General features: G+C 37.1%; 17 protein-coding genes, 1 long non-coding RNA gene and 1 pseudogene across 33 annotated transcripts in view; 8 read left to right on the plus strand and 11 right to left on the minus strand.

Annotated features, from left to right (window-relative positions):
- Positions 1 to 1,100: 1,100 nt before the first annotated feature.
- slc9a3.1 (solute carrier family 9 member A3, tandem duplicate 1) lies at positions 1,101 to 15,422 on the plus strand. The gene is made up of 16 exons (XM_055220474.2): positions 1,101 to 1,770; positions 6,329 to 6,631; positions 7,107 to 7,267; positions 7,362 to 7,440; positions 7,532 to 7,709; positions 9,566 to 9,786; positions 9,892 to 10,094; positions 10,178 to 10,267; positions 10,360 to 10,430; positions 10,519 to 10,648; positions 10,907 to 11,073; positions 11,235 to 11,352; positions 13,921 to 14,091; positions 14,167 to 14,212; positions 14,297 to 14,359; positions 14,598 to 15,422. The coding sequence occupies exons 1-16, from the start codon at positions 1,551 to 1,553 to the stop codon at positions 14,861 to 14,863; spliced, it is 2,487 nt and encodes an 828-aa protein (XP_055076449.2). The 5' UTR covers positions 1,101 to 1,550; the 3' UTR covers positions 14,864 to 15,422.
- Positions 9,866 to 11,815, minus strand: LOC129455722 (uncharacterized). The gene is made up of 3 exons (XR_008648474.2): positions 11,606 to 11,815; positions 11,144 to 11,331; positions 9,866 to 10,001 (listed from the first exon to the last, which is right to left on the minus strand). It is a non-coding gene; the product is annotated as an uncharacterized lncRNA (long non-coding RNA).
- Positions 15,423 to 19,144: 3,722 nt separating the features above from the next.
- Positions 19,145 to 38,591, minus strand: ago3b (argonaute RISC catalytic component 3b). 2 transcript variants are annotated; one of them, XM_055220471.2, is made up of 19 exons: positions 38,026 to 38,591; positions 35,697 to 35,868; positions 34,557 to 34,677; positions 34,225 to 34,433; positions 33,870 to 34,006; positions 32,854 to 32,988; positions 32,529 to 32,616; positions 32,166 to 32,313; positions 31,861 to 31,980; positions 29,490 to 29,612; positions 28,869 to 29,002; positions 28,605 to 28,789; positions 28,370 to 28,529; positions 26,147 to 26,237; positions 25,369 to 25,563; positions 25,063 to 25,197; positions 24,875 to 24,976; positions 24,518 to 24,717; positions 19,145 to 24,437 (listed from the first exon to the last, which is right to left on the minus strand). In XM_055220471.2, exons 1-19 carry the CDS (start codon positions 38,042 to 38,044, stop codon positions 24,329 to 24,331), a joined length of 2,583 nt encoding a protein of 860 aa, XP_055076446.1. In that variant the 5' UTR covers positions 38,045 to 38,591; the 3' UTR covers positions 19,145 to 24,328. The 2 variants fall into 2 exon arrangements, with proteins under 2 accessions (XP_055076446.1, XP_055076445.1); XM_055220470.2 differs by having other exon boundaries at positions 29,469 to 29,612.
- olah (oleoyl-ACP hydrolase) lies at positions 37,627 to 40,984 on the plus strand. 3 transcript variants are annotated; one of them, XM_073858458.1, is made up of 7 exons: positions 37,627 to 37,763; positions 39,528 to 39,661; positions 39,737 to 39,875; positions 40,056 to 40,155; positions 40,310 to 40,479; positions 40,583 to 40,665; positions 40,751 to 40,984. In XM_073858458.1, exons 2-7 carry the CDS (start codon positions 39,532 to 39,534, stop codon positions 40,891 to 40,893), a joined length of 765 nt encoding a protein of 254 aa, XP_073714559.1. In that variant the 5' UTR covers positions 37,627 to 37,763; positions 39,528 to 39,531; the 3' UTR covers positions 40,894 to 40,984. The 3 variants fall into 3 exon arrangements, with proteins under 3 accessions (XP_073714559.1, XP_055076460.1, XP_055076459.1); XM_055220485.2 differs by lacking the exon at positions 37,627 to 37,763 and adding an exon at positions 38,996 to 39,104; XM_055220484.2 differs by lacking the exon at positions 37,627 to 37,763 and adding an exon at positions 39,111 to 39,320.
- A 1,395-nt stretch (positions 40,985 to 42,379) lies between these two features.
- On the plus strand, positions 42,380 to 46,356 carry tekt2 (tektin 2 (testicular)). Its single transcript, XM_055220477.2, is given in 10 exon segments — positions 42,380 to 42,406; positions 42,408 to 42,536; positions 42,647 to 42,772; positions 42,935 to 43,140; positions 43,249 to 43,392; positions 43,499 to 43,613; positions 44,649 to 44,756; positions 44,842 to 44,985; positions 45,330 to 45,409; positions 45,541 to 46,356. Coding segments are annotated over 10 exon segments (1,284 nt in total). The 3' UTR covers positions 45,746 to 46,356.
- A 5,519-nt stretch (positions 46,357 to 51,875) lies between these two features.
- Positions 51,876 to 54,698, plus strand: LOC129455718 (free fatty acid receptor 3). The gene is given in 3 exon segments (XM_055220482.2): positions 51,876 to 52,282; positions 52,953 to 53,709; positions 53,711 to 54,698. Coding segments are annotated over 2 exon segments (963 nt in total). The 5' UTR covers positions 51,876 to 52,282; positions 52,953 to 53,080; the 3' UTR covers positions 54,045 to 54,698.
- A 1,123-nt stretch (positions 54,699 to 55,821) lies between these two features.
- Positions 55,822 to 57,198, plus strand: LOC129454607 (free fatty acid receptor 3). The gene is given in 5 exon segments (XM_073858735.1): positions 55,822 to 55,840; positions 56,309 to 56,502; positions 56,504 to 56,750; positions 56,753 to 56,965; positions 56,968 to 57,198. Coding segments are annotated over 5 exon segments (810 nt in total). The 3' UTR covers positions 57,105 to 57,198.
- A 3,448-nt stretch (positions 57,199 to 60,646) lies between these two features.
- On the plus strand, positions 60,647 to 61,831 carry LOC129455719 (G-protein coupled receptor 42-like). Its single transcript, XM_055220483.2, has one exon. It carries the CDS (start codon positions 60,672 to 60,674, stop codon positions 61,608 to 61,610), a length of 939 nt encoding a protein of 312 aa, XP_055076458.2. The 5' UTR covers positions 60,647 to 60,671; the 3' UTR covers positions 61,611 to 61,831.
- Positions 61,832 to 63,363: 1,532 nt separating this feature from the next.
- LOC129455717 (free fatty acid receptor 2) lies at positions 63,364 to 67,102 on the plus strand. The gene is made up of 2 exons (XM_055220481.2): positions 63,364 to 63,685; positions 65,982 to 67,102. Exon 2 carries the CDS (start codon positions 66,023 to 66,025, stop codon positions 67,001 to 67,003), a length of 981 nt encoding a protein of 326 aa, XP_055076456.2. The 5' UTR covers positions 63,364 to 63,685; positions 65,982 to 66,022; the 3' UTR covers positions 67,004 to 67,102.
- Positions 67,103 to 71,865: 4,763 nt separating this feature from the next.
- Positions 71,866 to 73,666, minus strand: LOC141351504 (barrier-to-autointegration factor pseudogene; annotated as a pseudogene). Its single transcript, XR_012359774.1, has 2 exons — positions 73,519 to 73,666; positions 71,866 to 72,985 (listed from the first exon to the last, which is right to left on the minus strand). The product of XR_012359774.1 is annotated as a barrier-to-autointegration factor pseudogene (transcript).
- Positions 73,667 to 74,209: 543 nt separating this feature from the next.
- On the minus strand, positions 74,210 to 79,694 carry LOC129454914 (barrier-to-autointegration factor B-like). 4 transcript variants are annotated; one of them, XM_073858467.1, is made up of 3 exons: positions 79,601 to 79,694; positions 75,524 to 75,566; positions 74,210 to 75,349 (listed from the first exon to the last, which is right to left on the minus strand). In XM_073858467.1, the coding sequence occupies exon 3, from the start codon at positions 75,299 to 75,301 to the stop codon at positions 75,029 to 75,031; it is 273 nt and encodes a 90-aa protein (XP_073714568.1). In that variant the 5' UTR covers positions 75,302 to 75,349; positions 75,524 to 75,566; positions 79,601 to 79,694; the 3' UTR covers positions 74,210 to 75,028. The 4 variants fall into 4 exon arrangements, with proteins under 4 accessions (XP_073714568.1, XP_073714566.1, XP_073714567.1 ...); XM_073858465.1 differs by lacking the exon at positions 79,601 to 79,694 and adding an exon at positions 76,203 to 76,288; XM_073858466.1 differs by lacking the exon at positions 75,524 to 75,566.
- On the minus strand, positions 76,622 to 79,923 carry LOC129454915 (barrier-to-autointegration factor-like). Of its 4 annotated transcripts, none has more exons than XM_073858461.1 (2): positions 79,601 to 79,923; positions 76,622 to 79,105 (listed from the first exon to the last, which is right to left on the minus strand). In XM_073858461.1, exons 1-2 carry the CDS (start codon positions 79,731 to 79,733, stop codon positions 78,834 to 78,836), a joined length of 405 nt encoding a protein of 134 aa, XP_073714562.1. In that variant the 5' UTR covers positions 79,734 to 79,923; the 3' UTR covers positions 76,622 to 78,833. The 4 variants fall into 4 exon arrangements, with proteins under 4 accessions (XP_073714562.1, XP_073714561.1, XP_073714563.1 ...); XM_073858460.1 differs by having other exon boundaries at positions 76,622 to 79,108; XM_073858462.1 differs by having other exon boundaries at positions 76,622 to 79,156; positions 79,601 to 79,720.
- A 1,168-nt stretch (positions 79,924 to 81,091) lies between these two features.
- On the minus strand, positions 81,092 to 88,848 carry usf2 (upstream transcription factor 2, c-fos interacting). 3 transcript variants are annotated; one of them, XM_055219496.2, is made up of 11 exons: positions 88,659 to 88,848; positions 87,740 to 87,783; positions 87,480 to 87,595; positions 87,059 to 87,178; positions 86,801 to 86,954; positions 86,516 to 86,603; positions 85,990 to 86,034; positions 84,784 to 84,842; positions 83,349 to 83,443; positions 83,138 to 83,266; positions 81,092 to 81,543 (listed from the first exon to the last, which is right to left on the minus strand). In XM_055219496.2, the coding sequence occupies exons 1-11, from the start codon at positions 88,694 to 88,696 to the stop codon at positions 81,457 to 81,459; spliced, it is 975 nt and encodes a 324-aa protein (XP_055075471.1). In that variant the 5' UTR covers positions 88,697 to 88,848; the 3' UTR covers positions 81,092 to 81,456. The 3 variants fall into 3 exon arrangements, with proteins under 3 accessions (XP_055075471.1, XP_055075470.1, XP_055075472.1); XM_055219495.2 differs by having other exon boundaries at positions 87,480 to 87,598; positions 88,659 to 88,847; XM_055219497.2 differs by lacking the exon at positions 85,990 to 86,034 and having other exon boundaries at positions 87,480 to 87,598.
- A 555-nt stretch (positions 88,849 to 89,403) lies between these two features.
- On the plus strand, positions 89,404 to 95,038 carry lim2.4 (lens intrinsic membrane protein 2.4). 4 transcript variants are annotated; one of them, XM_055219500.2, is made up of 6 exons: positions 89,404 to 90,763; positions 91,640 to 91,819; positions 92,338 to 92,412; positions 92,548 to 92,697; positions 92,804 to 92,938; positions 93,555 to 95,038. In XM_055219500.2, the coding sequence occupies exons 2-6, from the start codon at positions 91,651 to 91,653 to the stop codon at positions 93,614 to 93,616; spliced, it is 591 nt and encodes a 196-aa protein (XP_055075475.2). In that variant the 5' UTR covers positions 89,404 to 90,763; positions 91,640 to 91,650; the 3' UTR covers positions 93,617 to 95,038. The 4 variants fall into 4 exon arrangements, with proteins under 4 accessions (XP_055075475.2, XP_055075473.2, XP_055075474.2 ...); XM_055219498.2 differs by lacking the exon at positions 89,404 to 90,763 and having other exon boundaries at positions 91,370 to 91,819; XM_055219499.2 differs by lacking the exons at positions 89,404 to 90,763; positions 92,338 to 92,412 and having other exon boundaries at positions 91,370 to 91,825.
- Positions 95,039 to 95,362: 324 nt separating this feature from the next.
- Positions 95,363 to 96,629, minus strand: LOC129455948 (formyl peptide receptor-related sequence 4-like). Its single transcript, XM_055220741.2, has 2 exons — positions 96,079 to 96,629; positions 95,363 to 95,996 (listed from the first exon to the last, which is right to left on the minus strand). Exons 1-2 carry the CDS (start codon positions 96,586 to 96,588, stop codon positions 95,511 to 95,513), a joined length of 996 nt encoding a protein of 331 aa, XP_055076716.2. The 5' UTR covers positions 96,589 to 96,629; the 3' UTR covers positions 95,363 to 95,510.
- A 2,550-nt stretch (positions 96,630 to 99,179) lies between these two features.
- LOC129455770 (C3a anaphylatoxin chemotactic receptor-like) lies at positions 99,180 to 102,090 on the minus strand. The gene is made up of 3 exons (XM_055220532.2): positions 101,937 to 102,090; positions 101,096 to 101,609; positions 99,180 to 100,887 (listed from the first exon to the last, which is right to left on the minus strand). Exons 2-3 carry the CDS (start codon positions 101,606 to 101,608, stop codon positions 100,396 to 100,398), a joined length of 1,005 nt encoding a protein of 334 aa, XP_055076507.2. The 5' UTR covers position 101,609; positions 101,937 to 102,090; the 3' UTR covers positions 99,180 to 100,395.
- A 4,424-nt stretch (positions 102,091 to 106,514) lies between these two features.
- On the minus strand, positions 106,515 to 107,676 carry LOC141351505 (formyl peptide receptor-related sequence 4-like). The gene is made up of 2 exons (XM_073858468.1): positions 107,167 to 107,676; positions 106,515 to 107,084 (listed from the first exon to the last, which is right to left on the minus strand). The coding sequence occupies exons 1-2, from the start codon at positions 107,674 to 107,676 to the stop codon at positions 106,611 to 106,613; spliced, it is 984 nt and encodes a 327-aa protein (XP_073714569.1). The 3' UTR covers positions 106,515 to 106,610.
- Positions 107,677 to 123,850: 16,174 nt separating this feature from the next.
- Positions 123,851 to 125,179, minus strand: LOC129455921 (formyl peptide receptor-related sequence 4-like). Its single transcript, XM_055220715.2, has 2 exons — positions 124,670 to 125,179; positions 123,851 to 124,587 (listed from the first exon to the last, which is right to left on the minus strand). The coding sequence occupies exons 1-2, from the start codon at positions 125,177 to 125,179 to the stop codon at positions 124,111 to 124,113; spliced, it is 987 nt and encodes a 328-aa protein (XP_055076690.2). The 3' UTR covers positions 123,851 to 124,110.
- Positions 125,180 to 137,124: 11,945 nt separating this feature from the next.
- LOC129412700 (formyl peptide receptor-related sequence 4-like) overlaps positions 137,125 to 140,939 on the minus strand; it is a 4,070-nt gene continuing 255 nt past the window's right edge. Inside the window, exons 1-2 of the mRNA XM_055167074.2 lie at positions 140,474 to 140,939; positions 137,125 to 137,956 (exon numbers count right to left, since the gene is read on the minus strand). The exon at positions 140,474 to 140,939 is cut by the window's right edge and continues 255 nt beyond it. Of these exons, the coding sequence (XP_055023049.2) occupies positions 137,471 to 137,956; positions 140,474 to 140,939 (952 nt within the window). The 3' untranslated portion in view covers positions 137,125 to 137,470. The remainder of the gene's footprint in view (positions 137,957 to 140,473) is intronic.

Raw genomic sequence — 140,939 nt, forward strand, 5'->3', positions numbered from 1 at the left:
ACTAATTTATAAAGCATTTTCTTTCTATCTTTCTAGTGTGCTTTTCTTATTATACTGTAGTTCACTTTATCTCACTTATTGGGTAAGGCAAGATTTCTTGTAAAGCTGCTATGATACAAGATTTATTGTTTTAAGATTTAAGGATGCTGCAGCCAGCAATACCAATACATTTGACTTCAAAATCTCTTCATGTTTTATGTTATACATAAAAATAATGTCTATATATACACATTTTAGGTAGGGGGTCAAAAGGTTTATCATAATTGGGGGTCTTTGGCATCATAAAGTTTGAAAACCCTATGCCCTAAGGCAATTGTAAATAATAAGACAAACAAAAGAAAAAACAAAGAAACACCCAATAAATCCTTCAAATTGAACAAATCATAAAACCTGACTTAGATAAACTATAGCATGTCATAAAGGACAGATAAAGTATCAGAGCTACTATGTTTTATTATCACAATTTATAGTCACTGTAACTGAATTGCTAATCATGTTTGCATTAAAGCTAAATATTTCATTTTTCAGTAGTCAATCATCTGTCAACATATGATCTACAAGTAAGACTTTCAACGACACACACACACACACAAAGTAACAGGCTTTACTAATGACTTCCTTTATCACGTCACATTCAGACTGAGCCAAATAGTCAGTGTTTAACTCTGGAAACTTTTTTTAACACCGAAGTTATCTTAAGTCAGCAATCTGACATCAAGGAAATCTTCATAAGAAACGTTTTGTTTGCAAATGAATTCAAATAATGAAACAATGAGAGCAAATATGCAATAATTCATTAAAGGGGTAGTTCACCCAAAAATGAAAATTATGTCAATATGTACCTCCAAAACTATACGACCTTCGTCCTTGGAACACGAAAGGTTAAGCAAATCTCATTTGTGGAGGAATTGTGATGGACATGATAAATTAAAAGGTTTGTAAATTTAGCAATTTTAAATTTTTTTGGTGTTAATTTTGCAAAAAATGTGCAGTTTTAAAACACTAAGGCTTTATTTAAAGTTTTGGGTAGAATTTTTACACCAAAATATGCAAAAAAAGAAACACAGTCTTATTTAATGTAACAATGCAGCGGGACAGACTTCTAATGTTGGCTGAACACTAACCAGCAAAGACCTCAGGGGAAGCTTTTCAACAGAAACATAAAGAGTAATGATCAAAAGCGTGACAGAGAAACACTTCAGTGACGTAGATCTCAGCCCCCTTTCTGTCTAACAAATTAAAGGCTGACAAGACGTCTCGCCACTGCTCTTGTTACACACTGCCCTGATTGCACTGCACCTCTCCGGGACTACAAAGACAGAGAAATGGATGATAAGCCAGCAAGGAAGAGAAGCTTTGAAAAAAACTGAAAGGAAAAACTGTACCACTGTGTTTCATTGAGGACTTTGCACATTTAGGTGAGCAAACACCTATGAAACATTGGAACCTTCTGATGGACTTTCATCACAAAGCCGGTATATATATTTGGACAGGACATTCTAGTTCACACTGTAACTGTATTACAGCATCTTTATTACTCAACTGTTACAATGTCAACCTCTGCCTGCCTCTGCCTGATAACGGCACTTTTCATCCTGTGTCTGGTTAACCCTTTCGTGCAAGGGATGCATGGAGACGAAATTCAGAACCGTCATCTGTTAAAGCAAAATCTCACTGGACTTCCAATAGTCTCATTCCAGTGGCATCACGTGGAGACGCCGTACCTGGTGATATTGTGGATATTTGTGGCTGCCCTGGCAAAACTAATAGGTATGCAACTAGGTTCTACACGTTAACAATGGTTAATGCATTGGGTATTCATTAAAATGAATGACTTTTGGAGAATTTGATTAGTTAAAAATTAAGATTAACAAAAAATATTTAATGCTAAAGTTTTGCAAATGCTTAAACTAATGTTAACCTTGCATGGCTGCATGATAGTCAACAAAAAATATAATTGTTTAAAAAACGGCATAAAACTATTTGGTTGCGTGCAATTTTCCAAATTAATCAATTCAAAGTGTTTGTTTGTAAGATGATGTCATAATTTATTAAAAGGAAGAGTTCCAGTTCAGTTATGTAAAAGAAATGCAGTACAATGTAACTTGATTACAATGGCAGGGTAATGAATGATTTGCAAAAAATAATATTTTTCATAACTTGCTAGTGTAGCATGTGACAATTCCTCCGTTATCACTAACATTCCTCACATGCTATTGATGTTTTTCCGCAAGTTTCTCTTTCAAGTTTTCACGGTTTGATACTAATAATAGTCCTTCTTATCAAAGGTGATGGGACAGTTAAATTGGGGTCTTAATGTTGGAACATTTGTACATTTTATTTCATAAATTCAGAGGATAATAATAATAAATACTGTAAGACAAATTGAGACAAAAAGTAATGTAAAGTAAAAGCAAGAAATAGTATAAGAATAAAAAAACGGTTTTAAGTTCCTGTTCCTGTTTGAATGTATTGTAATTATTATTTCGTTTAAAGCCCCAGTGAACAGGAAGATCGACTTTACTTCCACATGGACCCTTTTCACAGTTCCGCATTTGTGAAGCGGAAATCGGCAAATTTGGGTAAACGCAGCCACACTTTTTTTTCATTCAATTTACTCAAATTTGTTAAGGTAAGTGGTCGCAGTCAATTTATTTAAGCTACATTTAAACAAAAAATTTAGAAAAACAAAAAACTTTTGTTTAAATGTAGCTTCAATAAATTGATTGCAACCGCTTACCTTAAAAAAATTGAGTAAATTGAAAGAATATTTTTTTTCAGTGAATGGCTGCTGGGCGCTGTGATGTATTTTTTTCTGACGCTTTATGCGGCTTTCATATAAGACGCGGTGTACGCTGCGCTATGAAACCCATTCATTTCAATGGCTTGTGCCACGCGAGGGCGTTTTTTTGTTGCGTCGAGCAAAGCGCGTCCGCGGTCAAAGTTCAAAATAGTTTGTGACAATTACCCGCACAGCCAATAGAAACGGGGCATCCAAACAAGCAAAATGGAAGAAAAGCTTATACTCTGAATTCCCGAAGCTTTATAATGCAAGTTTACGCTCCTACAGAGACATTGGAGGGAAAGCCGTGTCATGGAAACACGTAGCTCAAGTTGGCATGTCAGGTGTGTTTTAAGTAAAGTAGCTTGCTGTAGGTAGGCAGCTTGAAGTTACGTGAAATGGAGACGGACAACATCAGTCTCTGTATTCCTCATCGACTACTTAACGCAAATATAAACACCATAGTAATTTATTGAAAACCCCGCCTACATTGGTCTGGCCATCAGAGCACAAATCGCTTGGCAGCGCAACCACTTCACTTTAAAAAATTTAGTAAATTGAATGAATAATTTTTTCAGTGAATGGCTGCTGGGCGCTGTGATGTATTTTTTCCTGTCGCTTTATGCGGCTTTCACATAGGACGCGGTGTGTGCTGCGCAGCACTATGAAACCCATTTATTTCAATGGCTTGCGCCGCGTGAAAGTCGCATTATGTGAAAGTCGCATTATGATTTGTCGTGTTTTAATTTTAAAGCCTTTTCAATGCTGGTTCTCTGAACAAATATGAATGTAAGTTAATAAAATAGCTACAAGCTTACTCCTTTAGGTTAATGGTATAGTGTCAAAAATCATCAGGTCCTGCATATATCATCTTTAATGAGTCAAGTATGGTCGATAAGTTAGTTAAAAACATTATTTATTACCACAGAACAAACTGCAACCATTGCACGTGAAAAGCTAATGAGCAATGCAACAGTTCAATATCTGTAAAATTCCTCCTTCTGAACTTTTAAACAACCTCAAAATTATGCGTCTCCTTTCCTCTCCTCCATTACCTGAAAGCATCAAGCTTTTACCCTCATATTCACCACGTTAGAGAATATGCCATTAAAACCCAAAGGAGTTAGGTTACTGCTACCCTTTCCAACATTATTATCACCTTACCTTCATATTTGTGCAGATTACCCTTAGCAAAGAACTTTCTCGAGAAGTTTTTTTTTATACATTTATTTGCACAAGGAGATCGATGTCTCCAAACGTAAAGGTCAGCAAATCGTTCAGGGAATGTAAAACATACACCACTTTCTCTTAATTTTTTTTAATTAAAATATTGTAAATGTTACAAGCCTTACAAGTGTAATGATATCATTTACTGAACAATATAACTCGAGAATAGAAAAACAAATAAGCTAAAAAATATATAAATGGGGTTTCCTTACACATTAAAGGAATAGTCTACTCATTTTCAGTATTAAAATATGTTACTACCTTAACTAAGAATTGTTGATACATCCCTCTATCATCTGTGTGCGTGCACGTAAGCGCTGGAGCACGCTGTGACGCTTCGATAGCATTTAGCTTAGCCCCATTCATTCAATGGTACCAAACAGAGATAAAGTTAGAAGTGACCAAACACATCAACGTTTTTCCTATTTAAGACGAGTAGTTATACGAGCAAGTTTGGTGGTACCAAATAAAACGTAGCGCTTCGATAGCATTTAGCTTAGCCCCATTCATTCAACTGTACCAAACAGAGACAAAGCTAGAAGTGACCAAACACATCAACGTTTTTCCTATTTAAGACGAGTAGTTATATGAGCAAGTTTGGTGGTACAAAACAAAACGTAGCGCTTTTCTAAGCGGATTTAAAAGAGGAGCTACATTTTATGGCGTAATAGCACTTTTGGGAGTACTTCGACTCGGCGCAGTACCCTTATGAGAGTGAGAAGGGGAGCGGACTTTTCAGGCGAGTCGAAGTACTCCCAAAAGTGCTATTACGCCATAAAATATAGTTCCTCTTTTAAATCCGCTTAGAAAAGCGCTACGTTTTATTTTGTACCACCAAACTTGCTTGTATAACTACTCGTCTTAAATAGGAAAAACGTTGATGTGTTTGGTCACTTCTAACTTTATCTCTAAATGGTACCATTGAATGAATGGGGCTAAGCTAAATGCTATCGAAGCGTCGCAGCGCGCTCCAGTGCTTACGTGCACGCACACAGATGATAGAGGGATGTATCAACAATTCTTAGTTAAGGTAATAACATATTTTAATATTGAAAATGAGTAGACTATTCCTTTAAGCGTTACTATAAAAAAAATACACGAGACAAAGACATTGACAAATCTTTCTTTGTTATAATTACGCCAATGGTCCGTGGAGGCTCCATTTCATAGTATTGGAAAAATAGTAGGCGAAAAGTCTTCGGATGACCTACGATTTTGAAGTGTGCACTCGACGGAGACTTTACTATCACATGAGTCCCCAGAAGTGGAGTCATGCAATGACAATAAAGAAGGAGGGGCGTCGTCATAATTAAAAAATGTCTGAAAGTGGTAATGAGGTTCTATTTAAATGTAAATACACATTGTGGTTAAATTGTGCTTGTTTAATCGCATTCAAGTTAAATGCTCACCTGTTGTTATGATGACGTGTGTCACGTGATGTATCAGCATTGCGGATGTAGTATATCCGAATTTTATTGACACAACACATATAGCACATACTTTTTTAATGGTCAAAACTTACTAATTCAGTACGTACTGTCACATGATGCAGTTTCGGACGCAGTGTGACAGTAAGAGGGGGCGGAGTTAAAAGATGCTTTGCCTAGTACATTTTCAGATTTTGACTAAATGAACATTTACAAAGACTAATAAATGCTGTAGAAACAAAGACCTGAAAGCATCTTATAGTTAAACACCTGTGAAACATTCCTCATGAATGAATTAAAGAGGTTTGTACTGAACTTGAGGTCATGCATGCGTAATGAGAGGATAAATGTCAGTTCAGTTCTCAAAAAGCAAGATGATCCTTTAATGTCGTACTAGGAAATTATACAATACAAGGGTATCTAGATTACAAAAACAGTTCAGAGAAAGCTCAAAGACTCAATAAAAAATTTATATACAGTAGAAGACAAAAAGTAAAAAGAAATAAAAAAATTCAGATATTTTTGTACAAGCCATCTTCACAATTTAAAATGACTTAAATATTTAAGCCATTTGGAATGTGGTATACAACATGTGTAGTCAATGTTCACAAAACCTGGTACATTCTGTACTATTAGGCACACCCAGATTATCGACTGGACAGTTGTTTTATCAAAACCAATATGACATGTTTTCTCTTTAGTCCAAGTGCTAATGCAACATCTCAACTGGACTCAAGGTGAAAACGCAGTCTCACGGCTAGATGCCGCTAAAATCTACACAGTTTATCTTTAACGCACATCAATCGCCTCCACGTTGTAACATACTGTATAATGCGTGTACCTCCTTAAAAATAAATACATTGTTGTTTGTAATTGTTATTTTTCTCTCCAGTGATCTTAATAACCAACCACGTCACCAGTGTGATTCCTGAAAGTGGTATGCTGATCATGGTTGGATTTCTTTTGGGAGGGGTCATCTGGGCAGCGGACCACACGCAGACTTTCAGACTGACGCCCAGCACCTTCTTTAACTACCTGCTGCCCCAGATCATCTTGGATGCGAGTTACTTTATGCCCAACAAGCTCTTTTTCAGAAACCTGGGTACCATTCTCGTTTACGCCATTATTGGAACGTGCTGGAATGCGGCAGCGCTCGGTCTTTCGCTGTGGGGCTGCTACCTGGCGGGAATACTGGGTAAATCCAATACTGCTATTTTCTGCATTTTTACTGTTCTGTTAATGCACACGTAATGTAATGCACGCAAGGATCACGCCCACTTGAAAATTAATATAGCAAGGCCTTTGTCTCCATTGACGTAAACCAGGAGAACTTAACTGACCCCACTGTCGAAGTAAATTGTTCTGGTCTACATGCACATTTTTTTTTATAAAGGTGCTACAGGATGCCATAGAAGAGCCATTTTTGGCTGTATGGTTTCATAAAGACTCAAATCTGAAGAATCTTTCTGTTTCAAAAAATGAACAAAATAAAATAAAATAATTTGTTCTTTTAAAATCCTTTGAATGGTTCCTTGGAGAACCAAAAATAGTTCTTCTATTTCATTGCTGTGAAAAGCCGTTTTTAATGCCTTTATTTTTAAAGCTAGATTCTGTATGATTTATCTGCATACAACACAATAGATGAATATCACAATCTGTGTGCCCATCAGGCAACTTGGACATTGGTCTTCTTCAGTTCCTCCTGTTTGGTAGTCTGATCGCCGCAGTGGATCCCGTGGCAGTGATTGCCGTTTTCGAGGAAGTACACGTGAACGAAGTGCTATTTATCCTGGTGTTTGGAGAGTCACTGCTCAATGACGGAGTGACCGTGGTGAGAAGTGATTTCTCTAAATGTCACATTTTTATTAAAATGGCACTTTTAGGGCATTATCTCATCACTTGGATTTTGTTTTTTTCTTTTGTAGGTGCTTTACAATGTATTCGATGGTTTTGTTACTCTAGGAGGTCCACTGATTAACGCCGCAGAGATCATCAAGGGCATATGTATGAATACTGAACTTATTACATATTACTGACAATGTGTTTATCTAGTACTATTCAGTGTTTAATATTATCCAATATTTTCTGCTTCTAGTTTCGTTTTTTGTGGTGGCTTTTGGAGGTTCATTTCTTGGAGTTGTGTTCGCTATTCTGCTGTGCCTCCTGACCAGGTTCACAAAAAACGTTCAGATCATCGAAGCCGGCTTCATCTTTGTGGTGGGCTACCTGGCTTACCTGACAGCAGACATGCTCTCCCTTTCGGCAATACTTTCGTAAGGGTCTTTTAACCTCTTAAACCCTGAGGACCCAGTCCCGGGTACAAAATTTCCTATTTTGACTCAAATAAAATATTCTTTTAATCTTTAATGGTCCATCATGGACCCCAGTAACACATATGAGATACTGTTTGAAAGCTTAGACTCTCTACTTTCTCCAGATATGCATCACTTTGAGAAATCTTTTACTGTAAGAAAGTTATTTACACTTAATTTACACTATCACCCCCCCCCCCCATAATTTTTTATATGATTTAATATTCACATATTTCATATTTTTCAAGTATGACAAACATGGGCAAGTCTTATATCAAATGAAAGCTCTCATTCTCAGGAATAAGGCTACAGCGTTATTTTTGTTCTATTATCAACACATATCCAACAATAGTTGAATGAATAATAAGGTAAAAAATCGTCTTTTGTAAACATATGGGAAAATTGAGTGTGGACTGCCTCAGATAGCACATATAGCCACAAATGATACACCATCTTTTCTCTTAGGTCCTACTCTAAAAAATGAGTCCATTCACAGCATTTTCTTAGGTTGTGTGCATGAATAATCCCTTGTTATTTATTATATGTCCAAAACAAAAAATTCATATTTATATGAAAAATGTATTTTCGGACACTTCAGTAAAATGAAAATAACTTTTGAATGCGACATGCTAAAGAGATCATTCTTTTTTTGGGTGTTTACTGTCTGCTGCTGGTAACAACCAGAACTGTCTGCAGTCTGCTAGAGCACCCAGAACCAGAGTTATACACTATCAGAGGCAGTATTTACAACATAAAAAAAGAAAATTTGGTGTTTCATCATATGAAAAACAACATAAATAACACTATTTGTCACAAACAGCAGCTTTTTATGTAACTTCAAAGGGTTTTCTTTAAAATGATATAAAACAATTGCATTTATTCCACTGTATGTGGTTATGGGAGCACTTCAAATGTTTTTAGGCAGAAATTTTATACAAAAAGGGTATTATTCCTCCCATCAGTTGGAGTAAAATAACTTTTGCATAGATTATGATAGAGAAAAAAATCTTTTTTCTTCTGTAAGCTGGCAATTGCTGGAATCAAACAAAACTGTCTGCAGGGAGCTGAGGCACTCAGGGCCAGAGTTATACACTTTTAAATAAAAACTTTAGAAAAAAAACATCAAAAAGCGCCTATTTATTTTTGTGTTTATTAGAGGACTGACATCACATACAACCATGTTTAGCACTTTCAACAGTGTTTTATGTAATTTCAAAGGGTTTCCTGTAAAATGATACCAAACATTTGTATGTAAACTTCTGCATGTGGGTATGGGAAGCTTTTGAAATTGGGTAGGCCAAATCCAGGCGAAAACCCCCAAAATAGCTTCAGGGTGGAAGAAGTTAACATATGTATGGTTATCTCTCTTATATTTGGGCTGTGAAAAGGGTCCCTTGTAATGTATTTCTAAGTGAAACTTGGAAATAGCGGGTGTGGCTTGTGTTTCCCACTGTATAGAAAAGTAGGTGTTTCATTGAATAATGGAACAAGCAGCAGACTGTTTCTACATCTGAAACCACCTACTTCCATACTATATAGTAGATGAGGCGAGTAGTATGTAAGATTTCATAGTTTAGAAAAAATAGTAGGTGAAAAGTCTTTGGATGACCTAAGGCCAGAATCCGCAACACTGTATCCCATTCACAGAAATTCCTCAGACTCCAATTTTATCCCTCTTCATCCCCTCTTTCTTATGGCAAATTTACTGTAGCACTCTTTTAAGACTGTCCATCAAATAACGATAGAGTCACCAAGACCTCACAAATCACATAAAAGCCAAAATAATAGTAATTTACGTTCCTATTAATGTTTTCCAGGATCACCTTCTGCGGAGTCTGCTGTCAGAAATACGTGAACGCCAACATGGACGAAAAATCGGTCACGACAGTTCGTCACGCAATAAAAGTGCTGGCGAACACCTCCGAGACCATAATCTTTGTCTTCCTGGGCATTACAGCAATTGATACGTCCATTTGGGTTTGGAACACAGGTTTTATCCTACTCACCCTCCTCTTTATCTTCATTTACAGGATTATAGGTAAGAAAAACCAGTGTCCAATAAAGATTATAATCAGAGCAATCTTTACAAACGCTCGGGTTTTCATGACAGCATGTTTGGGGAATGTGTGTGTTAAACCTGCAGGTGTTTTCATTCTTACCTGGATCTTGAATAAGTTCAGACTGGTTCCCATCGAGCTCATCGACCAGATTGTGATGAGCTACGGTGGCCTGCGAGGTGCCGTGGCGTACGGGCTGGCGGCCATGTTGGAAGAGGAAAAGATTAAAGAGAAGAATTTAATTGTCTGCACCACACTCCTTGTGGTGTATTTCACTGTCATCCTTCAGGTATAAAAACATTCAGGATTATGAAAAAGGATTTTACTCTATGTCTTCATTTATACTAAAAATATGTTGTTGGGTTTTTTCAGGGATTAACAATGAAGCCATTGGTTCAGTGGCTTAAGGTCAAAAGAGCGTCTCATTCTGAGTTGAAACTTATAGAAAAGCTAAACAATAGGGTAATTTCCCTCCTGACATTAGTTTCTAATAAGTACTAATATTGATATTTATACTAATAATAAAATTATTAATGTCTTATGGTGTCTTATAGGCTTTTGACCACATACTTGCAGCAGTGGAAGACATCTGTGGACGTATTGGAGATAACTGGTGGACAAGGGGGTGAGCTTTCCTCAGATTTACTCAATTATTTTAGTCTTACCATACGAGTTTATATAAATATATATCTTTACATTTGTCTCTATTTTAGTTGGAACAGGTTTGAGGAAAATTATATCAGCTGGTTTTTGATGAAACCTAAAGTCAGACACAACAGAGATTACCTGTTTAATGTCTTTCACAAGCTTAACCTGGAAGACGCTGTGAACTTTGTCACAGAGGTAAGAATGTGGGAATGTAATGTAATGAATTAGTTTTCTTATCGTCTCAAATTGCAATCCAGTATCCCAAAATAAGCATTTGCAACAGTATCATTTACAAACAAGTGATGGCATTGTGAACATTTTCATGAACCACTTGCACCTTTTACAATATTTATTTGACATTAATTTAAATATCTTCTTTCAATATTTTTCAGTAATTTAAAGTACTACATTCTACTTCTGGGTTTTGAACATTTTTATTTATTTTTTACGCAGGCCGAACGGGAAGGATCTCTGTCCTTCGTTCGTAGTGAAAAGTCACCCAACATAGATTTCAGCAAGCCCTTTGGTTCAGAGTTTACTAATGTGATGATGCCTGACATAATGGCCGACATGTCGAACTACCAGTTTGGAATAGAAAACATTTCCGTAACCTCTATTGTGTAAGTTAACTGCTTTTCTCAACATAGCTGCTTACAGAGAAGAATTATTATAAACTTTATCATTACATACCTTGATAGGACTATGCCTATCCTCAGCCCTGATGATGGGAAAGTAAATCTCCATATGGATGTTAACATTGTTTTGCCTCTTGTTGAATTAGAAAAGACAGCATTCCCTCTGTATCCCTGGACATCCACGGTCAAGATAGGAAAAATCTGGTTGAAGACTTCAATGCCCATCATCTTTTACAGCAGCACCTGTACAGAAGCCGAAAAAATGTATGAATATCTCCACTTAAACAAATATCATCATTTACTACAACCATGACGGCTACAGCGGTAACACATAAACACAAACGGCTTTTGTGGCCCAAAATTAACTTCCGGTAGACTTACGCAAAGAAGTCCTTTTAGAGTAAAGTATTATTTTTAAATAACCAAATTACCTAGTTTAAACCCAGAACTAAAGCGTATTAAATATTACAATGAGCTATCATTACTGTGTAAAATGAATGTAGCTACCAAACCTTACATTCAAATCCGCAAAGAGGTGATGGATGCTCACCGTCGTCCCTCGTCTTTTGGAAACCGATACATTTTAATTTTACACAAGGCATTTGATGCAGAGGTCAGTTAAACATTCCAACATTCGTGTCAGGAGCAAAAAAAAATGTAACGTAAGGTGGGCCAAAACATTTACTTTAGTAGATTTTACTTACTTTTAATTAAACAAGTGCTTTTATAGCCTTTTAAAACGTTGTTTACCGTTGTGTCTTAGAAGTGCAGCATGCGAAGGTAACGAAAACACGAAACGGAGTTTAAATATGAGCCAAAATCATATGTCACTCCAAGTGGAATGGATTTGAGGAAGCCGCAGCGTGAAAGTCAAGGCTGCAACTAAAACGAGGAACGGAGTTTAATTTATGAAGGCGTTCCTTAAAGAGTAACTAAACCCTAAACCAACTTTTTTTAGTTCATGATCTGTAAGAATGATGGTTTATTAGTGCTGTTTATTGATTTTTAGTAAGTATTGACATTTGATATTTGGATATAAAGTGTTTCAATACTACAATATATGGTGTAAAAACGTCTGAGTGCTGCCCTCTTCAGGTGGAACGGTGGCTACTGCAGTTGAATTTTCCTACTGGATGTTGGGTCTAAAAAATAACACGTGACGTAAGCAGGTTCAAGCTTACCACGCCCTTTTTACGATCTCACCACACATTTGGTACGAGCTTAGTTCGTCCCCTCTATCTCTGTTGGGATCTGCCCACTTTTCTTGCATTTTTCAAATATTGCCAGGCTCTGACCAGCAGTGGCCGGTTGCACAAACATAGCCGTGACGTTAAGACTGCGTCTTAAGAATGATTCTGACCAACTAGCAATTAGTTAGGGCTAATCGATCTTATTATTTGGATTTAAATTAGACCAATCTACCTTTCTATGTAACATACTTAAAACAATTATGATCAGTCTTGAAGAAAAAAATTCACAACTAACTTTTAAGACTAGTCTTAAAGTTTTATGCAACCGGCCACAGGGGTTTAGTTACGCTTTAAGTGAAATGGATTTGACTGACGGGGCTCTGACAAGTGAACAGCCATATGCGCTAAATTAGAGAAAAAGTTAGTGGGTTCAGTATCATGGTCTTAAAAAAATGTGTGGGTCCTGTCTGAGGGGCAACCTTTTATTTATTTATTTATTTATTTATTGCAACCTTCCGATCTCTCTGATGACGCCAATACGGAAGTGACTTAAACTGCAATTCATCGACTGGCCTCTAGAGGCTGGCTCCAAAGTGGAGTCAATTCCCATAGACCTCCATGTTAAAATGCCCAACATTATAGTAGAAAATAATATGTTTACAGCCTGGTACAAAAAGTGTTTTTGGTCTATATAGCTAACTGCAATTGCTGTCACTAGAATCGAGCTAGGCGGGCGTGGTTTCAGCAACAAGCCACTTCAGTTTCACCCACATCCCAACTCATAGATATGTACACTAGATCAGTGGTTCTCAAACTTTTTCAGCGTGCGGCTCCCCTTGTGTACAGTGCATTTCTTCGCAGCCCCCCCAAAGAAAATGTATAACAAATTTGTTCTAAAATGTAAAATTTTAATGAAACAAAACATATAAAATTATACTGTTGGTTAGTAGCCTTATATATTTTTTTGTTTAGTTACACAGAATTCATGATAAATTCATGTATTTTATAAAATGTCATAAAACTGGGGCCCCCCTGGCACCATCTCGCGGCCCCCCCAGTTTGAGAACCACTGCACCAGATGTCGCCTTGGGGTTCTAAGTATGCGTCAAAACCGCCGCCATCTTGGAACACGGGTCTTGTCATAGGAAGTAGCTAGGTAATGCTACTATCTCCACCTGCTCCCGTTTCAAGATGGCGGCTCTATTTGACGCATTCATTCCAATGAACTGCGGTAGCCAAGGCGAAATCTAGTGTACATATCTATGGTCCCACCTCTTTACCTATTTTTGGTTATCTGCAGTGATGCACATGACAAGCGGCCAAGATGGCGACCGCAGGCACCGCATACTTTAAGCTTCAAAAAAGCTCTTTACAAACCTATGGGTGACGTCACAGACGCTATGTCCATATTTACAGTCTATGGTCCTTATGGTTCCGATGCCCATAGCCAGATCGATAAACAATCACAAATCGGATCACGCATGGTGCAATGCACGTGTGCATGATAAAATCGTCTATATACGAATAATAACAATAATAGACTTGCTATGTATGGAATATGTGAATTAACTACATTTGCTGAATGGCAATGCTTTTGATCACCTGTACAGCCCTATTCAATGTCCTCTCTCTTTCTCTTTAGCACCGTCACAAATATAGTCGCAGTCAGTTTGGTATCAACCAGAGCGAGGATGAAATGCATGAGATCTTCCAGAGGACCATGAGGAGTCGCCTTGAGTCCTTTAAATCTGCTAAGATGGGTGTAAACCAGGCCAAAAAAATCAAGCACCACAAGAAGGAGCACACACATAAGGTATAACTGATCACTTTTTAAACTTGGATTGATACATGTTTGTGTTGCATCTCTAAATTTAAACATACATTTCAGATGCCTAATGGACACCCAGAGGGCAAAGACCATCATGAAGATGATGGTATGTATAGATCCCTCCATCTATCATGCATTTGTTTATTTATTAACCACTTGTCTTCCACTAAGTGTCATTTTGTATTTTTAGGTGACAGCGCCGTGAGCAGTGAGGCACATATAGATGACACAGACAACACATATACAGTGGGAGGTAAGCAAATAGATTCAAACATATGTACACTATTAAATTTGTCAAAATATATGTACCCCAACTGTCCCTTTGAGGTACTAATGTGAGCTCTCTAGCTCCAAAGCGGTACTTTTTTAAAAGGGTTCTGCCGTAGTGACAGCTGGGGTACATATTTTGACAGTGTATATAAAGATCAATACAATAGCACAAACTCATTCAAATTGTACAAAAAAACATTTTCCTTCTTGTCCCACCAAAGCTGGCATAGAGAATCCAGCGTTCATGCCAGATATGGACATGGAACAGCAAAGTCCGCCCTGGCAAACGGGGACAGAGATGGACCTGACCGTGGCACCGTCACAAAGGGCCCAGCGACGCCTTCCCTGGACGCCCAACAGACTGCGACGCCTCGCACCAATGAGGATCAGCAACTCTTCCATAGACTCCTTTCTTATGGCTGATGTTTTTTTAACTGTGGATGTGCCTGAGGAACAGCCTCAAAAAGACACAAGTCCAAAAATCTAAAAACACCTTCACTTATTTTAGCCATTTTTAGTGGTGAACAGCACAGCTGGACCAGTATGGAAGTTTTTAGTCCGGTTTTTTCTGGAGATTATGCGCTCATTTTCAAGGACTGAGGGCAACCGGGAACATGGCCGCAAAGTAGAAGTTTGTACTGTAGTACAACGCCTTTATTCTGTACTGTAACTATTGTATATACTGTAGACTATGGCTGGTGGGGAAATATTATACAGAACTTTTATTTTTAACAACTGAACATGTATTATTAATGTATTATTGCTGAGTATATGTACTCTTACTGTATATAAGTTTAGGGGAAGAGTCTGTTTATAGGATTTTTGCCACTGTATCAAAAAGCACATATCAAGTTGGACATACATAAGGTTCATGGTTGAACTTGAGATAGGCCTACAGAAACACCCAAACACTAATGAATTAACATGGACTAACATTTCATTTTTTAACTATTGTATGTTTTATCAAAAAAATATTATTAAGGGAATTAAAGAGATGCATTTTGCGCTAGTAAACACTCACGTGGCTATACGACTAAAGCAACATATTTGAGCTTGTGGTGTTATTATTAAATGCACTTTATCAATGTAACACAGGGCAGGCGCTACCTATAGACGGAGTAGGCAAATGCCTAGGGCCTCAGGCTTGGAGTGGGGGCCTCCATAAATGCTAAATCCATGTGCGCTAGTCCACCAATCACAAAGTTATAAAGTGAGTTCGACTTTATGCAGCGCCGCAAGAACCGCAGGTGGATGACATAAAAGTACCGCAAGAATGATTGATAAGCAAACTTTTCTGTATGATTTCTAGAATCACTTGATGTCATCCGCCTGTTAAGTTAAAACGTTGAATTTAAATTCAAACAGCAAACCAAACTGGAGTTATTAAAGTGCCTTAAATAAACTGTCTGTACATCTTGTAAGTCCTCTACACTTTAGTTTTCAAATCATGAAAACATGATGCATATTTATTGAAAAATGATCCAACTGTTGAATTATTCTGCTTCCAGTTTTATAACTTCCAGTAGCAGCTGATTTGTATAGATATTGCAATGCACAATATATAACTGTAAACCGTACTGTATATTGGGTTAGTAAGAGGAGAAATCCTGTTCATACCCATCTAAAATAAAAACAATAAAAGATACTGATGCTCATTTACTGAAATAATGTCTAGGAGGTGTTTATCTGTAGTTTTTTTAGGGTTAGGGTTTTTGCAATGCTGTCTGTATGGAGAAAGCAAAAAAGAAGAAAGTTGTCCTTTGTTATCCCAAAAACGGTGAGTTTTTAAATAAATGACTGCATCCACAACAACAACAAAGTTTACCTACCTTAAAATGTTTAACACATGTGGTTTTGCATAATTTCGTATTAATTTTAACATAAATGTAATCCATAGGTTAAATTAATAAAAAAGAAAAGTAATGGAGAAAAACATGTTTGATAACTGCGGTGCTTAAATGATTTCTTACAGGGTAGGAAAAACACTTTATGACGCTTTCTCACATTATTCTGAAACTTAGAGGGGTGCGAAGGCCTCCAAATATCTAGAACCGGCCCTGGTGTTTCACCTCCACACTGCACCTTCGTCCCCATATTACAATATATTTAACTATTTAAACTATACAAAAAATTCTTAAATTAAGATGTATTTTCTTGATGAACAAAATTACCTAGAAAAATAAGTCTAGTTTTTGGACAAAAAATATAACATTTAAGCGAATTTCTCCTTAAAACAAGCAAAAAATCTCCCAATGGAACACTCTAAAAATTGATGGGTATTTTTGACCCATAATGGGTAAATATTGGACAGAACACGTGCTGGGCCAAAATTGACCCAATGTTGGGTTGTTGTTATGCAACCATGGGGTAACAATAACCCAGCAGTTCGGTTAAAATGACCCAGCGTTGGGTAAATTTTTGGCCCAGCGCGTGTTCTGTCCGGTGCTTGCCCATTGTGGGTCAAGGATAACCCAGCCATTTTTAGAGTGAATAAGAAAAATTTTCTTGAATTAAGTGTTTATGAAAAAAGTAAACTTATTTCAAGAAAAATGTTCTTATACCATTGCCAGATTGTTTTGCTTGTTTTAAGCACTAATTTACTTAAAGTTTATATTTTTTCTCTCAAAACTACACTCTAAAAATGGCTGGGTTATTTTTGACCCATAATGGGTAAATATTGGACAGAACACGTGCTGGGTTAATAATTGACCCAATGCTGGGTTATTTTACCCCACTGCTGGGTTATTATACCCCATGGTTGCATAACAACCACCCAACATTGGGTAATTTTTGACCCAGCATGTGTTCTGTCCAATATTTATCCATTATGGGTCAAAAGTAACCCAGCCATTTTTAGAGTGAATAAGAAAAATATTCTTGAATTAAGTGTTTATGAAAAAAGTAAACTTATTTGAAGAAAATCTTTCTTACTCCATTGCCAGATTTATTTTGCTTGTTTTAAGCACTAATTTACTTAAAGTTTATATTTTTTCTCTCAAAACTACACTCTAAAAATGGCTGGGTTATTTTTGACCCATAATGGGTAAATTTTGGACAGAACACGTGCTGGGTTAATAATTGACCCAATGCTGGGTTATTTTAACCCAACTGCTGGGTTATTATACCCCATGGTTGCATAACAACATCCCAACATTGGGTAATTTTTGACCCAGCATGTGTTCTGTCCAATATTTACCCATTATGGGTCAAATTTTTAGAGTGTAGACTTATTTTCCTAGGTCATTTTGCTCATCAAGAAAATACTTAATTTGAGATTTTTTTGGATATTTTTACTGAAAACAAGACAAAAATACTAAGTAAGAAAGTCATAACTCCATCTATTTTCTCTTTCTGAAAACTCTTCATATGAGAGGTGATATTAATCTTTTTAAATGTATGCATTTGGCAGACAGTTTTTCCCAAAGTGACTTGTAGTGCATTCAAACTAAAGGACCATTTTGCAAGATGTAAATGACACTGGTCCATAAGCACTTCATGTTTCAGTTTTTTAACACTACATAAACATTGTGATAAAATACAGACAACAAAACAAATAACTGAATCAAGAAGTTAAACAAACATCTTTTATATATGTGAAATAAAGAAAATAGTTACAAACTAAAACAGGAACTGTTTCTGGCTCAGTGTTGTTTGCATTTAGCAAAATGATCTATACAGTTTTATCAGTATGTGTTTTCCTGGGAATCAAACCCATAACCTTTGCATTACTAGCACAATGCTTTACCAACTGAGCTTTATGGACTGACATGGAAAGTTTGTCACGTTTTAAGTTGATAAAATGAAATGTTTCGTTTTGTAATTAATTTACATAGCATACGTTAACTCGGTCTATATGCACATGCTTTGTCTAGGTTTCATAAAATCATGCAAATTCCTTTATAAGATTAAGAATAAACAAAAAAGATTGATACTTAAGTTGCATTCCCCAAATTTACCTAAAAAAAATTAATAATGATGTCTGCCTTAAGTAACATTAAAGGCATTTAGATTAAAACATCTACCCCTGGTTTCACAGAAATGGCTTAAGGCTAGTCCTATACTAAAACACGTCTGAGCAGTCTTAACTGAAAATAAAAGCACAGTCAGAGCTAAAAATAAAATGCCAGTGCCAATCACCTCAAGATACACACCTGTAACGCCTTTTTCTAAGGCATGTTTATAAAGGATGCTTTAAAATCTTAATTTAATGAAGGCCTAATACTGGATTTAACTAAGCCTCTTCTGTAAAACCAGGCCTTTAACTAACATTAAAAAAAGCACCACACCAAAGGTTATTTCGGGGTTGAGGTGTAAAATATCCTAAATCCGAATTATCTGGAACACACTCTAAAAATGGCTGGGCTATTTTTAATCCAAGTTTGGCAAATATTGGACAGAACACAACGCTGGGGTAAAACTGACCCAATGCTGGGTTGTTTTATCCCATGGTTGCATAACAACAACCCAACATTGGGTAATTTTTAACCTGGCATAACCTATTGTTCTGTCCTATATTTACCCATTATGAGTTAAAAATAACCTAGTCGTTTATAGAGTGCAGCATTAATCTTATCTACATTTATGACATTATAATAATCCATAATCTTTTTAAAAGCTATAATATATACATTTTTAGCAATGAATCACCAGTGTTACTCCTCACCCATGTGAAGCAAACTAAAGTTCTTTACAATGAACAAAAACATGTAAATGTAAAATTTATTCATATGCATCATTTCTATCCAAGACAAACACTTCATAATACATATTGAAAGTTTGCATACATATACTTTATTTAAAATATTGAGAATTAAATAGAACAGCCAAATAAAACAATCCAATGAAAGAATACATTAGAAAGGCTGAGATGAAACAAAAAGAGATGAATATATTTAAAAACAAGACAATTAATTTTGTTATTTCGTCACACTGTAACTAAACCATTACATCAAAGTGTTGAATGTGTATCTCAATGGAAAGACTGCTGACTTTGGATAAAACCGTGATATTAAAGTAACAGTTAATCTTAAAAGTTGGCTCCTGGCTAGAACCAAGCCATCTTACTTATACAGTAATCGTTTCACACTTCAGGTAAAATATTAGTGATTTTGCAAACTAAGTTATTGCCATTTCATTACATACAGAAAAAACTGATTTGACACCGATTGTTGAAAATAGTTGCAAGATAAAAATAAACTACAAGTGTGCATTTGGGATGTTTCCAGGCTTTGTACTGTATAGCCTTCTTGTTCAGTGCATGATCTGATAGTTATGCAGTGCCAAATAATAATAAAAAAAACTACCTTTGTATAGAAAGTTTGGTCCAGAGACCCCGTTACTGGCAAACTCTGTGATTCAATGTCTTATTGGCGAAAAAGAGGCACAATCACACCCACACATACAGTTTTAACACTCTTGAACACACATTATACAGTATATCATATAAATATATACTAACTTTAATATAGGCTTGTTGGGCCCTTAAAAATGTCTTAATATTCTGTCTGATAACAGCACCATCAGAAAAGGCACATTCCACTTACTAAACACCTCAACAAAGCCACAGAAACAAACAAAAGCGGTAAATACTCCAAGCTCGAAGAAAACAGACACCACATGACAAGTTCAAAAGGGTTAGTAGCCAACAGGCCTTTACAAACGTCCCCGTGTGCGAATCACCCAACACTTAACCGAAATGGAAATGTTAAGGCGGTACCTTCATGTTTACGTTACTAAATGTAATAAAGCATAAGAATAAGGTACTGAAGGCTCAGCTCCTTGTTGAACGACATTATTTCTTTCGTAAGACGATATAAATACCACAGAAGAAGAATGCAAAGAAACTCACTCAAAACTAATTTCTTTCGAAAAATGACGACGAGACGAATCTAATAGTCAACAGTCTATTGCATATCAGCCCAATTTATATTAGTAGCTATTAATCTCACCATTACCATCTTTTGCTTATTATCAACTTTCATAGACTTTGTTAGCAAAAATAATCGATGTGCATACGCAGGTCTGCTATTTAAAAATATACAAATATACCTCTCATCTGATTTAAAAACGCTTTAAGGTATCCACAGTCCAGCTTTAAGCTAAGTACGTCAGGGTTTATGGGAGCCCTTTAAGCCACACCCACAAATTAAACTGCTCCCACCCACAGGCCTTAAACGACTTATTCCGTGGCACGTTAAGAAGGCTGTGTAAGATTTCAGCACACATCATTGACAGCTCAACACACATGTCTGCAAACTCTCCTGATCACTTCCCTTGTTCAAGTAAATTTATGCTGGTAGAGACAGAAATTATAGTTCTCAAAGTCAATAAAACAAGGAAAAGAGCACCAAAGCTATTCAATATTATTACAAGGATACAATTTTTGAATTCCAGTTAACCCACTAAAACATTTATTTCATTTTTTAAATTCCAAAACATTTAATTTGTCTGAAACTACAATAAAAATATGTATTTATTGATTTGTTTAGTTTTTAACTATTTTTGGCTGCCTTAAAAGGGACATTCCACTTTTTTGAAAATATGCCCATTTTCCAGCATCCCTAGAGCCAAACGTTTGATTCCCACCGTTTTGGAATCCATTCAGCCGATCTCCGGGTCTGGCGCCACCACCCCCAGCATAGCTCAGCACAATCCATTCAATCGGACCAGACCACTAGCACCGCGCCAAAAAAACAACCAAAGAGCTTCGACATTCTTCCCATTCAAAACTTGACTCTTCTATAGTTACATCATGTACCAAGACAAACGGAAAATTAAAAGTTGCAATTTTCTATGCAGATATGGCTAGGAACTACACTCTCACTCTGGCGCAACAATCAAGGACCCCGCTGCCGCAACATGGCTGCAGGAGGCGCAGTGATACCACGCACCGCCCGAAAATAGTCCCAAAAATAGCTATTAAAAGTTATATTATTCAGGCGCTATTATACCATTTTGGGCGCTGCGTAATATCACTGCACATGCCGCAGCCATGCCACGGCAGCAAAGTCCCCGATCACCACGCCAGACCGAGTGCACAGCTCCCAGCCATATTGGCCTAGAAAATCACAACTTTTATTTTTTTGTCGAACCTAAAACATGATGTAACTACAGAAGAGTCACGTTCCAAATAGGAAAAATACCGAAACTCCCTGGCCATTTCTAGCGCGATGCCAATGGTCCAATCAGATCCAATGGACTGTGCCAAGCCATGCCAAAAGTGGCAGCACCAGACCCGGAGATCAGCCGAATGGACCCCAAAACGATAAAAATCAAACGTTCAACTCCAGGGTAGCTGGAAAACTAGCATATTTTCAAAAAAGTGGAATGTCCCTTTAATTTTTTTATTTAATCAAATCGGTCATTTATAAAAAATAAAAGTCGTAAAGTAAAAATTCATTTTAACGTAGTGTTTTAAATATTGGCTAAACTTTAACTTCTAGATTAAGTTGAGCAATTTCAACTTCTTTTAAACCTTTTTTTGCTTAACCTAATTTGATAAGTTAAAGTGTAGCCAAAATTTAAAATGTAATAAAATGCGCAAGCAATTTGATTAAACGTAAAAATTAAAGTCCAAAATATGTTTCTAATTGCGAAACATTTTCAAGCTAACCGAACAAAACGAAACACACGAAAACGCTCCAAAGCTCAAATTTTAAGTGTTTACTCTGTAAAAATTCATTAATCACACACAATTTAACAAGTTTTCGCAGTAAACGAACAGCTGAGATATTAGTGTGGCAGAGATCACCCTTATTACAGCATCTCACTCTTTAGCACCTTGGGCGTTTCACCCAATCTAAGACCATACAGCTTTTTAAACAATGAAGTGCAGCAATATATTTGTCAGTCGTTTTTCACAGGACCTCTCTTGCGATCTCTCCAAATATAAGTGTTATGCAAAATAGCAGCTACACCGGTCAACACGTATTTACTGATACAAAGCAGAAAGACCACAGTGCCATTCACAGTAAGGGCGATGTAAAAGAGTGCGAGAGGTCACGGAGTTCATAAATATACCCCACACCGCTACAATCTAAATAACCTCTCCTAACCCTGATTTTGGAGGCACATTGGTTTGGTCTGTGTGGAATGTAGTTTAATACAAGGGCCTATGAAATAGAAAGGGTTAAAATTTTAAATAAAAAATACAAAAAGTTAACTGGGGAGAGTCGCGACTGGGACTTTCTGTTATATAAGTTCACTGATTCAATGGTTGCTGAATAAACATTAACAATAGTCCAAATAGCTAAATTTCTATCAGACATTATGTACATGCCACTCATACTTTATATATTTAAAACGTACCCCAGCGAAATTGAATTTAGGGACATTTCCTACAAAACAGGCACTTTATTTTACTTTTTATACGAATGGTAAGTTTCGATCTTAAGATGACAAAGCTTTACGAGAGTCCTGTAACGATCATCTTTGTAAACTTAACCCTAAAATGAAAACACCCCCCACCACACACCCAACAACCTTAAAATACATCAGTTGGCTTTTTGATAAAATTCCCATATCCGTGGCATTCAAGTTCATGAAAAAAAGTGAGTTTTTAAAAGTAAAGCATTCGATTATAAGGTACGGTTTGCATCATATAATGAAAGTCTACAACAGAGCCTTCAATAATTGGCTTATTGCACTAAAAGGCTTATGGGACAGTGTTTGTCAGAGTTCACAGGGGTAAAACAGGAAAGACACCTGATAATAACTTAAATACATAATTTACAGATGCGTACTGACAATGTAAGCTCAAAATTATAAATAACCAAAGAGAAATGTGAAATGTCCGACAGCCGTAAAGTGTTTTTTATCAATATCGTAGGCCTCCGAGTCGCCTTGGGTGGAATTATACGTGCGTAGGCCTACATATTCATACAAGTTTGCTATGGTCACGCACCGTCCCATTTCAAAGCTTCCGCCGTAGGTGCGTAAGGACACAACGAGGCACCCAGGATTCAACGCACACACATAAACGTACAGTCGACTACTACATGGAAATTTTTCACCAACCTTGTGTTTCAATGAAGTTCAAAGTTCCCCTTTTGATGAAGCTGCAGCCCTTAGCTAATCTGTCACCCGCTTAATGAGTGAGCCGAGGAGAACGGCAAGAGGAACGGCGCGGAAGCAACAGTTTAGACGGAAGGTGAAGTATTTTCCATGCAGCGCATGGAGCAGAAAGTTAATATATTACAGAGGTGTACGTAACACACATAATCCTTCAAAAAAAGACTGTGGAATTGGATGGAAAGGTGAGGCTCAATAACTCTCCAATGTTCGATAAGCAAATAAGACATGGAAACTTGAGATGTAAATGAGATGCAAAGGAACAGACGTGTCTGACGTGGAATGGAATGACATTCCAGGAAGAGTTTGTCTTTAGGCTTAGCGAAGTAAAGTAACTTGCTTTCATGCTGAAACCAGTTTTGCTGCTTTTTGCCAATGTTTAAAAGCACGTGGAGTTCCTCTAGTGGCATTCCTCCAACATACTTCTACACAAGACCTAATAAAATGCATAAACCAGGCGCTCCAAGATTAGTTTCAGTTGTGCTTCAACACATCTGCAAGTGACTCAAGCTAGAGCAGCTATGTGCAGAAATCTACGCGTCTCAAATCGCACCTTTGCCAAATAAATAACACTGCATTATTTGCTGATTCACAAATAGTTGATCGAGCAAACCTTTACGCTTGGTTTTGTGACCTATACATGTTAAATGGACAGTTCTACGAATCTAATAAATAATGGTATAGCTGCTAAATCTACATCATAAAAACAATTAAACGGACCAAAAATCCTCGAGCGAAGCAGCAGTGAAAAGATTGGCCGTTTTCTATTGCATAACAGTGCTGTTGTCCTCCTGTAAGTTCGGTTACATTTGGTTCGCTTTAGCAGCCTGTGATATGGAGAAGCCCTCCCCACCTAAGTGCATGATAACAGGTCGGGGCGGGGCTAAGCGAAGTACATGGTCCTCAGTGTGTCGTGATGGATCTGTACGGCTTTGGCCAGGGCCTGGGGGTCACGCCCGTTGCTTTGGCCTGACACGTGGCTACCTTCAGCGCTGTGAAGAATAAAAAAAAAGAGAAATGTTCAAAGACCCGTAACTTGCTAAATTTAAGACGGCCTGTATATCTTCCCTACCTGTCATGCTCTTTGTCCACCAAATGGTAGCGGGCTCTGAAGGCTACAAGATGGGCATAGTAGGCTGGTGCTGGGATGGATACGGACCGAGTGCAGCGGACGTATGTGTGGCACAGCTGGTAGGTCAAAAGCTGGAACTCGTCGGCTGTAAAGCAGTTGTCGTCCCACAGCACATGGTAGTGTGAAGGTCGGCTTGTACCCTGTATTAACAGCAACAAATGAGAATGCACACAATGAAGACAATTGTTAGAGTTGGGCTTTTAACCCAAGAGTTGTTTTGACATCAGTTTCAGAAGGCTTATCAATACACTGTCATAATACTGATAAGGAACAGTTCTGTTCACATGTCATACATACCTGTATTCCAGCGTGACTGCAAAGATAAAAGTCAAATTCATAAGGATGGGTGATGTCAGTGTCCACTGTGGTACCAGCTGGAATGTTTCCACTTCGGCCCACCTTAAAAACAAAAAAGTGAGAGTGTGAGCTTTGAAATAGAAAGGCAGCAAAAATCAACACTAAACTATTAGGAGACTTTTCCTCACCCTTTCAGTGCGGTCGGCGCAGAAGAGCCGTGTGTGGTGGCGTTTCTGGACGACAATGTAGGTGATGCCGGGTTGATATTCCTTCTCAAGACTGATACAGGCTTCACGAATGGCCAGCAACTCGTAGTACAGAACCTAGAAAGACATACGACACATAGAAATGTTCAAAATAGAAATGTTTAAGCATTATAAGAGATTTCATATTTAAGTTCAACCAAAAATGAAACCTCAGGTAAACTATTCCTTAAATAAATAAATAAATGCAGTGATGTCTAAAGAAAGAGAGGGGGCGTAGGAGAGCCTCACTTGTCTGAACTGTCCCTCAGATACTCCATCCCTGTAGAAGATGATTCTGGTGGGTTTGTAGTGGGTGGACTTGTAGAACTGAATAAGCAGCTCTCGCACCATGGACGCCAGGTCCTGTATGACCTCCTGCCTCGGCCTCTGAACACGGACTGTAGCGCAGTACCTGCTGGGGTGAGCGTCCATACTGCCAACCACCTGTGCAGAACAGCAGATATAGAGGAAACAGTTAAACTTATTAAATTTGATATTGGAGCTTGAGAGACATTCACTATGAATGTTCGTATATGAAAAGCAAACATCAAATTTGGGTGTTTCATACACTGCAAACAAATGATTTAAGAAAAAAAAATTTTTGCACTTTTGTCTTGTCTTCAGTAAAAATATCCAAAAATTCTTAAATTAAGATGCTTTTTCTTGATGAGCAAAACGACCCAAGAAAATAAGTCTAGGTTTAAGACGAAAAATATCAAATTTAAGATATTTTGTGCACAAAACAAGCAAAAAAATCTGCCAATGTGGTAAGCAAAAAATCTTGAACAATTTTTTTAAACACAAAATTCAAGAAAAATTTGCTTACCCCATTTGCAGATTTTTTTGCTTGTTTTATGCAAAAGTTTTTCTTGAAAATCATTTTTTGCAGTGTAAAAATTAAATAAAAGAATATGGGTTTGTATAACATGAAGGTAAGTTAATGGTGACAGCAATACAGCAATAGAATTACAAACGTGACATATTTCCAGTTACTTAAACTCTATAAATGCAAATATTGGCATCTCACAGCTGCAATTGAGGGTTTCTTCCCATCTCCTGCAGGTGGATGAGTGACATCAGCTCCCAAAAAGATGACTGGCTGCTGGAAAACAGATGGGCTGGAAAACAAATAAACAGAAACCAAGCATTAAAACATTGAGGTTTTTGTTTTCCACACTGAATCACACCTCCACAGTATAACATTATTAACAGAGTAAAACTCTAAACTTACACCATGACCCAAGCAAGTAAAACGTGATAAGAAGAGCTCAGATGCAAAACCGTTAACATTGCAAAAAATACTTTCTTACTTAGTATATTTGTCTTGTTTTCAGTAAAAATATCTTAAAATTCTTAAATTATATGTATTTTCTTGATGAGCAAAATGACCTAAGAAAATAAGTCAAGTTTTTAGACGAAAAAAGGTGCTTAAAACAAGCAACAAAAATCTGCCAATGGAATAAGAAAACTTTTCTTAAAATAAGTTGACTTTTTCATAAACACTTAATTCAAGAAATATTTTCTTATTCCATTGGCAGATTTTTTTGCTTGCTTTAAGCACAAATTTGCTTAAACTTTATTTTTTTTGTCTAAAAACGTATTTTCCTAGGTCATTTTTTCATCAAGAAAATACATCTTAATTTAAGATTTTTTTATATTTTTATTGAAAACAAGACAAAAATACTAGAGCTGCCTAACGATTAGTTGCAACTAATTGTTTGCAGAATAAAAGTTTTTATTTACATATTTAATGCGTATAATAATTATGTATATATAAATATATGTTATGTATATATTTAAGAAATATTTGCATGTGTATAAGCATTTGTATATTTACATATAATTTATATCATATATAAATATAAATATTTATTATATCAATATATTTTTTCCTTAAAATTATACATACATGTTTGTATTTTTATATACATAATATTTGTGTAATGTACCATGTATAATATTATGTAAACAAAAACTTTTATTCTGCAAACGAATAGTCATGACTAATCATTAAGCAGCCCTAAAATACAAAGTAAAAAAGTAATTTTTTTGCAGTTTAGAACCCCGTACCCACTGCTAACTTTCGTGATTGACAACTGTATTTACATGTGGAAGTAATTCTCATTAATGATCATTCCATGGGTGTACGGAACAAGACTCACTCCCGAAACTGTGACGATTAAAACAGATGTAACCATATCAACGTTTTGCCCACACCTGTGGTTATCATTCACAGCTTTGACAAAAATAAAATTACAGCGTTATGTTTTGCAATAAACCACAGTCTTGGCGTTGTGTGTTTGTGAGCTATTTGTGAGGCTGCTTCTCTCAGCGCTGTCTTGCAGTGTTGCCAGGTCCTCGTCTTTTTTTGTACCTGCATACCTTTGTGGCGCTTATCCTTTTATGGCTTTTGGCTCATGAAGCAATTAAGTTTTTGGTTTTCAGAGATCGTGCACCCCGCCTTTTAATAACACCAATGTTGGCATTTGAAATCACCTAAACAAACACACCCCTAACCCAATAGAATCTGAACCTTTCTTTTAATGGACCAACCTCACACATACGCAACTCAGGAAAGATGTTGGTTAGTAGACACGCTCTCTTACTGCTGATAGACTACAAATGTTATTTTGGTACTCGGCCCGACTCCCTTTTACAAAGCGTTCCCCCCCCAAAAAAAATCGTGCACCCCGCCTTTAAAGTGAGAAGCTGCCAGTCCAATATTTTGAATCTTTGAGGTAAAGCATTTGGATTTATTTCAGTTTATTATTGGATTTTCTTGCTTGCTGTATTTTTCGTGCAAAATCTGTAAACACTAGTCAGCAAACGCTCGTGCTTGTGTCACAACGCACACATAAGCCTTTTTCAACTTCTAGGCATTTATTTTTTCAGAAAAGAGACCCATCATGTCCATGATGCATGCTTAAATACTTCATTAGCAACTAGTTGTACACACTATGCAAAGTATCTGTAAATGCGGTTGTCACTACCTGCATTTTGCGGGAGTTAATTTGGTTGTAGATTGTGTTTGTCAGTCCCATAAATTACTGAACTGTGTGTGTACAAAACAAGATTAAGCACTAAAAGGTGATGTGACAATTGAGTTTAAATGTAGTGTGTACAATACTTGCCGAAGCATTCGGTTAATGTAATCATGTCATTTTTAATGGAATTGGCGTTTAGCGACTAAGCATACAAGCTCCTCATATATAAAGTTATGGGAAGAATTGAATATACTATGCTCTCTCACCGTTGATGTGGAACCAGTATGTTGTTGATGCCACCCAGCTTGACGTTGATTTTGAGGCAGAGGTTGGAGAGGGTCTGGGGAGACGTCTTCACCACGTTTTTTACTTGCACACACTGAGTGGCCATTCCCAACAGAGTGTCTCCAACACGCTTCACTTCCGCTGGAGAAAGAAATGACAAACTTAAGCACAACAGACCAAGAACAATCCGGTGGCAAAAAACGTTAAAGTACGTATCATAAACGGGGGTTTTTCCGGGCAGTATGACGATGATAAGCTGAAGGCCAGCGTAGGTGTTCTTCAGGTGACGAAACATCGGTTCCACGTTATCTGCTCCCTGAGCGTATTTGCAGAAACATGGCTGGCCTTGTATGGGCATCCCAGCATCCTTCGAGATCTTACGCAGCTGGTCTGTAAAGCCCCTGTGGAAAATAACCTCTGGTTTAATTCTAGCACAAGAGGTGCATTTGATAATAGACGGAGAGATGGAAAACACCTCACTTGAGAACTTCTTCACGGCATTGTCTCTGAGTGGCGAAACAGGCGATGGCCCACATCTTGATCTCAACTCCAGTGTGAAACTGCTTGCCTCTCATGTCCCAAACCCCGTGACTCGGGGTGGCTACTGTGCGATTCTGTAAGATTAATTTGATAAAGGTTACTTTCCACTCATACATGCTTACAATGAGTTAAAACACTGCACAAACATACAGACTACAGGATGGTTCATGTCTGCCAGAACTTGGATACATTTGTTTTGCATTTAAATAATATGCAAACTTATTATGTAAGCTTTATCTTAATTGGTCAGTTGTGACAATCATATTGGAAAGTGTTACCCATATACTAAATAAAAACTGCTATAAAATGCAAAAGTAAGATACTGGCAAGAGAGAAAAAGCATGCAGTTAAACATAAAAATGTTAAAGCACGCAGCCATGCAATTCATTCCATTAATTTAAAAATATCATGCAAATATGTTACAATTAGCAACAGCCAAAAAATGTATTTACCAATTCATCAAGACTCAAACCAAACCCAACTTCTATCCTCCTACACAAACACAAAAGCATACAGCACACGAGTGAAAGGGGCGGGTACCATGAAGTGTTCAGAGCTCACCCTGCCGCCGTACTGCAGCATGGGGGCGGGCAGGACGCGACCCGTCACCTCCGCCATCTCGTCCCGCACGCGGAACTGAAACTCCTGCACAAAGGGGTCCAGGTTGTAGTTGGCACTGCGAACCTGAGGGAAGCGAGAGAGAGAGTGGAGAAAAAGTTATATACATGGAGAATAATAAGATTTAGTTTTAGATTCTTTCTACTTCAAATTCATGAATGATGGACACTTATTGGCTATTATTCACATTTCATTATAAAACTCTGGCAATGTATATGTTTAATAGGGCTGCATGATATAAAAAAATGCAATATGCAAAAGGGCAGGGCAAAAAAAATAGATTTTCCGATTAATCGTTTTTTTTACGTGGTTTCAAGTGGTTTCACATAAAAAGTCAGTGTTATGGAAGCATTTTAGATTTCACAAGCAAGATGGTTACAATAGTGGTGGCTCTTAATTTCTTTTTATTAATTACCCACTTCAGTGTTTCGAACAAGATTTTAAGAGACTGTGGTGGTGATGACGTCACCCGCTAATTAGCATATATGTGACGTCATCATGTCGTGTTTGCGTTTGATCTAGTGATGGCACCTGAAATATGTTTCACTTCTACTCTTTGATCTGTATCTGTATTTGATCTGTATTATATATCAAATTATATTTTAAGCCGAATTAAACTGTTTTAAATAGTGAAATAAAAATGTAAATCGGAATCATGAAAATTCTATTTGTGGGGGCCAGTGTTGATTCTGTGGTGGGCCACCACAAATAAATCAATGTATGGGAAACACTGCACTTGTTTACTTCTGTTCACTGTTCTTTTTTATAAATATAGTATTTGTATTAAATCAATATTCATTGAGTTAAATGGAGTATAAAAATCAATCCGAGAATCTGAATCGAACTGGGACATCTAAATATAAAAAAATTCTTAAATTAAGATGTATTTTCTTGATGAGCAAAATGACCTAGGAAAATAAGTCTTGTTTTTGGACCAAAAATATAAAATGTAAGTGAATTTGTGCTTAAAACAAGCAAACAAAATCTTCAACTGGAATAAGAAAAATGATTCTTGAAATTTGTTTTCATAAACACTTAATTCAAGAATTTTTTTCTTATTTCATTGGCAGATTTTTTTTTGCTTGTTTTAAGCACAAATTCACTTACATTTAATATTTTCCAAGGTCATTTTGCCAATCAAGAAAATACATATTAATCTAAGGATTTTTAGACATTTTTTACTGAAAACAAGACAAAAATACTAAGAAAGTCATTTTTGCAGTGTAATATGCGATAACTTATATTATAGTGATAATGCTTTGAGTTAAAAAAAAAATCAGTATTGTTAAAAAAGATATATTTGAAGAGTTTGGTTCCAAAACGCAATAAATCCATTTTGACAAATTTTGGTAAAAACGTGTTTTCTATACCAAGAAAGTGACAAGATGAAAACCACTATTTTCTGTTACAAACTTTCACATAGCATCTTTAGGTTATAAAAACATTAAAAATTCAAATCCATAACTTGATTTTCAAAGATTTATAATAAAAACACATTTTTTCCATGACAAGTTTTTTTTTAAATGCTACAAATCTATTCAATCAATGTATACATGTGCATTTATCTTTGCCATGTCATATTCATTTAGTTGACTAGTTGTATACACTGATTAAAAATAAACATTAATGGCATTAACCAAAACACTTAGTTTGTTATATTAATGACACTGTCATTGCTGTGGTAATACTTGACAGCGTCACTTAACATTTTTCAAATGTTTTGGTCCTGCTCGATTTTCGTTGACTTTGAGTAAAATAATGTAAAGTTTTCATAAGATCCCCTGGGGTCAATGTGTTAGAATCACATAAACTTCACAGATGCTGTCGGGAGAGCACCCGTCTCCCGAGTGCCTCTTGCGAAAGTTATTGGATGTTGATGACTTACAATCTTTCCCATTACAGAAAACAACCACAGGTTTATCAATGACATTAAAGTATTATTTTGTTTTTGTTTGTTTGTTGATCACGAAGTACAAAGTAGATGAGGAAAACTAAGATTCCGTGTACTCAACGCGCCACCATTGTTTGTTTACATTGCGTGGAATGGTGCGCTGTAATATGTGGAGCGGATTTATTGCGTTCTGTAGAAAAGCAGGAGTGGGGTATATTGCATTTTGGGAAAAAGGGAGAAAAGATGACAGAATAACACTGCGGATATTGGATTTCCGTAAAATTAAGAATTTACTTTTAAATACTGACCTGATATAATACTGATTTTGGCAGTAAATCATTTTTTTCCAAAATGGCGTTTATTGCGATTTGGAACCAAACTCTTCATTTATATATATATATATATATGTGTGATAATGCTTACCAGTCTGCTGATCTCTTCCTGTCTGTCTGGGGCCGAGCGGGCTGTGGCCTTAATCATGGTGGAGGTTTGGTTGTCTGTTAATTTTTTAATGCAGCGTTGGCCTGCCACAATGTTACACACCTGAGCAAAGAGGACAGACTTTAAGGATGGTATTGATCACAAGAACATGAGCTTTACAAGTTGATAAATCTGAAAGGTTTGAGCAGTTTGATGTCTAGAAATAACAACACTCAAATAAACAAAGCGTTGATGGTGACTCTGTACATGTATACTGAAATCTTGTGATTTAATATCTTGACTCTTACTTCCAGAGGCAGGTAGGTGTGTTTTTGTTCCTGTCCCACTTGCAGACAGGGCAGATGGGGGTACTTGAGCTGTAGGTTGTACTTTTCCCTGAAATATTGGGCCACTGTTCTCTCCACCGTCTGCCCGTTCTCCAGCTGTAGAGGAAACCTGTCAAGATAAAAATACAAAAAAACAGAAGTAATGAGGAATATGGCAAACAGACAACCATGAAGAAGTGTCCTTGACTTCTGTCATTAATTGATTAAACTTATTATATGCAACATTATACGGTTGATATGTGTGTGCGGGTATATAAAAAATCATATTGTGTTAGTCTTTTTTCCTGTCAGTTTTTTGGTCCTTGCAGCTGAATATACACTTACGTCTGGTGGGTGGCTGGTCGGCGGGTAACATTACACACCCTGTATTTCCTTCGCATGGTGCCACAGTGGGTGACCTCAACCTTCAAACCTAAAGAGATGAGATCGAATTTACACCACTACACAGACTCCAAACCCTATCGTTCAGCTTCACAGCACAGATCTAGATTAATACAGGTCTACATGTTCAGTACATAAACTCATAAATCTGTAGTTTACACTCTCTGAGTAGCAGAAAATCCAAGCTACACCAAATAATTCAGATGAAGGAAAATGTTTAAGTCGCCATCTCTTGAGTGAAGTCGACGAACATGACACCCAAACCAACCTTTGATCTCTTTGGTGAACTTGACTCTGTGGGAATCGGTGAGGGGGCGGGGCTGCTCGTCGATATTGTGGATATCCAGAACCTCACACATGAACTGAATCACCTGCTGGGCTTTGTAAAACGCAGTGGCGGAAACTATGGGTTGGAAAAATTTTTACCTCAGTTATTGTTTAGGTGACAAAACCACATGCTGGTAATTAAATTAATAGATCATTAAATAAATAAACAAACATAAATAAAGTATTTAATAAACATAAATATTTTTCAGGGGAAAGTGTTTTACTTTTTCTGCTTTAAAAGACCTTGTCCTAACACGCCCACCCAAAAAGCTTTGAGATATTTGCATTTCTTTTTTGTGATATAGTAGTGCAGAATTTATCCACTTTACAAAAAAACTGTGCTCAAGGTTTGTTTCCCCCAATCAGTTACTCATTCATTTTAAAATTATGAAAAAAAATCCTTTTTTTTTAAACTGTATTCACAAACCACTTGGATCCCAGAAAATTTATTTTAAAGGGCACCGATTTCATTGCTAAAAAAACTTTATTTTTTTGTAATTGGTATAATACAATGTGTTTGCGTGGTTTATGGTTCAAAAAACACATTATTTTCCACATACCGTACATTTTTGTAACTCCAGATTTAATTCTCTTCCTGAAACTTGGATTTTGTACAAAACTCATACATTTTTAAAAAGTTGTGATCCTGATTGGCCAGCTAATCTGTACGTTGTGATTGGCCTGAATACCTCTGACGTCAGCAGGAAATGTGATGCTCCTTACCATGTTTGAAAGATTCGATCACAATGCAATGCTAACAGGTTTTAACTTACAGGCTGAGTCCGAAGCGGCAGGAATTATGATCATCTTAATGGCATGCGTGTATATTCGCACACATATTCCAGAAAATCATTGTCAGTGTGAATGAACCAAAAATCAAATTATCCCACACGAATCCCAGATGCATTTTCCATAATTTCTGTGTAAAAAATGGCTTTAGAGTCTTCTCTGACTCACCGTCAATGTTCAACATCATCTTCCACATGGCGGGTCGCACTGATTGGTGGAATCCAAACCACACCTCCCTCCCCCCACCCAGTGGGTGATCATAGCCCTCAGGGGAGGAGAAGAAAGACCGTCCCACTGGGGTGTACCTGAAGAGAGACATAAAAAAATAAACGTTACACGGAGAGAGCAACGATGTGTACTCCTATGTTAACCTTATCATACATCTACATCGAAAGGTCATCTCATATTACAACACTGAGCCACGCAGTGCATTGCTGAAGACGCAACCGACTCAAACACGTGCTCTAATTATATTAAACAGCATACATGATCAGGTAACAGTACACATGGGAAGTCTTCTTACCTCATAGAGGGCAGATGGCGGAGAACCACATCCACAGCGTGTACGGGATTGGTGCTAATTGGTTTATCCAGCACTGAAGGTTCCGGCATACTCCGTCCAGTAAGAACCTCATGCAGCATGTGCCAGCTGACCAGCGACACAAACTTAATGCACACCTTAAACAGTCTGTCCTTTCCACCTTCACCCGGCAGGGTCACATCCAAGTCCACCTACAGGAATAACGCACATGTGTTCCTTGTTGAATGTTTTTTTTTTTGTTCGGAATACTGACCTGATTAGCATATTCAACAGCATTTTGAATAAACTTTGAATAATTTTCTCTCTTCACTTACCCCTCCTGTGGCCACTGGTAATGGTTGGGCGGTGTATAGGCTTTTTTTGCCATCATAGACCGGTCTTCTGTCCCCGAAGATTGTCACCTTAAAGTGCTGCACCATTGTATCCACCACCTCTCTAGAAGCCATCACAGAAAGATAATGGCAAATAATGATCATCAAAGGTTTAATGAAACCAAACTAGTACATTTTTATTAGATTTCAATCTAATTTATATAAACCGCAAAGTCTTTAATATAACGTCACAAGTGCTCATTTAATAAAAGCGCCTCCCTTTTATGTAAACTAGGCTTATTATTATTCATGGCTTATTTACAAGTCACATCAGCAGGTAGTAAATAGAATTTTTATTTAAAAAAAATTCTGGATTTTTTTTCACGCTACCATATTTTATCCCAGTGGTTCTCAAACTGGGGGCCGGGGCCCCCAGGGGAGCCGCGAGATGGTGCCAGGGGGGCCCCAGTTTTATGCCATTTTATAAAATAAATTATTTATCATGAATTCTTTGCAATTAAACCTAAAAAAATGAGACTACTAACCAACAGCACTACTTCGTATCATTTAATATGTTTTGTTTAATCAAAAGTTGAGTTTTAAAACAGTTTCTTGTCATTAATATTCTTTGGGGGGCCGCGAAGGAATGCGCCATACAAAAGGGGGGCCGCATGCTGAAAAAGTTTGAGAACCACTGTTTTCATGATCAAATATCAAAATAGTTGAGCAAAGAGTTTATTAATGCCTATATATCCAAATAGCTTTCGGACTTGCTTTAGTGTAACAATGTTTATTATTATATGTTAAATTATATATTTTAATATATGAAGAGTTTCGTTGCAAAACGAGATAAATCCATTTTTTAAAATTTTTGTCAAAATATGTTTATTATTATGTTATCATGTTATTATTTTATTTTATGGTGCTACTTAGCTGTATTGTTTAAGTTATGAAGGTTTAAATAAATAAAAACCAACTGCAGTTAAATTGAAATTAATTGGAATGCACAACCAAAAAACGAGATTTCTGAACAATTAAAAAAAACGGTGGCTATCTCGTTCTGCAACGAAACTCTTCAAATAATATTTAATATATCTTCTTAAGAAAACGTTTTATTTGTTGACTGTTGTGTGTATGGAGCACCTGTTAACACGCCGTGGGCATTTTTCTGGCTTGATGTCCACATCATACAGGTAGACGTCCATCTTGGGGATGTCCACCTGAAAGCAGTTGGCCAGCAGCTTGATGGGTTTCCCCATGGTGCCATAGCCCGGCCTTCGAGGGACGGAGAACAGGGGCGCATCCCCAACGGCTCCTGTCGGGAAAACCAAAGGGAATTTCCATCAACGGTGGTTATCACTATATCAGTTGGACTTTCAACGTCAGCAATACCCACTGAACAGACAGCAAAAAACCCAGAACACCCCACACAAGAAATTAAATGTATTATAATGCACCAAGATATAAGGCAAGCCCCGTTCTACGAATATGTATACACCATTTATAAATGTTCAAATTTCATAACAACATGATTAATAATGGAATTATTAGCAATGTGGCATTCCGAAGTTCATTTTGTGACAGTGAAAAATAAAAATCAACATGAAAGTGAGCGATGGTTTAAAAGGAAATTTCCTTTAAATGCCTACTCACCGCATCAAGGCAAATACTCAGCATTACCAAACTATGAAAATAACCCATATCCCACGCCTTACTGACACACCAGCATACACGTGTGAAACCAAAACTAACAAGTAACAACATACCTACAACTGGTTACGACTTCCAAAGAAAAAATAGTTAGCATCGTTAGCATCGTCGGCACACTCACGATTTTGGGGACTTGTCTTACTTTCATTTCCTGAGGGCGCACATGGCCAATATACTTTGTTGTTTGATTCTACACGTTTAAATTTTATTGCAATGACTTAAAATGTACTTTAAAGCAGATTATTTAAAATGTCACAGTTAGGAGACCAAAATTGCCCTTTGTGAGTTTTTTTAAGACGTGCATGAGTGGGTGATTTAAACTTTGTGTAATTATTTCCATTGCAGTTTCACTTTGAATATCAGCTTTGACATCACATCTGTTTTCTCACATTGAGTTTGCAGATGATGGCATCATGTAACATCAGAGGTGGGCTTGTTATGACTGCTGTTGTAAAGATGCTTTAAAGGGGTTTACATAGTCAAACTGTTATTGAGAGGTGTGTAAGGGGAATTCTGCAGCAAACGATTCTTACATTTCCCAGGGAGCCATTGCCATGCTGGCGTTACCCATGTGGCTTCCCTCTCGCCATGGTAACCGAAACTACTAAGAGTAACAACCAATTAAAAGATGAACAGATGTTTCTAAAAATAAACCCAGGTACAACGATCATGTAAGACACACAACAGCCGTGCATAGACCTGCACAAAACTGATTTAACACCGAATTGCTCAGTTCACAAACAATCGTTCACACACACACACACACACACACACACACACACACACACACACACACACACACACACACACACACACACGAGTCAACTTTTCTCACTTTCATTGAAATTCCTAATAATAGGGTGTGCTAAATATAGCTAGGAGCATCTTTACATTTGACTGGAACGTACCCCAGGTTTGTTGTTGACTGGTTGCTTGGAGTTTATAAGTGAAATTAAATGACAAACGGGCACATTTACAAGGGTTTTACTCATTCAGGAAATAAGACACAATGTTTCTCCTCTCATGATTCAATAATTTAGGGCAGGCCAAGCAAAAGAATTGAAAGTCGACTGATGGCATTTGAAAAGCTATAGTAGACAAACTCAACTTCTTATTGATCGAGCGATATAAGACAGGCAAACTTATGAACTCTTATTGGCAGACCCAAGAGCAGTTTAAGATTATATCATTATCATTTCAGCACTGTTCCTGTAGCTCAGTGGTGGAGCAATATATAACCAGCAAAAAGGTGGTGCGGTCCATTTAAACTTTTTTTTTTAAAAAACATGATTAACTTTCCTAAGTGAAACACACACATCATCTTTAAAGTCTTTGGTGAGATATAAAGGCTGTGGAGATTGAATGAAGTGGCGAATTTCTGACAGTCGTCATGGCAACTGATGAACAAAACTTGCCCTTCCTCCGCTCGAGGACCGCCGCACCTGACGAACGACGCACCTGTGCGTGACAGCTGGGCCATAATGCCGTGACGTCAGCAGGGTAAGTGAGTCACGATCTTCCACACATGGCGTTTCGTTGCAAAAAACCAAACCTCCACACAAATTTGTTTGCTACACACCCAAATGTCAAAGAGCGGCGAAGTGGCTCAGTCTAGCAACCTGATATTCCTTCATGAACTGGCATAATACATATATTCTTGTCTTACAAAACTGACGCAAGCATTTCATGAATGACGTTGTACGCAACAAAGTTACACCATAGTTAAAGTAAGGAATTGTAAATATGTCACCCAACAACTTACCTGTAGTTCCGATTTCCATTCATGAGGTCTCTGTCCGGATTCTAGCCGGCTCCAGGAGATCAAATACCGGTTGAAGGGTGTTTCTTTAAAACCACTGACTATCCTCACTTATGGATCCGTATAAAGACCTACACTCCCGGCTTTTGCCACGTACGTTGAAGCGGGCCGCTCGGGGGTTCTGCCCTGGTCGGGGCTTCACCGGCCAGTAACTTACCGGTGTCGGTCTACTACAAGGCACTGACTTAACAAAATGTAGTCAACCCTATGTCGGAGATATAAAACTGCAACCGGAAACTCAAAAACTCAAAAGAATATTTATCAGCAGCCTTGAACCATCCGCAATGGCTCTTCTAAAGTGTCCGGTCTCTTATAAACAACGAAAAAACACTCGGATCTGAAGCTGATAGCTTGATAATCTTTCCTGAATCCACAGCGTGACTTTGATTTCAGTCGCTTTAATCCTCGTTTACCGGCGTCGGTTGGCGTCTCATCGACTCGCTTCGGTCCTGTTACCGGTTTGCTTCGGGTTTACCATCTCGGCACAGTCAGGGAGACCCTACAGGAAATACCAACTGCAGGAAACGCCGTCACATCCTATTATATTGATAGGTGTGTTCAACTTCACGCCGCGCTGCGCAGACAGATCTACTTATGACATCGAAGTACCGCGAGAGGGATTGGAAAATAACGCAATGCTCTCGCGCTGTTTTGTTTTTCGCAGCGCCACATGAAGTCGAACAAACCTTATTTTTTTACTTATTTGATTTATATTTGATATTTATGAGCATAAATGATACATGAACTCCTTATAAAATTGTATTTATATTGACTAATTTATTTATTATATATCAACAGTTTGGCATACAAATGGTAGCCTTCCTTTTTCTTTAGAAATATTTTTAAAGCTTGTTAAATGAAAGAAAAATAAATAAATTATCACTTTCCACATGAAACCTCCTTCAACAAGATATGCTAGATTAATTTAATGCAAATTGTGACCTATAGATGGCAGCAGCGTGTTTCATATGTATATCATTACCAAAGAAGAAGATTATACAGGAAATAAACAGCATTTAATCGTGAGAACAGAACTTTATCGTTTGATTAAATCGTTATGATGATATAATGGACATGATGTACAACAAAATTATGAATTAATTAAAATATCCTTTTCTGAATCATCACAAATGAAACGATTAAATAATTTCAGCACAACTGATTTATATAGGGAAATTAATTTCATAATGAAAATGTGATTTTCTACGATGTAATAATTCATTATTACAAATACTCATGTAAGTTAATTATAGTTCAAGTAAAGCGCAGGTGTTTTTTCTCTCTAACCAAATTCTGTAGGCAATATTCAATATTTGTACAACTTTTCAATGTAACATGTATGATTTTTTATCACAAACTTAATTAATATTAATATTTTCATAAGCTTACAATTTTGTCATTTATGCATCATTGATCAAGGGTCATATACATTGTTTCTGTCTCAGAGAGATGGACAAAGTCATAAACTGTTTCAGCAAGTGTCCAGATGCTGTTGTCCGTCTTATCTGTTTCCCCTGGGCCGGTGGAGGGTCCATCCACTATGCCCGCTGGGCTAAAGCCCTCAACAACTCCATTGAAGGTAGTCTATTTTAAGGTGAATACAGGTGAATTATTTTTTTAACTCGGAACTTTTTTTAAACGTCTGTTTTTGTAGTGTATTCAGTTAGACTGCCTGGCAGAGAAGGGAGAACCAAGGAACCATTTTTTATGAATATGCAAGAAATCCTTGATGAGGTCATTGGTGTGCTACTTCCAAAACTCAAAGAGAAGCCATTTGCCCTCTTTGGACATAGGTATGCAACATTAAAGGTGTAAAATCATCCAAGCTAATTAATGAAATATAAAATTTCAATGAAATATGATGAAACCCCATGTCAAGATTTATGACAGCAAATATCAATGCATAGTTTGAGAAAAACACGTTACACATAATTTTACATGCTTTTTATTCGTTACGCAATTTGTTAATTCAGTTTTGGAGCTATGACTTGCTTTGCCTTTGCCGAGCATGTGAAGAAGGTCTTTGATCTTGAGCCGATCCATATATTTCTCTCTGGAGCCTCTGCACCATATGTAAGTGTAATGTGTTTTGTACTGTATGTTGTGTTATTTATGTGAAGGTTAGTGCCACATGAGCCCACAAATTATGTTACTGGAAAATGTATGTACAAATTACATTAAATGTATACTTATGCTTAGATAACTAAAATGTAAACTGTTCTCTAAGTCTGAGGCAAGATTGCAGGCACCAAAAAGAAGTCACCTTTCAGATCAAGACTTCCTTGCATGGGTAAATTCTATTGGAGGAACACCGCCAGAGATACTGGCCAATGCCGAGCTTGTAAAACTTTTTTTGCCTGCGCTAAAGGCAGACCTCTGTGTGGCTGACAACTTTAGGTGGGTTTACAAAACACACTTTATTCAGACTTTAAAACAATATATATAAAAAAACAATGTTTTACAAGTACTTAATAACCGTTGAGTTCTTTATTTCTGTCAGGTGTAGCAGCCCATCAACACCCTTTTTATCATGTCCAGTCACATGCTTTGATGGACAGGAGGACACACCCCATGACTTACAAGGTTGTCCGAAATGGACAAGAAATATAAAAATGCACAAATTTGAGTCTTCTTTTTATATTCAATGCTTGTATTTTGTCTCTTACAGCGTGGAAGCTCATGACAAGTGGTGAATTTACAGTGCAGATGCTCCCTGGATCTCACTTTTACCTGAAAGAAAAAGCAAATGAAAAAATTATACTGGACCATATTACTAAACATCTTGAGACAGCAGAGATGGACTATTTGTAGAAACTCAGTCCTTTGTCACACTAACGGAAGTTCATTCAGACTACTATCAAGACATATTTATGTGATAAATGATTGCTTATTTATATTTTCACTGATGAAATAAGGTTTAATGTAAAATGAATTCATTTTGGGAGACAGAGAGTACAATAATAATACCAAAAGTTTTCATTCCATTAGTCAAGCATGCCAATATTAAAAATTCATTTTGACCAATCAAATCCGTGCATGGATTTATACATTCAGATGAAATGAAAGATGAGATACGTGTAAATAATTTTGTTAATAATAATAAAAAAAAGGAAAATACAGAATAAAATTACAAAATGCCTTGAATTGTTTCATTGTCATTATAAGATAGTTTGTCAGTTTTCGTCATCAAAACACTTTGAGGTACCGCGCCATAAACTGTTCCAAGAGTGCTAGATTTGGGCAAGATGCAGTTTACTGGGTTGGGCAGCTGAGCAACAGCAAATACTGTTTGACTAGTTGTCATGGACAAAACATGTCATGACAGATGATGAAGTAGACGGAGTCGTTGTTGAGTAATTGTTGAGCGTCGCTATGGTCTTAAATTATTGAATAAACTGCGGTTGCGCGTTCCTGTTACCAGGAGACGCGCATACCCGAGACCACTGCAAACCGACAGCACGCGCTTGAAAGTTTTACGATTTTCGGTAAGTCACTAACGGTTTGGGTAGGTTAATTTATACAAAAAATACTTTTTTGTGCATTAGGTAAATGTAAGTTTATTTTTACAATTTCTTTTAAATTGCAGATAAAGAAAATATAATGAAGTGCTTTTATATGTAGTGCTTTTTTTAATGATCTTCTAAAAGCTACTGATATGTTAGCCTTGATGATGTCATGTATTATTGCTAAAGTCTGCATATATAATAATACCAAAACACGTAGTGTTAAATCAAATGGACAGAATTAAAAAAAACAATAGAAAAACATTTGCCTGTTTTTAGTACTTTTTGTCTTTATTTGTCACATTTTTCCTCTTGTAAAGGTTAAATAAATTGATCTGTCATAACATATAGATTTGCTTATTTTAAATTTGTGTTATTACTAAACTCTACAGACAATGCATAATACAAATGTGCAGTTGAACCAAATGGATAGAATTAAAACAGAGACATTTGCTTGTTTGCCAAAACTACCCCTTACGAAAATGAACCATGGTTTTATTATGGTAAACGTGTAGCAACCATGTTTTTTGGTGCGTTGATTACCATTACTAACGGTTTTTGAAAAACCACTACAGTAACCATGTTTTTTTTAGTTTTAACTGTAGTAAAACTATGGTTAATTTTTGTAAGGAACTACTTTTTTATCCTCTCATTTCAATCCCAGAAAAGGTTAAATAAATTGTTCTCACACAACACATACTGTAAAATGATATGGACAACATCACCCAGAATAGCAAAGCTACTACAACATGATTTTTGTCCTCTTGTTTCTATGATACCAGATACCAACAAACATGGCCACACTGAGCACAAAGCCAAGTTTTGCGTTACAGTGTTTCTGACTGGGTGACCAACAATAAACAGATCTTCGAAACTGCTGAGCACAAGCGAAACATTTCACACGATCTACGTCAGGATGGAAGGGTTCTTCGCAATGAGACTGCCAATAAGGTAACAGGTTCGACAGGGTTAAAATATGCACTAGATAAGAGATTTACAGACTAAATCGAAATAGACTGTTCTGTGCTAAATCTTTTGCTGTTATTGTCTCATTTCATCAGACAAACTGGGATAACTATGATAGCAGCCGGCGACTGAGTGACAGAATCAATGATGTCACACGTTGGAAAGAAAATCTCAAAGCCTGTTCACAGGAAGTGGATGCAGAAATGGAGGCTCTTACTCTGGTGATTAACATGTTCCTCAAACTTACACAGCTACATTTTTATTCTCTTGAAGTCAAGTCTAAGTATTAACACAACAGAAGGAAGTCCAATCCACACTTATGTAGGCCTACAGTAAAGAAAAGAAACATTTCAAGTGTGCATTAAAACATTGCAATGTTAAAGTCCAAGCAGGAGACCGAACGTGCCCTGGCAGCCACCGTTCTGCCCCTTGAGGTCACAGCCGAGTGCTTGACCCTGCGGGAAGGTCGTCGTGGAAAGGAGCTGGTCAGTGACCCGGTGGAAGCTGAGCTTAAGAAAGAAGTTGAGGTGATTGATGGAGCACAACGGGTCCTGCAGCAGTGCATCGATCAGGCTTTTGAGCAACTGTGGTAAGTAAATAGAAACACTTTAAATGTATTGGATGACAAAGGTTGGATTTTAAAATGAATATGTGGAAGATCTCCTTTGAAGTTAGTTATCTTGGCCGATCTTTTCAGTCGCCTACAGGAAGCACGCCAGCAGCTGACCATTGACCTTCAGGATAAAATCGAAGCTCTTGAGGTGGACATGTCGTGCTTGTCTCTCACAATACAGTCACCAGAGATCTCCTTGAAGCCCAACCCCACTAGAGTTCCTCTAGGGTGAGCTTAATGTCCAGATACTTCTTATTTGCTTTTGATTATATTGAAATAAGTGCTCATGAAAGGGTTAATGCAGAGGACTGAGATATGCTGTATTTGGTTGCAGTTCCACAACACCCCAGCAGTGGGAGCAGTTCAGCCGCTACAATGTTGCCCGAGCAAAGGATGAGATGCACACCTCTATGCAGATAAGAGAGAATAGCAGTCTCACAAGAGCACAGGTGCAACACCTGATATTTAGATTTAAAGGATTAGTCCATTTTCTTAAAAAAAATCCAGATAATTTACTCTCCACCATGTCATCCAAAATGTGATGTCTTTCTTTGATCAGTCGAGAAGAAATTATGTTTTTTTAAACATTCCAGGATTTTTCTAATTTTAATGGACTTTAATGGACCCCAAAACATAACAGTTTTAATGCAGTTTAAAATTGCAGTTTCAAAGGACTCTAAACGATCCCAAACGAGGCATAAGGGTCTTATTTAGCAAAACGATTGTCATTTTTGGCCAGAAAAATAAAAAAATATGCACTTCTAAACCACAACTTCTCTTCTTCCTCCGGCTGTGTGACGCGCCGACCTCACGTAATTGCGTAATAACGCCAAAAGGTCACGTGTTACATATATGAAACGTACATTTGCGGACCATTTTAAACAATAAACTGACACAAAGACATTAATTAGTATCATTCGACATACAACAACATCGGAACGGTCCTGTTTCTCCACGCTTGTAAACACTGGGGCGTAGTTTCGCATACATCATCTGTGACCTCTTGACGTGATGATGTATTACATGAGGTCGCGCTGGCACGTCACAGGAATGGAGGAAGACGAGAAGCTGTGGTTTAAAAGTGCATACCTTTTATTTTTCTTGTCAAAAATTACAATCGTTTCACTAGATAAGACCCTTATGCCTTGTTTGAGATCATTTAGAGTCCTTTGAAACTACAATTTTAAACTGAATTAAAACTGTTAAGTGTTGGGGTCCATTAAAGTCCATTAAAATGAGAAAAATCCTGGAATGTTTTCCTCAAAAAACATAACTTCTTCTCGACTGAACAAAAAAGAAATCAACATTTTGGATGACATGGTGGTGAGTGAATTGTCTGGATTTTTTTTTAAGAAAATTGACTAATCCTTTAATAGCTTAGCCCTCTTGTTCATAAAAGTTCATATATATGAACTTTAGGTTGAATATTATAACATTGTTTTTTTTTTGTAATTTGTAAGAACCATCTACCTCTACTTTCTTAGGTGCAAAATGATTTGGAAGCCCAGCACAAGGCTGTAGAGTTTGCTCTCCGTAAGCGAACCCATCACCAGGAACAAGCCAAACAGGAACTGCAGTGGCAGCTGAAAACTGTGAGTCTTCATTATTGATCCTGTAGTTCAGTAAGTCATGGATTCTCGAGGAATTCCTATATGGTTGTTTTATACTATTTTTCAGACTCAGGATGAGATTGTTGAGCTGGAGAAAGACATCAATGGCCTGGAGGAAGATATGAAGGCCAAGACGGCACCTTTACAGCTGGTGCACACCCGTCTGGAGAACAGGACCAAGAGGCCCGGTATGGACCTGTGCAGAGATGAGGTACCTTCTTCTGTCAGTTTTTGGAAAAATATGAAATAGCAAATATTGTATCAAAGCTGAACTTTAGCAATAGGAAGATGCATAAACTTAAACTGTTAATTCATATAACCTGCTAAAAAGGAGCCACAAAGATGAGGTCACACTTTTAGATGTTTTGTACTATGCAATGCCACAAAGGCTAAAACATCTACACATGCAATTGTGTTTCCATTAATTTCTGTGTTTGCATATAAGGGAATGGATGTCACATAACTCAAATTCTCGTCTGACATCACCTAAAGATATCTTAATTTGCTGCCTGTGCCTGTTTACCAATTGTTTGTCTCATAACCCATTACATCTAGGTACAGTTTGGGTTGGTGGATGAAGCCAAACAACTGGAAGCTACAATTCTGGCCCTGAAACAGAAACTAGCACAGGCCCGGTGAGTCTGTTGTTATATATGTCTTTGCATTGAGTTGTCGACTGATCAGCTATTGTACAACGACAATGCAAATTTGAAATCAATGCCATATGTGAATGTGTGCATGACATTTCTCTCCTGTCATTGGTCAGACACTCTCTACTCTCTCTGAAGCAGCATGAAGCTCACATGATGGAGAATCTGTCTCGGAAGCAGGACGCCCTGTCATTGGAGCAGCGCAGCATTCAGACTCGGCAGCGTCTCACTTTGGTTAACAGCACCCAAACTGAGAGACTTTCTTCAGCTGTGGTTCCCTTAACCAACTCTAGTGGCAGACACAAACTGGATCTGGCTTGAGTAACTTGGTCTAGACCAAATGTTTGGTCTTGAACCCAGAAATGGATCACGGGTCTTTTCTGATAAAGCTGTGGGAAGCCGATGCTAAATGCTAAAATGTGACTAAGCGTATCATAGGGATTCAACAATACAACGTTTCTGTGTCGATACTGATGTTCGATTACTTAAAATCACATCTGCCCTGTCCTGATCATCAGCTCTTTTAAGCAATCTGCCGATATTTGATAAAGAGAAAAAAATGGCTGTTTTCTGCCTATACAGATTATTGGTGCATCCATAGGAGTAGCTTGACATTTGAGCATGGGGGACCAGAGGGGGTCTGTCGTAGTATCTACACCAGAACAAGTGTTATGATTTTTACAGCAAACTAAAGATAATTGAAATTGAAATTATAAACATTTCCGTTGACTACATTAAAATAACATTGCCTGAATGTTAGGTAAAAAAACATGATAGTGGAATTTATATTTAGCAACTATAACACACAGTTAGAAGTAAAGAATGAGAATTATTTTTATTTTTTAAATACTATAATCAGTGAATTTATCAGTAATTGTAACTGTTTTTATTATAAACAGTGATCAAATATTGAAGCACCCTAAAGAGGGCTGACAAAGATTAATCGCGACTAATCGCATACAGAATAATAGTTTGTTTTTGCATAATATATATTTTTTTATTTAGATATATTTTATATTAAATATAGATTAAAAAAATATAAATGCCTAAAATTTTTCTTAAATGTATACATGTATGTGTGTATTTATATATACAAAATAATTACTCACAGTGAACACACATATACTGTGCAAAAACAAACTTTTATTTTGTATGCGATTTAATCTTTTGACAGCCCTAATCCTAAATCATAGGGGCAGTATCTCGGACAGGGATTGGACTAGTCCTAGACTAAAATAAATGTAAGAGCTGTCCAAACTGAAAACAACTTGCACTGACATATCTTAAAAGGCATGTTTCTTCAAACTAGTTATATTTAATAATTAAAGGAAAACACCACCGTTTTTCAATATTTTACTATGTTCTTACCTTAACTTAAACCAATTAATAATATCTATCTTTTTCAATGCGTGCACTTTTAATCGTTGTACAGCACCTCATGAATGTGTTAGCATTTAGCCTAGTCCCATTCATTTCTATGGCTCCAAAGAGGGATGAATTTTGAAGCCACCAAACACTTCCATGTTTTCCCTATTTAAAGACAGTTACATAGTTACATGAGTTAGTATGGTGGCACAAAATAAAACTTTTGTTTGGAGCCATAAGAATGAATGGGGCTAGGCTAAATGCTAACACATCCACAAAGCGCTGTACAAAGATTAAAAGTGCACACATTGAAAAAAGATAGGTATTTATTAATTCATCTGAGTTTAAGTAAAAATGTAAAAAATGGTGGTGTTCTCCTTTAAACTAAGGACTAGTCCTGGCTTAAAGGGACACGTCACCCATTTGCATTAGGCTTTGTATAGTTAGAACCCCAGTCATGTTTTTGAATGGTCATGCATCATTTTCTCAGTTGCCGCTGAGACAGGAGAAATACAGATTTCAGTGTTGCACTTCCTTCTTTCAATGATGTAAAAATCATCATATTGCATCATTGAAAGCAGGAAGTCCAATATCTTTGTTGAGGGGTGAGACTACGAACACCCATTTTCTTGGTCAAATAGGCGCCAAATTCGAAATGTATGTTACATTTCGACTACAAATATGACACACTTTCAATAAAGATTAATGTTTCTACGGGTGAAATGCTCCTTTAAGATAATGCATATGTCATAGAAACAACCCCATAATGAATTACAATCAGTAAGCAGCACTTGCATTAAAGTAACGTTTAAAATGTATAAGAACCTATTAATATGTATATTTGTTAAAAAAAATCATTTTAGCCAATGGGGTGGCCTGCTCCTCCCCCCACAAGCTCTGCCTATGTGTGCAATGCATCCCTACAATATAATAATGCATATAGATAAGACTATAAATAGGTGTGTTGTTGGTTATGTCAATAATCAAACTCTTCATGTGTCACTTGGAAGCAGTGAGGCAGATCAGGTTGTGTAACTTAATGGTTTTTAAGTGAAATCCAGAGTTGTGAACAACTCGACTAAACATTTTAAATCTCATTGCGAAGTTAAACAAGAATTAAACAGTAAAATATAAAATAAAACAACATAGGATTTTCACAACAGAATTTCCATTTTTCCTGCATTTCTAGTTATCTATTTTATTAGTCTATGAAAACCAAGCTAAAGCATTTCTTTTTGTGATTTACTGTTTTCTACATAAATCATCCTGCATAATGTAAAGATAATTTTGTGAAAATATAACCTTGATATCTTTAATATTGACTGAGTAAGGTCACATTCTGGCGATGACGAGAGGAGCAAACATCTAACAAATAAAACAGAATAACAGCTTTTTAATAGTTACGATAATATTTTATTTTATTTTCTTAGCTCATAGCAAATTACGCATGAATTATCTGTGGTTAAATTGCCTTGTTTTCACAGTCCTTTCCAACAAGGTTGTTAGTCCATCTGTCAACACGTTTTATTTTATTTGACGAAAGGGAAGCTTATGTCATATGATATGATGTATGTATTTAGACTGGACTTTGACTGGAGCGATTAAACAGATAAAAGAAAGGTAAAACACACTCCACATCCATCCACACAAATAAAACCAACATAAAACTCACATAAAAACATACACACACTCAGCACTGTGATCCAAAACCAACATACGCATCCAATGATGATCAGGTTCAGTGCTGTTAACAACCAGACTTAAAGCTTTTAATGTCTCTTAATGGGAGTGTTTGTGTAAAATAAAATAGAGAATGAGGAAGGTTTCCCCAGTGCAGTTTAATGTTTGGCAAATATTACTGTGCTGTACTGTAAAAACTGCTCACGATAATCAGTAAGTATTTGAATGCTGTTATGTTTTGCTATATTCTATCATTTACATTATGGGTGTTTGCTTTATTTTGTTTGTAAACGAAATGTGTTAATTTGTTGTTGCTCTTATATAGAAATAATATAATAGAATTAATAATTTTTAGGTGCATTTGTGACCTTCCTGACAAACCCAGTAATTTTTTGTGAGTTTTCTACATAAAATCATCCTACATAAATTAAAGAACATTCTGTTAAAATATAACCTTGGTATCTTTAATATTGACAGCGTAAGGTCATGTCAAAGATTGAAATCAATGAATGAAATTAAACTATAATGCTTCTAATCTACTTTAGCTTGCATTTCACAGACAGGATCACATAAGTTATGAAAATATTTTGTGTGAGTTGATGTTTTGAGAATTATATATACATTATATACATAAAATTCTGACCTGACACCTAATCCAATAACTAATTTATGCTTAAATTTCATGTTTCATCAATATCCTTTGCTTCACAAATAATTTGCTAATAATTTCTTTTCCATATTTACATTAATCTGAAATGAAATATTGATATGAAGGTACAGACAACTCTTCAGTTTTGTTCATTTTATATATTCATCACACACTCATACATTCTCCGAAAAATAATACAAAAGCGGTCACTGGGATGGCACCCTTTCAAAAAGTACAAAGGGTGCATATTACTACCTAAAAGACACATATGGTACCTCAAAGATACATATTGGTATCTCACAGGTACTGTAGTACATATTTGGGCCATTTAAAGGGTACTGTGCCAGTGATGGCTTTTGGGCAATTTTCTTCTGACATTAAATGTAAAATTTTATATCCAGTTTTATGTAGCATATAAAGGGATATTTTACCCAAAAATGAAAATTCTATCATTATTTAGGCCTACTCATCTTGAAGTTGTTACAAACCTTTATAAATGTCTTTCTGCTGAACACAAAAGAAGACATTTAGAGCAATGTTTGTACCCAAGCTGTTTTTGAGCACTATTGACATATCTATTACATTGATTTTTCTGTCCTACTAAGTCAATGGTGCTTCCTTTTTCCTGCTTGATTACAAATATCTTTCATTATGTTCAGAACAGGAAAGACAGATTTGAAACAACTTGAGAGTGGGTAAATGATGACTTTTTATTTGTGGGTGAACTTCAGAATGACCCGAGGCCAGAATTGATTTCAGAATCGATTGAACCGCACCATAATTTTTAGTGATGCACCGATGTATCGGCCACCGATATTTATAGGCCGATTTTTGATGATTTTGAAACCATCGGCATATCGGCAATAGCACGAGAAAGGCCGATACCGATTGTTTATTAATTAACTGCATAAAGAAATCCATTATGTAAAACATGAGTTAATGTTGTTAATAAAATAAATGCTGAATAGCAAAAACCACCTCATGCTGCCTTATTATAATTGTTTTAGCTTAATATGTGCCTCTCTTATTATGTTGGTCAGTTAAATGTTAATTAGATCCAATCCATGTTCAGTAAAAATAATTTGATGCAGAAATAAACTAGCTAATAGACCAACTGCATGGTATTGTATACAAGTGTTTAATATCGGTATCGGCATCGTATCGGCCAGAAGTTTTCTGTTTAAATCGGAATCGGTATCGGCCCAAAAAAATCCTATCGGTGCATCCCTAATAATTTTAAGTAAAAAAAATCCGTAAAAATTACAGTGTTACTTGCAGCTGTTTGCCAGTAACTTACTGTAGATTTAAATTCATGTTATTTACTGGCAAGAAATTGTTCAAAGTTAAATAAATATTAAATATTAACAAGTCTTTATAGCATTCTGGGAGCCAGAAATCCTCATCAACCTTTTTCTGTTTTTTGCTTCAGATTTTGTTTCCCAGAATGCTTTGCTTGATGCTGTTATTCTAGTTTTACTCTGTAAAGACAAAGACTTGTTAATGTTTAATGATCATTTAACTTTGAACAAAATGTTGCCAGTAAATAACATACATTTAAATCTACAGTAAGTTACTGGCAACCAGCTGCAAGTAACACTGTAATTTCTACGGAATTTTTTTACAGTGAGATTTGGATGAACGACTGCGTGGGTACGTTAACCCCTTCAGACCCTTTGTCCACTGGAATGGACATCACATGTTTTGTGGTTTAAACCAATAAAATGCAGATCAACCAATCAAAATAAGGCGGTTTAGGCTCTTTCTCTAGAATTTGAAAATTACCTCATAAATATTTATTAACAAATAAAGTAAAAGAAATCTCTTTTAAACTCATTTAAAAATATTACCCCATAAATATTTTCTTGTAAACAGATTTAAATGTGACATTGACATGTTTTATACTTTTTGTGGTCAACATACAAAAACTTTTTTCATTTGTTTTGGAGTCGTCCTTGCTCTTTTGTTAGAGATCATATTTTGCCCAGCTTTCAACTTTGTTTTGAAAATCTTTATATTTGTTTTTACGATATGTCATTAAATAAGGAATATTATATTATTTGATTAATTTGTTACTTTTATTGGCAAAGTTTAGTATACATAAATGTAAATATAGTGATTATAAACCATTAATCCAAATTTTGCTATTAGAAGTTAAGCAGCAATACCTAAAATCTATTTATAATCTGATTAACAAGAAAGTACTTTTACTTTTTATTTGGACCTATAGCATCAATTCCTGTCCAGGGCCAACAGATGTAAATTAGCCTTGTGCCTATAATTTGGTCCAATTATTTATTGCATTGTCCCTGTCAAATAAACGTGAATGAAAAGCTGTTAAATGTATTAATGTATGTAGGCAATGTTTTTATTTAATTTGAAAAATTATTGAATATGATTTATTCATTAAAAAATAAAAATAAAATAAGGCACACTGATTAAACGCCTGAAAAACCAGGTCTGAGGGGGTTAAGAAGCAATGAGTTTTTGAAAAAAGAAGGTTCACCGAATATATAATTTATAATTATATATTATAATTACGTGATATTGACAGAATTTTCGAGCCTCTTACTTTGATTTAGAAAGGACAAATTAACCGAAAAAAATTGGCCTATACTTTTAAAATTATTTTAATAATTGTAATAATTCATATTTTAAACTGTAAGAACACCTCTATAATAAAATACTTCTTTGTTTAAAAACTAAAAAATAATATTACTTATCAGCGGCTTTGGTAAGCAGGTCGTCTTGCTCAGCAGTCCACAGGTTCCCGTGCCCTTAAATTCTCTCGCGATATGCATCTCTGCACTGCACAGAGGCATGTCATTGAGATTTACAGTGTTTCTGTATACTATATGGGGTCATTCACACGTCGATACAGTAATGCGTCTCCATTCATTTTTTTCCCCTTGTGTCAAATATGATCATACAGATCGTACAGCTCTGGCCCGGGGTCCTTGTATACTATCAGCTGTTCCATCTCAAGTTGATACGGTAACGGAATGATGTTTAGCCTACACGATGAAATATTTTAATCTCGCCGCTGCGCCGACTGAAGAAAGGAGCACGCACGTCACACCCTGTTTGAGCGCACTTGCCGGGCGTCTACATATAAAATAATAAACTTACGTGCGCAAAAGACGCGAAATGTGGAAGGGCATCTCGAGGTGAGAATTGTAACAATTTTAAAATTCCCCGCTTGTTGCTCTTCGCAGTACTTGCAAAACATTATTAAGTTATGCACAAAAATGAGCAACGGGAATGTTTTCTGCCATTCTAGATTAAAATGGTATTTCTCGACTAATTCTGTGTTTGTGTCTCACCATTCGCACACGTGCGCTTACTAGGTTCATGTTTCAATTCCCACGCATTTATTTTTAGTCGCAAATCCACTGTCGAGCCCTTAAGGCCGTGGTAAAAATGTCTCAATGAAAAGAAAACATGTCAGACGGACTCAAATGTAACATTAGTCCCTTGTATGCGCACCATCATTATTCCTTAGCGTGAGCATCTCTATGTCAATAACAGTGTTTGACTGATTTTACAGCTTTAATGGTTTAACCCATTAAAGTAAGAATCGTGGCTGAATGAGCACGACTTCCTGCATAGCCCAATTATTCTGAATCATTTCACTAAAGAGGCTTGTCCTGGCCTTTCTATTATTGCATTAGTAAAGGGCAACTAAGGCAACATGAGACTCCTAGATGAATGAACCGCCCATATTGAAGACCCCTCCTTATGTTTACACCCTTATTGTTCCACTCCCTACTTTTTGTCTGTCCAATAAATGAGAACATTTATGCAAATCAGCTTTTCATTGTATTTTTCTCCATGCAGAGTGGAAGACAGATGAAGCAATGGATAAACTTTGAAACTTTCAAGAACCGCTATTCTTCTGTTGAATACTTAGGGAATGCCTACATAAAGAAAATCTATGAACTGGATCTTAGGTTGATGATCTGAGGATGGAGGTGAATGTGTCCATCTGCATCTCTTTGGTGGTTTATATCGTCACATTCCTCCTTGGACTTCCCGCCAACCTCCTTGTTCTTTTTATCTACATCCGCAAAGCTCGAAAACACGGTGCCACCCCCAATGTAGTTTACGCTCTCAACCTGTGCGTAGCAAATTTGGCTCTAGTCTCGTGGATGCCCGTAAAAGTAACTGAGACGGTCCTTCAAGGCTGGGCATTTCCAGCTGTGGTGTGTCCCATTTACAGCTTCTTTCTCTTCGCCTCGCTTTACGGGAGCAGCCTGCTGCTTACAGCAGTGGTCGTGGGTCGCTATCTAAGCATCGCCTTTCCCATAACCTACAAGATTTACCGCAGAGCACGAACGTCTTGGCTGGTGAGTTGTATCTTGTGGGCTTTGGTGCTTTTACATCTCGGTTTTGGTTTTTTTGCGGAAGGAGGAGGGCATTTTGTTTCCTTTTCAAACCTGAACGTCTCGACATGCTATGAAAACTTCACCCGGGAGCAGTTGAGACTTTTGGTGCCCCTACGACTGGAAATGTCTGTTGTTCTTTTCTTGTTTCCTTTGATTGTGTCTGCGTTCTGCACACTGCGATGCGTGGTGCTTGTCAGGCGCTCCTGCTTCTGTGGGTAAACGGAGGGTGCTCGGGATTGCAATTTCAACGCTGGTGGTGTTTGTGGTCTGCTATGGACCCTACAACATCTCTCACGTGGTGGGCTTTGTTTTATACACTAATGTGGAATGGAGAAGCGAAGCAATGCTTACAAGCTCTTGCAACGTCTTTTTGGAGCCTGTGATCATGCTGATGCTGTCACCATGGACACCAAAGGAATTAGCTGACAGACTGTGCAATAGGCGAGGACCACAATCAAGATACAGGTCGTGGCATCAGCACCTCAGTAAGGGAACTTCTTCCAGGAACCATCAAGGGACTACGCAAGAGGGGGACAGAATCTAAACAAGGCAAACCAAGAGTAAGCAAAACAACTTACAAATGACATATTTAGGGCAACAAAAAGTCAATCTTACTTAAAAGTGAGGTTTATTTAACCTGTTGATGCTCGAACTACTTGTGGACAATGCCCTGCGAGGAGCCTTATAACTTTAGTTGAAGCCTCCTGCCCAAAAAAACCTGGTCTTACAAGGGAAGGATAAAGATATGTAACAATGTATTTGTGATCATTAAAGAAAGTTGGATGAAATGCAAGCAGGAAGGCAAGAATGAAAATACATGTTCTTGTAAAATAATACTATTTGTGTAAATAATACCATTTGTGTCTTGTAAAATAATATGAATATGTCTATTTAGCCTCAGGACTGATGGGATTGTATGTTAATAATGAAATTAATTGTTCTTATAAGCCACTTGTTTAGAATGCATTATAAGCACGCTGCTATTGTAACTGTTGTTATTGTGTTTAACAATGCCTTGTAAAATGTTACCATCATTTTAATTGCTCTTATAAGGCTTCTGGGTGTTGGTGTATGTGTATGCAAATGCATAATCTATATTTTTATATACCAATTTTCTGTAGTGTATGGAATGCAACATCCAAATAATTTTATTGGGATTACAGGTTCATCTCTCCAGTTTCATGAAAGATTTATTCCATGACCATAACTGTATAATATATTATATAATATATATATATATATATATATATATATATATATATATATATATATATATATATATATATATATATATATATATATATTTATATATATATATATATTTATATATATATATATATATATATATTTAATAATGTATCACATTATTTTTGTAAACACTTTCTTCGTGTTTTTGTCTTGATCATAAAATACAAAACAGTTGACTTCTGTTCACATGATCTAGTTTGCAATTAGACACGTTACTAAAATTTAATGCTGATGACATGATAAATAGATGTTGCGCTACTGGATGTAAAATGTTACTGGATGAAATGAGAAGGAAGCCTGAAGCCTAGGTGAGTTGTGTGTTATCTATATTGAGATTTATATTGGGTCTTCTGAATATGGCAGATTTTTTTAAACATGAACATAATGTCAAGTTTTAGTGTACAACAATTTAACAATTGCAGTAACCTGACCACAAGGTGATAATAGCAGTGCAACAATTGTAGAATATAATGTTGCATTTGTATGATTTGTAATTTTCGTGATAACTTTAACTACTACTTGTATCATTATTTAATCACAAATTCATTTTATTTACTTACAGAAAAAAACACATGAATTTCACATGTGATCACGTGTGAACAACATCAATTTCACATGTGAAAAAAAACCAAGTAAAATGTGTGTTTTTGAAACATTTTTGTGTGAATCCCATGAATTCCCACACTGTAAAAAATTTGCAGCATTGTTGTCAAATCAACATTTCTATGTTACTTTAACTTAAAACATTAAATTAAACAATTTCAACTTGATTTAATAAGTTATGTCAATTTTTTAAGCCAAAACTTAAAATAGTAGGTTGAATCAACTTGCAAAACCAAGTTGTTTTAACTTCATGCTGCATATTTTTAGTGATGTGATCACATGGGTCTCACATGGGATTCACACAAAAATGTTCCAAAAACACACATTTCACATGTGAAATTCATGTGACTTTTCTGTAAGGATCCAACTTGCTGTTTACTGTTAAAATATAATTTTTTTGTGCTGCATTGTCCAGGTGGCTGTCACAGAAATGTGTATTCTAGGTAGACATTGATTTTCGAGGACAGATAATGGGAAAAAATATTCTTGGTAAGTCCCAAAAGAAGCCACAACAGCTGCTAATGTAGACAGATTTATACTTAGAAATACTTGGCTTTATGTGTTTGTGTGTTGGTTTAGATATACAGTATTTGTGGGGGACAAATGTCCAAAGTAATATTCATGACATACTATAAGGTGCCCCTAGGGACATTTTACTAGACCTAGATGAAAAAGCTCATACGCATTTAATCTAATGCAAGTGTTTAAAAACAAAAACAAACTATATGTGATATATAACAGGATATTTATAAATAGAAATAAGTCACACACTAGACCAAAAAAAAAAAAAAAACTGAATTGAAACAGGAGAAAAAAGGTGGGGTTAACTACTAAGGTAACAAATAGGAATTTGTTCAAGTAATTTGAGTGATTCATAACTCAAATTAACAGAGAACACATGCACATAATCACAAAGACAATCCTGACAGCCGTACACATTATTTATTATATTTGAAGACACACCAGCAACAATTTATCTCTCCATATACATCATTACTTTCCTGATCGGCTTCCCTGATGCAGTACTGGCATTCTGCTGTATCTCTATTGACATTTTCATGTTGAACCTTGTGATTTCAGACCTTATCTTCCTCATCTTCTTTCCTGTGAAGATGAAAGTGGCTGCAGATAACATGATCTGGAAGATGCCATGCTGCATATATCCTGTGTCCCCTTTATCTGTTCACTTTCTTCTTACCAATTTACAGCAGCAGTCAGTTTTTGGCTGTGATTAGCGCTGAGCGTTACGTGTGCGTGGCTTTTCCAGTAAAATATAAAAGTCAGAGGAAAATCACTTATACGATACTAATATATGTTGCCATCAGGATAATGTTTGTAGTAGCTATAATACTTAATATTAAGATTGCGTCCACCAGTTCTTCTGAAGCAGAAAATATTAGCCTACCAACCACGCAGAACCTCAAAAGTGTTACACAAACTTTAAACCAAATCGGCTTAGAGATGTCCTTATATTGCGGCTGACAGCTGCAGTTCTGTTTTTCCTCATTTCCCTCACTATTTGCTGCATTTGTTACATCAATGCCATTTGGATTTTGTGAAAACTTCCTCTTATAAGACCTCGTCACAGGCTCCTTGCCATCGGACTGGCCCTTGGGACACTTGTTTTGCACCCTTCAGTACATCACAATAAGACAAGAGATCTTTAATGCTGAGCACTTTAAATGCATGTTTTGATCTTATAATTTTTTACTGCATCTCTCGAAAAATGAGAACGTCATTTAAAGTCTGTTAAAAAAAATTCATCTGTATAATTATTTAAAGGGATCTTTGTTGTTTTTGTCTTGATGAAATTGCACATAACAAACATGTAAAGGTATCGGCCATGCTAACATGCCATTTTGTTAAACAAGCACACTTACTTTTTATATGTTTTGGCACTAGGCCAAATGCTTGTTTTCATGTAAAGCGTTTTGATTTTTATCTGAATTTCTGAAACAATGCAGAGGACTCATCAAATTAAAAGATGCAATAAAAAAGTATGCATTTCAGTCTGATTTTATAGAAAATATTGTTTTAAAATACAAAGAGACTCTTAATAGGCTGTCACATTTTATTTGGATGACAAACATCCTGTGTGCCATTACCTTATATAACATACTGTTATTACCTTAACTAAGAAGAGTTGATACATCCCTCTATCATCTGTGTGCGTGCACGTAAGCGCTGGAGCGTGCTGCTACACTTCGATAGCATTTAGCTTAGCCCCATTCATTCAATGGTACCATTTAGAGATAAAGTTAGAAGTGACCAAACACATCAACGTTTTTCCTATTTAAGACGAGTAGTTATACGAAAAAGTTTGGTGGTACAAAATAAAACGTAGCGCTTTTCTAAGCGGATTTAAAAGAGTAACTATATTGTATGGCGTAATAGCACTTTTGGGAGCACTTCAACTCGCCTGAAAAATCGAGATGGTTCTCACTGCGGAACACAACATCCAGGGGGCGGGGTTGGATCTAGATCCAACTCCTCCCACTTTATATACTTTGTTCCGCCAAATGAACCAGTATATTTGCGTTGTTGCAGCCCGCAACCTGTGGTCGCCAACGTTTGCTCTTATCAGTTTAAGTGTACGTTTGATTAATAATATAGTCAAGAAAGATTCATAATTTAGAAAGTATCACAGTTAGGTGTAACGGGAAGGACACGTTCCTGACAATGTGAAATCACTGAATGGATTTATTTGTACATTATCCAACTTATTACAAAGCTTTTCCTATACGAGTAAATATAAAAACAAATGTATTTGATATCTTTCATTAGCAAATAAAAAAAGTAAACCATCTATGAGGGAAACCTGTTTCCTATTGGCTGTAAGCAAAGACGCGTTAACATCCATAAAAGATAAACATTCAATTTATTAATTTCTAAATAACATGCCATAGCCTATATATTTTAATAATTATGCATATTTATACTGTATTCATTCATAGGTCTTAAACTGCATGTGGTAAGATTACTCGTAGGCTTACCCGAAATGTTTTAATCCAAAACATTATAGCAAAAAAATTACATTTCACCCTAAAGGCACTACTTTTATTGTAGTCATAAGTAAAGTTCGTTTTTATGTCAAAAGAATAACTTAATTACGTTACGAGTTAATGCGGAAATGGTAACGCAGCAACACGTGTATGACGTGTCTTGTGGTAAAACTGTCGTCCAATGGGATCTCTGGATCTGGATCCAGCCCCGCCCCTGGATCTGAATCCAACCCCGCCCCCTGGATGTCGTGTTCTGCAGTGAGGCGCTACTGGAAAAATCCGCTCCCCTTCTTCCTCTCATAATGGGAGAGGGAGAGTGTTACTGCGCAGAGTCGAAGTACTCCCAAAAGTGCTATTACGCCATAAAATATAGTTCCTCTTTTAAATCCGCTTAGAAAAGCGCTACGTTTTATTTTGTACCACCAAACTTTTTTGTATAACTACTCGTCCCAAACAGGAAAAACGTTGATGTGTCTGGTCACCTCCAACTCCATCTCCGACTGGCACCATTGAATGAATGGGGCCAAGCCAAATGCCATCGAAGTGTAGCAGCGCGCCCCAGCGCCCACGCGCACACACACAGACGATAGAGGGATGTATCAACAATTCTTAGCCAAGGTAATAACATAGTTTAATATTGAAAATGAGTACTAGACTATTCCTTTAACAAAACGGTACAATAGTGTTCACTGGGGCAGTACCATTTAAAAACTCCTAATATGGAACAATTAGTGTACTTTTTACCTCAGTAAGAGCTTTTTTACCTTTACTTTTGAGATAAATACATAAAAGTGACTCTTATAACACATTATAACAAGTCCTTGGGAGAAAAAACCCTTGAAAGTCAGACATAGCTGATCCTATATGCTATTAATTGTAAAGGCCAAACTGATGTCCAGAACCAGTCAGATGTGCATATTCTTTCTGTTCACTTAAATTAAATAAATATCTGGCCACACACATCTATCAAGTACACAACAATGGACTTCACACAAAACAGTGGACAAAACCCATGTGGTAGTTTATGTGGTTTGCAATAAGTAACCTCCCAGGAAAAATAACAGGCCTGATGACATGATAAGCAAATTGTAAACAAATGTTGCATGTTACTGCATGAGAAGTGTTGCCTGAAGTGAGAAAAAAGCCTGGAGTCTTGGTGAGTAGGTCTCAGTATATTTTCTGATACTTATAAATACAATTTCTTGATATATCATTATTTCACTAAGTTTCAATGTACAGTAACGTTTACATTTACTGATAACAACACGATAGCATTGCAACAAATTTACATAGTCTATAGTACAGTTGTATAGTTTCTGTAATATGTCATTTTTTAAATAAATTTTAACCATTACTTGTATCACTACTAGTCAACATTTAGGGTTCCTTACTCATTTTTATTTATATCTTTACATTTTAGGGTAAACTCATAAAAACTAATAACACAAATGTAACAAATGTTCACATCTATTCTGGGTTTTTATTAGCTGTGCTTTCTTTAAAGAGTAACTAAACCCTTAACCAACTTTTTTTAGTTAATGATCTGTAATAATGATGCTTTATTAGTGCTGTTCATTGATTTTAGTAAGTTTTTTGACATTTGGATATAAAGTGTTTCAATACTACAATATATGGTCTAAAAACGTCTGAGTGCTGCCCTCTTCAGGTTGAACGGTGGCTACTGCAGTTGAATTTTCCTATTGGATGTTGGGTCCAAAAAGTAACTTGTGACGTAAGCAGGTTCAAGCTCACCACGCCCTTGTTACGATCTCACCACATGCTTGGTACGAGCTTAGTTCGTCCCCACTATCTCCGTTGGGATCTGCCCACTTTTCTTGCATTTTTCAAATATTGCCAGTGGGTGGAGTCAGGCTCTGACCAGGGGTTTAGTTACGCTTTAATATTTAGTCCAAGTCACCAATTTAGAAACAATTTGAAATAAAAATTTGGTTTTGCAATGAAATAAATTAATATGTTGCCACAATAAAATCTTTGTCTAGAAAACTACGTTAGATTATTTTAAAACACAGCGTTGGCTCAAAAAGTCCTTTTTTGAACCAATGCTGGGTAGAAAAAAAACTAGCATTTTTAATTTCAAACATTCAAGGATACACTTTTAGATCAAACAGTGTAAAGATAATTCGAGACATTTCAGTCAAGTAACCTAAAACATTTGACCTGTAGTGTACATCAAAATACTTCTATAACTGTTAGACTTAATGTTTACAAATTTTGCAGAACTTTTCTTCTGTGTTATAGGTGCTGTAAATAATTGAAAAAAAAAAAATCCAAAGTGACGAACACTGCTGCATGCAACAATGTTTGAAGACGCAAGAGTATATCTCTCCATATACATCATTACTTTCCTGATCGGCTTCCCTGATGCATTACTTGCATTCTGCTGTTGCATTCGCAAGATCCGGAGTAAACCTATCCCTATTGACATTTTCATGTTGAACCTTGTGATTTCAGACCTCATCTTCCTCATCTTCCTACCTCTGAAGATGAAAGAGGCTGCAGATAACATGATCTGGAAGATGCCGTATATCCTGTGTCCCATTCATCTGTTCACTTTCTTCCTGCCAATTTACAGTAGTTGCCTGTTTTTGGCAGGAATTAGCGCTGAGCGTTACGTGTGCGTGGCTTTTCCAGTCAAATACAGGAGTCCGAGGAGAATTACTTTTACGATACTAATAAGTGTTGCCATGTGGATGTTGGTAATAGGGATTGCGGCAATGTCTTACAAGGCCGTTTACATTGATTTCGAAGCAGAAAACATCACAGATCCTCAAAGTTGTCACAGTAACTTTATCAACAGGCAACTCAAAGATTTGCTTACAATGCGACTGATCGCTGCAGTGTTTTATTTCTGCATACCCCTCATCATTTGTTGCTTTTGTTACATCAATGCCATTCGCATTTTGTTAAAACTTCCTCTAATCGGACGTCATCGCAAGCTCCGGTCCATCGGACTGGCTCTCGGGACGCTCCTCGTGTTTGCAATTTGTTTTGCACCCTACAATGTGTCACACATAGTGGGCTACATAATGTATGAGGATCCAAAATGGCGTCTGAAAGTTTTAATGCTGACCACTTTAAATACATGTTTCGATCTTATTATTTTTTACTGCATCTCTTGGGAAATGAGAAGGGCATTTGTAGTCTGTGTAGAAAGCTTTTATCATTTTTATGATTGTTTAAATCAATTTTGTTGTTGTTTTAATGAAAGTGCACAAAGCAATAATGCACAGATGTAAACACTCACACTCTATACATTTAAACACCAAGCCACATGCTTGTTTTAACATAAAAAATAGTTGTCTTTATGTGAAATTGGATGTAGGTGCACAAGATGGCCTGTGAAGTTCTGGGATGCCATTGTCTGCATACTTCTGGTTGTATAGAAAAAGCTATTTATACCTCCTTTTGGGCATACAATTGCATATACTAATGTATATAAGCATGCTAATGTGTTGATTCAAGAGTTAAGACATCCAAGTCGCGTCATTGTTTTTTTTAAAACCAGGTTGGTTCTAATATTCTTGCAATAACATTACACTACCCCTTATGTGCTTGTCAGTATTTATTAATATCTTTTATGTATCACTGTGTGAGTCTGGATGTATATACGTGATATTATTATTATTATTATTAAACAGGAAGTTTTAATGCACACAATCGCTAGACCAGAAGTCCAACATATGTGACCTGGGACAACAAAACCAAAAATAAATATTTATTTATATATTAATATATATATATCATTAGGATATTAAGTAAAAATCATGTTCCATGAAGATATTTAGTAAATTTTCTACAATAAATATATCATTACTATAAATAAACCATAAATATTTCTACTAGATATATCATTAGTAATAGGTGTTGCTAAAGACTTCATTTGGACAACTTTTAAGGCGATTGTTTTTTTTAAATATTTCGATTTATTTGCACCACAAGATTCCAGATTTTCAAATAGTTGTATCTCAGCCAAATATTGTCCTATCCTAACAAACCATATCAAAGCTTATTTATTCAGCTTCCAGATGAAGTAAAAATAATTCAAAAGGTCCAGGGTCACATATGGCGCCCATATTCAATCTAATTATGAAGCACAGTAAACAGTGGACTCTTGCACTAGGAAAGTGTTTGTTTTGTTATTTTTGTATAATGGTTAAGATATTCAATGTAAAAACATCTCTCAGGTAAAAGGTCCATGAAGGTTCAAAATATGTCACTAGGGTGGTACCTTTCCAAAAAGTACACATTGGTATCCTAGAAGTACATACTGGTACCCTAAAGGTACATAAATGGTACATATTTAAAAGTTACCATCCCAGTGACAACATTTTCTACCTTTTTTCTGGGAGTATAGGACAAGTTTTTCTTAGATATGTAATAATAAGGAAATATTGAGGTTTTGTATACCTTGGCAACAAAAATACAGATAAAAGCTGAATAGTATTAAAAATAAGTTATTAATCTTCTTAAATTGTCTATGAAAGTATTTTTCTGTGGAATGCCTGAAAAATGTGGCATCACATTAAAAAATGCAACCTAAAATTCAGAGAGATGCTAGGCAACCTCAGTTTGTTTGGATGATAAACTTTAGTCCTAGCTATGATTCACCCTTGCACAATTATTTAACCTTAATAAGATTTGATCCAAGGCCAAATATCACTTTCACTATTAAAAAATAGGTATTTTAATGTATTGTAATTATTTAAGTGTCCTATATTGTGACAATTATTATTATCATTTTTAATGTTATTGTTATTGAAAATAACCCAGCATTTTTTTTATGCAATAGGCCTATACTATTGTCTGAAGTGTGATTATGATTTTCTATATTATTTTTTTTTTACTTTATGTTTGAGTATTATATCCTAACAAAAGGCTTATGATATGTTATTCAAATTAAATGCCTTTTCACCTGTTGTAATATTTACAGGTGAGTTAAAATAGACTGTGTGCCATCAATATGAAATTTCCTGGACACACACAAAACAAACAATTACTTCTTATCTTGTCAGTATATAAAAAGACCATGTTCTTGGGGTGACTCTGTACATATGCTACACATAAGCCAACTTCCTTTGTTCCCCGTGTTAACTGATCTCAGGTTGCCACGAGACATTGTTTGATGAGCTTCAGAGCTGTACATTACGCTTCCAATTGATTAAATTTCCGCTATCTTGAGATTTTGCTCCCATCACTTAGCAAGATTACTGTATGTGCTCACAATGCCAAAGTCAGTGAAAGAAAGGCAGCGGATATTTACTCTCGGAGAAACACAAGATGCTAAGGATCTCATGTTTCCTTTATTGTAAAGGTCAGTTTTTGTGATTTATATAAATATATTATATACACTGTTAAAAATATGGGTGCCAAATGATGCCATGGGTGAACTATTTTTGGCTTGGTGGTTCTAAGAACCTTCAAAATCCAAAGAAGCTTTCTGTTTCAAAAATGATTCTTTGTGTGGGAAATTTCTTTAGACTAAAAAAGTAATAAAGAAATGGTTGTTTTGGGAATAAAAAAAAAGATAAGTCTTTGGCATTGCTGTTGTGAGAAACCTTTTAGAAAAAAAGCTGTCACTCTGGCACTACCCTGTTCAAAAAGTACAACTTAGATGGTACCTCAAAGGTACATATTTCTACCAAATGTATATATATATATCTGTACTTTAATGGTAAATAATAGGACATTTTAAAAGGGTACCTCTTTTTTTACCTGTATGTGGATAATTTACAAGACCATTTCTAGGATATTCAAGGTTATTTCATATATTGTTTTGCTGGATAAATCTGCTTTACATTACATTAAATTACTTGAAATGGTACCAGGGGAGCTCCTTATGACATTTTATGAAATACATGAATTTATCATGAATTCTGTGTAGTAAAACAAAACATAAACAGAAAAATAAAGCTACACTACCCTGTATAATTAAATATGTTGTTTAACTAAAATTTTAAGTTTGTTTGAGATTGCTTTATACAGTTGAATTTACTTACAAAATGGAAGAAAGTTGTTGCCCTAAAAAATTCAGTTATGTGAACTAAAACAAAAGTACATATATCTTAAGATTTTTAGTTAAGTAAACTTAATTCTGAGTTAATTTAACTTGAAATAATTTGTAATATCAATTGCTCTGTCCAATATCTCCACTAATTTAAATGAGTTCAAAGATTTTCTATTTTTAATTCATTTATAGTGTTGAATTGTCAGAGAGAACTACAATAAAATGTGCTGAACAGGGTTCATGTAAACACTGATCACCTGAACTGTGACTTCATATTCAGGCACAAAGGATTATGGGTTTTCCATAAAGGAATATTCCACTTTCATGAAACAAAAATTCCGATAATTAACTCATCTCTTTGTCTTCAATCGGTAGGAAAATAATATTTTTTTGAGTGAAACATTTCAGGATTTTTCTCAGTTTAAAAGACTTGATTGTCGAAATGATCATCATTTTCAACAATAAAAATATATACACTTTTAAACCACAACTGTTCATCTTGCTGTAGCCGTGTGATGCGGCAGCGTTACGTGAAACGCACACTTGTGACCATTTTAAACAATAAACTGACACAAAGACATTAATTAGCAGTGGCGGTCGGTGTCTTCTTTTTTCGAGGGTGCACGATGTGAAGTTCATCACAACATGTATGTAGCCCGTCGTGTGTGTGGTCCGTAATTTCAAAATGTGTGTTTGGCGCGCCGAGTGAACTCATGTGCATCACGTGTCCCGTCAAAACAAGTGCCCGCAGACGCGTCCAAAGGGTTTATGATAAAAAAGACGCTCATGTTTGCCAGATACTTGCATAATCTCATGCGTATTCAGCGTTTACTGTTAAGGAAGTGTCTTGCGTGTATTTTGTGAACGTGAGCGTCTCTTTTATCATAAACGGTTTTGATGCGTGTGCAGCAGGCACTTATTTTGGCAAAACACGTGATGCACATGGTTCACATGACACTCCGAACACATATTTTGAATTTGCGCCCCTTAATGTCGAAACGGTCCTCCTTCTCCACACTTGTAAATACTGGAGCGATAGTTTCGCACACGTCATGTGTGACCTTTTGACGTGATTACGCAAGGCATGATGTCTGGGAGTGTGGAGAAAAAGGACTGTTCCGATGTTGTTGTATGTGGACTGATACTTATTAATGTCTTTGTGTCCGTTTATTGTTTAAAATGGTCGCATGTGATTTGTTTTATAAAAGTGGAATATTCCTTTAAAACATGTATTGATAATTTTATGTTAATTTCACTTGAATGTTTTAGTTTAATGAATTTTATATGCTTAAAAGTGAAATAAACTAAGATTTTTAAAGTATATGCCAAAAAAATCTAATATAAAGTGATGTTTACTTCATTGTTTAAGTTAAGACAATATTTGGGTTAATAGTGTGTCTGGAATTTTCTTTGGAGAGGCCATGAAAGGATGAATCCTACACAAGGGTACACTGAGTTAAATGTTTTTATATGATTGTACATAAATTTCATTTTAAATTATTTTTTAAACCTGTCTTTTCAATGATACCTTACCAAAGTTTTTTTGGAAATCATCGCTGCACTGTACTCCTGTTGACTTCTGCTGTTTTTCTTCTTTACACAGTGTTTCCATCTTTTGACGTTTGATCTGTGAGGTGCAAATCAATGGCCAATTTCTACGCCCATCTTCTTTTGTTATTCTACATTGTCGTCTTCTTGATTGGCCTTCCTGCCAACATCTTGGCATTCTATACGTTCTACCGAAAGGTTCACCGCAAGCCCACGCCGATCGACATTCTCCTGCTGAACCTGACCATATCTGACCTCATCTTCCTCGCCGTCCTGCCCTTCAAGATGAAGGAAGCTTTCGACGACATGAACTGGAACCTGCCTTATCAACTGTGTCCTGTTATTAGTTTCCTTTTCTACTCCACTATCTACACAAGCACTTTGTTTCTAACAGCCATTAGCATAGAGCGCTACCTGGGCGTGGCATTTCCAATCCGGTACGCGCTAGGTCGCCGGCCACGCAATGCCGTGATCGCAAGTTTCTTCCTATGGCTCCTGGGATCTCTTAACCTCAGCATTGTGTACATTGTGCCAACCATCAACTCAAGTCATGTCATAAACTCACATAACATGGAAATAATGTGCTACGATAACTTTACTGCAGAGCAGCTAGAAATTCTCCTTCCTGTTCGCCTGGAGCTCTTTATCGTGCTTTTTTGTATACCCTTCCTCATCTGCTGTTTCTGTTATATAAACTTCATCCGAATTCTGTCCAATCTGCCCCACCTGGGACGACGTCGTAGGCTCAGGGCCATTGGACTTGCAGTGGGGACACTGCTTGTTTTCACCCTCAGTTTCAGCCCCTACAATGTCTCACATGTGGTCGGTTTCATCCATGGCAGTAGTGAGAATTGGCGTAATATTGCTTTAATTTTCAGCACCCTAAATGCATGTTTGGACCCGATCATCTTTTACTTCTCATCTGCGGCTGTCAGAAGTGCCATACGAACATGTGTTAATGGTTTTAGGGACAAAGTGCACATTGTTAGATGCAGACGGGCTCAATGCTGCCCTCTGCTGGCTTCCTCCAGGACTGAGGCCTATCAAGATACAAATCCTACTGTTGACCAGAAATAAGCTTTGTGTGTAATTGTTGTTATTTATGTAATAAATTAAAGTATTTTAATAATGTATGCCTACTGAAAATGTATACAAATGTTATGGTTGTAATTTATTATGAGAAATTGTGAGAATGTGAATTATGATGTATATCAATGATCTTTGAAATTTGATTTATTCATGTAAAATAAAACGTTTATTTTAAAAAAATTATACTTTAAACTATATTGATTTACTAGATGAATCGTTTGGATATTTTTATCTTACCCCAAGTGAAAAGTATTACTTTATTTTCGTGTGTACAACATTATTAAACTACAAAAAGATCTTTGAAAAAGAAACAACTACATCACTTCATTGGTAAATGTGTAAAATTATAAGATTTGGCTTAGTTATTTACTAAAGATTTTAGATTTTATTTAAAATCAAGGGTTATCTAAAACTTAACTTTTATCTCCATATGCCCTCTTTAAAGATGGCACAATATTTTATGTGTAAGCCATTTCTGTAATTTGTTTGACTGATCGGAAAGAAAATGTAAATATTGTGGCCCTATTGTTACCTTTGATATGAATTTACTTTAATAATTCAATACATTTACATTAACAATTAATAAGGTAACACAAAATGCAGCAATTTTGTAATTTATAATATTTATTAATGAGCTGAGTGCCTTTCTTAGGTTTAAACTTTAAGTGTTGCTTTTAAGTGTTGAAAAGAAATACAAACTACTATAACAAAATCTGGAAAGAAATGTGAAAATGTGAAAGAAAAACATAAGAACGAGCGACTCGAGAGGAAAACTTCCCCAGCGAGTGCCTGTCTCTAAATAACACACAGTACATATATTTTCTAATTATCAACTAGCATTGGCAAAGCCAATCACAAACTCCCATGATCTGCAACAATGGAATCAGAAATACATTTTTTTGAGTGTATGGGTTAGTTGGAAGGGTGTGCATTTTTTTTTTTTAATTTTCCTGAAACAAATTATAAGCGTTTCTTGTTCACATCTTTTTACTTTATCTGGAATATTTTCTCCCTGACATTTCCATGTTCCTCCTTTAATCATTGGATGATAATCACAAAATGCATCCCATGTTTTATAATGCTGTGTCATCAGAATGTTGTGAAAAAACATGTTAGGATACCTTATCACTTCTGAGAATAAAACAGCACATATTGCAATAGCGTCTTGAGGGGTATTTATGTGAGAATTAACCTTCTTGTGATTCCCAGTCATATAATTCCAAAGGACCTCAGAAAAATTCTTTCTAACATAATTGGATGGCTTTAGTTTTGCATAATTTAGCATTTTGTCTGAAAAATCTATCTTTTTCTCATCTTGACTGAATGGACAACAGTACAGATCACTTGATCGCAATAGTAGGCAGGCAATGAGTGTTAAAAAAGTTTGTATAACATTTCTGAGATTTAGTTTTAACATTTACAGTTTTTTCTGAATGCTTAAGCGCTAATCATGATTCTTGTAGCACAATTTCTAAAACTATTAATACGTATAGCAAAACCACTCACTGAGTTTGCAAAACTAAAAGCACAAACACTGCTTTGACTCAGTTTGCAATTTTGTAACACACACTTTGCAAAACTGTACTCACAATTCACTGCACAACACTCTTTTTGCAGAACTGTAAACACAACTCACTGCTTACACTCAATTACCAAATTTCCAACACACTCCTAGCAAAATTATACACATGTATGGCTATCATTAACACTATTCTGCCAACTGTCTGGCACACTTTCACATGTTCAAACTGTTTTAGATAATTAGTTCACTTTGCAATCAGCCTAAGTAGTATAAATAAGCCACAGGTAAGCTATCTGTGTGGAGTACAATGGAAGGAGCAGTAAGAGTGAGAAGAGTGAGAATCAGAGGAGGCAGAGGAGGCCGAGGGAGAGGACGTGGAGATGAAGAAGTTGGAGGAAGAGGACGTGGAGTTGAAGAAGCGAGAGGGTTAGAGGAAGTTAGAGGAAGAGGACAAGGAGGAGCAAGAAGAGGACGAGGAGGCAGAGGGAGAGGACGTGAAGGTGAAGAAGTTGGAGGAAGAGGACGTGGAGTTGAAGAAGCGAGAGGGTTAGAGGAAGTTAGAGGAAGAGAACAAGGAGGAGCAAGAAGAGGACGAGGAGGCAGAGGGAGAGGACGTGAAGGTGAAGAAGTTGGAGGAAGAGGACGTGGAGTTGAAGAAGCGAGAGGGTTAGAGGAAGTTAGAGGAAGAGGACAAGGAGGAGCAAGAAGAGGACGAGGAGGCAGAGGGAGAGGACGTGAAGGTGAAGAAGTTGGAGGAAGAGGACGTGGAGTTGAAGAACCGAGAGGGTTGGAGGAAATTAGAAGAAGAGGATGAGGAGGGGAAAGAGGAAGGGTAAGAAGAGTAAGACATAGAATAACTGATGACATCAGAGCTACAATAGTGGACCATGTCATCAACCATGGGATAACCCTGAGGGAAGCTGGCCAACGGGTTCAGCCTAATTTGAGCCGCTACACTGTGGCAAGCATCATTAGGACATTTCGAAATGAGAATCGGTAAGTACTTTGTAGCACTGCCATACTCCAATGAGAAACACAATAGTACCATACATGCAAAAATACTGAAATTGTTACTTTACAGAATTCCTAGACATCCAGATGTTGGGGGCAGAGGAAGAATGTTCACTCCAGAGCAAGAGACCCATATAGTGAACATGGTGATTGCCAATAATGCAATAAGACTGCGCGAAATACAGCAGCGCATAATTGATAATGACACCATCTTTCAAAATATACACAGTGTAAGCATTTCTGCACTATGTCGTGTACTTGCGCGCCACAGAATAAGAATGAAGCAAATTTACAGAGTTCCTTTCGAGAGAACACAGAACGTGTAAAGCAACTGCGATATGACTATGTGCAGGTAAGCTATAGTGTCATTGGTTCTGAATTTGGAAGTGCATACTGTAGTGCTGTGCATGGGCCTGATGGTTTGCATTTGTTTTGTCTTGTCCAGAGAGTGATGGAACTAGAAGCAGATGCGATGGGACATGAGCTACTTTTTGTAGATGAGGCCGGTTTTAACCTCAGTAAAACCAGGAGACGTGGCAGGAACATTATTGGACACCGTGCCATCATCAATGTCCCAGGACAACGTGCTGGTAACATAACCATGTGTGCAGCTATAAGCCAAAATGGTGTTGTTCACCATCATGCAACCATAGGCCCATACAACGCTGGACACATTATTGCATTCCTGGACACACTACATGACATGCTCACTGTTCAGAGACCAGAGCATACCCGATATGTCATGTTAGTTTCCATAGGGCTGCTCTGGTCCGCAACTGGTTTACAGACCATCCATTTTTCATGGCACTCAACCTCCCTCCATACTCTCCATTCTTAAATCCCATCGAGGAGTTCTTCTCTGCCTGGCGCTGGAAACTGTACGACCGTCATCCTCATCAACAGGTAGCCCTTTTACAGGCAATGGAGGAGGCATGTGGAGATATTGACCAGGCATCATGTCAGGCCTGGATACGGCATTCAAGGAGATATTATCCCCGGTGCCTTGGACTGGAGGATATCGCATGCGATGTGGAGGAAATTTTGTGTCCGGACCCAGAAAGACGACATGATGTAGGCTGATTGTCTTTTTTTTGTGAAATTACTATTTTGTGTTCTGACTTTATCTTGGTTTTTATGAGTGTGAATAAACACCAATACTTGAAGTTTGGATCCTTGTATGTTTACATGACACTATGACAAAAGTATGACCTCAAATTGACATCTGTACACAGAGAAAGTAAAAGCCAGATGTGTTTTGTATTCATACCATCAGTGTGTAGTTGACACATTGTGTGCTTAGTAGATGATGGCTTGTGTTTACTGTTTGATACGAAAACACCATTTTTATGAAGGTGTGCAGAGTTAATCTAGCTGTATTCGCTTTTGCAAGAGAACTACAATGTTTTGATAATTGGGTGAAAGGTTTTGTTATTTGTGTGTAGAGTTTTGCAAAAATAGCCAAAAGTTACAAAAAATGTGCTTAAGCAATCAGAAAAAACTGTAATTTCTGTTAGCACATCTTTTTATCAATGTTTACCAACACACAAACATTTCCTTTAAATTCCTTTAAATTTAAACCCAAATAATAAAGTATGACCTACCTCTTGTTCATTTCAATCTAAGTGAGTACCTGAAACTTCACCTTTTAAAGATGTCTTCTAGGGAAATGAAACTTAACCAAATGGTTTGGCCACAGCCAACTTTGTGCCATTTTTTTGTGTCCTTTTAAATGCAAATGAGCTTATCTCTGCACAAAATGGCAGTGCCATAGTGCAGATTAAGGAGCGGTATTGTCCCATCTGACCTATTTATTCACATGCTTGAAGAGAAGTAATGTTTTTAGTAAGACATGTTTGTTTAAACTTATATAAGGCCTAGTCCTTGCTTAAGCTAATATCCGGGAAACCACCCCAAAATGACACAAAAGATGTGGTGAATTACCTTTATCCAAACTAAACGCATACTGACAAAAGTGAGAAAATTATAAACATTTAAATTGTTATTTGTGTGATGTTTTAGAGTGTATGTTAAAAAAACTACATTGGCCTTTAAATTTTATTTCAAAACTTTATTCGTTTAAAAGAAAAAAGAATCTTCTCTGAATTAAAAAGCAGCATACACTACTTTCACTTCATAGTCATTTCTATTCAGCATTACCGTATTGTTCAGGTTCTCAGTTGTCTTCTGGAGAAATGAAACTTAAAGGATTGGGTGACGCCCATTAATCAACAAATGCTGAAGGACTGATAAAAATAATAACATGGTAAATTTGTTGTGATGGAAAATCCTTGTGTAAAACAAAAGATACTAAATCCAATAAAAGTTAAAATATATTTTATTACTTTTGGATGTTAAACCATGTGGTAAAAGACAGTTAGAGACAGACAGTGGGCCTATGCAAAGACCATGATTTATGAGCAGGGAGTCACGCCGTCATTTGGCAATTTGTGGAAACCAAAGCATTTGGAAGAGGAAGACATATATTGAATAAATCACATTTAAATGTTTAGGTTTTATTTAATATTAACAGACAAGGGGTAATAATTGTCCTAGATTAGAACACATGCTGTCTTAACTGAAAATAACTTGCACTTACATATCTAAGAATAAGCCACTGATTTGTCTCAAGATACACACCAGTTATGTTTTTAAGGCATGTTTTTAAGAGATGCTTACTTATTTTAACAAAGGCGTAGTCCTGGCTTCAGCTAAGCCTTGACTGTGAAACCAGGCCTAAATATGGTCCTAAATGAAGGTAACTGAATTACTTTGTGGCTAATAAAAGCATTAAAATCACCATTTTGAAAAAGATGTCAACATTTTATCTTATTTTTATTCTATACACCACTGCTACGCCTTACCAAAAACTCAAAATTTCAAGCTTTATATGAGCTTGAATTTACTGATGGCATATTGTTTTGCACTGTAATGCATTATATGTACTTATTATGTGACATAAACAGCTTTCTTAACTAAAGCAAGATGCAGTAAAGATAAAGACACATTTATAAGACCCATTATTTTCAACTGTTGTACTATACCTTGCTGTTGCAGAAGGCTATATAAATGACATTAACATAAGTAATATGAGTGCAACAAGGCAACCAGTTTTGTCGACTTTACAAAAACTGATCTTTCCATTCCTTCAGACCGTTATAACAATCACTTTGATGCTTTGCATTTGCTCCACATGAGTCTCCAAGCCAGCTCTTAAACTTCCCCTCATCCGACTGCAACACCAGGAAACGACCCAGGACCTCATTTGCTGTTCTTATTCCAGTCTTTTCAAGTCGTCCACCCAATACAGGACCAATTCCAGGAAGTGTGTTAACAGATTTGTTCCCCATTGTCTCAGAACAGAATGATCTATGCTTTTGGGATGTCGTCATTGCTGCTAATTGTGATTTGACAGTGAGCAATAAATAAGATCTGCAGACCTGAGAAAGTGAGACAGAAATACATATACATTAAATAATCCTGATATTAACTGTAATTACTGATTTAATGTCAATACGGCACACATTACCGTAAATGCCTGAATGATAATTAGGGTCTTATTTAAGTAACGCTTAACAATAGGTGACAATTTTACACCTGTTTTAACAAAGTTTTGCTTTGAGAACCACGACGGGTAACAAAACTGTTTCTCTGTTTTATTTTAGTGTGGTATATTGACCAAAAAATACAAAGCACATAATAAACAAAATTAAATGTGATTTCCAATAAGTTTTATTTAATTCGTAATGTTGTTGTAAATAATGAATTCCTTTTGCCACGACAATCTTGTACATAAAAGGCAGAAATATAGCCAGAAAAGGCAATGAGTGGTAAAAAAGTTTGTATAACATTCTTAGATTTAGTTTTAACATTTAATTTCTGTTAGCACATCTATTTATCAATGTTTACCAACACACAAACACTTTCTTTAAGTTCCTTTAAATTTAAACCCAAATAATAAAGTATGACCTACCTCTTGTTCATGTCAATCTAAGTGAGTATTGTACATGAAACTTCACCTTTTAAAGATGTCTTCTAGGGAAATGAAACTTAACCAAATGGTTTGGCCACACCCAACTTTGTGCCATTTTTGTGTTTCCTTTTAAATGCACATGAGCTTATCTCTGCACTAAATGTCAGTACCATTGTGCAGATTAAGGTGTGGTATTATCCCATCTGATCTATTTTTTCACATGCTTGAAGAGAAGTAATGTTTTTAGTAAGACATGTTTGTTTAAACTTATATTTCCTAATTAAACTAAGGCCTAGTCCTTGCTTAAGCTAATATCCCAAAACCACCCAAAAAGATGTGCTGAATTACCTTTATCCAAACTAAACGCATAGGCTACTGACAAAAGTGAGAAAATTATAAACATTTAAATTGTTATTTGTGTGATGTTTTAGAGAGTATGTTAAAAAAACTACATTGGCCTTTAAGTATTTCAAAACTTTATTCGTTTAAAAGAAAAAAGAATCTTCTCTGAATTAAAAAGCAGCATACACTACTTTCACTTCATAGTCATTTCTATTCAGCATTACTGTATTGTTCAGGTTCTCAGTTGTCTTCTGGAGAAATGAAACTTTACTAAAGGATTGGGTGACGCCCATTAATTAACAAATGCTGAAGGACTGATACAAATAATAATATAGTCAATTTGTTTTAAGTGATGGAAAATCCTTGTGTAAAACAAAATATACTAAATCCAATAAAAGTTAAAATATATTTTATTACTTTTGGATGTTAAACCATGTGGTAAAAGACAGTTAGAGACCGACAGTGGGCCTATGCAAAGACCGTGATTTATGAGCAGGGAGTCACGCCGTCATTTGGCGATTTGTGAAAACTAAAGGATTTGGAAGAGGAAGACATATATCGAACAAATTACATTCAAATGTTTAGGTTTTATTTCAAATTTACAGACGAGGCGTAATGCTTGTCATAGATTAGACGCATGCTGTCTTAACTAAAAATAACTTGCACTGACAGATCTAAAAATGAGCCACTCATTTGTCTCAAGATACAAACCAGTTGGATGTTTTTAAGAGATGCTTACTTATTAAGGTGTAGTCCTGGCTTCAGCTAAGCCTTGACTGTGAAACCAGGCCTAAATATGGTCCTAAATGAAGGTAACTGAATTACTTTGTGGCTGATAAAAGCATTAAAATCACCATTATGAAAAAGATGTCAACATTTTATCTTTTTTTATTTTATAAACCATATGCCTTACCACCAACTCAACATTTCAAGCATTATATGAGCTTGAATTTACTGATGGCATAGTGTTTTACACTGTAATGCATTATATGTACTCATGTGACATAAACAGCTTTCTTAACTAAAGCAAGATGCAGTAAAGATAAAGACACATTTATAAGACCCATTATTTTCAACTGTTGTACTATACCTTGCTGTTGCAGAAGGCTATAAAAATGACATTAATATAAGTAATATGAGTGCAACAAGGCAACCAGTTTTGTCGACTTTATAAAAACTGATCTGTCCATTCCTTCAGACCGTTATAACAATCACTTTGTTGCTTTGCATTTGCTTCACATGAGTCTCTAAGCCAGCTCTTAAACTTCAACTCATCCATCCTCAAGACCAGGAAACGACCCAGGACCTCATTTGCTCTTCTTATTCCAATCTTTTCAAGTTGTTCAGCCATCACAGGACCAATTCCAGGAAGTGTTTCAACAGATTTGTTCCTCATTGGCTCAGAACAGAATGATCTGTGCTTTTGGGTTGTTGTTGTCATTGCTGCTAATTGTGAATTGACAGTGAGCAATAAATGAGATCTGCAGACCTGAGAAAGTGAGACAGAAATACATATATTAGGATAAATATAATAATCCTGATATTAACTGTAATTACCGATTTAATGTTAATACGACACATTTCCGTAAATGCGTGAATGATAATTAGCGTCTTATTTAAGTAACGCTTAAATACTGTCAGAAATAAAGTTACAAAACTGTACCTTTTCTGTCACTGGGGCTGTACCCTAAGTTTCCGTTTGGTACCTTTACATGAATACAAAACAGAATTTTGGATAGATTACCGTACCTTTAGGACCTACATTGTTAGAAAAAGTCAAAATATGTACCCTAGCTGTCAGTGGGGCAGCACCCTTTAAGAAGGTAATTGTATGGACCATTAGGTACAGATATGTAAACATATACCATGTACATTTGAAATACTAATATGTATTTTTGAGGTATAATAAGCTCTCTTTGGTCCCAATATGTACCTCTGAGGTACTAAAATGAAATCCTTAGGTGCAAAGCTGTACTTTTTGAAAGGGTACAGCTCCAGTGATAGAAAAGGTACAGTTTTGTACCTTTATTTCTGACAGTAAACGGTAGGTGACAAATTTTACACCTGTTTTTACAAAGTTTTGCTTTGAGAACCACAATGGGTTACAAAACTGTTTCTCTGTTGTCCTACAATTGTATTTTAGTGTGATATATTGACCAAAAAGACAAAACACATAATACACTAAATTAAATGTTATTTCCAATAAGTTTTATTTAATTCGTAATATTGTTGTAAATAATGAATTTCTTTGGCCACGGCAATCTTGTACATAAAATCTGATATTGTGACAATCCTAACATATATCTTATCTTTAAAAAAAAAGTATGTAAAATTGTTCTTACCAAAGACGAAATACACCTCCACAGAAGTATCTCAATCCGGACTGTAATGCTTTTCTGTTCAAATTTGCTGCTTGATGTACGAGATCATGTCTATATATAGCCCGTTTCTCAATGTCAAGGATACTTCCAGGACTAGTCCTTACAAGTCACTTCCTTCAGAGGCTAGGCGAGACTCCTCTTAATCATTTGGAGAACACGTAAATGGAACAGGCTTGCAAGTGCATGTCATTGCGTCAATTAAAGGTGTGCTTTCGGCGCTGCGCGATCCACCAAACTTTACAAAACTTTTAAGACTGGTCCGTAGATTTATGCTATGACTTTTCCAACTGATGGGATTTACAGAATTCCTAAACCATGTGGCATGGATGTATGTGTTCGGACACTTTTGTGAGCAGTGCGAGCACATTTCTGATGTAAATCCCTTTTCCACAGTGTAATGTGTACTATAAAGAGTCTTATATTGTATAAGCTGAAGGTTGGCATTTTTAGCCAAATTTGAGTCCAGAAGTCGACATCTGGATTTGGATTAGTAAGGTTATGGTTTAATTTGAATTAGTCGGGGAGGATATATTAACTTAATCTGCTAATGGAGAGGGAAGTTAAAGATTTATCAAGGGTTTGCCATGATATATATGTATTTGGGCTGGTTTGCTAATACATGCAGAAACAAACTTACTACAACACGCACGCATATAGACTAGACATACACTTAAGATGAGATTTGTATGACATTGATAAGACAGAATATGATTCATGTATTTTCTGCATGATTTAAACCTCTGTGTGGTGTCTTTATAGCCCATCATGTTTCTACCTGAATTTCACGATGATTGTGGAACAAAATATTATCAAACCAAACCACCAGGTGTGAAGCCCAAAGGCTTATTTGCGCAAATATTTAACCATGAAAAAAGCGTGTCTTAAATTACTATGTGCTTAAATTAAGTTGCTGCAATTATTGCTAAAAAAAGAGGCATAACAGAGAGCAGAGAACGTGTCGGCAGAGGATTGTTTTAACATGTAGCAGTTTATTTGTTCATTAAATACAGATAATACAATAAAAAGTACAGCTATAAAAATATACAAATAGGTTATGTAAAAAAGAAAGATAAGTAAAACAAAGTGACCTGCTTTTTACTTTTACTTAAGTAGATTTTTAGACCAGTAACTTTACGGGCACTGGGCCCTATCATACAAATAGGGGGGCCAATTTCATCAAAAATCCTCCTCATCCTCCTCATCTCGATGACAGCTGTATGAGCATTTTACCGGAAACTCCACCTTATAAAATTGTCTTTTAGGAAAATGAAACTTAATAATTGGGCCACACCCACCAGTCACCTGGCAAGTCTCTCTTGACTGCATTTCTATCTCTTTTATCTTAAAAACAAAACACTAACTCTCTCTTTTTCTCTCAACAGGTATTGTTTTTGGAATAGTAAAAACTTTGTTGTATAAGCATCTTTTGTCCTATTGCCTCCCTATGACATATCGCTTTACTGCCGCATTGAATAAAAGTGTCTAAATGTAAGCTAAATGTCTAACTGTAAAATGTAATGTCAATGCATTCTTTTTTTACTATGTAAGTCAATGGGGCTTATGAAAGGTTTGGTCCCAAACATTCCTCAAAATATCTTCCTTTATGTTCATTCAGAACAAAGTAATTAGTACAAGTTTGTAACAAGACGCAAGTGGGAAAATTATGACAGAATTTCCATTTATGGGTGATCTATCCCTTTAATAAAAGCCCATTTTTTAAGTTTTGCACTGTCTATACAGCAAAGTTGCAGAAGCCAATATAAATATTAACATGTGTAAAATAAGTCCATTCAGTTTACGTGTTTAAGTACACACATATGCAGTCCTTAAGTATAAAAAAAATCAAATCTATTAGCTCACCCACCTATACTCTCTTAATCTCTTGATCAATCTGCAATGTAATGTTCAAACAAATTCATACTTAGTGAACTCTCATTTACAACGACTATACATTTGGAAACAGTTAAAAAGCATGCTTAAGATTTAACGGTTTAAACATATAAAATAAATATGACGTAGAACAGCATTTCTCTGAAATAAATGAAGAATTATTTAAACACAGACAATGTGTAAAGTTTTTAACAAAATTTAACAATTTAGGTTTATCAAGATTAGATCATTTATTCAAGAATAGGTCATGACTAGAGGAGTCAATTATTATTTTAATCTGCTATACCAATTAATAGAATTAGTAGGACATTACAATACCTTACTATTTATTGAGAAAAGTCCTAAATGAAGGTAACTGAATGGTTACTATGTGGCTGATAAAAAAAAATCTCTATTATGAAAAAAAGTAAAAGTTTTAATATATAAATTATTAATATATTATACGATATAAATATAATATATTATTAATAAATAATATACATTATTTGTATATTATTTGTTTTTCTACAAATATTGATAAATAAGAATACAAATAGTTTTGCACTGTGATGCAATATTTGTTCTTATTATGTGACGTACATAACCATGTGTTTCCTTACTAAAGCCATGCAGTAAAGATAAAGGCACATTTATAAGACGCAACTTTTATAAATAACATTAACGTGAGTAGCTTAACATGAAAGGCAACCAGTTTTGTCGACTTTACAAAAAATTATTTGTCCATTCCCTCAGACAGTTGTAACAATCCCTTTGATGCTTTGCATTTGCTCCACACGAGTCTCTAAGCCAGCTCTTAAACTTCCACTCATCCATCCCCAAGATCAGAAAACGACCTAGGACGTCCTTTGCTGTTCTTATTCCAATCTTTTCAAGTCGTCCACCCAACACAGGACCAATTCCAGGAAGTGCGTAAACAGATTTGTCCCCCATTGGCTCAGAACAGAATGATCTATGCTTTTGGGATGTCGTCATTGCTGCTAATTATGACAGTGAGCAATAAATGAGATCTGCAGACCTGAGAAAGTCTGAAGACAGAAATACATACAGTAGGATATATATAAATCCCGATATTAACTGTAATTACCGATTTAATCTTAATACTGCACACATTACCCTAAATGCGTGAATGATAATAAGCGTCTTATTTAAGTAGCCTAACGTTTAAACGGTAGGTGACAATTTTACACATGTTTTTACGAAGTTTTGCTTTGAGAACCAAGATGGGTTACAAAACTGTTTCTCTGTTGTCCTACAATTGTATTTTAATGTGATATATTGACAAAAAAAAGACAAAACACATCATAATCAAAATTTATGGTGATTTCGAAAAAGTTTTATTTAATTCGTAATATTGTTGTTAATAACGAATTCCTTTGGCCACGACAATCTTGTACATGAAATCTGATATTGTGACAATCCTTACATATATCTTATCTTTAAAAATTGTCAAAATGTAAAATTGTTCTTACCAAAGACGAAATACACCTGCACAGAAGTATTTCCGGACTGTAATGCTTTTCTATTCAAATTTGCTGCTTGATGTAAGAGATCATGTCCATATATGGACTTCCTTATGAAGTTGTCAAGCAGTACTCGTGACATGCAAACACCTAAACAAACAAAACATTCACGCAACGTTGATCTCCTACTCAAACTTTTTCTAAACCAAATACAGACTGATCTTCCAGCAGACAAAAGTAAATATAATTATGAAAATAAAGATTTATAATTATTTCATAACTTTTTTTATTTAAACAGCAACAGTCATCAAGTATAAACAAATCATATAGCTTATAGAATTCAATCTATGGGTAAGAATGCCATGCTGCGAGTTTCTGAATTGAATAATCAGACATCATTAAAACCTCATCATTTCTATCTCATCATATACAACCATTTGAATTAAACAGCAAGAGGGCATTAGAGTCTAATGATTAGACTATACTATCACTTTATAAATCAACAGTCATTTTAATCCAGCATTAGTACTGTAACACAACACATCTGAGCAAATAACTATCTGTTTACTTTGTATTGCTGTGTAATCTATGAAACTCATATTTGAATTTTTGGTTTGCAAACCTCACAAATTATTTTAGGTTTCTGTTCTTATTTTTTAATCTGCTGATTTTACATGTTTGACAATGTAAAAGAGCTACAATTAACAAGTTTAGTTTTAATGTAGTTTGTTTTCCTTATGCATAGCCATCATTAGATCATTTACTCACTTTTACAATTTTGTGATATTTGTCCATTTCTTAACAGCTCTGCAAGTTTTATTTTCAAAACATAGTTGACGACTGCTTGGAAATGAAGATAAACAATGACGAAAAAAAATCTTCCATGCACCTTCCATTCTGTTTTTCACAACTTAAATTGGGAAATAGGACCTTTAAGATACATTTGTAGAGAATTCAATCATTGAGTTAAGAACAACGGGTTGAAATACATGATATATATACACATTACGTATAGTATGTGAAGCCAAAAGGGCAAAAAGTGCAGGGTTAGAAGGTTAAGGGGATTCCAGAGCCTTTGTTATTGTCCTGCATCTCAAACCCTGAGCTACTTGTTTTGCCTTCACTAAATCACAGTGCATTAAAATCTGTATACTCTGAAAACGGTAGACAATGTCGCTCAAACATAGTTTAAGTTTAGTCATCAAATTTATCAATCCTACTATAAACAAAAATGTTCATTTACAGTCTACGCCTACTGTAAAGTAATTAGTCAAGATGTCATTATGTAATGTCTGATTAATCATCCATCCTCAAGTCTGATACAGGAAAAGACTGCAAAATAAAATACAAAAAAATCCTAAGTCAATTTAGGTCACATGACAACTTTGTTGAGGTTGACGTTTCAGCTTTAAGCCAAATGCAAAGGTTTTGTATACCTGCTGTGTAATTTCTCTCAAAGGCTAATAAATACAATACCAAACAAACCCTTCAAAAAAGACCTTCTGTCATAAAAGTGTATTAAACAAAACAAAAAATGATGACCATTAGGCATGAGCAGGCATATAACTGGTTCCAATATTCAAAATAGGACAAAGATCTGTTGAAAGCCGGATGCAGGTGGGTAATTCCATACTGAGTGAGTCCAGGGTCCCGGGTTCTCGTAGGAGTGAAAGAGAAACCAAAGTGTGCTTTTACAGCAGGTACATTTTCACTACTGTCAAAGTCTTTTGTCTGTGTAACATACGCATTCATATCCTACTGAACAGCTAAATATCTGAAGTCTGTGATGAGACGTGAGCAAGTGAGTTCGTGGGGGTTATAAATCCGCTTTGCTGTCGAGTCTCTAGCTGGTTAATGTTTTTTTGTCACTGTGATGTAGTTTCGTTCATTTCCAGGCCGTGCTGTTGTAATTGAGCTCGAAGCAGTGCATTGTCGTTCTTCAGGTCTTCAATCTACAGAGGAAAATATATTACATTACATAATTATAATACAGGAATACACAATTGTATTATACATGCTCAGACTAGTTAGTCAATTTCACTACTGATTCGGTTAACAAAATCATAACCCATCTCATTTTAATCATATAAAGCAGTGGTCTCCAACATGTTGCCAGTGTCTGCGAGTTGCCCGTCAAAGCATATTCTATTAAAGGCGGGGTGCATGATCTCTGAATCTTCTTTTGATAGACCCGCCACACATACGCAACCCAGGCAACGATGTCGGTTAGTAGACACGGCCCTTACTGCTGATTGGCTACAAGTGTGTTTTGAAAGTCGGCCCGACTCCCTTTTCCAAAGTGTTTTTCAAAAAAAAAAAAAAAAAAAAACACGCCCCGCCTTTAATAGCCTACATTTTAAAATTTATTTAGTACATATTTTTATATTAGCTTGACTTATTTTATCATTGTTTAAAACGTTAAAATACATAAACATATCAACAAGTAAAATAAAACAAAAAGTAAAAGAAAAACGTTTTGAGTAGACTACATCAAAAAAGTAGCCCTCCAGATTGTTTTATCCATTGTGGTAGCCCTTGCTCATAAAATGGTTGGAGACCCCTGATATAAAGAATATATGGAATGGTATAAATGTCTTAAGAGTAGTTTTATAAAATCTCTGATTAGTGACATGTAAACAGCAGTGTAAAAAGGTAACATATCCTTATTTTGTTTAAAACCCATAAGATGCTTGCAGATGCACAAAATATTCAAATCATGCTAAAATAACACAGATCATTACATACAACAGGGTTCCCACACCTTAGTTAACTTCAAATTCAAGGACCTTTCAAGGACTTTCCAGGTGCAATACACTCAATTTCAAGGACTAAATGTGGGGACACATTTCAAGTGAGAGCAAGTTTACATTGTGTTACCTTTAAAGATACATTGTTACAGTTCCCTTTCGAGGGAACTCGCGCTGCGTCACTGTAGTGACACTTTGGGGATGCCTCCAAGGTTAAGTGCATCTGAATGTGTATATCAAATTCAACCAATGGTGAGGCTTAACAACAAAGACAGGGTGACGCGGGAGCCAGGAAGTTTATTGCTATCTGAAATATTGCCAAAAACGCTGTTTGCAGGAAGTATGGCAAGGGAGACGCAGTGCCTCATTCCCTTTTTAGGGAACAACAGTTACATACGTAACTCGAGACGTTTTCATGTGTCAAACACAACTACATAAAAGCATTTTGGTATGAATCAACATTTGCATATAGAAGATACAAGCATTTAAGCGAACAGTTTAGCACGTGTGCTTAAAAAGTCTAGAATTTTTATGAGATTATCCTACACTACACAGGGAATAATATGGATTTTTCCCCCCAGAAAACTTCTTGCATAAAATAGATTCAAGCACTTTCAATGACCTGTATCTATGTATGTATATTTTCAAAAACTTCCCAGGTCATTTAACCCCCCCGCCAGATTCCAAAACTTTCAAGGACCCGTGGGAACCCTGATACAAACATTCTGGCCTTTATGCAAAGTTTTCTTTCATTCTGTTCAGACCTTTGTGTCATACATTTGAAACATCACAGATTTACCTGTTGTCTAAGTAGCTCATTATCCACTTGTATTCTCTCCACCTCTTTATAGCTCTCCTGTAGCCTCTGGTTAGTCTGTCTGAGTTCTCTAATGTAGTCACAAGCTTTAGACAGGATACCTCCTTTACTCTAGTGAATACAATAAAGATTTCATTCAAAATGAGACATAAGTGACTCAGGACATTTAACTGGTTTTCTGCACATTTCGTACCGCTCCCGTTTTGGTATTATCCATATTGCAGTCAGGGATGATTTTAGATAGTGTAACAATCCAGTTGTTGATTTTGTCTCTTCTCCTCCTTTCCACTGCAGAAACACACAAAACAATAACATTACAAACTGATGTAACATCTTACATTCAATAGAGTAGATTATAAATTAGTCAAACATTATTCCCCCTCTCATGAGTCCCTTATAATTTATTAAAGCCCCCCTGTAGGGTTCCCACACCTTAGTTAACTTTAAGTTCAAGGACTTTCCAGGTCTTTTAAGATACATTGTTACAGTTCTCTTTCAAGGGAACTTGTGCTGCATCACTGCGGTGACACTTTGGGGACGCCTCCAGGGGTAAGTGCGTCTGAATGTGTATATCAAATTCAACCAATGATGAGGCTTAACGACAAAGACAGGGTGATGCGGGAGCCAGGAAGTATATAGCTATCTGAAATATTGCCAAAGACGACATTACATAGACACAGGAAGTATGGCAAGGGAGATGCAGTGTCTCGTTCCCTTCTCAGGGAACAACAGTAACCAAAGACGTTTTCGTTTGTCAAACACAACTATGCAAAAAAGCATTTTGTTATGAATCAACATTTGCATACAGAAGATATAAGCATTTAAAGTGAACAGTTTAGCATGTGAAATTAAAAGGCTACAAATTTTATGACATTCTCCTACACTACTCAGGGAATAATATGGATTTTTTTCCAGAAAACTTTTAATGACCTGCATCTATGTATGTAATATTTTTGCCTGAATTATTTCCCCCAAATTCACAAACTTTCAAGGATTTTAAGGACCTGTGGGAACCCTGTAACTGGCTTCACTGAGATATGTAACGTCCATTTTTAGCAATACATCAAACCAGGAACCTAAAATAAGACAGGAAATATTCATGCGGTTTCATGTTAAACTACATTGCTAATTACAGTATAATATGTGGACAATAGATACCAAGACAGCTGTATGACACTGTACTGTTCTGAGGTCTAAAACTGGGGACACATAACAAATAATTGTCAAGTATTGTCATGTCATTTGGTCATGATGATGTACACACTGGGCTCAGTTTTAGAATTTAAGAGCCAGTTGTCCCAGATCCAGTTAATTAAATGTGCAATTAGTGCCTACAGTTTATGTTATCCCTGCAATCTTGGGCACAGTATACAGACGAAAGCGCTGACAAAATATTTAAGTGTAAGTTCAGTTCCATAAGGTGATTGAATGTGTGAGGATGTGTGGGTTAACGGAGTTACACAAATGTTCATAAAAGACTTTTAAATAACATAGTGGGGCTATAATGTCGAGCGGGCTTGTCTTTATTACTATGACAGATTGGATGATTGGTCCTGACTCAGTCTTAAAACTACACTACAATACATTTACACAGCCTTGTTGTAGTTGTGAGTATTGCATTAGTTCACCTTCATTATGCTGTGCTCTCCTTCTCTCATCACGAGGTGCTCGGGGTCCATCAATCTTCCTGTGTAAAGAAAGAGGAAACAGAAAGTGCGACTGGTGTGGTGAGCTTGCTTTATCACACGGTTAAACTACCTTATCAACACACTTAATTTTAACACCCCCAAAACCTTCTGAATTAAAAATACTCCAGTTCAAAAACTAATCTGATTTGCTTAAAAATGTAGGTGTTATTTGCATAAACATTTAATATGCATAAGAAGAAAATGTAACCCTTTATTTGCCCCACATCAATTTTGAAAGACAAACATGTTGACATCCAGGAGGAAATCCAAACGCCATCAAACACATCTACACTTATGGCGCTTTTTCATTGCATAGTAGCCCACGGTTTGGTTTGGGTCGGGTCAGCTTACTTTTGGGGGCTTTTCCACTGGGTGCAGTACGTAGTACCCAATACTTTTTTTAGTACCACCCCGGTCGGGGTTCAAAGCGACCCAAGCTGATACTAAAACATGACGCGAAAACACTGTAGATCACTGATTGGTCTGAGAGAATCGTCACTACCAGCGTCACCGCTATAATGTAAAAGATTAGCTTTAGCTTTATGCTAGCTTGCGCTGTCTTGAGTAAATCTGTGCTTTGCTGCAAGTTCCCAAACTCTCTTTTAGCGATGAAAAACATTCACAGGTTGAGAATCAGGAACACCACATGCGTGACACGCACGTCCGCATATATGCTTAAATGCAAATTAAATGAGGCTCAGTGGTGCGCGTCGACTCACGCCACTGGTGTTTGTACAAAAACTCTCATGTGAGACAGAGGTAGTGATAAACACAATGTGCAAACATCTTTTTGTGGTGGCCAATTTTAATTTTGTGGACTGAGAAATAAATGAATGTATGGGAATGTACAACAAAGCTCTCACTTGTATGATGTCACAGCAGTAGGCAGCGCAAATATAACGACACGCCTATAATCCCTCCCACTCCGAAGTGTTACTAAACTCAATGGAAAAGCTAACCAAGCCAAAGTGAGGTGAGCTGACCCGATCTGACCCAAACCAAACCGTGGGGTACTACTATGCAATGGAAAAGCTCCAGCAAACAGATTAAAACTGCTCTCTAGTGATGAATGGGCTAGTGCAGTTATAACTAGAAGAACAGAACAGACTGGCAGCTGAAGGGGGGTTAGTAAAAAGTCTTCCTCACCAGTCTGAGCTGTTGTGATGAAGAGTCTCACGATCACCGAGGTCTCTGGGGATGGCAGGCAAGTGGGACAAATATGTTTTTTTTCTGACTTTAATTTTGTGAAACTTTAAATTGATTGGGACATTTGAATTCATTTCAATTGACATTCATAATTAAATTTTATTTCATGACATTTTCACTTCGCCCTGTTTTCCAGGATGTTAGGATTTGACTTAAAACTCAATTCACGTTAGTGTTTCCCCTTGTATCTTTTTAGCAGCAGGGTTTAACAACAGACTCCCCCAAAACATAAAACATTTATAAATAATACCATGTTACCACAAAACATTGCAACTGCTAAGGCTGTGTGTCTTTAGCACACTGTAATGTTTGTTTTGTCAACTCAAAAAAGTTTATTTTTTGGCACTTATCCCATAAAATAATAAATAATCAAGCTCACAGTTCAGCTCAGCTTATGTGAACCAGCAAAGGGGACCTAAATTATTATGTATATAACACTGGGTGCAGACCCGTGGGCAGTACTTACGTGGAGTAAGTGTGCGTACGAGGGGCGATGGTCCGCTGTGTGCCAGTCTGTAACACATCTGGTGGACTCATCATCACGTAAAACTGGCCTAATGAAAACCAAAAAAGCGTTTATTAGTGATAAGCTACAAAAAATAACTATTTTACCGTGCAAGAAAAATGCAATTCAAGAAAAAGTGCATGTGCACAAGTTATATTTGTCTTTTGGGTGGTCAGCATACTACTAGTACTTACAGCTAATAGCAAATGTTTTTAGGAATCGATTTTAAATTTTTTGAAAACTGGCCTCCAGCCTGTGTAAGAGTTGGATCAGACGTGGCCTGCACTGACACAGCTGTACCATCGCTGACAGTCGCTGCAGGAAAGTAGGCAAAGCGCGTTTCTCCACCCACCGCCTCCCCTGCTGGACTGCCTCCATTGAAGGGGTTCTGGATAACGGCCTAAACACCGCAAACAGACAGACAAAATGAGACCGGTTACACTTATTTTAAGCAAAATGACAATGGACCTGGCTACGGTCTCTTGCTTCTTGACGGTTAAATACCTGCGCTACTGCCTGCTGTGCTCCTGCAAAAGCAGCCGTAGACACCACACTGACTGCAGCTCCTCCATCTACTGCTGAGTCCAAGTGGTCTTCTGTGACCTGGACCACGCGATACGTCACCTGCATATCCCAAGAGCAGGGACAAACCCAAATGTCACATTTGAACAGCTTGTATAAAATATTTGTGTCTGCTAGTTAGATTTTTTAATGCCTTTTTTTAACATATGGCATCTTGTGATGTGGATTTAAGTTACATAAACATTGCCTTGATGTATCTTTAAATCACTGCTGAACATATGGCTCTCGTGAGAGTCATCAAAGGGGCACAGAACCCCAGGTCGTGTTTTATGACAGTCACCCCAGTTTGAACCCTGGAAAGCTTACACACCCCCTATGAAAGAAGGTTAAAGGTCATACTGACCTGTCCACCATTGCTCTCTGTGCGAAACTGGTATTGAACATTATGGTCTCCAAACGCTGCTGCTTGCTGGACGCTCGCTATGGTAACCGCCGCCTGCTCCTCGGCCCCCACCCCCTCTGCTGAGAAATGCACCAGAAACAGTGTTAGATTGTCTGGTGCATATTTTTTTCTCTATTACAAATTCAATGGAATAGCCTAAGTTACATGTTTATCATACCGATGCACAATAGATAAGGTTGGATATATTTCACATAAATTACCTTCCTGTAGTTGAACAACCTCCTCAGTTTCCTGTTTCTCGTGACTGCAAAGAGAGTTTCAGGTCATATTATAAAATAACTTCTTAGGTATCTTCAAGAGAAAGTTTATGGTGAAGATATTATCATGGGCTTTTAGTAAATTCGCCAGGCCTAAAGCAAACGATGACAAAAGGGCAAAGATATGAAAGATAAATAGAAACAAAAAAAGAAAACTTGTGTCATTTTTATAGATGTACGTATTATAGACATAAATATTTCTGCTCTATGAAGTTCAACCATGGTGAACGCCCCGCCCCCTCCCTTCACAAACTGACCACTTTTGCTTGACAAACGTAAAATAAAAACCAGCTACATTTTTGTAAATGAATAAATAAAATAACAATATTTACGTAAAAATGCAATAAGCATAACAGAGAATGCAAAAAGAAAAGCTTTTAAAATAAGATAAAGACTAAAGATCGGTTGCAGGTTGAAGGGAATATAATGCATTAAACTGCTAAAGAGATTTTCGACACCACTAAACGCGATCATAAAGGTTCAAATATCCCGTAAAGTGCATCTTGTACCCCCCAAAAGAAAGAAAAAAATAATTCCCCTTGCAAAACAAACTAGTATACCGGCTTATAGAGCAGAGTTTTGAAAATAACCAAACCTAGATAAAATCACCAAATTAGCAATCGTGCTAATACTGATATAAATATGTTCACTGTGGGTATTTAAACAGTACTGTATGTTGTTTTGCCTTTGCGCCGATCGCGTCTCACGTTTGACTTTTTATATAAATGGCATGCACAAAACTTAACAATAGTCAGAAAAACAAACTTAAAAGATGATCGCTAACTGCCAAGGTTTAAAAACAGAATAGAAAATGGTCGACTGGGGCCTGTCTAGTGGCCTCGCATAAAGGACGCGCTCATACCTCGTCGAGGTGTCCAAGCTCTGTTCGAGCATATCCATGAAGGCGAGCGGATTTAAAATCGCAATATTCAGCGACACTTGAAATACGGGAGATGGAAGCGCTGATCACGGGGACAAACACACGGGTCATGTGAGAAAGACAGTCCAGGACACGTGAGGTGCAGGCTGGGCGAGGAGTTAAAATGGAGACCGCGGTGGAGGAAGACGGAAGGAGTTCCTGTTATCGTTGCGCTCATTTGGTTGCATAGGTTTGCGCATTGCGCGCGGCTTTGTTGCGTATGCTACACCCGCCCGCCCTTTGACGAAGGCGAGATTACGACCTGTTGATCCTCGAAGTCGGTTTTCAATCGTTTTGCTTGTGTTTTCGCCCTTAATGACAGATGGTTTTACGGTGAAGCTTGTTTTTTGAGCCGCGCTGTACGGCTTTCGCAGAAACATTAATGTATCCATCCGCAAGCTTTTTAAAATCGCTGCCCTATTTTTAAATGGTGCCGTTAAGACGCGGAATGGAGTGTTTTATAAGAAACAAAATGCGTTTTATGATTAAATAAACTAACATTTTTGGGTGGACACGTGACTTAACGTGACTATGATGATTGTGCACTATTTATAACAACCCATCTTGTTTTAACAAAAACGACAGAAAAACAGAAGCGATAGTTTAAGCATGTTGATTTGTTGCCAAGTTATACATTTCTGATCGTAAAGTCTAACTCCGAGACTAATAAAGTACTCCTTGTTCATAAAGCGACAACCTCGTGAGTTTCAAGTTTTAAAATACACGTCCCTTTAAAGTCGCATTTAATCATGAAGTGATCTTACCTTGCGATTTCGTAAGGATTCACATGTCCGTATGCAATCTCAGAATACAGTGTACGTACAAAATGTACAGCTTTTCCTTGGACACATCAACACAAGGAAACAAGAAATCAGGAATATGACGAGTGTTGAATTTCTCAGGTGACCCCCGAGATCCAATCCGGGATTTTGGTCAAACCACATGACACGAATGAAGAGCGCTGGAGGGGAACCGGACATTTATTAAACCATAGCATGGCGAAATGGACAAAACCGATGTGTCCAAATCGTTTTCTTGGTCTAAATGTGATATATCTACATAAATAAATATTCCCCGTGTTTCCTATGATCTTCTGTTGTTGTTGACACAATGCTACATGGCAAACTGAACATTTGAAATGCACAGCTGGATGTGCAATGTACAAATTTGACATCAATGGTTTAAAAATACTTTTCGGGAGGAGGTTAAAGTGAATTCATGTGTCTCTTTGTGTTTTTTTTTAAAGTTTGCAGAAAGGTCTATATATGACTATTTTGTCATCTGCCTGTAAACTGTCTTACTGACATTATGGTTAACGTTAATTGAATAAAGATCTGTATTTGTATTTACAAGCTTTTCTTAAAAATACAGCATCCTACAAGTGTTTATTTAAAATTCGAAATCAATTCAAATATTACACCTAAATATGATTTAAAATATTTTTTTCACTTAATGTCAGAAAAAAATGGTTTTCATGATAAATTGATTTGCATTAACTAGAAAGAATGCACACATACAATCTTATAGCAAAGTATGAGTTTGTGTTTTGTATTGTACATATTTAAATAAATATTTAGAGATTATATAACCTAAGTTTCCTCTCATGATTGAACTCCATCCAAATATTGGAAAAAGTCAATGGGAAACATTAGGAATATTGCACTGTAAACTAGGCCTATTTAACCTGGGTAACCATACTGTGCCCCCATCGAAGCAAGCATGCAACTCAGCATTTTGCATTGACCACTACACCACAGCAATCCTTTGAATAGTGCAACAGTCTACCCTTCAAACAAAAGCAAAACCAGCAGACATCATTCATACACAAACATGCACTAGGGCCCCTTCCCTCCTAACCAGATCAAATGTATGCAGGGACAGAGCAGGTAGCATTTAAATGATTTTGCCACCATCAACAAAAAAGGGCAACAGAGGTTGTTTTTATTCTTTTGAACCTAAAGTTCTCTATGTGTTTTACCCGTGTACCTCCTAACCATTCTCCTTCTTAGAGGATAAGGAAAGCACGGTTTTGCCACAGAAGCAAAAAGGTAAGAAATAAACATAATTTGAATTGTTCAGTTCACTGTGAATGAATCGGAGTACTATAAATGCACATGGCTATCACTTTACTCCATTAATCTGTCCACTGTAAATCTTAATACACAAAGTAAATTGTTGCATTTAACAAAATGTGGCAATTTATATAAATGAAGAGTTTCAGTGCAAAACGAGATAAATCCATTTTTTAACATTTTTGTCAAAACATGTTTATTATAATTTTATCATGTTATTATTTTGTTTTATGATGATACTTAGCTGTATTTTTTAAGTTATGAAGGTTTTAATCAAAACAAACCAACTGCAGTTGCATTGAAATTAATTGGAATGCACAACCAAAAAACGAGATTTCTGAACAATTAAAAAAATGGTGGTTATCTCGTTTTGCTCCGAAACTCTTCAAATATGGTTTTAGTAATGATTCATATAGAATCTCTGCTCATGTTTTAACTCTCTGAATTAGTTCATAGTTATATTATATATCAAATTTGTTTTACATATGGTATATGCTCACTTTAAAGTTATGCAGGCATGTAGACTATATATATATATTTTTTTAAGAAAGTTATGCAAAAATAATAAGAATAAATAAAAAAATATGCACAGTAAATAGAGTTTTTAAATTGAATGAAATAATAAATATTCCAAGTAAAGAGTACATATCCTGTCCCAGTCACGAATGTGTTCAGTAAATGTTGGTGTATGATAGACATTGATATCCAAAACCAAATGTATTATGCCACATCTTGGACTGAAAAGCATCAATGTTTCTTAATTTGTTTATTTATTGTCATCGTGAGAATAAACAGATGTCATAACTGTCATGACTCCTATTTATTTGATTTCTCCTTTGCACATGGTTGCAGTGTGTGTCAGGATGTACAGTTTTATGAGCGGCGGCCTGTTTTGTGCAATATTGGGGAGCATCCTAATTGTGGTCTCTACGGCCACAGACTATTGGATGCAGTATCGTCTCTCGGGCAGCTATGCCCATCAGGGCCTGTGGAGGTACTGCATGGCCAATAAGTGCTATATGCAAACTGCAAGTATAGGTAAGTGGTAATATATTTGTGTTTGTCAAACAAAACTAACAAAAGAATAAATCTATTAACTTTTTGCTTTATATAGGCTACACTGCATGTATCCATGTGTGGAAAAAAAACATTTAATTTGTTTGTTTGTTCTTAGCCGCCTTTATTTTAGTAAAAACAAAACTTCGGCTTAAGACATCCGAGAATTTAAAGGCAACAATTTCGGATGGACCCTTTTTTGTCCCAGCATAACATCGCTACTAAAAGACAAGTTTATTAAAATGATACAATTATCAATGCTGATTTAAATGATCTTGACTGGCTTGAACATTAACTTTTTAGGGTGGTCACATCATTTTAGCCTTAGTGGATCTAAATTTGTGACTATTAAATAAATTAAACCTTTAAATGGCAAGTGTCTCTTAAAGGCACCAGTTTCGCCTGTAGATGGCACCTGATGATTTATTTTCAATAATTGGGCGCCTCACAATGGTTTGTGTTGTCTGAGCATTGCACAGTCATGTTCTGTACAGGTGCCTTAAAGTCGTTTCCCTGGTCTCATAAGATGACAGCTGAGATTACAGGAGCTGTGCTTTGGGTCATTCAAGGTGATTTAAAGGAATAGTTTTTCAAATTAAAAGAAATCCAAATATTCAATAACCAGTAAAACAGTTTTAAGCGAAAGGGATTGTTTGAGAACCTTTCTAGATGTTTCAGTGATACATTTTCATTTTTATCTCCAGCATACTGGAATGCCACACGGGCATTCATGATCCTGTCGGGAATAGCATGCTTTGCTGGCATCATTGTGGGCATTTGGTCATTCGCTAATTTTTCCTCCTTTGAGAGGTTCAGCCGTCCCTTTGCTGCAGGCATCATGTTTTTCATTTCCAGTAAGTCACGCACATGAGTCATTTTCCTGCCTTTCACTTAAACTAAGCCTGTATATCTTTTTCACACCTTATGACGCTATTCAAACCCTTCTATACATTTCTTCAGCTTTATTTGTGCTGCTGGCTATGGCAATCTACACTGGCGTAACCTTAAGCTTCCTGGGCAAGCGTTTTGGAGACTGGCGTTTCTCCTGGTCCTACATAGTGGGCTGGGTGGGCATGCTAATGACATTTTTTGCAGGTGGGAGAATATAGTCTCATAATTTACTATTTAGGGCATAAGAATACCCAATCAAACTGTTTATGAAGACTTTGTGGTTAAGTAGACAGTTATAGTCTTGGAAAATTGTCATGTTTTGGTCACAAATGTGGATGCGGTTGAAAGCAATTTAAAGGTGCAGTGTGTAACTTTTATAAGGATCTCTTGACAGAAATGCAATATAAAATACATAAATATATTAGCAGTGATGTATAAAAACCTTAAATAATTAAATGTTATATTCAAGAATTAGACTTTTTATCTACATACACAGAGGGTCCCCTTATATGGAAGTCGCCATTTTGTGCCGCCATGTTTCTACAGAAGCTCTTAACGGACAAACATTTTTTATTAAGTTGTCTGCAACGATGCAATGATGAAATGCATGCTTCTCTATGCATTTCGATGAACAGTGGACTGAAACGTTGGTTGCAATTTGCAACCTGACCACTAGATGCACTTAAATTTACACACTGCACCTTTAAGCTCTTGAGATAAATGGTAATAAATGAAAGTACGTTTTTTTAATGTATTTTGCATTTTTAGATGGAATTAAATTACTGTTTACATGTTTAATGAGACCTATTGTCCGTTTTAGGGATATTCTACATGTGTGCCCACAGAATGCATGAATCGAGAGGAGGGACTGAAAATCGTTGAGGAAAGAAACGCAAGACCGCATCCAAAATCATCAGGACTTGTCAAAAAGTATAAGAAAAGATGCAGTATGTTTACAAAATATGTAAACAATTACAAAATATTAACACACATACCAGACTGATCTCATGGGAATTGGTATAGGTGGCTATTTAATATGAATTAGTACAAAGTGAATTGTTCAAAAACGTATATATTTGAAAAAATACATTAATGAAGCCCCACCCCCATGTCTGCTCCTAAACGTCACTGGGGGGAAATCATAATGGTACTTTTTACTAATGCAAATATATTTGTGTAATTCTACACAGAAAAAAATACCAGTTTTATAGTTAATTTATTTTCATGGTAACACTTTACAATAAGGTTGTATTAGTTAGCATTAATGCATTAGGTAACATTCAACATTTACTAATTCATTTTCAAAAATAGTTAATGCACAACGGAATAACATGAACAATTGTATTGACACCAACTAACTTTAACAAATAATAAATAAATTAATAGGATTTAAATGTAATAAAATGAATCATGCTGAAAAAAATTTATTCATTTTCAATTATATTTTCAATTAATTTTCAATTTTTTTCAATTAAATTTTACATCAGACCAATTGTTTAGACTCTTTTGATCTCTAAGCATAATGCATTATATATAGTTACAAGTGGCGGCTAGTGACTGCTCTTTCGAGGGGCGCAAATCAAAAATATGTGTTCGGAGTGTCATGTGTTTTGCTCGTGTTTTCAAAATATGTGTTGGTTGCGTCATGCGAACCATGTGCGTCACGTGTTTTGTCAAAGTGGGTGCCTGCTGCGTCAAAACCGTTTATGATACGCTCACGTTCACAAAATACACGCAAGACACTCCATTAACAGTAAACTCTGATAACGCATGAGATTATGCGAGTATCTGGCAAACGCGAGCATCTCTTTTTATCATAAACCCTTTAGACGCGCCTGCAGCCGGCACTTATTTTGACAAGACACGTGACGCGCATAACACATATTTTGAAATTAGAAACCGCACACATCATCGGCCGCCACTGATATGTACCTGTCCACATTGCTGTAAGGCAGAGCTTTTGTATGTGTATTAGTATAAGGAGTTTGTTTTGTCTATGAGTTAATCTTTGGTTTTGCAGATTCTGCTTGTTAAAGCATTTATTGCATTGTAAGGTCATATGTGTCAGTCGTGCAAATTCACAACAGCCTTATCATCTGTTCATATCATACAAGTGTAACATCCTGTGCTAAAGACAAAGTGCACTGTAAAATATATGATGCTGCCTTAAATCTTTAAGAATTGACTGTACATGTAATTTCCACTTTAAATCTTGACTAGTCATGAATGCTGTGACTTTATATAACAAAATACGTGTGCTTGTGTATTTGTGTGCTGGTTTGGTTAAAATAAAAACAGTTACGATTATTAAAATGTGCAATTAGCCACAGTTTTGGGTTTTGCAGTTTCATCAGTGGTTTAGTTTTATTGCACGAGAGTTGCAATATAGAAATATATACATTTTTATAGAAAAAGACTCTCTGTAAGCTCAATGGATAAAAGCATTTGCTAAATGCAAAAAAAAAGTTCACACAGTTCAGAAAGTGGAAGTGGGAAAAACATCTTCATAAGCATTCTGTTGCATCGGAGGATTCGGTACAATTTCAAAAAGTGACAAAACTCAGTCATTCCATCATGTGGCATTTACTTTATTTACTATTTGATCAAAATAGACATATTATCTATTATTATAAAATACAATTAAAAAAGGACCAAAGTAAATACTATGTGATAAATGTAATAAAAAGTTTGAAGTCTCAGGAAAGGACACTACAGATATAAAGAAGAACCATTCATGAGACATTTTAATAGTTTAAAATTTGTATCTGTAATTAACTTAACATGGTGGTGACACAGGTTCCAATTCTAGTGATAAAGGCCTACTTGAACATTCCTCTGTAATGGTGTTCTGTGACAGAATTTGGCCTTCTTCTTTAAGAGCTCTGTGAAAAATCCCAAACAGGCTTTGACCGCTGCGTCGCCTGAGATTCAGTCCCATGCAAAAGTAAAGAATTGGGTTCACACAGCTGTTAAAATAAGCTAAGTTTGTAGCCATATGCCATATCCCATATGTGTCGTTTATATTCCATAGCTTCATAAGACGTAGGATGTGATAAGGTGCCCAGCATAAGAAAAATGCAAAAACCAATAAAGCCAGAATCCGGAGAGGCCTTGATTTGCCGGAGAGTCTCGTTCTGCGAATCCCAATAGCAGCCAGTGTGTAGCAGATGAAGATCACCAGGAAAGGAAAAAGAAATCCACAAAAGAAGCGAATGTAGGTAAAATACTTTGCTGAATCAGTCTCCCTGCCCTTTACTTCTCTCTGCAAATTTTAAACAAATGGAATAATCAAGTTAAAACACTTAAACATATATATTCAGGCAGTTTTGAAAAGCTGTTCTGACCTTTAGTGAGCATCTGCTGTTGTTATTCTTGTCAAGGTAGACCTTCCAAAATGCAAAGTTTGGTGAACTGAAGATCACTGCCACAATCCAAACCCCCAAACTGATCAGACGAGCAGCATATAAAGTCCGTCTCTTCCTGGTAAATATTGGGCACCACACGCAGATCACTCGATCCACACTGATGACAGCCAGAAGAAAAACACTGCAGAACATGTTGGCATACATCAAAAAGCCCTTTAACTTGCAGATAAAGTCTCCAAAAGGCCAGTAGCCAATGAAAATCTTGATGAGAGAGGTCATTTGTGTCATGCAGAAGATCAGGTCAGCCACGGCAAGGTTGATCAGCCAGACGTTGTTTATGCTGGGTTTCAAAAGGATGCCGGCCACCCAGATGACCACAGAGTTCCCAGTGGTGCCTAAGAGAACAATGATGGTGTAGCAGACAATGTCCAGTGGAGTTTTCTCATGGTAAACTTTGGATTGATGGGCAACAGATGTATTGAAGCTCATTCTACAATTAAAACAGATCAATTTGATGCATTAAGAAAAGGTGCTTTAGTGTTTCTTCTGTAAAATAGTTAGCATAGCATGTTTTGCTTCTGGTGTTCTGTAAGTGTTCATTTAAAGCAGAGATGTGTGTGTTTCTTGTGTGAAAATATGATTAATGTCACAATATGTGCTGCATCAATTCCTACAATGACCTATGTTTATCCATCTTAGTTACTTTGTACTTTTGATTTTCCAATGTTTTACTATAAAAATGTGCAAACATAATTTTTGTACAAATGCAGCTTGATCTTCCACCACATATAAGCTATACAAATCTTTATTGAAGCTTTTGAAGGTAATTTCAAAGCAATAATATTAATTCATTTAGAACTTTATACACATATCACTAAATATTTTATATGACCTTTTGCAATGAAATGTACACAAATTTGTTAGCTATTTTAAATTTTAAATCTGCTAATGCAAATTTACAGTTACAGGAAACGTAGTATACTACATGGACTACACTGTAAAAAATACTTTGCTGCCTTAATTTTTTTTGTTGAATCAACTCAGATTTACAAGTCATTTCAACTTACTATTATTTATCTTGACTAGAGATGAGTTGTTATAACTACAGGTGAGTTGTTATAACTATTATAATTAAGTTGACTTTTCTCAACTATATTTTATAAATTGTGACAACTCATCTCTGTTGACATGACTTGTAAATCTGAGTTAATTTTAACAAAAAATGTTAAGCCAGCAAAGTATTTTTTACAGTGTAGATAAAAATGTATTGTTAAAATCATGTTTGTGCAAAAGAAATACAAACAAATTTGTCATAAATTGCTGTGATGTGATGTCTTACCTGTACTGTTCACAATGTCAATACTGTAAGTGTTTGCCACCCCTGAATGAGTCTGTGTAACAGACGTGGTCACTATTTTATCACTGTTCAGTCTAGCAGCATTCAGCTCTTAAGGAACTCATTTTTTTCTTGAGTCAATCAGAAGTGTCAGCCAACAGGAAGAGGGAAAAAATGCACAAGCAAACATCACACACACACTAAATGTATAAGTAGGCCAGATGCTAAGTACGTATATATGTATATATACAGCCAATTATAATGACTAGAGCCTCAACCCTAGTACAAAACTTTCTTTAGATATACACCCTTTTTACAAATAAGGACATCCCTTAAGATAATTTTATTTATTTATTTATTTATTTTTTGTGGACGAATTTGTCCCCATACAATTAGTAACAGGTCTTGAGTAAATGAATTTCTTTAAATGTAGGACAGAGTGGCCACTAGTGGTGAGGTTGGAGTCAGGGGACGGAAACAGATGTTACAATGAGTTTATAAACATTTTGTTACAATGCATTATGTTATAAACATTTACTGCAACTATATGAACTTTTGTTCATCATTTATTTTGTTACACAATATTTTGAGACACAATTTCCTTGAAGATTTTTAGCAGATCTGCTCAATAATGAAATATGGAACATAAACATTAATCAATGGCGATTGTTTTCACTTGATTCTGTTAACATTTCTCATTTTAGTCAAAGAACCATGTTTTACAGTTTTTTTACAGACGCTAGGACACATTTCTCAATACTTAGGTCACTTTTGCAAAACTCTTCACACAGTTCTCCTAACAAACTTTCAGGTTGGCAAAGCAGTTCATTTTACATTCAAAATGCACTACAACTTTATTCAGGTCTCAAATCAACTCATTCTTCCAGAACACTAGCAAAGGTTGACAACCTAAAAAACACTAACAACATGTAGAATTATGCAATGTTTTCTTGTGTAAAACAAGGACGCATCTCTGTTTATAATTCACTGCAATTACTGGAAGGAATCAGACATGATGCAGAATTCTTCAATATTTTATGTAGTTTATTTTTAGTTTTTTGCACTCCAAGTAATTCCAAAAGACAAGAATTTGTATACACACTATCCACTGATACAGATACAATAGTAATGCTTATCTACTCTGTCTTCTCCATTTGGCCAATTGTTTTTATAGCATTTATTTTTAAGATTTCAAATATATTTCATTAAAATATTAGAAATGTACCAAATTGCTGTCTTATTCAGTTTTGTATTATGTTATTGTTTTGAACACATGTTTAACAGTTTTGAAAACAGTATGTAAGCATGTGCAAATTGGCCTGTATGTATAAAGAGTTTTGGTAGTTGTTGTGAGAAAAGAATTCATTAAATTTAAGAGATGTAGTCATTGAATGCATTTTGAGCCAAAGCAATGATAATTGATCCTCAGTTTAGCCCACATATACTTCTGTTGTGCTCACTGTGTGACGAGTTTTGCAAAAGTGACCTAAGTATTGAGAAATGTGTCCTAGCATCTGTAAAAAACTGTAATGGATTTTCCACCTTTAACTTGCTCTGTTTGTGATTGTACACTATATACAAAAATATGCAGCATGAAGTTAAAACAACTAGAAAATCAAGCTACTATTTTAAGTTTTGGCTTAAAAAAATTGTCATAACTTATAAACTCAAGATGAAATTGTTTAACTTAATTTAACAATAGTTTATTTGACAAAAAATATTGCACATTTTTTACAGTGTATGTTTGTGGCATAAAATAGAAAGCAGTGAAAATGCTAACTTTAGTACATTGAAATGTTATTTTAAACACAAGAGACCTCTAATACCAGTGTCCTAGCGTCTGTAAAAAAATGTAAATTAAAAAGGCACCAGAGCAATGTTTGTGGTAGCTGTGGTATAAGAGGAATAATTTATTCCGGTCCTTTAAATTATTTAAAAATAATGCACACTCCGCTTCGCGTCGTGCCACATTAACACATTGGGTGTGCATTATTTTCAATTAATTCAACGGCACGTTGTCAAATTATTCCTTACTCAATAACCTTCTCACTCCTACATATATTTGCGTTTGTGTGTTTGTTTTTATATGATTGAAGCTTTGGATACTTTATTCATTTATTTTTACTTTCCATTGAATTTTGAATTACATATTACAGCAGACACAGAGCTATGAGAAGCTAGGAAGGACAACAATTAAGGAAATATTATGTAATAAAAGTAGTAAAATAATTAAATGTAACTTGTTCCTCTTTATATTTGTACTGAAACTTTTGAATACCTGACTTGCTGTTGTGTTCTGGTCTTGTAGGGCAGTACAGGTTGTTACATTGTTATTATCTTTCTGCTTAGCTCCCAGAAACATGACTTACAATAACAGCAAACATTGTATTGAATGAAAGATATACAAACATTTTTATGCACTTAATAAAGGGGCGACAGTGGCTGAGTGGTTCATGTAGGTTGTCTACAAACCGGAAGGTTGGTGGTTAAATCCCCGGCTCCACCGGACCAAGTGTTGAAGTGTCCTTGAGCAAGACGCCTAACCCCAGCTGCTCCCGACAAGCTGGATGGCGCCTTGCATGGCTGACACCGCCGTCGGTGTATGAATGTGTGCGTGAATGGGTGAATGTGAGGCAAAACTTGTAAAGCGCTTTGGATGGCCATAGGTCTGTTAAAAGCGCTATTTAAATGCAGTCCATTTACCATAATCTACAGCAAAGAAATGTAGTATCAACAAGATGTGTAATGAAATATGAAATATGCAATTTCTGAATGCAGAAGTTTTCAGTTGTAAAAAACACCTGCAAGGCTTAAAAGAGATCAAGCCTCAGCTAAAATAAGTTATGCAAAAGTAACTAAAAAGTAATGTAAGCATTACTTTACATAAAAAGTAACTAAGTAATGCAATTAGTTACTTTTTTGGGAGTAACTTAATATTAACTTTCCCCAAAACTGACAAGTCATGCATGTGTGTGGTGAACTGTATCAGCAGCTTTTAAAACACAGTTTGACTGTTCCTCCATAGTGGTGTCCTGGGACAACGTTCGGCCTTCTTCAGTAAGAGCTCTGTAAAAAATCCCTAACAGGCTTTGATTACAGCGTTGTCTGAGATTCAGTCCCGTGCAGAAGTACAACATTGGGTTCACACAGCTGTTGAAATAGGCTACGTTTGAAGCCATACGCCATCCTAACTTTACCAATGGGTGGTTTTCATTCCTCAATTTAAGAAGACCTAGGATGTGATAAGGTGCCCAGCATAAGAAAAAGGCAAAAACCAATAAAGCAAGAATCCGAAGAGGCCTTGATTTGCCGGAGATTCTTGTTCTGCGAATCCCAACAGCAGCCAGTGTGTAGCAGATAAAGATCACAAGGAAAGGAAACACAAATCCACAAAAGAAGCGAATGTAGTAGTAAACATACTTTGCTGAACTTCCTCCAACTGCTTCTTTTTCCTGCAAATTTTTGATAATTGGAATTAACAACTTTGTGAGTAAATCTTCACAATGACATGCACAAGAAGCAGAGAAAAACATTTGCCACATCATACAATTATTACATCTACAAATCAACCAATCAGCATCCACAACAGGAAAATTAATATTCTGGAATGTGACAAATGTAGATGTGTGACAAGACAAGGCGGTTTTGCAATATTCTGACCTTCATTGAGCAGAGGCTCATGTTGTTCCTAGTAAAGACCTCTCGGTAGACAATGTACGGTGAACTGAAGATCAGCGCCACAAACCAAACCCCCAAACTGATCACACGAGCAGCACATAACGTCCGTTTCTTCCTAGCGAACACTGGGCACCACACACAGATCACTCGATCCACACTGATGACAGCCAGAAGAAAAACACTGCAGAACATGTTGGCGTACTTGAAGAAGCCATTAAACTTGCAGAGAAAGACTCCAAAGGGCCAGTGGTCAATGCATATACTGATGAGTGAGGTCACTCGTGTAAAGCAGAAGATCAGGTCAGCCACAGCGAGGTTAAGCAACCATGTGTTGGTGACATTGGGTTTCATACGGACGCCGGCCACCCAAATAACCACCGAGTTCCCAGTGGTGCCTAAGAGAATAATGATGGTGTAACAGACAATGTCCAGAGTATTTTTCTCATGATGGGTTAAATCGTGATGGGACACTTGAGAAGTTGTAATGAAGGTCATTCTACAAGCAAGATAAATACATTTGATAAAAAATGTTTTTCTTTAATAAAAAGATTTAAAGCTGTACACCATAACTTTGTTAAAAATGTCACATTTTTATCTCTCTGCCATCATAACATCTTCTTTACTAAATGTCTTAAAATTTCATTATGCATATGCATGTCTCGTAATGTTGTATACGAACTGTTTAATTTTAAGTTGTGTTTAACATAAATAAAAAAATAAAGCAACTTTATAGTTACAGAAAACATTTGATTTTACATGCTAAAGAAGATAATTATAAAATGATTAACTTGCCATGAATTGCTGTGTGCTGTGATAGTCTTACCTGTAGGCAAATCCGATTTCGGGTGTTCTTTTAAATGTGCAGCAGACACTTTGAAGTCATTTAGAAGTGTCAGCCAACAGGAAGGGGGAAGAGATGTTGAACAAGCAAAAACACAAGTGATAAATATCTTAATTTTTTCCACGAAGCAACAGCTTCTGTCCACATTGCTGCAATGCAGAGCTCTTGCACGTACAGAATGTATTGCAGTACATCTATTTCAACTTTATTTTGCCTATTAGGTCATACATTTGCAATTCACAACACCCTTATCATCTGTGCATATCATAAAAGTTTTACATCCTGTGCTAAAGATAAAGTGCACTGTAAAATATTTGATGAAAATTGGCAGTACATGTCGACTTATGAATAAAGAAACTGAAATGGTTTAAAATGAGTTAAAGTAACAACATGTTTTATGACTTATTGATCACATACTTTTTTTTACAATGTGTGTGTATTTTATGCTTGTATTTTGGTTTTGCATGTCCATTTTAAAATCATCTACTGTATTAAAAATGAATGCAGTTTTCTGCATAAAAATATTTTAAATCAAAAATTTATTCTCTTCTATTTTTAAATACTTATCAAAAGATTCATGATTATATGTTAAAGGAAAACACCACCATTTTTAAATACTTTACTATGTTCTTACCTCAACGTAGATAGTTTAATACATACCAATCTTTTATCAATGTGTGCACTTTTAATTTTTGTACAGCGCTTCTTGAACGTGTTAGCATTTAGCCTAGCCCCATTCATTCCTATGGCTCCAAACAAAAGTTTTATTTTGTGCCACCATACTTACTTGTGTAACTACTCGTCACAATCCAAACCACCAAGGTGACCACACGTGCGGCACATAACGTCTGTTTCCTCTTGGTGATCACTGGACACCACATGCTGAGCGCTCGATCCACACTGAACAACCAGAAGAAAAACACTGCAGAACATGTTGGTATACTTGAGAAAGACTCCAAAAGGCCAATGACAGCGAGATACATTGGGGATATTGAGTTTCATACGGACACCGGACACCCAGATGACCACAGAGTTCCCAATGGTGCCCAAGAGAATAATAATGATGTTGATGACAATAGTTTTCTTATGATTGGGGATTTAAGGAGTTGTATTGAAGGTCATTCTACAAGAAAGATAGATATATTCGATAAAAAAATATTTTATAAAAAGATTTTTAGCTGTACACCATAAAGCTAATTTACTACGAATTAATCAATTTCGCTGCAATCAGTACATGTAGAAACTTTACTCATATTTTATATGTGTAGTGAAGTATAATGGTCTTGAAGAGTTGTTATAAAGGTCATTCTACAATCAAGACAGATTAAAAGGATGAATAAAAAAAAGATTTTATCAAAATAAGGTCTGCATCATTCAGAAATGTCAACAGGAAGATGGAGATGTTGAACAAGCAAAAACACAAGTGATATAAATCACTATTTTATTTTTTTCCCCACGAAACAACAGCTTTTGTTCTCATTGTGCAAGGCAGATCGTACAGAATGTATTGTATAACGTACATATATTTTAACTTTGTTTTGCCTATGAGGTCAAACGTTTGACGTTTCATTTGCATTTTAAAGGAAACACCCAAAAGCGGCACATTTTTGCTCATGCCTACAAATTGGCAAATTTAACATGCTATAATACATTTTCTGTGGAGTATTTTGAGCTAAAACTTTACATAAGCACCCTGGGGACACCAAATACTTATTTTACATCTTTAAAAAAATCTCATAAATGACCCTTTTAAAGGCACCAGTTTGCCTGTAGATGGCACCTGATGATTTATTTTCAATAACCGAATGCCTTACACTGGTTTGTGTTGTTTGAGTTGTTTCCCTGGTCTCAAGATGACATGTGAGATAACAGGAGCTGTGCTTCGGTTAATTCAAAGTAATTGAGAACCTACATTTCCATCTTTATCTCCAGCATACTGGAATGCCACACGGGTATTCATGATCCTGTCGGGAATAGCATGCTTTGCTGGCATCATTGTGGGCATTTTGTCATTTGCTAATTTTTCCTCTTTGGAGAGGTCCAGCCGTCCCTTTGCTGCCGACTTAAAGGAATAGTTCTTCCTTCCGGTAGCGCCACCATCTTAGACTCAGGAGAGAGTATTAGCGTAGTGTACGCACTTTTTTTAGTGACGTATGACAAATTCGGAGGGCGGGGGACAGAGCAGCAACAGAGAAACCGCTGTATGCTGCGTAAGCGCTCATCCTGAATGCGGATGACTCTAAGAGTCGGCGGCGGCGCTACCGGAAGGTAGTTAATAACGTTAATAACATTTTAAATATGGATATTTCTACAACAACACCGCACAGATTACCCTCAGAAGACCTTTGTTTATCATCCTGGAGCCGTTTGGATTTAATTTGTGAAGGATGGACGTACTTTTTTTGGACTTGAAGGTCGTGGACTATTGCTGGACCCCGTAACATTACATTTAATCAACAGAAAGATCTAAAATATTTTCTAAAATATCCGAAAATGTGTTTGTCTGAAAAACGATGGACATATGCAACTCGGACAGCTTGGGGGTGAGTAAATCATGGGTTTAATATCGTTTTTGGCCGAACTATCCCTTTAAACTAAGCCTGTCCTATATCCTTTTTTTTTTTTGACGCTATCCAAACTACCCTTCTGTTAATTTCTTCAGCTTTATTTGTGCTGCCGACTATGGCAATCTATACTGGCGTAACCTTAAGCTTTCTGGGCAAACATTTTGGAGACTGGCGTTTCTTCTGATCCTACATACTGGGCTGGGTGGGCATGCTAATGACATTTTTTGCAGGTGGAAGAATATAGTCTCATAGTTTACTAGGGCATTAGAATAGCCAATAAATAAAATAGCTGTTTATGAAGACTTTGTGGTTAAGTAGATAGTAATAGTCATGTTTTGGTCTTACAAAGGCCACAAATGTGGGTGCGGTTGAAAGCACTTTAAGCTCTTTAGAAAAATGTAATAAATTAGTACAAAATGAATTGTACAAAAACATATGATTAATACAAAATAAATGCATTAATGAAAACCCATCCCATGTCAGAATGCATTAGCTAACATGAACTAACAGAAAACAATACTTCTACAGCATTTATTAATCTTAGTTTATGTTAATTTCAACATTTACTAATTCATTTTTAAAATCAAAAGTTGTTAACATTAGTTAATGCACAATGACCTAACATGGACAATTGTATTGGCATTAACTAACATTACACTGTAAAAAAATTCCGTAGAAATTGCAGCTGGGTTGCCGGTAACTTACCGTAGATTTACATTTATGTTTTTTACTGGCAACATTTTGTTCAAAGTTAAATGAACATTAAACATTTACGGGTCTTTGTCTTTACAGAGTAAAAGAAAACAGCATCAAGCAAAACATTCTGGGAAACAAAATCTGAAGCAAAAAACAGAAAAAGGTTGATGATGATTTCTGGTTCCCAGAATGCTTTGCGTGAGGCTTGTATAGTTTTATTCTGTAAAGATAAAGACTTGTTAATATTTAAAATTGATTTAACTTTGAACAAACTCTTGCCAGTAAATAACATAAATGTAAATCTACTGTAAATTACCGGCAACCCAGCTGTAATTACATTGTAATTTCTACTGAATTTTTAAGAAATAATACATTAAAATAATAAATGCTAAAAAACTATATTGTTCATTTTCCAATTTGATCAAATGTTTGGACTTTCTCCATCTCTAAACAAAGTAGGGATATAATACATCATGTAATTATTATATATTATATATATTTCCTATCATCCCATGTATTTTCAAAGAAATAGCTATTTGGCACATTGCTAGACAGCAGAGCGTTTGCATGTACAGTATTAAAGTAGATATAGTATTATGAATTTGTTTTGCTTATTTTTATATTTGGTGTTGCATCTTCTCTGTTCGTTAAAGCATTTATTGCATTGTGAGGTCATATGTGTCAGTCGTGCAAATTCACAACAGCCTTATCATCTGTTCATATCATACAAGTGTTACATCCTGTGCTAAACACAAAGTGCACTGTAAAACATATGATGCTGCCTTAAATCTTTAAGAATTGACTGTACATGTAATTTTAATTTACACTTTAAATCTAGACTAGTCATGAATGCTGTAACTTTATATAACAAAATACGTGTGCTTGTGTATTTGTGTGCTGGTTTGGTTGAAATAAAAACAATGAAGATTATTAAAATGTGCAGTTTGAGTTTTGCATTTTGCAGTTTCATCAGTGGTTTAGTTTTATTGTAAGAGTTGTAAAACAATGGTGGTAAAAATTATAGAATTATAAAAAAAGACACTCTGTAAGCTCAATGGATAAAAGCATTTGCTAAATGCAAAAAAAAAAAATGTTCACACAGTTCAGAAAGTGGAAGTGGGAAAAACATCTTCATAAGCATTCTGTTGCATCGGAGGATTCGGTACAATTTAAAAAGTGACAAAGCTCAGTCATTCCATCATGTGGCATTTACTTTATCAAAATAGACATATTATCTATTACTATAAAATACAAAAAAAGACCAAAGTAAATACTATGTGATAAATGTAATAAAAAGTTTTAAGTCTTAGGAAAGGACACTACAGATATAAAGAAGAACCATTCAATGAGACAAGAGCATTTTAATAGTTTAAAATTTGTATCTGTAATTAACTTAACATGGTGGTGACACAGGTTCCAATTCTAGTGATAAAGGCCTACTTGAACATTCCTCTATTGTGGTGTTCTGTGACAGAATTTGACCTTCTTTAAGAGCTCTGTGAAAAATCCCAAACAGGCTTTGACCGCTGCGTCGCCTGAGATTCAGTCCCATGCAAAAGTAAAGAATTGGGTTCACACAGCTGTTAAAATAAGCTAAGTTTGTAGCCATATGCCATATCCCATATGTGTCGGTTCTATTCCATAGCTTTTTGAGACGTAGGATGTGATAAGGTGCCCAGCATAAGAAAAATGCAACAACCAATAAAGCGAGAATCCGGAGAGGCCTTGATTTGCCGGAGAGTCTCGTTCTGCGAATCCCAATAGCAGCCAGTGTGTAGCAGATGAAGATCACCAGGAAAGGAAAAAGAAATCCACAAAAGAAGCGAATGTAGGTAAAATACTCAGTCTCGCTGCCCTTTACTTGTCTCTGCAAATTTTAAACAAATGGAATAATCAATTTAAAACACTTAAACATATATATTCAGGCAGTTTTGAAAAGCTGTTCTGACCTTTACTGAGCATCTGCTGTTGTTGTTCTTGTCAAGGTAGACCTTCCAAAATGCAAAGTATGGTGAACTGAAGATCACTGCCACAATCCAAACCCCCAAACTGATCAGACGAGCAGCATATAAAGTCCGTCTCTTCCTGGTAAATATTGGGCACCACACGCAGATCACTCGATCCACACTGATGACAGCCAGAAGAAAAACACTGCAGAACATGTTGGCATACATCAAAAAGGCCTTTAACTTGCAGATAAAGTCTCCAAACGGCCAGTAGCCAATGAAAATGGTGATAAGAGAGATCATTTGTGTCATGCAGAAGATCAGGTCAGCCACGGCCAGGTTGATCAGCCATACGTTGTTTATGCTGGGTTTCAAAAGGATGCCGGCCACCCAGATGACCACAGAGTTCCCAGTGGTGCCTAAGAGAACAATGATGGTGTAGCAGACAATGTCCAATGTAGTTTTCTCATGGTAAACTTTGGATTGATGGGCAACAGACGTATTGAAGCTCATACTACAATTAAAACAGATTAATTTGATGCATTAAGAAAAGTTTCTTCTGTAAAATAGTTAGCATAGCATGTTTTGCTTCTGGTGTTCAAACTTTAAGTGAAAATACACTCTAAAAACAAACGGTGCTATATAGCACCAAAAGTGGTTCTTTGCTCGTAATCATAGAAGAACCATTTTTAGTGCCATATAGCACCGGTGAAGCACCAGTGAAGCACCTGTGTAGAGAACCATATAGTGCTATGTAGAACCATATTTGGTGCTATAGTGGTTCTATATGGCCCCTATATGGTTCTACACTGGTGCTTCACCGGTGCTATATGGCACTAAAAACGTTTCTTCTATGATTACGATCCAAAGCAACAGTTTTGGTTCTATATAGCACCGTTTTTGTTTTTTTAGAGTGGATTAATATCACAATATGTGCTGCATCAATTCCTACAATGACCTATGTTTGTCCATCTTAGTTAAGTTGTACTTTTGATTTTCCAATGTTTTACTATAAAAATGTGCAAACAACCCAGTCTCACCCCATGGCGTCAATATGCGTCAATATGTTGACGCGGAGGGTATACCTTTCGCGTAATTTTTTGACGAACTGGGGACTTCAATACTATTACGTCCGTTGCATTCTCTTTCCCTTTTTTCTTACCATTTTCGCGTCGGTTTAGGGTTAGATTTACATAATGACATCCCTACCCAAACCTAACTCTAACCCCAATGCCAGGTGACAACTGTTTAATTTCGCGTACCTAACTCTAACCCCAACGCCAGGTGACAACTGTTTAATTTCGCGTACACTGTTTAATTTTGCGTAATCTATAGTATCACAAATAACAATCCATGTTATTAAAAAAAATTCTTTAAAGAAAATATCATAATTTTTAAAGACAGCAATAAATATTCGCGACTGTAAATGTAATAAAATAAATGCTTTAACATTGTAATATTATGCAAAATATATGCTTCCATGCCCGCTGCACGCTCATCATAAGTACACGCATGTGCAGACATCCTCCGGAACCTCGTTTTATTAACTAAAATGAAATTACCCTGCAACATAACCTGCTCCTGAACAGGTTATCTTCAGAGAGTCAGTTGCTATGGTTACTTACATAACCCGAAAGTTACCTCCGTTTTTGGAACCGAAAGCAGAGGTTATCCGGTTACTTACTCCTAAACTTACCCGATAAGTCACATAACCAGCTTTCTGGAATACACCCCTGTACTGTTCACAATGTCAACCCAGTAAACAATTACGGTCTTTCAACGTTGAAATATGGTTGAAAATAAGTCGGTCCGCCTTGGACTGGTTTACGACGTGATTTCAACTAAGTAGTTTTGGCTGGACTGTTTGACTACGTATTTTCAACTGACCATGTTTTCAACTCATAATCTACCAGTAAACAATTACGGTCTTTCAACGTTGAAATATGGTTGAAAATAAGTCGGTCCGCCTTGGACTGGTTTACGACGTGATTTTAACTAAGTAGTTTTGGCTGGACTGTTTGACTACGTATTTTCAACTGACCATGTTTTCAACTCATAATCTACCAGTAAACAATTACGGTCTTTCAACGTTGAAATATGGTTGAAAATAAGTCGGTCCGCCTTGGACTGGTTTACGACGTGATTTCAACTAAGTAGTTTTGGCTGGACTGTTTGACTACGTGTTTTCAACTGACCATGTTTTCAACTCATAATCTACCAGTAAACAATTACGGTCTTTCAACGTTGAAATATGGTTGAAAATAAGTCGGTCCGCCTTGGACTGGTTAAGACGTGATTTCAACTAAGTAGTTTTGGCTGGACTGTTTGACTACGTGTTTTCAACTGACCACGTTTTCAACTCATAATATAAGACAGCTAGATAATCTGTTATACATGCTAAAACAACGGAGAATACAAATTACCAAACCATGTTTATTATTATTGTAGATCATTCTTGTTAATGATTGCGCTTGCGTACTCTATGGACACTGAGAGACACCGTACTAGTGTAAGTGCGCATGAGTCCTGTTGGCTCTGTTTTATATTCCCCTGCCGGGTTGAAATGTTTAGTTTCGGTTTGTTGCCTGTGGCTGTGTAAGCTGTAAATTGAATATACACTACAGATGTTTATGTAATAAATACGGCTGGTTTGGATTTATCATGGACTCTTCACTCATTTCTACAATTATCTTAAGTAAATGTAAAGAGTTTTACATATTTCGTCAAAGTTATAAAAAATATGAAACTGCGATTGAGGTGCAATGAGGATTCATGATATAATTACCCCACCAGGTGGCGGTAATGCACCATTAAAGGTAGTTGCCAACCGCCATAAAACTTAAAGAAGAAGAAGCGAAGAGGTAGGTGAATGTGACGCGAATCTTCCACCCATCATCACAGAGAGAAGCCCAACCAACCGCCAGATTACAGAAAGCTCTGGACTGCTCATAGCAGGGATTTTCAAAGCTGTCCTGGAGGACCACTAGTACTGCACATTTTGCATGTTTCCCTTTTGTGACACACCTCATTCAGTTACCTTACACACCCAGTTCAAGTCTTGCAGTCTTTACTAATGAGCTGAAAATTTAAACCAGGTGTGTCTAATGAGGGAGACATGCAAATTGTGCAGTACTAGTAGTCCTCCAGGACAGCTTCGAAAACCTCTGGCTCATTGCATTGGACTGACCTATGTTTACTGCGCTCTGAAATCTGTGTTGGTATATGTTTATTGCACTCTGTGTTGGTTACTGGACCGACCTGTTTATTGCAGACTGTGAAATCTGTTGGTTACTTGACTGTTTGCACTATTTAAAATGTGCTGTTTTATTAAAGTTCTTATAACCCTTTAAAGCTTTGTTTCATTTTATAAAATGTTATTTGGTATGTTAATGTGGTCCTGTTTTCAACATTGAAAAGATGGATGAATATGGACCAAAATTAGACGTTGAAGATCGACCTGATTTGAACGTTGAAAAGATGGACGAATATGACGTCTTTTCAATTTTCATTTTCAACCTTCAATGGACCAAAATTAGACGTTGAAGATCGACCTGTTTTTAACGTTGAAAAGTTGGACAAATTTGACGTCTTTTCAATTTTCATTTTCAACCTTCACTGGACCATAATTAGACGTTGAAGATCAACCTGTTTTTAACGTTGAAAAGTTGGACAAATTTGACGTCTTTTCAATTTTCATTTTCAACCTTCACTGGACCATAATTAGACGTTGAAGATTGACCTGTTTTCAACGTTGAAAAGTTGGACAAATTTGACGTCTTTTCAATTTTCATTTTCAACCTTCAGTGGACCAAAATTAGACGTTGAAGGTTTACGTCTACTCAACGTCCAATAGACGACTTTTTGCTAGCTGGGAATACTGTAAGTGTTTGCCACCCCTGAATGAGTCTGTGAAACAGAAACCGTGGTCACTATTTTATCACTGTTCAGTCTAGCAGCATTCAGCTCTTAAGGAACTCATTTTTTTCTTGAGTCAATCAAAAGTGTCAGCCAACAGGAAGAGGGAAAAAATGCACAAGCAAACATCACACACACACTAAATGTATAAGTAGGCCAGATGCTAAGTACGTAACCAGGCGCATGCCAGGAGCGGTTCACAGCCGAGCAGACCAACAGGAGACCCACGGTCCGTGTACCTTTTGATAGTTTGTTTTTCAACTTCAAATGAAATAAGCAGAAACGAGAAAACAGCGCCTTTGTTCGTTTTTTCGTTTTTTACCGAAAGACGAAAAACGAGATTTCGGGTTGATTTTTCGTTTTTTTGTTTTTTGGTAAAAAACGAATAAACCACTCTAAAATTCGTTGTGACATGTGGGCGGTCGCTAGACGCACCTCTCCGCCAATTGGTCAACCAAAATGTGAATATGTGACATCATCCGTTGTTCCACAAGTCAGTTCAACAAAATAAAAGTCCTCCGCTGCTGTAGCAATAGGCTAATATTTAAACTTTACAGGTCAGGTCTTAAATTGTGCTTTCTGTGTAACTTAACGGGTTTCGGACAAATATTCACCTCACAAATACCAATCTGCACCTGCATGGTTTTATTTTATTTTATTATTTTATTTTAGATATTTGGTGAAGCCGCGCTACCCTTTATAAACAGCGCAGATAAGTTAGGATCATAGACCGTAAAAAAATATGGACGTAGTGTCCGTGACGTCACCCATTGGTTTGTGAAGATCGCTTTTGAAGCTTAAAGTAGGCGTTGCCTGCCGTCGCCATCTTGGCCGCGCGTCCCCGCGAATTACTCGCGGAAAAACGAAAATGGGTAAAGAGGCGGGACATGGGTGAAGCTGAGGTGAAACCACGCCCGCCTAGTGCGAGTCTAGTGACAGCAGTGGCTGTTCAACCGACACTCAAGCAGCCTCGCCCTTAATTATGCAGAAGTTTAAGGCTTAATATAATCTAAACGGATGAGTTACAAAAAAATTCACCCCCCTCACAGTTGTCATGAAGGGCAAAATTAGCTATATAGGCCAAAAACACTTTTTGTACCAGGCTCTAAACATATTATTTTCTACTGTAAAGTTGGCCATTTTTAACATGGGAGTCTATGTGAATTGACTCCCTTTTGAAGCCAGCCTCAAGCGGCCAGTCGATGAATTGCAGTTTAAGTCACTTCCGTGTTGGCTTCATTAGAGAGATCGGAAGGTTGCCCCTCGGTTAGGATGTAAAGTACAGGGCCGGGTTTCCCAAAAGCATCGTAAGGCTAAGTAGATCGTAAAAACCCTTACGAAAATTAACCATGGTTTTATTGTGGTAAAAGTGTAGTAACCATGTTTTTTGGTAAATGGATTACTATCAGCAAAACTATGGTTTTACTTCACTAACCAACTATATGGTTTTTAAAAACCATAGTTGTCAAAACCATGGTTATTTTGTGGTTACCATGGTTTTACTACAGTAACCATGTTTTTTTTAAACTGTAGTAAAACCATGGTATTTTCGTAAGGGAACGATCGTACGAATCATCTTAGAATTTCCCAAAACCTTCGTAACAAGTAGCACTTGAAAATCATCGTAGATCTACGAGTGCTCTGGAGTAATCGTTCATTCATAAGTTCATCGTAAGACAACAGAGTTACAAGGTCACCTGCAGGACAACCAGCAAATTGCACTCCTGCAATGACGATAATGTAATGTTTTAAATGTTTATTTATTTATTGGGTTCTTTGTTTATTTTAAATTAAATATATAATATAATATATTTAAAATTCAAAAGAGAAATCAAATTTAAATGACTAAACATAAATTAATAAAGAAGTAAAACGTATTTGGTACAAGTTGGTAAAAGGTTTTTTTGTATTTTGGTACAAGTTGGTACTAGCAAATTGATAAATGGTTCCTACCGATTGCTGCTTCATCTAAAAATGTTTTGAAGGGAAATGGCATCTAATTAAAGAAACCAAATAAATATTTACAGTACAATGCAATAATCAGAAGCAGAAGGCATTTCGCGGTGGGACGAGTCCTAACTAAATATGGAAAAGAATATTTCATTATGCACAAATTATTAAAGCATTTCATAAAACAAGTCATTGATCAATTATGATTAATAATATTAAAATATTAGTGCACATCGGCTAAAGATCATTAGCCTAAACAAGCTTCTGCTACAAATTTGAGTCATTCTATTGGTGACATTTCAGCACTTGACAAACGGATAGCGACTCGTTAAGTAGCACTTAAAACCCAGCTGCGAGCGATCGTTACCTGCATCTTTGGGAAACGCACAATGAACAACGAATGTTCGTTAAGTAGCTCGTAGAAAGCGCTCTTAAGTGCAATGTTCAACCAAATACGTACCTTTCTTCAGTTTTGGACAAGAGATAAAGTTTGATTTATAGTACAGATATGAAAAGTTAATAAAAAAAAAAACAATGTCATGTGGTAATTTTGTTGAAGTGATGATTTCGGTTTGTCTTCGGTTGTTTTCTGTGTGCGCGCTTTTGTTTTTTAAGAATGAACCACAAATCGCGTTCTTGTGAAGGGGAAATTATCTTATTTTTAATGTGTTTATTACAACTAAAATAATATTTTTTGTTATATTTTTATCTTAATATTATATTACACTTTACAACCAGACTTTCTTAAACTTTTTAAAATCATGAATGTAAGAGCAAGTAGTTTGGTGGATGCTTCAACACAGTGCAACAGCTTTGGCACATTTTTGACGGATTTATTTGTTTTATGTAAAACTGATGTTGAATCAAATCAATATGGGATTGATTCAATCTTTTACAGTACACGTGATTTAATAAACACACGATGATATTTGCTGTTTGGTGAATAACAAGATCTAACAGTAATCAATATCTATAAAATAGAGAAACTCAAAATAAGAGGACAGAATACGACAAGCAAGTTCTGCATAATGCAGAAATGCTGATTGAGCTTCATGTTTCTTTATTGAGATCACGCGCATTGGCTTGGCTTATAATGATCGAGCTAAGCTCATTGCTGGTAAGAGAGATGATAATTATTAAGACATTATTAGGTAATTAAATAGATTTGTAATAATTGTTCATTCATATTTAATTCATATTGACTGTTAGGCCTATTTATAAAAAAAATATAAAATAATAATTAATTAATAAATAAATATAATAATTTTAGATATATTTATTTTTATGTCTCTAATTTTAGTGTTAGCACCAACAACAACAAAAAAACATGAATAAAAAAAGATACATTTGCAAATGACATGGTACATTAACAAGCGGAATTCACGCGGTACAATATTTGCCATGGCTATACTCATGAGTACTTTTTAAATGGCTTCTTTTTAGTCAAAGATTTGTATTTAGTACAGTCACACTGCATGTTTGGGAAGTATGACAGTACTTTTCCGTCATTAGATTTTTTAGTATTCCCGCTCATGCAAATATGACTATTGCACAAGTAGCCTATCTTTTTCCATAAACCTTCGAATACTAACAAAAAAATCTGCTATGATTTTCATAGTTTTGCAATACCAATACATAAAATTACATCCTAACCCAAACCCCAAATCTAACCCGAACAACAAGCAATAATTTAAAAATAGAAAATAAACAGGAAAAACAATACTTAAAATAAAGTCGTGCGAGCCGGGACACGAAAAACTATTTATAGAAATAAATGTGGTCACACGAAAAAAGCAGAAAAGCGTGTCCATGAATACGAATAAATATAAAATATTTCGTTATTATACCACAGAATGCCTTGAGGTAGGGTTGCAACACCAACTAATAAGGAATATAATGAATATATTGACATTACTTATAAAATGTATTCATATATTTACAATAAATCTCTATAATTTTTTCGCTGGAAATTATGTTTTGAATGTTTTAGGTAGCCTAATTGGCTTCCTTTATTTACTATTTATTTATTTATTTATTAAGTCATTCTAACATCTCTGAGTATATTCATGGCAAGAACCGGTTAATCTATACACAAGTTACAAGGTGATCTACACACAGTCGAGAACAATTTTGCAATAATGTTTCTTATTTAGGCCTATGTTTTATTACTCTGAGTTTGGGAAATAGAATTTGTGGAATTATATGAAAAATATTAAAATATATTTCAATAATAAATATATAATATATACGTTTCCTATATTTAACATTTTTTTGTTATTATTGGAAGGTTTATGGAGAAATATAAACATGTTGGCCTACTCTCTATTATATCTGCAAGAGTCATATTTGCAGGGGTGGAAATACTGAAAAATCTACATACGTAAAAGCATTGTTACTTCCCAAACATGCGTGACTGTCCTCAATACAAACAAGTGGAGAAATATAAACATGTTGGCCTACTCTCTATTATATCTGCAAGAGTCATATTTGCAGGGGTGGAAATACTGAAAAATCTACATACGTAAAAGCATTGTTACTTCCCAAACATGCGTGACTGTCCTCAATACAAACAAGTGACTAAAAACAAGCCATTATAGTCATGTACTCATGCAACCCAGTATCAGCCAGTAGCAAATATTGCACTGTGAATATTATTCTGCCTTGCTAAAAACTAGAGATCTGCCCGAAGCCGAATACGTTATTATATAGGTTATTTTATAGGTTATAATATAAAATAGATAAAGAGCTTAAATAGGTAAAAAAAATAAAATTTACAATTTTATGAGCAAAAATTTAAACTGTAGGCAGTTACTATATACCTATTTCGACGAAATTGTTTTCATGAGGATGTCTTTAGAAATATGTATGCCTCCTTCGTGATAAATCTAGTACGTTTGGATGAAGATTTCGCGGTGTTAATGATCATTCACATTGCTTAAAAATGTAGCAGGATGACGTGTATCCTTGCTATTGGTTGACGCAGGGTAAAACTGCCAAAATATTAGAGTACACTTCAGAGGGTATAAGAGTCCTGAATTGTCCGTGCATGTGAGACGTCACCCAGTGGTACCGCCCTCCCGGCAACGCGGGTTTTTATGAATGAACGGTAGGTGTATGCTAGACGTATGAAATCCGCTGGTTACTACGTTTTTAATAATGAACGTTACCTGTTGCTGCCAGGATAATGGTTCTCAAGTGTGCTTCCTCATCGCGGTGTATGGCGGTGGTGGTAATTTCCTGGACCAATTCTCCTTGGTAACATGTAGATTACACCTTAAGGGTGTCCGCAACCAAATTGAATGGGGCGGAATGTAAATCGTCAGAGATGACCGCGCTGCTGCCTTGCCTGGGTTTCATTTACTTCAGTTCGGATATTCATGTCTGAGTGACTAAGGGCGAATTACGTTGTCCGGTGTTCCGGCTATGGGGCCATTTATGAGGGTTGTGAAAGCACATGAGTTTTTCCTCTGATTGCCCCGTGGCTTGACATGAACTGATTACTTTCAGCTGTCGTTTTGTTTGTTTGTTTGGTTATTTGTTTTTATTAAACCCTTTGACTGTTTTTGTTTATTTGTTTTGGCTATTAATGTTTATTATTCGATTGTTAATGAGTGTCTTGATTTTGTATTTTTGTTTTGTATTGAGTGGGAAACGTAAGCTGGGGATCGATTACACAACTGGTTGATATTTTGCAGTGTTTCACTGACTTTGCTGTGGTATAGTGTGTGGGGTGAAAACACGATCCCTGCCTGCAGCCTCCACTTTACAATTTATTGTGTTTGTCCCTTTGTGTCCGGGATAATGATCCTTTTAATGTGTAAAATAAATATTTATATTTTCTACTTTGTGTCCGTGTCCTCCTCGCCCCATATTTGACAAACGAACCTGTTGTGCCTTGATTTAATTTCCCGGTATAGTCCGGGTGGCGTAGTCGGACAATTTAATTTGTAGTTTCCTTTGTACACCACATCGCCACAAAAAGAAAAGGAAGACGCTTCACTGATTCAGTGTAAACGCAAAGCGCGTGACCATTGATCTAAAAGGATGTCTTGCCAACAAAAATCCTGCACTGTTTGACGGTATGAGCTTGATAATTTTAGCCAAGCCAATGCGGGTGATCTCCGACTCCGACAATAAAGAAACGTGAAGCTCAATCAGGAGCAATTCCGCAGAACTGTTTCTGTCTGGATATTGTAAGTTTCTCTGTTTTTAGAAATTGGTTAGTTATTATTTACTATTAGGTCCAAATAATTTTCTTTGTGTGTTTATTAAATTTGTGTAGCCTACTGTATAAGAGACGGTAAGATTCTGTACACATCAATTATTTATCACATCAAATATAATAAATAATTCCGGACAATCCTGTATTTTATGTGATATGTGGCAACGCTAGCTGTTGTTGCAGCATTCATAAAACTTTTCAATTTTACCTCCATGAGTTAAAGAAAAGTTATGACTGTATTACATTTGGCTGAACATTTATCTACTTCCTCTAGTCGGCGCTCTATATAATGGGAAGCGCGCTTTACCAAACATCTAAAATAAAATAACATAATAACATTAAACGGTCCAGATTAATATTTCTGAAATAGATATTTATTCAAAACTTAGGTTACACAGAAGATAGCTCAATCTAGGACCTGTACATTTAACAGATCAGTAGGCTACAGCAGCGGAGGACTTTTATTTTGTTGAACAGACTTGAGGAACAACGGATGATGTCACATATTCACATTTTGGTTGACCAATTGGCGGAGAGGTGCGTCTAGCGACCGCCCACATGTCACAACGAATTTTAGAGTGGTTTATTCGTTTTTTACCAAAAAACAAAAAAACGAAAAATCAACCCGAAATCTCGTTTTTCGTCTTTCGGTAAAAAACGAAAAAACGAACAAAGGCGCTGTTTTCTCGTTTCTGCTTATTTCATTTGAAGTTGAAAAACAAACTATCAAAAGGTACACGGACCACCCACGTTCCTGTAAGAGCAGTCAAACTTTAAAGACAGAGAAGTTGTTTTGTATGGGGATGGCTGGCATTCCCAGGACGTTGCGCCGCAAGCACTAAAATGATGTCAGGAGACGGGGGAATCCCAAGCTTGCCAGCATAAATCGGGCACGCCGTGTAACGGGACGTGGATCTGCCTGACCTGACGCCAGCAGAGGACATCGCTGCGTCCACCATCATCGCTGAAAGCCAAGAAACGCAACATCCAACCCTTACAAATCAAGTTCACATACATTAAGGTTTCTTATGAAAACATTTTTTTTACATAAAATAAACGTAATACAGCCACACAACAAACTTATGAAAATATTTTAATCGTTATTTGCATGATATTTTTTAACGCAGCCACACAAAATAAATAAAAACATCACCACAATGCTCACCACTATGATTTCCCTTATCTCATGTGTTAATATTTTTTATTGTAACAATTTATGATTTGCAAAAATAACTGTTGCATCTGTGTAGATTAGATAAGCAAAGTGTGTGCGCGTTGTGCACGCTATACATTATGGTCAAGCATGCGCCCTTAAAATAGCATAATGAACAGCGTGCAACGCGTCACTGACTTTAGACTAGTTTTTTTTTTTTTGGTCAGTGGCGCAATTGTTTTTTGAAACTGCAAAATAGCATCAGGGATGGTTTGCGCCAGAACACGCCTCCTTTTTTGCGCTGAAGTTCATTCCCTAGTTTGCCGACGTGCATCTGTGGAGGGAAAAACCCCGCTGTGTGCCGGTGCAAAATACGAATGACACATGCGTCACTGACAAAGTCATTTGCGCTGGGTGCAAGATAGGGCCCCATAACTTTGTTAAAAATGTCACATTTTTATTTCTCTGCCATCATAACATCTTCTTTTCTAAATGTTTTAAAATTTCATTATGCATATGCATGTCTCATAATGTTGTATGCGAACTGTTTGATTTTAAGTTGTGTTTAACATAAATAAAAAAATAAAGCAACTTTATAGTTACAGAAAACATTTGATATTACATGCTAAAGAAGATAATTATAAAATGATTAACTTGCCATGAATTGCTGTGTGCTGTGATAGTCTTACCTGTAGGCAAATCCGATTTCGGGTGTTCTTCTAAATGTGCAGCAGACACTTTGAAGTCATTCAGAAGTGTCAGCCAACAGGAAGTGGGAAGAGATGTTGAACAAGCAAAAACACAAGTGATAAATATCTTAATTTTTTCCACGAAGCAACAGCTTCTGTCCACATTGCTGCAATGCAGAGCTCACGCAAATACGTAACTATTTCACGTATGGACCAACGTGAAAATGTCACGTTTTGCCGGTTTTGAACGTGAGCATGTCACGTTTTCTGTTTGTGTCACTTTCACGTTTTGGTTACTCAACTTTTTTGTCCTATTTTCAAACCATTTTCGCTTCGGATGTCATTTTATGTAAATCTAACCCTAAACCGAAGCGACAATGGTAAGAAATTAGGACAAAAAAGTTGAGTAACCAAAACGTGAAAGTGACACAAACAGAAAACGTGACATGCTCACGTTCAGAACCGGCAAAACGTGACATTTTCACGTTGGTCCATACGTGAAATAGTCACGTATTTGCGGGATATAGGGTTGCCTTGCACGTACAGAATGTATTGTAGTACATCTAAACTTTGTTTTGCCTATTAGGTCATACATTTGCAATTCACAACACCTTTTCATCTGTGCATATCATAAAAGTTTTACATCCTGTGCTAAAGACAATGTGCACTGTAAAATATTTGATGAAAATTGGCAGTACATGTCGACTTATGAATAAAGAAACTGAAATGGTTTAAAATGAGTTAAAGTAACATGTTTTATGACTTATTGATCACATACTTTTTTTTACAATGTGTGTGTATTTTATGCTTGTATTTTGGTTTTGCATGTCCATTTTAAAATCATCTACTGTATTTAAAATGAATGCAGTTTTCTGCATAAAAATATTTTAAATCACAAATTTATTCTCTTCTATTTTTAAATACTTATCAAAAGATTCATGATTATATGTTAAAGGAAAACACCACCATTTTTAAATACTTTACTATGTTCTTACCTCAACGTAGATGGTTTAATACATACCAATCTTTTATCAATGTGTGCACTTTTCATTTTTGTACAGCGCTTCTTGAACGTGTTAGCATTTAGCCTAGCCCCATTCATTCCTATGGCTCCAAACAAAAGTTTTATTTTGTGCCACCATACTTACTTGTGTAACTACTCGTCACAATCCAAACCACCAAGGTGACCACACGTGCGGCACATAACGTCTGTTTCCTATTGATGATCACTGGACACCACATGCTGAGCGCTCGATCCACACTGAACAACCAGAAGAAAAACACTGCAGAACATGTTGGTATACTTGAGAAAGACTCCAAAAGGCCAATGACAGCGAGATACATTGGGGATATTGAGTTTCATACGGACACCGGACACCCAGATGACCACAGAGTTCCCAATGGTGCCCAAGAGAATAATAATGATGTTGATGACAATAGTTTTCTTATGATTGGGGATTTAAGGAGTTGTATTGAAGGTCATTCTACAAGAAAGATAGATATATTCGATAAAAAAATATTTTATAAAAAGATTTTTAGCTGTACACCATAAAGCTAATTTACTACGAATTAATCAATTTCGCTGCAATCAGTACATGTAGAAACTTTACTCATATTTTATATGTGTAGTGAAGTATAATGGTCTTGAAGAGTTGTTATAAAGGTCATTCTACAATCAAGACAGATTAAAAGGATGAATAAAAAAAAGATTTTATCAAAATAAGGTCTGCATCATTCAGAAATGTCAACAGGAAGATGGAGATGTTGAACAAGCAAAAACACAAGTGATATAAATCACTATTTTATTTTTTTCCCCACGAAACAACAGCTTTTGTTCTCATTGTGCAAGGCAGATCGTACAGAATGTATTGTATAACGTACATATATTTTAACTTTGTTTTGCCTATGAGGTCAAACGTTTGACGTTTCATTTGCATTTTAAAGGAAACACCCAAAAGCGGCACATTTTTGCTCATGCCTACAAATTGGCAAATTTAACATGCTATAATACATTTTCTGTGGAGTATTTTGAGCTAAAACTTTACATAAGCACCCTGGGGACACCAAATACTTATTTTACATCTTTAAAAAAATCTCATAAATGACCCTTTTAAAGGCACCAGTTTGCCTGTAGATGGCACCTGATGATTTATTTTCAATAACCGAATGCCTTACACTGGTTTGTGTTGTTTGAGTTGTTTCCCTGGTCTCAAGATGACATGTGAGATAACAGGAGCTGTGCTTCGGTTAATTCAAAGTAATTGAGAACCTACATTTCCATCTTTATCTCCAGCATACTGGAATGCCACACGGGTATTCATGATCCTGTCGGGAATAGCATGCTTTGCTGGCATCATTGTGGGCATTTTGTCATTTGCTAATTTTTCCTCTTTGGAGAGGTCCAGCCGTCCCTTTGCTGCCGACTTAAAGGAATAGTTCTTCCTTCCGGTAGCGCCACCATCTTAGACTCAGGAGAGAGTATTAGCGTGGTGTACGCACTTTTTTTAGTGACGTATGACAAATTCGGAGGGCGGGGGACAGAGCAGCAACAGAGAAACCGCTGTATGCTGCGTAAGCGCTCATCCTGAATGCGGATGACTCTAAGAGTCGGCGGCGGCGCTACCGGAAGGTAGTTAATAACGTTAATAACATTTTAAATATGGATATTTCTACAGCAACACCGCGCGGATTGCCCTCGGAGGACCTTTGTTTGTCATCCTGGAGCCGTTTGGATTTGGTTTGTGAGGGATGGACGTACTTTTTTTGGACTTGAAGGACGTGGACTATTGCTGGACCCCGTAACATTACATTTAATCAACAGAAAGATCTAAAATATTTTCTAAAATATCCGAAAATGTGTTTGTCTGAAAAACGATGGACATATGCAACTCGGACAGCTTGGGGGTGAGTAAATCATGGGTTTAATATCGTTTTTGGCCGAACTATCCCTTTAAACTAAGCCTGTCCTATATCCTTTTTTTTTTGGACGCTATCCAAACTACCCTTCTGTTAATTTCTTCAGCTTTATTTGTGCTGCCGACTATGGCAATCTATACTGGCGTAACCTTAAGCTTTCTGGGCAAACATTTTGGAGACTGGCGTTTCTTCTGATCCTACATACTGGGCTGGGTGGGCATGCTAATGACATTTTTTGCAGGTGGAAGAATATAGTCTCATAGTTTACTATTTAGGGCATTAGAATAGCCAATAAATAAAATAGCTGTTTATGAAGACTTTGTGGTTAAGTAGATAGTAATAGTCATGTTTTGGTCTTACAAAGGCCACAAATGTGGGTGCGGTTGAAAGCACTTTAAGCTCTTTAGAAAAATGTAATAAATTAGTACAAAATGAATTTGACAAAAACATATGATTAATATAAAATAAATGCATTAATGAAAACCCATCCCATGTCAGAATGCATTAGCTAACATGAACTAACAGAAAACAATACTTCTACAGCATTTATTAATCTTAGTTTATGTTAATTTCAACATTTACTAATTCATTTTTAAAATCAAAAGTTGTTAACATTAGTTAATGCACAATGACCTAACATGGACAATTGTATTGGCACTAACTAACATTACACTGTGAAAGAATTCCGTAGAAATTGCAGCTGGGTTGCCGGTAACTTGCCGTGGATTGGAATTTATGTTTTTTGCTGGCAACATTTTGTTCAAGGTTAAATGAACGTTGGACGTTTGCAGGTCTTTGTCTTTACAGAGTAAAAGAAAACAGCATCAAGCAAAACATTCTGGGAAACAAAATCTGAAGCAAAAAACAGAAAAAGGTTGATGATGATTTCTGGTTCCCAGAATGCTTTGCGTGAGGCTTGTATAGTTTTATTCTGTAAAGATAAAGACTTGTTAATATTTAAAATTGATTTAACTTTGAACAAACTCTTGCCAGTAAATAACATAAATGTAAATCTACTGTAAATTACCGGCAACCCAGCTGTAATTACATTGTAATTTCTACTGAATTTTTAAGAAATAATACATTAAAATAATAAATGCTAAAAAAAACTATATTGTTCATTTTCCAATTTGATCAAATGTTTGGACTTTCTGCATCTCTAAACAAAGTAGGGTTATAATACATCATGTAATTATTATAACTTATATATATTTCCTATCATCCCATGTATTTTCAAAGAAATAGCTATTTGGCACATTGCTAGACAGCAGAGCGTTTGCATGTACAGTATTAAAGTAGATATAGTATTATGAATTTGTTTTGCTTATTTTTATATTTGGTGTTGCATCTTCTCTGTTCGTTAAAGCATTTATTGCATTGTGAGGTCATATGTGTCAGTCGTGCAAATTCAGCCTTATCATCTGTTCATATCATACAAGTGTTACATCCTGTGCTAAACACAAAGTGCACTGTAAAATATATGATGCTGCCTTAAATCTTTAAGAATTGACTGTACATGTAATTTTAATTTACACTTTAAATCTAGACTAGTCATGAATGCTGTGACTTTATATAACAAAATAAGTGTGCTTGTGTATTTGTGTGCTGGTTTGGTTGAAATAAAAACAATGAAGATTATTAAAATGTGCAGTTTGAGTTTTGCATTTTGCAGTTTCATCAGTGGTTTAGTTTTATTGTAAGAGTTGTAAAACAATGGTGGTAAAAATTATAGAATTATAAAAAAAGACACTCTGTAAGCTCAATGGATTAAAGCATTTGCTAAATGCAAAAAAAAAAAAATGTTCACACAGTTCAGAAAGTGGAAGTGGGAAAAACATCTTCATAAGCATTCTGTTGCATCGGAGGATTCGGTACAATTTAAAAAGTGACAAAGCTCAGTCATTCCATCATGTGTCATTTACTTTATCAAAATAGACATATTATCTATTACTATAAAATACAAAAAAGGACCAAAGTAAATACTATGTGATAAATGTAATAAAAAGTTTTAAGTCTTAGGAAAGGACACTACAGATATAAAGAAGAACCATTCAATGAGACAAGAGCATTTTAATAGTTTAAAATTTGTATCTGTAATTAACTTAACATGGTGGTGACACAGGTTCCAATTCTAGTGATAAAGGTCTACTTGAACATTCCTCTATTGTGGTGTTCTGTGACAGAATTTGACCTTCTTCTTTAAGAGCTCTGTGAAAAATCCCAAACAGGCTTTGACCGCTGCGTCGCCTGAGATTCAGTCCCATGCAAAAGTAAAGAATTGGGTTCACACAGCTGTTAAAATAAGCTAAGTTTGTAGCCATATGCCATATCCCATATGTGTCGGTTCTATTCCATAGCTTTTTGAGACGTAGGATGTGATAAGGTGCCCAGCATAAGAAAAATGCAACAACCAATAAAGCGAGAATCCGGAGAGGCCTTGATTTGCCGGAGAGTCTCGTTCTGCGAATCCCAATAGCAGCCAGTGTGTAGCAGATGAAGATCACCAGGAAAGGAAAAAGAAATCCACAAAAGAAGCGAATGTAGGTAAAATACTCAGTCTCGCTGCCCTTTACTTGTCTCTGCAAATTTTAAACAAATGGAATAATCAATTTAAAACACTTAAACATATATATTCAGGCAGTTTTGAAAAGCTGTTCTGACCTTTACTGAGCATCTGCTGTTGTTGTTCTTGTCAAGGTAGACCTTCCAAAATGCAAAGTATGGTGAACTGAAGATGACTGCCACAATCCAAACCCCCAAACTGATCAGACGAGCAGCATATAAAGTCCGTCTCTTCCTGGTAAATATTGGGCACCACACGCAGATCACTCGATCCACACTGATGACAGCCAGAAGAAAAACACTGCAGAACATGTTGGCATACATCAAAAAGCCCTTTAACTTGCAGATAAAGTCTCCAAAAGGCCAGTAGCCAATGAAAATCTTGATGAGAGAGGTCATTTGTGTCATGCAGAAGATCAGGTCAGCCACAGCAAGGTTGATCAGCCATACGTTGTTTATGCTGGGTTTCAAAAGGATGCCGGCCACCCAGATGACCACAGAGTTCCCAGTGGTGCCTAAGAGAACAATGATGGTGAAGCAGACAATGTCCAATGTAGTTTTCTCATGGTAAAGTTTGGATTGATGGGCAACAGACGTATTGAAGCTCATACTACAATTAAAACAGATTAATTTGATGCATTAAGAAAAGTTTCTTCTGTAAAATAGTTAGCATAGCATGTTTTGCTTCTGGTGTTCAAACTTTAAGTGAAAATACACTCTAAAAACAAACGGTGCTATATAGCACCAAAAGTGGTTCTTTGCTCGTAATCATAGAAGAACCGTTTTTAGTGCCATATAGCACCGGTGAAGCACCAGTGAAGCACCTGTGTAGAGAACCATATAGTGCTATGTAGAACCATATTTGGTGCTATAGTGGTTCTATATGGCCCCTATATGGTTCTACACAGGTGCTTCACCGGTGCTATATGGCACTAAAAACGTTTCTTCTATGATTACGATCCAAAGCAACAGTTTTGGTTCTAGCAACGTTTGTTTTTTTTAGAGTGGATTAATATCACAATATGTGCTGCATCAATTCCTACAATGACCTATGTTTGTCCATCTTAGTTACGTTGTACTTTTGATTTTCCAATGTTTTACTATAAAATGTGCAAACATACATTTCCATAATTTTTTGTACAAATGCAACTTGATCTTTCACCACATATAAGCTATACAAATCTTTATTGAAGCTTTTGAAGGTAATTTCAAAGCAATAATATTAATTTATTTTGAACTTTATACACATATCACTAAATATTTTATATGACCTTTTGCAATGAAATGTACACATATTTGTTAGCTATTTTAAATTTTAAATCTGCTAATGCAAATTTACAGTTACAGGAAACGTATAGGATACACTCTAAAAAACAAACGGTGCTATATAGCACCAAAACAGTTGCTTTGGATCGTAACGATAGAAGAACCATTTTTAGTGCCATATAGCACAGGTGAAGCACCAGTGAAGCACCTGTGTAGAACCATATAGTGCTATGTAGAACCATATGTGGTGCTATAGTGGTGCTATATGGCCCCTATATGGTTCTACACTGGTGCTTCACTGGTGCTTCACCGGTGCTATATGGTAATTATGAGTTTATATGGACGCAAACTAATAATATGTCGGAGTGCACTGCTTGTTTAGCAAGTAAACATGCTGCACAGTGTTTTGTACACGAGTATGTAAGAGCTTTCTTTGAATCTTCAGCGCAATTGATGAAATAGGATCGCGCAACTTTCACACGCTTTCAAAACGAAACTACGGAGATCAGCCGCTTAGTTTTATCAATGAAAGGCTAAAAATAGCACCGTTCACCGCATGTTCACGCCAGAAGTCAAAAAAAGACGTAAAACTTGTGTTTAATACCTCAGATTAGATAAATGGGTGGAGAGAAGGCGGTCGCGTGTGGCTGTTCGAACGCATTCAACCACATATGCGTTCCGCAACTCCAAAGCGATCCGATCGAAAGTGGTTTCGACCACCTCTGGATGTGGTTGAAAGTGGTCGAAAGTGGACGAGCTCAAAACGTTTTGAACACAGTTTACACCTGGCATTAACGTCGTCCACTTGTGATCCGATCGACGAAAACACATGTTAATGCCAAGTGTAAACAGCCTCTAAATGTATAAGTAGGCCAGATGCTAGTACGTAACCAGGCGCACGCCAGGAGCGGTTCACAGCCGAGGAGACCAACAGGAGACCCACGTTCTTGTAAGAGCAGTCAAAGACAGAGAGAAGTTGTTTTGTATGGGGATGGGAGAAACCCGCCCAAATCAGCGTTGATTAAACAGGCGTGAGAGGAAATTGTCTCAATTGTCTTATCAGCTGGCATTCCCAGGACGTCGCGCCGCAAGCACTAAAATGATGTCAGGAGACGGGGGAATCCCAAGCTTGCCAGCATAAATCGGGCACGCCTTAGGGACGTGGATCTGCCTGACCTGACGCCAGCAGAGGACATCGCTGCGTCCACCATCATCGCTGAAAGCCAAGAAACGCAACGTCCAACCCTTACAAATCAAGTTCATTAAGGTTTCTCATGAAAACATTTTTTTACATAAAATAAACGTAATACAGCCACACAACAAACTTATGAAAATATTTTAATCGTTATTTGCATGATAATTTTTTAACACAGCCACACAAAATAAATAAAACATCACCACAATGCTCACCACTATGATTTCCCTTATCTCATGTGTTAATATTTTTTATTGTAACAATTTATGATTTGCAAAAATAACTGTTGCATCTGTGTAGATTAGATAAGCAAAGTGTGTGCGCGTTGTGCGCGCTATACATTATGGTTAAGCATGCGCCCTTAAAATAGCATAATGAACAACGCGCAACGCGCCACTGACTTATTTAGACTAGTTTTTTTTTGGTCAGTGGCCAATTGTTTTTTGAAACTGCAAAATAGCAGCATATGGGATGGTTTGCGCCAGAACACGCCTCCTTTTTTGGGCTGAACCGCCCAGGGAGCGCAAGTTCATTCCCTAGTTTGCCGACGTGCGTCTGTGGAGGGAAAACGTAGGTTACGCATGTAACCATGGATCTGTGAGACCGAGGGATGACCGTCACTACGGTCTAAAAAGGAATGATCACCTTCGTTCTGCCTATCACCGAGACCATATGTCAACAAAGTCATGTCCATGACCTCCGGAAGCAGAACGACCCGCGTCTATAAATAGCAGAGAATGCTCCCGGTTCAGTCTCCTACCTTGAGCGCCTCAGAATGGTCCGAGCGACAAGGATAGTGACGGTCATCCCTCGGTCTCATAGATCCATGGTTACATGCGTAACCTACGATCTGTTTCGACCTCACTCTGACCGTCACTACGGTCTAAAAAGGGATGACACATACCAACAGAGTCGCGAGGAACCCAGGATCAATTAGAACCTCGCTCAGTCACAGACATGAGGGCAGCGTCGCCGACCGGAGCTGGTCGAGTCACATCCACCCGGTAAAATCTTGTAAAAGTGCATGGCGTAGACCACGAAGCCGCTGCACAGATGTCGCTTGCTGCCACACCCTTGAGGGCAGCCCAAGATGTAGCCATACCCCTAGTAGAATGAGCCCTTGTACCTGTTGGAACTGGTATCCCCTGAGCCTTATAGGCATGGGAAATAACCTCCACCAGCCAATGAGATAGCCTCTGTTTGGAAAGCGGCAGTCCCTGCCTTGCCGCCCCATAACAGACAAACAGTTGAGAGTGCGTTCTTCTTAAAGCCTGTGTACGGATCAGATAGGCTTTCAAGGCCCTGACTGGACACAATGTGCTAAGCTTGTCATGCTCTGCCTGTGAGGCAGCGGAAGGCTGGAATTGGGCCAGCTCCAACACCTTGTTCATGGACTGCTGATCAAGCACTTTTGGCAGGAAAGCTGGATTCGGCCAGAGTGACACGCCAGTGCCCCCTGCCTGCCACCTCAAACAGTCATCACTAACGGAGAGAGCACACAGCTCCCCGACTCGTTTGGTTGAACAGAGAGCCAAGAGAAATGCTGTCTTAAGAGACAAAGACCGTAGATCTGCGTCTGCAATAGGCTCATAAGGACCTTCAGTGAGAGATGTCAGAACTGTAGGCAGGTCCCAGCTTGGTGCCCGCAAAGTGCGACCTGGACGTAACCGGCGGGCTCCCCTTAAGAACCGGCTAATCAGAGGGTGCCTACCCAGGGATGTGTTATCTGCCCCCTGGTGAAAAGCTGAAATGGCCGAAGCATAGACCTTAATCGTACTGGCTGCTTTGCCCAGATCAAAATGGGACTGCAAGAAGCATAATACTTGTGGCACGGGACAAACCGTTGGCTCGATGCCCAAGCCAAAACACCACTCTGAAAAGATCCTCCATCTGAGTGCGTAGCCAGCTCTGGTAGATGGGGCCCTGGCATTATTAAGTGTCTCCTGTACAGCCTTATCTAGCTGTCCATCGATGGGCTCTGCAGGGGCCAAACCCATAGACGCAGGGCTCTCGGGTTCGGATGCCAAATCCGCCCGTCTGCTTGCGTCAGGAGATCTGCTCTGCACGGCAACTGCCATGGCTGACCCTGCAGCATCCGGAGGAGTTCTGGGAACCATGGCCTCGCCGGCCACCGTGGCGCGACCAACAGGACTGAGTGTTGGCCCTCTCTGATCCGTCGGAGAACCTGAGCTATGAGAGGGAGTGGAGGAAAAGCGTATAACAAGCCTGTTGGCCAGTCTTGCGACAGAGCATCCAGGCCCGAACTGCCCTCCTGCCCCATGAGGGAGTACCATTCTGGGCAGTGTGTTGTCTCCGCTGAAGCAAAGAGATCCATCTGGGCCACACCGTAACGCATCAAGATCTGAACAACTACGTCGGTGTTCAACCTCCACTCTCCCGGGAGTGGCCCTGTCCTGGAGAGAATGTCGGCCGCTCTGTTCTCCACACCTGGGATGTGCACTGCCCTCAGTGAGGAAAATCGAGGCCATGCCCATATCAGCAACTCCTCTGCCACCTGGAGGCATCGCTGGGACCTCGTGCCTCCCTGGTGATTGATATGATACACTGCCGAAGTGCTGTCTGTCCTCACCAGAACATGTTGGCCTTGCAACTCTGGCAGGAATTTCTGAAGAGCAAGATGAATGGCCTTCAACTCGAGGACATTTATGTGCTCCTTCATCCACAGCGGCTGCCATGTGCCCCTCACTGCCCTTCCTTCCCAGACAGCCCCCCAGCCTGTCAGGGACGCGTCCGTTGAGATGACCTGCCTCCTGTGGGGAAGGCCCCCCAGTGGGACACCTTGTAAAATGAACTCCCGGTTGCTCCAAGGGCGTAGGGCTTTGATGAAGGTTTGAGATATACGCAGTTTCCTCTGCCTGTCGTCTCTGGGGTGAAGATGGAAAGCATTGAACCAGCACTGCAGGGGGCGTGCCCTCAGCAGGCCCAGAGGAATCACTGCTGCTGCTGCGGCCACCAAGCCCAGTAGCTTTTGAACTCTGTGAGCTGTGACAAGGCTGCCCAAGTGGAACTGCTTCGTCATGTTGATCAAGCTGTCTGCTCTTTGTGAAGTGAGAGATGCAGTCATGCTTACCGAGTCCAGAAAGATGCAGAGGAACTCTGCCTGTTGGCGGGGTTGCAGGTTGCTCTTTCTGTGGTTGACCGTGAAGCCTAGCATTTGAATGTGGGCCAGAACTGTGCTCGTGTCTCGTACTACCTGCTCCTGAGAGGGGGCGCACATGAGCCAATCGTCCAGTTAGGGCAAGATCTTCAACCCTCGAGCCTGGAGGGGGGACAGCGCAGCTGACACCACGCGAGTAAAGACCCTTGGGGCCAGAGAAAGACCAAAGGGAAGGACCTGAAACTGGAATACCCTGCCTTGAAAGGCAAAGCGCAGGAAGGGCCGGTGTTCTGGACAGATTGGGACGTGGAAGTAGGCGTCTTTCAGATCCAGGGACGTGAACCACTCCCCCTGCTGGATAGACTGCATCACCACCCTTGTGTGGACCATTTTGAAGGGTAGCACCTTGAGATATCGGTTCAAGGGCCTGAGGTCGAGAACAGGCCGATGACCGCCGTCTTTTTTTGGAACAATAAAGTATTTGGAGTAAAACCCAGTGAGCTGTGCGCTGGGCGGTACTTCTGAGATGGCCCCTTTCAGAAGTAACTCCTGGACCTCTTTGACGAGGACGGACATTAAAACAGGGTCTTTTACGGACGTTATCTTGATCCCTGAAAACGTTGGGGGTCGCCGCCGAAATTGTAATCGGTAGCCGCGAGCCACCGTAGCCACGACCCAAGGGTCTGGCACAATGCCTTCCCAGGAGGTCCGTGACAGCTGGGAAGGACAATCGACGGGCGACCCGGAACTCCTATGCAGGACCGCCACTGCGGCCTGCACCCCTGCCTGTGCCCCGCTGTGGTCCTCGTCGTCCCTTAATTCTGGAATTTGAGGCTGTACGTCGGTCAGGTGCACGAAATCGCCAGTCCCGTGCCTCTGGGTTGTCACCTGCTGATGGAGGCCGGGTAGGCTGCCGCAGCCTATACCTACTGACAGGTGGGCGGCTGGCAGTTGAAGCAGACCTAGAGCAAACCCTCTGGACAGCTTCCCTAGATGCTGCAGTCCGTTCAATCCGATCAAGCACCTCCTGGAATCCAGGGTGAAAGACGTGTCCTGGTACCACAGGGAGGTTGAATAGCTCCTGTCTGATGGCATCTGGCAGGGAGGTTTGTGCCAGCCAAACTTGTCTGCGACACAGCACTGCAGAGGCCATAGCATCCCCCACGTCACGTGTCAGCTGGGAGTGGGAAGACAGAGCCGCGTCGACCAGGGCCCTGGAATCATGATCGTCTGGGCCCAGTGTCTTCCGTAGAGCCGCCAGGGTGATGGCTAGAGCGTTACCCATACGGGCCGCTCGAGCTGATGCGTTGAAGGAATTAGTGACCAGACGGTCCGTCTTGGCACACTCCTTGCGAGGGCACCGTGGATCGGAGGATACACGGGAAAACCCCAGAGACGTCAATGCAGCCATAGGCGACTCAACTGGTGGCATGTTCCCCAGTCCAGTTTCAACCGGATAACTAGCATTTGCCAGCTGGCGACAACCTGCATTAAACTGGGGCCGTTTCAAATTTGTACCCCATGATGACCTCAGCATTGCAGTATAGTCATCTGCTACAGGTATAGAAGGCCGTGGTTCAGGTCGGGAGATGCCCTCCCAAACACCTCCAGCGGGAGCCGGGGCAGATGTAGGCCCCTGAAGGCCCAAAACCTTGGCAGCGCTCAGCACCCGTGACATCAGGGAACTGACAGGGGCCTCTCCTGGCTCCGTGGAGCCGTCAGCTGGCTCAGCAGAGCTGGAACGTAGCTCCCCTTCGAGGTCGTCGCCACCTGTGGTGTCGTCCACCACTGTGTGTGAAGCGCATAGGGATAACACATCTACATTGTCTTGATGTTCCTCCTCGCCGAAGCTCTCGGGCCTGGCTGAGAGGTGATCCTCATGTCATAAGTCCTGTTGGTTACCTTCTAACTTGTCCAACCTCCGTGACAGAGCCTGGAGAGCCGCAAGGATCTCGAGTGACCCCGTGTTGCTGCTTTCTGCCACCGCAGCTGAGGCAGGGGGCTTAACAGATTTGGGTGGCTCAACCTGGGTAACTCCATGGGGGAAATCCCGCTGTCGATCACGCGAACGTGAACGCTTGCGCTTGTGTTGAGGCCCATGCCTACTGGAGAGGGACGGCTGGTCAGGGGAGCGCCGCTTCCCGCTCCCTTCCTCACGCACATGGCCGCGCACCTGGCTGGCCCGGCGCCGTCGCTCGTCCCTGGAGAGATCGCAGGCTGCACTACAGGGATTGTCCACGTCTTCCAGCACGTGGGCAGCTCCAAGGCATGTGGGGCACTCCCTGTGCCCATCCCTAGAACTCATGGAGGCGTTGCAGATCCTGCAGTAGTGGGAAGCCATTGCAGCAACACAGAATTCCAATATAATGCCTGGAGTCCTCCTCCAGCAATCCGCCAAGGTAATACGGTGGGCCGCACCAGCGCACGAATGCACTTAGCGGTCGCACACTAGCCCCACCAGCTGCAAACAGGGGTATAGGGTGTGTCAGAGGGGAGTATTGCAGGAAAAAGTGTGATTGTAGCCGCCACTCAAGGCGAAAAAAAGCACCTAAGAGCAGAAAAGCACAACACACAGTATTATGATGGCCCGCACCGGCGCACGAATGCACTTAGCAGGCACACACTAACCCCTTACCAGCTGTGAACAGGGGTATAGGGTGTGGGGAAATACTGCCACAGCCCGCACCAGCACGTAAACGCACCTAACAGACTGAAATAGTGAACAGAAAACACAATAATAACAGGGCTGTTTATAATGTACTAGAAAAAACAGCCCCCAACCAAATAATTCAACAAAAAATAGCACTAGCAGCAGACACAATACACAAGCTGAAAACAGCAGTAAATGAAAGGTATATACCTAAAAATAATAAGTCAATACACAAACCACAACAATTCTCGGGGGCACAAGGCACCCGCACCGTTTAGGTAGCGAATTAGTGGAATGCAACAAGAAAACAGTCAGGAATTTCTTACCTGAATACGTATTCTCTTACTCACGGTCTCGTATGAGGCGATCAAGGTGAGAGACTGAACCGGGAGCATTCTCTGCTATTTATAGACGCGGGTCGTTCTGCTTCCGGAGGTCATGGACATGACTTTGTTGACATATGGTCTCGGTGATAGGCAGAACGAAGGTGATCATTCCTTTTTAGACCGTAGTGACGGTCAGAGTGAGGTCGAAACAGATCCCCGCTGTGCGCCGGTGCAAAATAATGACACATGCGTCACTGACAAAGTCATTTGCGCTGGGTGCAAGATAGGGCCCCATAACTTTGTTAAAAATGTCACATTTTTATTTCTCTGCCATCATAACATCTTTACTAAATGTTTTAAAATTTCATTATGCATATGCGTGTCTCATAATGTTGTATACGAACTGTTTAATTTTAAGTTGTGTTTAACATAAATACAAAAATAAAGCAACTTTATAGTTACAGAAAACATTTGATATTACATGCTAAAGAAGATAATTATAAAATGATTAACTTGCCATGAATTGCTGTGTGCTGTGATAGTCTTACCTGTAGGCAAATCCGATTTCGGGTGTTCTTCTAAATGTGCACCAGACACTTTGAAGTCATTCAGAAGTGTCAGCCAACAGGAAGTGGGAAGAGATGTTGAACAAGCAAAAACACAAGTGATAAATATCTTAATTTTTTCCACGAAGCAACAGCTTCTGTCCACATTTCTGCAATGCAGAGCTCTTGCGCAACCCAATATCACGCAAATACGTGACTATTTCACGTATGGACCAACGTGAAAATGTCATGTTTTGCCGGTTTTGAACGTGAGCATGTCACGTTTTCTGTTTGTGTCACTTTCACGTTTTGGTTACTCAACTTTTTTGTCCTAATTTCTTACCATTGTCGCTTCGGTTTAGGGTTAGATTTACATAAAATGACATCCGAAGCGAAAATGGTTTGAAAATAGGACAAAAAAGTTAAGTAACCAAAACGTGAAAGTGACAAACAGAAAACGTGACATGCTCACGTTCAAAACCGGCAAAACGTGACATTTTCACGTTGGTCCATACGTGAAATAGTCACGTATTTGCGTGATATAGGGTTGCAACGCACGTACAGAATGTATTGTAGTACCCCAGCTAGCAAAAAGTCGTCTATTGGACGTTGAGTAGACGTAAACCTTCAACGTCTAATTTTGGTCCACTGAAGGTTGAAAATGAAAATTGAAAAGACATCAAATTTGTCCAACTTTTCAACGTTGAAAACAGGTCAATCTTCAACGTCTAATTATGGTCCAGTGAAGGTTGAAAATGAAAATTGAAAAGACGTCAAATTTGTCCAACTTTTCAACGTTAAAAACAGGTCGATCTTCAACGTCTAATTATGGTCCAGTGAAGGTTGAAAATGAAAATTGAAAAGACGTCAAATTTGTCCAACTTTTCAACGTTAAAAACAGGTCGATCTTCAACGTCTAATTATGGTCCAGTGAAGGTTGAAAATGAAAATTGAAAAGACGTCAAATTTGTCCAACTTTTCAACGTTAAAAACAGGTCGATCTTCAACGTCTAATTTTGGTCCATTGAAGGTTGAAAATGAAAATTGAAAAGATGTCATATTCGTCCATCTTTTCAACGTTCAAATCAGGTCGATCTTCAACGTCTGATTTTGGTCCATATTCATCCATCTTTTCAATGTTGAAAACAGGACCACATTAACATACCAAATAACATTTTATAAAATGAAACAAAGCTTTAAAGGGTTATAAGAACTTTAATAAAACAGCACATTTTAAATAGTGCAAACAGTCAAGTAACCAACAGATTTCACAGTCTGCAATAAACAGGTCGGTCCAGTAACCAACACAGACTGCAATAAACATATACCAACACAGATTTCAGAGCGCAGTAAACATAGGTCAGTCCAATGCAATGAGCCAGAGGTTTTCGAAGCTGTCCTGAAGGACTACTAGTACTGCACAATTTGCATGTCTCCCTCATTAGACACACCTGGTTTAAATTTTCAGCTCATTAGTAAAGACTGCAAGACTTGAACTGGGTGTGTAAGGTAACTGAATGAGGTGTGTCACAAAAGGGAAACATGCAAAATGTGCAGTACTAGTGGTCCTCCAGGACAGCTTTGAAAATCCCTGCTATGAGCAGTCCAGAGCTTTCTGTAATCTGGCGGTTGGTTGGGCTTCTCTCTGTGATGATGGGTGGAAGATTTGCGTCACATTCACCTGCCTCTTCGCTTCTTCTTCTTTAACAACACCTGTTCAGGGCAACAACGTTTCACGCGAGAGTTTAGTTTTCCCAAGATGGCGCCCGCATGGATATGTGATCCAGACGTGAACGGTAAATGTTTCTTTTTAATAAACTGCCTGTACACTTGCAAAGTTCTCAATGCTTCGGTTTACATATAGAGACCCTCATTGTACTACAGTGTAAGTGTGGGGTTATTTTGAGCATTATTAGTAGTATAGACATAGCGATTTCGTTTTTAATGCACTGATGCCCCGAAGGCTACCATAACATGCTAATTTGCGTTTAGCAATAACACTGGTCACGTTAGACTAGCATGAAAACAAACTCCAGTGAACGGTCGAGCTCGGTGCACGTTTGTTGTTGGCCCTGGGATCATTTCAAGGCGGAATTTCCCTTTAAGCTCTTTAGAAAAATGTAATAAATTAGTACAAAATGAATTTTACAAAAACATATGATTAATACAAAATAAATGCATTAATGAAAACCCATCCCATGTCAGAATGCATTAGCTAACATGAACTAACATACTTCTACAGCATTTATTAATCTTAGTTTATGTTAATTTCAACATTTACTAATTCATTTTCAAAATCAAAAGTTGTTAACATTAGTTAATGCACAATGACCTAACATGGACAATTGTATTGGCACTAACTAACATTACACTGTAAAAAAATTCAGTAGAAATTGCAGCTGGGTTGCCGGTAAAATACCGTAGATTTAAATTTATGTTTTTTACTGGCAACATTTTGTTCAAAGTTAAATGAACATTAAACATTTACAAGTCTTTGTCTTTACAGAGTAAAAGAAAACAGCATCAAGCAAAACATTCTGGGAAACAAACCCTGAAGCAAAAAACAGAAAAATGTTAATGATGATTTCTGGTTCCCAGAATGCTTTGCGTGAGGCTTGTATAGTTTTATTATGTAAAGATAAAGACTTGTTAATATTTAAAATTGATTTAACTTTGAACAAACTCTTGCCAGTAAATAACATAAATGTAAATCTACTGTAAATTACCGGCAACCCAGCTGCAATAACATTGTAATTTCTACTGAATTTTTAAGAAATAATACATTAAATTAATAAATGCTAAAAAACTATATTGTTAATTTTCCAATTTGATCAAATGTTTGGACTTTCTGCATCTCTAAACAAAGTAGGGTTATAATACATCATGTAATTATTATATATTATATATATTTCCTATCATCCCATGTATTTTCAAAGAAATAGCTATTTGGCACATTGCTAGACAGTAGAGCGTTTGCATGTACAGTATTAAAGTAGATATAGTATTATGAATTTGTTTTGCTTATTTTTATATTTGGTGTTGCATCTTTTCTGTTCGTTAAAGCATTTATTGCATTGTGAGGTCATATGTGTCAGTCGTGCAAATTCAGCCTTATCATCTGTTCATATCATACAAGTGTTACATCCTGTGCTAAACACAAAGTGCACTGTAAAATATATGATGCTGCCTTAAATCTTCAAGAATTGACTGTACATGTAATTTTAATTTACACTTTAAATCTAGACTAGTCATGAATGCTGTAACTTTATATAACAAAATACGTTTGCTTGTGTATTTGTGTGCTGGTTTGGTTGAAATAAAAACAATGAAGATTATTAAAATGTGCAGTTTGAGTTTTGCATTTTGCAGTTTCATCAGTGGTTTAGTTTTATTGTAAGAGTTGTAAAACAATGGTGGTAAAAATTGGAATTATAGAAAAAGACTCTCTGTAAGCTCAATGGATAAAAGCATTTGCTAAATGCAAAAAAAAAAAAAAAATGTTCACACAGTTCAGAAAGTGGAAGTGGGAAAAACATCTTCATAAGCATTCTGTTGCATCGGAGGATTCGGTACAATTTAAAAAGTGACAAAGCTCAGTCATTCCATCATGTGGCATTTACTTTATCAAAATAGACATATTATCTATTACTATAAAATACAAAAAAGGACCAAAGTAAATACTATGTGATAAATGTAATAAAAAGTTTTAAGTCTTAGGAAAGGACACTACAGATATAAAGAAGAACCATTCAATGAGACAAGAGCATTTTAATAGTTTAAAATTTGTATCTGTAATTAACTTAACATGGTGGTGACACAGGTTCCAATTCTAGTGATAAAGGTCTACTTGAACATTCCTCTATTGTGGTGTTGTGTGACAGAATTCTACCTTCTTCATTAAGAGCTCTGTAAAAAATCCCTAAAAGGCTTTGACCGCTGCGTCGCCTGAGATTCAGTCCCATGCAAAAGTAAAGCATTGGGTTCACACAGCTGTTGAAATAAGCTAAGTTTGTAGCCATATGCCATCCCACATATGTGTCGTTTCTATTCATTAGCTTTTTGAGACGTAGGATGTGATAAGGTGCCCAGCATAAGAAAAATGCAACAACCAATAAAGCAAGAATCCGGAGAGGCCTTGATTTGCCAGAAAATCTCGTTCTGCGAATCCCAATAGCAGCCAGTGTGTAGCAGATAAAGATCACCAGGAAAGGAAACAAAAATCCACAAAAGAAGCGAATGTAGTTAAAATACTTTGCTGAATCAGTCTCACTGGCCTTTACTTCTTCCTGCAATTTTTAGACAAATGGAATAATAAAGTTAAATCACTTATGTAAACAGCAAGTTTTAATTTCTTTTCTACCTAGAATGCAACATCATCATTATTTAGAGTATGAAGTAAAATAAGTTACGAGAGAGTGCTATATTGTGAATATTATGAATGCATAATAGTAGCTTGGTGAAATGTTTTATCACAACTATAGATAGATCAATCAGCATCCAGACCAAAATCATTCATATAACAATAACAAAAATGAATAGTTGCTGTTCTGGATGCTGGATATATATATATTGTCATAAATGAATCTAGATGAAAGTGAGGTGATCGTGTGGAGGAGGGATGCTGCTAAAAATATGTCACGGGACAGAGGTGAGGGACTAATATTTATAGGCACCTCTTTGCACTGATTGGTTGGATCACATGACCATGCTCCTCCCGAACTTAGTTATATATATATATATATATATATATATATATATATATATATATATATATATATATATATATATGTTGGAGCAATCATTAGAAAATGGAAGAAGCATGACTGTCAATCTCCCTCTGACTGGGGCTCTATGCAAGATCTCACCTTGTGGGGTTTCAATGATCCTAAGAAAAGTGAGAAATCAGCCCAGAACTACACGGGAGGAGCTGGTCAATGACCTGAAAATAGCTGGGACCACCGTTTCCAAGGTTAATGTTGGTAATACACTAAGACGTCATGGTTTGAAATCATGCATGGCACGGAAGTTTCCCCTGCTTAAACCAGCACATGTCCAGGCCCGTCTTAAGTTTGCCAATGACCATTTGGATGATCCACAGGAGTCATGGGAGAAAGTCATGTGGTCAGATGAGACCAAAATATAACTTTTTGGTCATAATTCCACTAAACGTGTTTGGAGGAAGAAGAATGATGAGTACCATCCCAAGAACACCATCTCTACTGTGAAGCATGGGGGTGGTAGCATCATGCTTCGGGGGTGTTTTTCTGGGACAGGGCGACTGCACTGTATTAAGGAGAGGATGACCGGGGCCATGTATTGTTAGATTTTGGAGAACAACCTCCTTCCCTCAGTTAGAGCATTGAAGATGGGTCAAGGCTGGGTCTTTCAACATGACAATGACCCGAAGCACGGTATATATATATATATTCTTTCTGGTTCTCGAATCTGATTGGCTAAGAGCTATGCGATATTGTGCTAATATCGGCACTGTAACCGCTTCACCTTTCGTATCATTCCGCCACCTAGTGAATGGAGGTCCTAAGCAGGCTCATCTCTGAATGGAAAAACACAGACGCGCTGTTTTGAATCACTCTCCGTGTATCTCATTAGTTTACTAGCTCATAAATCAGTCTGTGAATCCCCAATTGGAAGTTATTATTGGATGTTACGTTAAAGTTAATGGGAGAAATGTCTTGTCACATCGTGTGGACGATTAACACTTGGAAAGAGGAATATAAACACTCGTTTTTTTTCTGGAGCTATATCTCATCAGAACGTGAAAACACCGTGGAACAGCAGGTAAGCACCGCAGCTTTTAAATGTGGACATTGATCATTTACTTTATCGTGGCGTGACTATTAAAACATGTTATGAGATATCGCCACTGGTATAATGTTATTTATAAGCAGCATGCAAAAACATCTCTCTGACACTTATAAAAAAACATTTTATATTGTACTGACAAGAACAAAGTTTAATAATAATAATCAAGTGCTCGTATCACGTTAAGAATAAATGAGAAAGCAATAGTAACGTTATACAAGTAGTTTTATTAACTTTTACCTCGCGCCAAAACAATAACAACACAAAAGACACTAAATATGAATTAAAAAACAAGTAATCGTTTGATCATGACACCAAATACTGCTGATTTGATCTCATTTTGACGATCATAAACAAACAAGGCCAACATGAGAGCCAGGGTATTTCTGTCAGAGATGTAGCCCAGAGAGGGCGGTGGTCAGCGGGGCGAGTGAACACTGATGTCCGCTCATGCTTTGGTTCTCATTCGTACCGAATCTCACTAAGCAAACGTTCAAACAGGCGCTATATCTTTACTAATCGACTGCAGATTTAATTATAATACATATACATTCTCGACTGAACTAATCTTAAAACTACACTTTGTGACCAAGAAACGGTAATATAAAGTAACGGCTTTTCCGTCAAACGTCAAATCCGTGGCGGAAGAAGTAGTTCTCAAACAAAGAGGCTTTTAAAATAACTCCGTTGTTGTTTTCTAGTTTTCGTTTTTCAAACGTGTGCCGTCGAACTGTTGTATAAAAGCAATATCGCTCTCGGAGTCGTGTGATATAGCTCTATATCATCACGGCTGTGATTGCCTCCGGCACTCGGCCTACGGCCTCGTGCCTCTGGCCTAATCACAGCCGTGATGATATAGAGCTATATCACACTCCTACTCGAGCGATATTGCTTAAATATGTGTGTGTGTGTGTGTGTATGTATAAATGTATAAATGTAGATGTGTGACACTACATTCAGGCAGGAAAAGCTTTTCTGACCTTTAGTGAGCAGTTGCTGTTGTTCTTGCCAGGGTAGACCTTCCAAAATGCAAAGTTTGGTGAACTGAAGATGACTGCCACAATCCAAACCCCCAAGCTGATCAGACGAGCAGCAAATAAAGTCCGTTTCCTCCTGGCAAATATTGGACACCACACGCAGATCACTCGATCCACACTGATGACAGCCAGAAGAAAAACACTACAGAACATGTTGGCATACATCAAAAAGCCAGTTAACTTGCATATAAAGTCTCCAAAAGGCCAGTAGCCAATGAAAATCTTGATGAGAGAGGTCATTTGTGTCATGCAGAAGATCAGGTCAGCCACAGCAAGGTTGATCAGCCATACATTGTTTATGCTGGGTTTCAAAAGGACGCCGGCCACCCAGACGACCAGAGAGTTCCCAGTGGTGCCTAAGAGAACAATGATGGTGTAGCAGACAATGTCCAGTGGAGTTTTCTCATGG

Source organism: Misgurnus anguillicaudatus, chromosome 20 (assembly GCF_027580225.2).
Source record: "Misgurnus anguillicaudatus chromosome 20, ASM2758022v2, whole genome shotgun sequence".
Taxonomy (NCBI): domain Eukaryota; kingdom Metazoa; phylum Chordata; class Actinopteri; order Cypriniformes; family Cobitidae; genus Misgurnus; species Misgurnus anguillicaudatus.

What these genes read in the sequence shown, in the direction of transcription:
- slc9a3.1 (XM_055220474.2), top strand. Translation starts at nt 1,551, where the DNA reads ATGTCAACCTCTGCCTGCCTCTGCCTGATAACGGCACTTTTCATCCTG. An exon ending in TAGAAAAGCTAAACAATAGG is followed by an intron (nt 10,268 to 10,359) that starts GTAATTTCCCTC and finishes GGTGTCTTATAG; the next exon opens with GCTTTTGACCACATACTTGC. An exon ending in AGAAGGAGCACACACATAAG is followed by an intron (nt 14,092 to 14,166) that starts GTATAACTGATC and finishes CATACATTTCAG; the next exon opens with ATGCCTAATGGACACCCAGA.
- ago3b (XM_055220470.2), bottom strand. An exon ending in CGCCATCTGCCCTCTATGAG is followed by an intron (nt 34,007 to 34,224) that starts GTAAGAAGACTT and finishes GTCTCTCTTCAG; the next exon opens with GTACACCCCAGTGGGACGGT. An exon ending in TGAGCTCTGAACACTTCATG is followed by an intron (nt 29,003 to 29,468) that starts GTACCCGCCCCT and finishes TTAATCTTACAG; the next exon opens with AATCGCACAGTAGCCACCCC.
- olah (XM_073858458.1), top strand. Translation starts at nt 39,532, where the DNA reads ATGGACAAAGTCATAAACTGTTTCAGCAAGTGTCCAGATGCTGTTGTC. An exon ending in TTTGCCCTCTTTGGACATAG is followed by an intron (nt 39,876 to 40,055) that starts GTATGCAACATT and finishes TTGTTAATTCAG; the next exon opens with TTTTGGAGCTATGACTTGCT. An exon ending in TGTGTGGCTGACAACTTTAG is followed by an intron (nt 40,480 to 40,582) that starts GTGGGTTTACAA and finishes TATTTCTGTCAG; the next exon opens with GTGTAGCAGCCCATCAACAC.
- LOC129455719 (XM_055220483.2), top strand. Translation starts at nt 60,672, where the DNA reads ATGTTTGAAGACGCAAGAGTATATCTCTCCATATACATCATTACTTTC.
- LOC129455717 (XM_055220481.2), top strand. Translation starts at nt 66,023, where the DNA reads ATGGCCAATTTCTACGCCCATCTTCTTTTGTTATTCTACATTGTCGTC.
- LOC129454914 (XM_073858466.1), bottom strand. Translation starts at nt 75,301, where the DNA reads ATGACAACAACAACCCAAAAGCACAGATCATTCTGTTCTGAGCCAATG.
- LOC129454915 (XM_073858460.1), bottom strand. Translation starts at nt 79,733, where the DNA reads ATGTCACGAGTACTGCTTGACAACTTCATAAGGAAGTCCATATATGGA. An exon ending in GCAGGTGTATTTCGTCTTTG is followed by an intron (nt 79,109 to 79,600) that starts GTAAGAACAATT and finishes TGTCATAATTAG; the next exon opens with CAGCAATGACGACATCCCAA.
- usf2 (XM_055219495.2), bottom strand. Translation starts at nt 88,696, where the DNA reads ATGGATATGCTCGAACAGAGCTTGGACACCTCGACGAG. An exon ending in GGTTGTTCAACTACAGGAAG is followed by an intron (nt 87,599 to 87,739) that starts GTAATTTATGTG and finishes TGCATTTCTCAG; the next exon opens with CAGAGGGGGTGGGGGCCGAG. An exon ending in ATGAGCTACTTAGACAACAG is followed by an intron (nt 81,544 to 83,137) that starts GTAAATCTGTGA and finishes TTTCCTCTGTAG; the next exon opens with ATTGAAGACCTGAAGAACGA.
- lim2.4 (XM_055219498.2), top strand. Translation starts at nt 91,597, where the DNA reads ATGACTCCTATTTATTTGATTTCTCCTTTGCACATGGTTGCAGTGTGT. An exon ending in TGTGCTTTGGGTCATTCAAG is followed by an intron (nt 92,413 to 92,547) that starts GTGATTTAAAGG and finishes TTTTATCTCCAG; the next exon opens with CATACTGGAATGCCACACGG. An exon ending in GCTAATGACATTTTTTGCAG is followed by an intron (nt 92,939 to 93,554) that starts GTGGGAGAATAT and finishes TGTCCGTTTTAG; the next exon opens with GGATATTCTACATGTGTGCC.
- LOC129455948 (XM_055220741.2), bottom strand. Translation starts at nt 96,588, where the DNA reads ATGAGCTTCAATACATCTGTTGCCCATCAATCCAAAGTTTACCATGAG. An exon ending in ACAGCAGATGCTCACTAAAG is followed by an intron (nt 95,997 to 96,078) that starts GTCAGAACAGCT and finishes TAAAATTTGCAG; the next exon opens with AGAGAAGTAAAGGGCAGGGA.
- LOC129455770 (XM_055220532.2), bottom strand. Translation starts at nt 101,608, where the DNA reads ATGACCTTCATTACAACTTCTCAAGTGTCCCATCACGATTTAACCCAT. An exon ending in TGAGCCTCTGCTCAATGAAG is followed by an intron (nt 100,888 to 101,095) that starts GTCAGAATATTG and finishes AAAAATTTGCAG; the next exon opens with GAAAAAGAAGCAGTTGGAGG.
- LOC141351505 (XM_073858468.1), bottom strand. Translation starts at nt 107,676, where the DNA reads ATGAGCTTCAATACGTCTGTTGCCCATCAATCCAAAGTTTACCATGAG. An exon ending in ACAGCAGATGCTCAGTAAAG is followed by an intron (nt 107,085 to 107,166) that starts GTCAGAACAGCT and finishes TAAAATTTGCAG; the next exon opens with AGACAAGTAAAGGGCAGCGA.
- LOC129455921 (XM_055220715.2), bottom strand. Translation starts at nt 125,179, where the DNA reads ATGAGCTTCAATACGTCTGTTGCCCATCAATCCAAACTTTACCATGAG. An exon ending in ACAGCAGATGCTCAGTAAAG is followed by an intron (nt 124,588 to 124,669) that starts GTCAGAACAGCT and finishes TAAAATTTGCAG; the next exon opens with AGACAAGTAAAGGGCAGCGA.